Raw genomic sequence first — 144179 nt, 5'->3', positions numbered from 1 at the left:
TCCAATGATCGTGGGTTAAGACATTGAAGTCTACTCCCTCGTCGATCAAGGCATTGAAAGCACATGTTTGTTTTGCAGTGACCGTGATATGGAGGTATGCGGACTCTACGGCTTCCTCATCCTCATTATCAATCTCCTGATTGTGGCCACTCGTATCTTGATAGGCAGTTCTAACATCGGGGGCTCATGTAAAGGATGGGTGGGAGGGTAGTACTTCTTGACACAACTGCCATTGAAGAAGCCTATGCCCTCACCATCTAAGGTCTCGAGCTCGACATTGCCTGTGCGGCTGATCGCATGAACCTTGAAAGGTCCAAGACCTCTAAATTTCATTTTCTGCTTATGCCCCTTAACTGAGTAGAGGAGCACTAAGTTGCCCTGTTCAAAGTCACGCTGCTTGACATGCTTGTCAAAGCAAGTCTTGCGCCAGGCCTTCTCACATATAAGCGCATGGATGGCTAGAAGGTGACTCTCTGAGAGGCGCTCGAGTTTGACCAAGTATTGCATCCATGCCTCCTTCCCTTCCCATCGTTCTTGAAGTGCTATTCTCAAGCTAGGAAAGAAGAATTCTAATGGTAGAACCGCTTCAGTTCCATAGGTCAGCCTGAAGGGGGTTTGACCGAAAGCCGTTTTATAAGCTGTGCGATAAGCCCACAGAGCTGCCATCAGCTTGTTGTCCCAGTTGCTGCATGAGGCTGAGACCACCTTGGTCAAGACATTGATAAGAATCTTATTCGTGGATTCTGCCTGGCCGTTTTCCTGAGGGTAGTATGGCGAGGATTTGCGATGGATGATGAGAAAGGTGGACATGAGATGTGTTATCACTTCGTTGATGAAGTGAGTGCCTTGATCACTGACCAGTTTGATGGGGCAACCGAATCATGAGATCACCTACTCCCATAAGAACTTGGCAGTCGTCCTAGCATCATTTTTTCATGTTGCTCTTGCCTCTGCCCATTTCGTGAGGTAGTCCATGGCCACAATGATGTACTTGGCCTGTGAATACTGGGCAGTAGGACTGATGGGTCCGATGAAGTCAATTTTCCATTTTTCGAAGGGTCGTCATGCAATAATAGGGGTCAATTCCATCTGGTACTTACGAATTGGGACTTTTGTCTGCTAGCACTTGTCACAATGCTTGACGAATCAGGCTGCATCGCGGAAAAGCGTGGGCCACCATAGTTGAGATTGCAACACTTTTCATGCTGTCGTGTCTCTGCTAAAGTGCCTCAAGCAATGCCGCCATGCGCTTCCGAGAGCACGTCATGCATCTCATTTTTGCATATGCATCTGCGCAGCAATCTGTCTTGCCCCAGCCTATAGAGTTGGCCTGCGATCAGCTGATAGGGCTGGATCTTAAGGATTAATCGCCTAAGTCGCGCTTTTTCTATCGATCGATCAGGTAGTCCGTGTTTAAGGACTTGGACTATATCATCCGCCCAATATGGCATTAGATCAACCTTGAATAAATCTCTCTCGTTGGACAGGTTAAAGAGATGGGCGTCGGGTAATTTGTCAACAATGCCTTGTCTAACGGCCTCTCCTGTGGGAATGTGCGGTCAGCCATGTAGTGCTATTTTCCTTTTCGTACAACCACGGAGAAGTCGAATTCCAAGAGAAGAAGGAGCCACCGAGCTATGCATCATGTAGAGCAAGGTTTGTTTACTAGATAGAGCAGGGCTTGATGGTCCACAAAAAAGGTAAAAGATGTGGCCAATAGATAGTGCCAGAATTTCTTCACAGCAAACACCATGGCTAACCCTTCTCTTTCCGTCGTCGAGTAGTTCATTTCCATCTCAATGAGTTGTCTACTAGCAAAGCTCACTGGATAGTCTAAGTTGTGTTCGCCAGGTTGGAACAACACTGCCCCCACGGCAAACTTAGAAGCATCGATATGCACGTGGAAAGTAATGGTCCAATCTGGGGCTCATAGGATTGGTGCTATGGTTAGAGCCTTTTTCAACTCTTCATATGCTCGTTGGCATGCCTCGGTCCATTCGAAGACGATCAGCAGCTTATACAAGGGTCTCACGATCAATGCATAGTTCAGTACAAACTGCCGATAGTACCCCATATGGCCTAGGAAGCATTGAGCTCCCTTGTAGTTGATTTGGGGTGGAAGGTCGACAATAACCCTGACTTTCGAAAAGTCAATGGCAATGTCGTTCTTCGACACCACGTGCCCTAAGATGCATCCATGCTTTACCCAAAACTGACACTTTAAGGGGTTCAAGGAGAGACGACATAAGCGACACCGCTGAAAGACTGCGCAGAGTTTGTCTACATGTTCAATCCAGGTCGAGTGAACACAGAGGTCATCAACAAAGACTTCAAACTCCTTGCGAAGCATGTCTTTAAAGATGGTGCACATGAGGCGTTGGAAGGTGGCAGGGGCATTCGTCAACCCGAAGGGCATGACTATGTAAGCAAAGATGCCCAGTGGTGAAGGCAGTCTTGTGCATGTCCGCAGGATGCACTTGCACCTAATTGTACCCTGAGAAGCCGTCCAGAAAACTGTAGGCTTCCTTGCCTGCCACTCTCTCAAGCATGTGCTCGGTGTACAACAATGGATAGTTGTCCCTCTTAGTAGCAGCATTCACCTTCTTGTAATTGACGCACACTCGGATTTTTCCATTCTTCTTCATCATGATGACTATGGATGACACCCAGTCTATGTGTTCAATTTTGTAAATGAATCCCGCTCTCATCAGCTTATCAATATCCTCTTTGACAGCATGAGTGTATTTTGGATTCATAGGGTACGGTCGCTTCTTAATTGGCGCTGCATCTGGCGCCATGGGTATGTTGTGAGCCACAACACTCAGATCTACCCCCTTAAGCTCTTCTAAGGACCAGGCGAGCACGTCTATGTACTCTCACAAGAGAGCAACAAGACTCATTTCTTCTTCCTCAGTCAAGTCATCAGCAATGAATACTGGTCGGGGTGTTTTGCCTTCCTGGGCTAGGTTCATCTCCTTGACCTTGGTTGGTCCCTCAATCGCTTCGCTCATTTTCCCTTGACGCTTGGCACCTAAGAGAACTACTTTTGTGAATTTCGTAAATCGTTTAGGGAGGTCCTGCGATTTTTGTTGTTCTTCCACTTGTGTATCCCTAGGTTTTTTTGTCTTTTTCTACCTTAATTGTCTGAGTCTCAGGTGGATGGGTAGATCCCCCTTGGTGCGTCTGGCCGTAGGTGGCCTAGGGATTTCTGGATCACTATCCGAACTAATCTCCGACTCAGAGTTGAATTCCCCGCCGTCACTAGAAGAGGTGGTCTCCCCTGGTGGGCGCAATTCGAACGGCGACTCTGTCCTAAGCACTGATGTCATTCCTGGCTGGGCTAGGCCGGCTTGCTCAAGATCTATGGCCCCTACGTATTCCAACCAAGCACGATCACATTCCATGCGCATGACTCCCCACTTTATCCTGAAGATACTCTTTTTCTGCTGCTTGGAGTCTCTCGTATTTTCTCTATTTCTTGCCCTTCAGTGTCGTATTCCACGGTGTCTACCTCACCCTCACTTTCATCACTGAAGGATTGGTAGTCTTCGTATTCTCGTTAGTGTCCTCTTTGTCAGACTGCTCATCGTCTCCTAGGGCTTGGTATATCTCTTGTCGTTGGTCAGGAACTAGGGCCCAGTTATACATGAGGTTTAAGTCATGCACTCTAGTCCATTGCCACTTGGGTTCATCTAGGAGATCCTGGAGTGGTTTGAAGTTGGTAGCTGGATTGCCAGCTAGCTTGTCCATTAAGTATTCCAATATCTCTTGGAGTTCCCTTTTGTTGGTTGGGACTTGGAAGTTGACAGGTTTAGGTTTCCCCCGAAGGGTTCCTGCCATCATGCAGACTGGTGCGGAGGGTGTGTCGTTAGGCTTGTCAATTATTTTGATGGCCTGCTCATATGCCTCGTGATCAGAGAATGGCAGGTCGATTGTAGCGAGAACGTGCATCCAATCCCGCTCATCCTCTGGGCATGGGATATACTTGGTCAGGGACCCATAGGACTTCTTAACATGGGTGTTACCCTTAAGCATAGCAGAGATGGCATCTAAGTCGACCTGTAAGGTCTCCCAAGTGTCCATCTCTATTCTCACAGCATCCGTTCTATTGCCAAGGAAGATCAAGCCGTTACCCCAATCTTTGATGACTTTAGCGTTGCGCATCCAGGGTCGGCCTAATAGGATATCGTAGTCCACTCCCTTCATGACTATAAAGTCCACAGAGAATTGGACACCTGCGATCTTCACTGGCCAATTCTTAAGCACCCTGAATGGCTTGACTCTCATACCATTTGCTAATGTGACATTAAACCCAGTAGTTTCAATAGGCAGGTTTCCCCAAGTCTGAAGCACCGCGTGGCTAAGCACACTAACCCCAGCTCCCGTGTCCACAGTCCCCTTTCTTGTTGTATCGTCTAAGGCTAGAACCGGTAAGACCGCATGCATCTCGGAACCTTCCCAGAAGGCATTGACATGTAAGGATTTAGGCATAGAGTGCAGCGTCAAACTCGGTATTTGTGTCTCTGTATCATTGTCATGAGGGTCTGCCATGACCTGTTCTCGTGACCCTTCAACCCACTGCTTAAGATCTTGCCGTAGGGTGGAATGTTGCCTAAGCAGATCTCCCAGGCTAAGTGTTACAAGGGTCGTTACCAATGTGGTCAGGAGATCGTTGGGTGCTCGTCTCTCTCCTAACATGGATCGTCCTGACCAGTGGCCGTGACTAAACTGTGGCCCTGTAGCACCAAGGCTTGGCCTTAGCGGCACTGCTTGTGGTGCATTTGCTTCTCCCAACTTTGGTTGAGGAGGTGAGGTTGGCGTGCTTATGCTGGAGAGGTCATCGATTTCGTCCTCTATGATGGGATCAGTGTCTTTTAGATGCTCTTGAATCTCCTTCACCCATTCCTTCACTTTTTCTATGGCCTCTAACTGTCGCTTCGGATGCGGGTATTCCCCTACCTTAGCCCTTTCCTTTTCGGCCGTCTTAGGGGCTGAAGTCTCTGCCTCTACGTCAGAGACCTTCTTTCCAGCAAGTAGAGTTGTAGCACTCTCCGTTTTTTGTGCAATTTTAGCTTCTGACCTCTCCTTCTTCCGTCTGCGACTTTTCTTCCCTATTGAAGCTGCGTCAAGGTTGCTAGGTCCTGGCAATGATATGCCGGCCTGCTTCATCTGGGCACGTGTCATGACCTGTAACGGAATAAGTATTGCCTCCCCATCGAGGTTCTTAACTCCAAACAGCCCCAATGGGACAAATGATACATTGGTTGAGCTAGAAGATGGCTTTCTCTTTGGGCAATCGACGAAGAGATGAGTGATTCCGCACTCAGCACACCTTTGGTCAGCCTTGTCTTTGTTTTGTTGCTCCCTTTCAGGGCAGCATGATGAGACATGACCTGGGTGACCACAAGTCCAACAGGTGATTGGATCCTGCGTCTGCCCTCCTAGGCCTCTACCTCATCCTCTTCCTAACACCATCACCGGCACGGGGCGATAATCCATGAGGACAACGTTGCCCTCATTGTCATGCGAGATGTAAGGGCATATGTAAGTTTCTTTCTCATTTGGTTCTTCCACATAGTGGACTGGAGCATCGCTTGGTGGATGGGTCACATAAGGACCATGTGGTCTGGGTATGCCAGTAGGGTTTATGTCCATCCTAGGAACTACTGGCTTAATGTCGTTAGGTGCAGGAAGGGCTAATGGGGCTCCCCTTCCAAAGAATGGTTGTGGCCTGTTCGCTAGGTGGGGCTGGCCGTAGGGGACAATGCGCGACGTCATGACCGAACCTACCGCAGTTAGCACAAGGTCTTGACCTAGGGTCTTGACACTCGGCTGGTAAGTGGTTTCCGCCACAGTACACGCATTGGACGTGTGGGCACGTTGGTCATCTCAACATGTCTTGCAACCTGGCTAACTCCATCTTTACATCAGCCAAGTCTTGGTTCGTCTCGGTGGCCTTCCCCTTATCTTGGGATGATGGGACCGATCGCTCACTAGAGACTGACGCTCTCTTTGAGCTTCGCGAGTTGGTCTCTTCTAGGTTCGCGCTCCTGGAGCTTCGCTCCTTCAGTTGATCATCGACTCTGATGGCTTCCTCAAACACTCTAGCTAGCGCATCTTGCTGCAAGCTCAAATTGCCTGCCAAAGCCTTATATAACTCCTCATCTCGAATTCCGCTGATGAATACAGTCGAAACTGCTCTTTCAATTGGTTGCTCGCCCATAGGGATTCTCTTGAAGAGACTCCTCACGTGGGTTACGTAGTCGCGAATGTCCTTCTTCTCTTTTTGCTTGACGTTCATCAAGCGTACTAGCAGATTATTAGAGTATCAGGCTCGGCAAATCTCTTAATGAAGAGATCCTTGAGGCCATTGAAGTCGGCTCGTTCTGTGGCATCTAGGCTTGTATACCAAGTCCTTCCCTTGCCACCTAAGCAGAGCCCGAACACTTGAGAGTGTTGAGTCAGGTCGTTGAGGCCGTTGGCTTCGCAGACTTGTTCAAACTGCTCTACAAAGCTGTATGGATCGTCTTGGGGTTGGTATTTGTTGAGTTTCTTGGCAACGATAGGGATTTTAGACTGGCTCTTTGAGCCTTGGTTTGCTCCTAATCCTCCAAGTAGAGATGTTGCTAGTGCCGCAGCACTTTGATCTACTGCCGTGTTATCTAGCAGCCGCTTCATGAGAAGCTCGCTCAACGTCAAGTCTCCTTCTAGGGCTCTCTCGTGATCTGTTCGGTTTTTTCTGCTAAGTTCAGCACTCGCTGTACCTCACGCAACTCCGTGCTTTGCCTTTGGCTCCTAGCCTGCTGGTCCCTATTATATTCGACTATGCTTTGCAAAGCCTTACGGGCTAGTTTCCTCTCTTCTTCTAGGTCTACGATGATAGCATCTGCCATCCTGCCGCGGTGCTCGTATCGGGCGAGTGCATCGTAGCCATTGACCAGCTGCTAGATAGCCTCTAGGAAGATGTTTAAGTCGAGTTTCTCTCACTAGACCTATGGTCTGAGCCTTCTTCTGCCATAGTCCTGTTGTTGTGCTCCGCCAAGCTGTTGATCGGGTTGAGTGGATTTGTCAAATCCATGTCGTTGATGCCACCTACTTGGTCCTACTTCGCGCATTGATGGTTTGTCTACGTCTTGGGTCCTCTCCTACTGGTGGATTCCTTGAGTGGTTTATCTGAGTGAGTTCCTTCAATTATTGAATACAATCCTCAATTTATGGTCACTCAGTGTGCGTGTCGCTCGTAGTGCACCTGTGCTCAACCAGGCTTTCAATTTCTTTAAGTGCATTCAAGTGCAGAAATTCAAAGTGAGTGCACCAAACAACCTCGAAGCGTCTTATGCACTCTCGCTTTGTTTCGGGCCTGATAGGCTTGTTGGTCAATTTTCTGGCCGCCTTGACAAGGTTCAGGGTCTTTCTAGTATGTTGCCTCGTTTGTTCTTAGCCAATCAGGTTTTAACTTATCAGTGCTTTGCGTCTAGGTCTCTGGGTCTCGTTGCTACCTACTTCAAGCTGCCAAGCGGCTGCTCCCTACGATTTGTCTATTTCAAGTTCCAGAATCGACTTCTAAGCGTCAAAAGGACTTTAGACAATTTGCACTGCTGAGCTCTAGCCAGGTCAAGTCAAATTTCTGAGAATTTGATAAAAATTTTCACTCGGCCCAACTGGTCCAAATTGCAGGGTCCGAGTGGGTAACTCGGACGGGCCGAGGCGCATGGGCCAAGGGCCGAATTTGGGACTTGGACAGGGTAGGCTCGGACGGGCCGAGTTGTCAATTCGGACAAGGTCACTCGGACGGGCCGAGGCACTTGGGCCGAGGGCCAAGAATGACACGTGGCCGAGGGCGGAATTGCTCGATGGTCCGAATGGTCGACTCGGACGGGCCTAGTAGATTGGCTGAGGACCGATCAGGATTTCGGGTCAAGTGTGCCGAGTGAAAAAGAGCTGAGGGCCGATTCTAGGACTCAGCCCAAAAGTGACCGTTCGGACGGGCCAAGCGCGGCCCAATGTTGACAGCGAGAGTTTGATTTCGATCATTTCTTGCGATTTACTCAATCGTATCAAGCACAAACCTCCAAATCTTATCTAGGGGAGTAGGGGAAGGGATTCATATACCTGAATAGAGCGGTAGCTCGTCAATGGTGCGATCGGATCGAATCGGGTGATAAGTCTCTCTCTCTCTCTCTCTCTCTCTCTCTCTCTCTCTCTCTCTCTCTCTCTCTCTCTCTCTCTCTCTCTCTCTCTCTCTCTCTCTCTCTCTCTCTCTCTCTCTCTCTCTCTCTCTCTCTCTCTCTCTCTCTCTCTCAAATGGTCACAAATGAGCTCTACCTTGGCCTCTTGGCTCTTATGCCCCTTTCCGGGTATGGTTTTGATGCCCCCAATCACTCACTTGCCGATCTTAGGCATCACAAGCGAGCTTTTTGCCAAGTTTTGCATGATTTTTGCCATGTTTTGCCCTGCTTTGCAACAGTAAACCCTACCCTTCTCCGGTGCAATTTCCTAATTCTAACCTACTCTAAATGCAACAAGAATCGAAAGCAAAAAACTGAAATAATTTATCCATGTTTCCCAATCATCAAACAAACAAAATATACCAAAATACTTACTTGTTTTGAAGATCAAAACCATCCAAACTTCCTACCTATCTCAAGCTCTGTTTCAGGGACGAATCCCTTACTTCGATGCTCGATATGAGGCGCGCAAGTGCTCAAGCTTGAATCCGTTGGTCCACGCAACAGAACCAAAATGTGGGAGCTTTCGCTCGACCGCCAAGACCCACGGACCGCTTATTTTTTCAAGCGTTCCAAGCGAGCTCTAATGGCTATCTCTCACCTAGCTGACGCGCCGTCGATCCTATGAGTGTAGTGAGCTTACCTTGATGCCGATATGAGTTGCCTCCTCTCTCACACACCCCGGTAGCTCCACGATCCTAGATACGAGCTCAAGCATCCTCAAGCCTCCTCCATCTCCAAGCTCCATCCTCCATAGCCGCGTGTGCAAGAAAAGAGAAGAGAAGAGAAGAAGAGAATAGGAGATGGTGAAGAGCTTCAGCCTCTTGATCCCTCACTCTCACACACTCACTCCCTCACACTCTCACACTCCCTCTCTCAAGAGCACACACAAGCAAGAAGATGAGGAGAAGAGAAGAAGAAGAAGACTCTTGTTGCCACACACCAAAAGAATGAGCTCTCATTCACTTTTTGAGCTTTATGTATACAAACCCTAAAATCCCATGGACACCCATCCCTTTTTTACATGACCGGCCCTTGTGGCAAGGTCTTTTTTCCATTTCCCTCTTCTAGCCTCATGCCTCTAGCCTACACCTGTCTAGTATTTTACAATTGGCACAGAAGGGAGCCTGGCACTCTTTTACAAGAGTTTTTTGAGGCGCCTTTCATTTAAAATTGCACTTTTTGCCCCGGCTTAGTTTTGGAGATCACCTGCGTATCTTTGCTCTTTTTCCATGTTTTTTTTTTAAACTTTTTCCTTCCTTTTTTCGCCATCTCAACTTGGGGCCATCTCGACTTGGGGTTAACAGATGAGATGACATTTTTCCTCATCTTGTTGTACGTGTGTACATTGTACTATCTTTTCTTTTTCTTAGACAATACCCTCCACTACACACTGCAAGCGGCAGGAGCCCGTCATCGTCACTTTATTATTTATTCTTTTAGTGACAGTTTGAATAAAGAAAGGCCCGATCACACATTGTGACTGTTGGAATTTCCATTTGGTCTCTCTCTCTTTCTTGCTCTTGCTCTCCCTCCATAGCTCTTTCAAGCAAGCTTCGATCCTTCTAACCTTTCAAAAACACAAGAAACGACTTGGTCACCTGCATCAAGCGCTTAGATGCCACTTTCACTCTACTTGCTAAGAGCTATAAGCGCTTAGACCTAGGTCTACTTAACCCATCCTTAGCATTGGAAGTCCACACCATGTCATGCACCTAGGAGGAATACAAATTCGTGACAGTAAAAACTCCCACGATCATAAAGAAATTGATCGACAATGCCAAGATATCTTGCAATCAAGCCCTCAAATATCAGGGCTGATCACCTTCTACAGCAAGAGCAGAGTTACTACCACAAGCTGTGAACTCTGCAAGCTAGCCGATAATGACTCATCTTTCTTAAGGAAGTGGTATGCTCTCACACTCCAATAGTAACAAAAAGGCTACCAAATCATGACCAATGCTAAGCAACGACATACCATTAAGACCTCCAAGTATGATCCCACTTATGTAGCTCCAACCTCCTATAGGGTGTTGACCACCATTTGTGACCAACCCCTAGAAGAGCACATCATGACTCACCCATACTTAGACCGAATTGTGATCGAGGAAGAGTTACACGTTGCTAGTAGGATCGACTTTGGTGACCTCCTCACGGATGTTCTCACCTACATCACTAAAGTAGGCATCCGTCTTTTTGACATGGACCGATATGCTAATCTTGAATACAATCTAAACCTCTATGATTGACTCATGCAGAAGTGAAACACCGCAAGACAATGTTGAATGCCCATGACCCCTCAAACCTTAATGCTAGGAAGGATTTTGGGGCAAGGTGGAATTAAACATGTAAACAGGTAAGGTGAATGAAACGTACGAATGAAACCTCTATCAGTGATGACCAAGAGAGCTGAAGGGAGTGGATAAAAATCAACTCGTGATAGATGAAAAGTTGTAAAATCTTTGGAATGAATGGACTGATTGAAGGGAAAAATGCTCTTCTTTGTAATTAAGCATGCTATTCTTCCCTAGAAAGCATAATCAATTCGTGCTCACCTTTCTGCAAGAAATTACCTTGAGGGCACTAATGGTGAACTATGGCATTATGATAGGTACCCACCATGGCAAGTCAAGACAAAAGCAACAAACTCCCGCTCACGGAGGAAGAGCAAGCAAAGCATGGCTTGACGGTAGAAATGAGGGCTGTAGCTAGTTCACATTCAAGCACACCCTTAACTTAGAAGATCCCATCATGGAAGAGCCACCTATAAAACAACTCGTGGACCAATCCAGCCTACAAAAGTACATAGAGAAGGTCAAAAATCAACTATAGCAAGTGCATAGAATTTCTGAGGAGTTTCAATGCCGAAAGAAACTGTGACATGGTGATGATCAGGAAAGGGGAAGAGGCCCACCAAGTAGACGTTGAATTGAGCCCTACAGTGGTGGAGAAGGCCCTAGGTTTGGCTATCAAGACACAAAGAGATGCCCAAAGAGGGACATGTATAGCATGCTGGGGATGAGCAAGGCTTCCATATGCACAGTGGATGGGATAAGCTTGGCGGACATCCCAAATCTTGAGATCAAGATACATGCAAAGATGGTTCATACTCTCTTCTCCAATCAAAGGTATAATGCCCTTATGAACAGAATCGGGGTGTCGTTGTTGGAAAGCATCGTAGCTAGAGCCCCAAATGAGGTAGACTGGAATGCCTTCATGCAAAAGACTCTTGAAAGCTCAACGAAGGCCTTGACCATAGGCACAACAGTAGCAGGAGGGGATCCCCAGCCTCCACAGCAAGGTCAGAGCCCAGAAGAAGTCCTCCTCCAATGCATCCACCATCACGTTTGATGGAATACTAACAGCCATCATCTAAGAGGCCCTGAAGGACACAAAATTAGGTGAAGAGGAAGTAGGGGAGACCCCTAACCGATTGCCACACCACGAACAGGAGCACTCCAGTGAGAGGACTATAAGTGATAGGGAAGAGCAAGAGACACAAATCCCAAGAGGCACCAAAGAAGGGAACCCCATCAAAGCCATAGAAGGAAATGAAAGAAACAATGACAAAGGAGAAATGGGCCGAGCTGAAGCGGGCCCAAAGAGAGTCCAAGAGGGCCAAAGATGAGAGAAAAATAAAAGTAGAGTAAGAGGTGGAAGAGGTGAGAAGAAAGGGAGATGAAGACATAGCCAAGGCCATGCATAGGTCAGTGGAGGAGACCTTGGGCATGGAAGAGCTAGCCATCATGAGCCCCTAGAGGGAAGGAGAGCCAAGCAGCAGCGCTAGGGCCTTAGAAATTGAAGTAGTCCCGATAGTATCAGGCAAGGGCAAGGCCCCAATGCACCCCCTCCCATCAATATTTACGTCCCACACCATGACCACCTCGACTACCCAAGACATTGCAGCTTTCATGGACACTAGCAAGTTAATGTCCATGATGCAGTTTTTGGTGACGAAAGCTCCAGATTCGGGAGTAGGGCCACCCCTACAGGAGCTAAAAGACTAGCCGCAATCGACGTCGAGTCGAGGCAAGATCCCAAGTGGCAAAAGCTAGAGGCCTCCATGACTACAACATACCCCACGACACCTGTGACCACAACATATGATGAGTATGTCAAAGAGCTCCTAGCACAGCTAGAAAAGGCCAAGGAGGAGAAGAGAGCAGTAGCAGTTAAAGCTGGAGATTGAGAAATAAGCCTCAGCTACACTCAGATTGGAAGCAAGCCACCAAGCAGCAAAGAATCAATGATAAATCCGAGAGCTAAAAGACTAGCTCAAAGCAAAGAAAGGAGAAGAAGGAAAGTGGGAAGTAAGGTGGGTTGAGGAGAAGTAGAACCTCGTAAGCATGCAACAACTTAATGAGGAACTAGCAAAGATGGGTGAAGAGCTACAAGGGGAATATGAAAAACATCCTGGAGGCTACACAAGAGCTAGAGGCTGCAATAGAAGAGAGGGCACAAAGATATAAAAAAGAAATAGAAGACTTGAAAAAGAGGATTGCCCTAGAGTTGAAGGAACATGGGAGACTGGAAATGGAGATCAAATGCTTGGAGAAAGAGAGGGAAGAAGCCATCAAGGAAGCAACCCAAGGGCTATAGGAGGAGCCAAAGAACCTAGAACAAGAGGTGGAGGAGATAAAAACCATGGCCGAATCTGAAAGATAATGACAGGAAAGAAACCAAGAAGCCCATGCATAGATGAACAAAGATCTATCCAAAAGGCTATCGGAAACTTCCATGAAGCTCTCCGTGGAGCAACAAGCCCAGAATATAGCCAAGGACCAATTGAACCACCAGAACTAGGAAAAAACACACATGCTAGATGTATGTAATGAACAACAGCATGTGGTAATGATGCTACCTCAAAGCATGGAGAAGGGCAATGAGGAGTTGGAAGAGAGATCCAAACAATAGGAAGAGCACAATTTTGAATGAGTGTGAGAACTTGCCGAGCGCTTGGCCATGGCAGAATGTGAGCAAGTGTTGATAGAGGCCAGAGCCAAAGCCATAGAAGCAAGTTCAGAGGTGCAACGGAAAGCCTTATTGGGTATAGTGCTCCATGTAACACAAGCGAACGGAGAGGATTCTATGGAGAGGATGAGAAGGAAGCTAGAATTGACCATTAGAGCCTTGAAGTACGGCCTGCACGAGCGAGCTCTCCCATCTGGCACCAGCCTAATGAGAAAACAACAATGCCAGTATTTGAGGTAAGTCAACCTCTCCACTGATGAGCTAAAGGAGCTAGGTTTTGAAGAGCAGGAGCTGCCACATCCACCCCCAGCTCTGACCCCACAAGAGCAACCTCCAGAGGAAGCCGAATTTCGAGCAGGAGCTAGGAGAAGAGCAATAGGCTTGGGAGCTTAGCCCACCACTACCAGATGTACCCTAGGAAGATCCAGAAGGCAGCCAAGTACCCAAGAGCATCATTGTAGCTAAGAGAAGAAGATGGGAATTGGTGGAGCAAGCGCAGCAGAGAGATAGAGTGCAACCCCAATAGCTTCTTGGAGAGCCCATGCCACAATGCGAGGATTGCTATCCTACCAACTAGCCCCAGGAACTAAGTCTTTGGGAGCAAGGAGAACTCCAAACCTGGCCCTTCGAGCTATCAATCCTCTACCCACAAGCCCTGGACTAAGTCCTACCAGTGGAAGTAGTGGACAACATAATTCAAATGTTATCACTTGATGGAGGTGGGAAGTTCTAGACTACAGTGGCAGGACAAGGTTTACCAAATTCCCAAGATGGTCCAAGGCTATGAAGCACAGCCCAAGTGGCAAAGGAGGATCTAGGATACGAACCTTAATGCATGGATGGAATTCTACAACACACTCCTTGAAGAAAGGAATGATCCTATCTAAATGCCCTACCCTCACAGGCATAGAGTGGACTACAATAGTGAGGAGCATGGTAGGTATGACTTTCCCAAGATCTACAATGCCAATGCAGAGAATCCCGAGGAGTGCCTAACCTTCAAGGTAGGAGACATCCATCCTTCAATCACACGCTTCCTCGAGGATTTCTCATCCTGTCTAGACCCTGCTTTTATCACAACTTGTAATTATCTTAGGACCATTAGGTTTCTACTAAAGAAAAAGCCAACCCTGTCAAGGAGGCCCACCTACCTCCACTCTTTTTTTTTATCTCAACCTAGGAATAGATAGTTGTGCCATGGCCTGGGCTAATAATGAGGGCTACATTGTTACCCTCTTTTTGTATGTGCTTGAAGACATGAACGATAGCCGATTTATAAGGTGTGGACACCCCCTTTTTGTCAACCACACCTCTAAATGTCAGGGCTAATCTCAAGAGCTACATACAAAGTCATTCCCTTTTGAGTAAATCCCTTAGGCCACCCCATGATGCATCATCAAAAGAGGACCTGGGTACAACCTAAGAGCATCCTTGTATCTATGATGTCGATTGTGGTTATCTATTTTTTAAAAAGAGAGAGAAGAGAAAAAAAAGAAAATGGAAATAAAATAAAAGGAGAAGAAAAGAAGAAAACAAAGAAAAAGAAAGAAAAGAAAAAGACCAAGTCCCTAAAATTATTCGAGTGCCACAATCACTGCACCTAGGAATTTTTTACCTAGCCCCATTTCCCACTTCACGCTTGGGGTACCTCAAGGAGACTCTTCCAGACATGTCTCCCTAAGCCATGCACTGCACCAACAACGATACACTAACTAGGTCCTTAAGTGTGGGACAACACTACACGCTTCGTGCCTGAGACCCAACTCCCAGTTCCACTGGCACAAGCACAATGCACCATGCGACAAGGTGGACACTGCCCCTAGTAGGTAGCACACTTCTTTTCTTTTCAGGTACAAACAAAGGTGGTAAAACCACCAACTTTGGAGGCCCTATCATTCACCCCAACCATTATCGACCTCCACCACCTCAATATTTTTTATCATCTTCTCTCCAAAAACTCATCCCCGCGAGGTCCCACCATCATCAACTCACCCACCACCCTTTAGATCACCGAACCCTCATCAACACAAACATGGAAGTGCCATGGGACTGGCACTCATCTAGGAGGGGTGTAATGTTAACCCCAGTTGGAGACGGAGAAAAAGAAGTTCAAGAAAACTCCAAGATGTGGACACAAAGGAAGGAGTAGAAAGAGAAATGGCCAAAAGCGCAAGGGTGGCCTCAAAATATAAGCCAAAGGCAAAAGCACATTTTTAAACTCAAGGTGCCTATAAAACTTTGTAAAAGAGCACTAGCCTCCCTCCTGTGCAAATTTAAAGGATAAAAGGGCATAGGTAAAGAAAAAGGGCAACTAGAAGGGAATGGGAAAAGAGGACCTTGCCATAATGGCCAGTCATGTTAAAAAGAGAATGGGTGTCCAAAGGGATAAGGGCTTTGTATATAAACTCAAAAAGTGAATGAGAAGCTCATTCTTTGGTGTGTGGCAAAGTGGACTCATCTTTTTCTCTCCTTTTTTATTGCTTGTGTGTGCTTGAGAGAGGAAGTGTGGGAGTGTGAGGGAGTGAGTGTGTGAGGGTGTGAGGGTGAGGGATCAAGGAGAAGAAGCTCTCCATTGTCTCCTCTCTTCTTCTCTTCTCTTCTCTTCTCTCATGCGCGGCTATGGAGGATGAAGCTTGAAGGTGGAGGCTTGAGGTTGCTTGAGCTCGCATCAAGAATTGTGGAGCTACCGGTGTGCTTGAAGGAGGAGGGTACTCAATCGGGCATCGAGGTAAGCTCACTACACTCATAGAGAGAGATAACGTGTCAGCTATATGAGAGGTAGCCATTAGTGCTTAGCTTGAAACACTTGAACAAGAAGCAGTCAGTGGGTCTAGGGGGTCGAGCGTGAGCTCCCAACATTTGTGTAACCATATGTATGGTTTTTGCCAAAGATTATGTATTGCATGATGTGGTTGTATCTTTAATCTTGAATTTATGCCAAATTTGTTTGTGAAACCATTGAAATACCTCTAATAAAGTGTTTTCTTTGACTCTTCTTCCTCCATGTCTTGTGTCCCTAAAGTATTTTATTCTTGCTTGATAATGTGATTTTTTCATGCCTTGGGTTAATCAAATATATAGACTTCCATATTGTTTAATAAAATATGGAGCATGATTGTATAAAATATGTAGCATAATTTTTTTAAAAAGAGAGTTAGTTAAAAATCTTATATGAGTTAGACAATGGAGAAACATATCAACTTCGTACCATACAAACATAAGAACTTTTTACCATATAATGAGTGGTGTTGATTACCCCAAGCTTCTATCATTGTGTTTTTGAAAAGGTTCAATTGGTCTTTGAAGTCTTTGAGATCATGATCTTTTCAATCAACTTTATAGCAATAAAATTATATTTTATCTTGTGATTCCCAAAATTTGGCTTTTTTACTTCAAGCATGGCCATTATCAGTATGATCCTTAATTGCATTATGTCAGAATTTCCATTGATTATATTTAATGGTTGAATCCCCATTTGTAAAGTTAATCTTGCCAAGCTTTCCATGAAAACCTAGGAACCTTCTAGCTTTCACCCCATCAATAGATGCCTTTTTGGGGATACAATTTCCATCCTTGAACTTTTGAATATGTGGTTCAATAACAACATTACCTCCATACAAACCAATTGTAGATAAAACTTTAGCGTTTTGATTAAAAGAAGAGGGGCTTTAGCCACTCGACTGAAGGGAAGAGGGAAAGGCAAAGTGTAATGATTTGAATGGCATTTGACCCTTTATGAGATAGAAAATCTTTATTATAGCATCTTGTCTAGTTGATAAGGGTTTTAGCTTCCAAGCAAACCCTATGTAAAGATAAACAAGCTTTTCAATTATTCTACAAAGTGCACGAAGTGTATATATATGAGTATTGGCCAAAGAAATATCTAAAATGGGCTTAAATTATGGGTCTTCGATATGCCTAGAGGGGGCTCTATTTGAGTTGCTTGAGCTCAATTGTGTAGCTGGAGACATGCAATATAGGTAGGAATATCTAGAGTTTGCTCCTTTAGACACATTATACATGCATTAAGTGTCTTTAAGTCGCCAACTATGTGCCATTTGACCTTGTAGTTTTCAAATCCCTCAACAAATAGCTCTTTTCCTGCTTGTTTCTTAATCACATCAGGTATTGAAGTTTCATGGAAAACCCAATACAAGATATTAAAATCCTTTGTGTCTACTTCAAAAGCTCCTAACCACCAAATATTGTGTTTAGATTAAATACTAAATGACATTGAATCATTGCAATGACTTGATGAAAGTGCTCTACTCATCAAAGTAACAGAGATCCTCTCTAATTTTGTATACCCATAAATCTCACTTTCATCAAGTTTAATCACAAACTTGGCTACTCCTTGTGCCTCTTCTAAAGACAAATAATAGAAAAATATTATTAGACTCATTGTAAACAACCTCTTTCTTCTTGCTCTTGAAGTTGGCCTTGATATGAAAAGACTCACCCAAAACTTCCATCACCTTGTCATTGACTCTTTGTTTAATACTCTTCACCACAAATGGCCTTAGAAGTAAACAATTTTGTATTTGACCCTACTTCACATTTGATTACATTAGCTAGAAAATTTGTGTATATGCATCTTGACTAATAGCAATACTATCCAAATTCTTCTACACTCAGAATCCAAAGAATTATGCCTAATAAAAGAATCCAGCACTATCTCTTTACTTTTTTGAAGCTCTTCTTCTCAAGAATATTCCTTGGCATTGTTGAGGGTAAGAGATGATAATAAAACTTAGATGTCTTTGAAGCATCTCTCTCAGTTAAATTTGGTTGAAGAAGAGACTTAAAAAGATCAACATCATTATCCAGATACTATTAGAAGCAAATTTATATTCAATATTTATTAAGTAAAAATATATACATTGTTGCTTGGATTCTTTTAATACAACCATCGCCTCCTTATTTGAGATGCTCAATATTCTTAAGAGATCTTTGTTGATTTCGAAGGCCTAACTTAGTTTGTTTTGTTTGCTATTCTTTGATGTGTTTCTTCAATGAGTGATTCTTCCATTGAAAATCATGTAGTTTTTGCAACAACTCATCTCTATGTTTTGTTAACAAGCGATTCTCCAATTGAAGAATATCCTTCTCTGCATATAAGATTAAATGTATATCCCTAAAATCCATTATAACCATTACTAATAAACTGCATTAGTGAAGACCTATTATTATTGATATTTGGGGTATAATCTTTCATCCAACCAAAGATCAATAATTTTTTTCCCTTCATATCGAAACACATTTTCATGAACTTTGAAATAGTGTTTTGTTTTGTTCTTTTTCTGATTGGTTCATACTCACATTCTAGCTCAACATGAAGACCATAGAGATCTCTTTCACCAATGTTACAAGGATCATTCAATGATTGAATCCATATCTAAAGATGTGATTTGCAACTCTGAATAAGAAGATTGTGTGAATTCAAAAAAGTCAAAAAATGAGTAAGTAACCAACAAGGAGAAAAATAAGGAAAAGAGAGAATGAGGATGGAGGGAGGTAACAAGATGTCAAAAAAATTCCAATTGAATATTCTCTTTCACTTTTATCAGGATAAGGTAGGATACTTATTAAATAAGTCATCATCATCTTTATGACAGCCTACATTTTTAAGTTTGATGCAAGCCATGAGAATATTATGATAATGACCTTTTAACAATTTTAGATTTTTAAAAATCTCTAAAATATTTTTTATTTTCTAAAATATTTTATCTCTCCAAGATCTCTTATAAGGCATTTTTGAGAACTCAAATCTCCCCTAATGATAGAAACCAACTCATCAAATGAAAAAGCATTCAGATTTTCTTTCATTATCAAATGAAGAGTAGATGCAAAACCCTAATAAGAATGAGAAAGATTATCAAGAACAATTTGTAGAAGTGACCTTCCTAGAAAATCTCATTTGCAATAATCAAATTCTTCTTAATATCTTTGATCTTTGTCAAAAAAATTATCCATGGAGTCACCTTTATTTATATATTCACTCTCTAACTACTTATATAGGTAGCAACATGGGCCTCATTTCTTCCTTGATATAAATATGCAAGAGTATCCCAAGCATCCTTGGCCATTTTATATGAGTGAATATGTGGGCTCATGGTGCATTTAATAGACAATGCAATCAAAGCATGAGCAGAATCTGTTCGAGAGTAGTGGTAATGTTCTTACATTAATGGTAGTAAAACTGGCACTTGTTTTGTTGCTCTTGTTGCACTTGTAGCTTTTAAAACACCACCAGGACATCTTTCAATGCCATGTACAATGTTCCAAATCCCTTTGCAACCAATATATGATGCATCATATGAGTCTACAATGGATAGTTGGTTCCATCCAACTTGTCCTCACAACAATCAACATACAAAATACATTATTGTTACCATGCATTACCATTAATTGTACTTAATACAAAAGTTGCATGCATAGAGAAAAATATGCCATAAAACCAACATGTGCTATGTAGCATAGTATAAATGAGGATGTAAGGGCTCTTATATACAGAATTAGCTTATGTCTTTTGCGCAAAAGAACAAAATAGCTTATGTAGTACTAACAGTAATGCAAATGGAGCCTAAAATGAACCTGAGTAATCAACTAGTGATGCCAAGCCCTTGCAAGCCATCTCATAGTATTTGTTGACTTGTGAACACTCATCAACAAATCTCATCCCAATCTGAGAAAATCAAGTGGAGGGTATTGGGGACTTTGCCCAAGAGATCAAAGCCTTGTTTGATACCAATTATTGGATTTAGGGTTGTAGAAAAGCAAGTATATGGCATGGAGCACAACTCAAGAGTATCAAAAGAGAATATTTACAGGACTAAGCATGCCCTAAAAGTGAATAGGTATATATACAAGGACAAGGTCCTAAGTGTGTCCACACACATCAATACAAAAATATGATAACATGGAAATGCAAGAGATAAAAATAAACTTATAAGTTCTATCTAAAGCAAGTGTTTCTCCTCAACTACGATTGTTGGTTTGACTTTCGATTGTTGCAATAAGGCATTAACCTACCAATACTTTTTTTACAGTAAACCAACTTCTTTTATACTGATTTATTTTCTCACAAAAAATTAATACAACAAACTGTCCCCTGTCTCCAGCCACATGAAATTCTCCCAAAATCAACCCGGATCGTACAGGATTCCAAAGTAATAGTCATCTTCATCCCAATGAACCCAATCCTCACCCAGATCAAAGGGTATCCCATCGTAATAGTCATCTAGAGGTAGGAAAATCAACATCAAAACTATCAACACAATATTGACCACCACCTGGGTCAAAAGGATAAGAAGAGTCCTACCCATGATCTGCATAATCAGCCCCATATACCTCAAAGTCATCAATATCACCATCATTCTCATCAAACAAATGTGTACCACAATAGTAGAGATCATCATCATCAATAGGTTGATAAGCATCATGATGCACATGAGGCACCACAAGATCTACAACACCGTCACTGTCATATCCTTCTTGAAAGACAAAAGGATCTTGAGTGTCTTCAATGTCATCTTATTCTCCTTGATCCCCTTCTTGATCATAATCTTGTTCCTCATTTACCTCGTTGTCCTCTTCTTCATCATCTTCTTCATTATCTTCTTCATTTTTTAATCTATCATGTACTTCATTTTCTTCAATGTTGCCCACTCCTTCAACTTTCAACTCTTCTCCATATGCACGATCAACATCAATTAGTATGGAACACATCCACCCATTAAATGATGTATGGTGTTGTCCATTCTCTACTGCATATGGTTGAGAGAGAGTAGCATGATTCCCATTTGGATGTTGTCCATTGGAGCAATCATAACCACTACATACATATGTATAATGTTGATCATAGCTATAGGCATTTCCATAAGAACTATCATAAGTATGTTGTCCAGAAGCATTTGAGTATGGTCTTGAAGAAGAAACGTAGTCATTAGGTAAATATGACTAACCAAAAGAACATTTATGTTGTTCAAAACCATGAGAGTATTGTCCAACTTCATGGCAAGAATAAGAATACATATGTGATTGTTTAACACAGTCATCATAGATATGGCCACCATGATCATTCTCAAAAGAAGATGGTACACAAGAAAATCTGTCATAAGAGTGCCAGTTTTCCAAGTATGTTTGACTGCATATATATCCCCCTTGATCATAATCATTATGTTGCTAATGAACATCATGTGAATATTGCCTTTCTTCAACGCATGAAGCATAATCACCATATGGATAAGATCTACCATAATGACTTTGCCACTGCTCTAAAACATCATGCATATGCTCATAGAACAAAAAATTTGTGTCTCTCAATGATAAAATAAATAGGTAGGTCACATAATAACTTTTCTCCCCTCCTTGCAAACTAATGAATTTGTGAACAATGATGGGTCTTCAAATATAGTAAAAGAGACAATAGCTAAATAAAAACAAATAGATGCATTGAATTAGTTCATTCAAGCTAAGGTGGAAGCAATTAAGAAAGACATATCCCTTATAGACATGGTTTTAAACCAATTTGCAAATGGCACTAATGGATCTATCCATAATGATAAAAGTCTTGTCAAGTCCTTGAATTATATTATTGATTTCTATATTGCTTTTGGGTCTATAGTTAACGCTAATGAAACTTGCATATAAAGTTTATTTTGTCCTCCCGCATCACCCTTTTTTGGTTTTAGGTAGGGAAATATTTCAAGACTCTTAAGCATTTGCATGGGTTTCACAATCACCCAAAATCAAAGGTGGCAATGGGTAATTGTCAAACTTATGGGGGAAATGGAATTTTGGGAGGGCTTTCATAGCAATCTTGCTAGTAGGGCTATGTTTTCTCATCACATTGATATCACAACCACTATCTCTAACTGGAAACCCCCCAAGGCAAAGGCCTTAAACAATAAGAGGTTATGTGTGGCTTGGGGAAGGGGATGAAAACAAGAAAATTTTTCCTAAGGTGGCTTGGAGTGTTTGCACCCTCTTTAAAGATAAAGGAGGTCTTGGAAACCCTGATTTAGAGAGTTTGGCTAATAAATTAGCAACCAAATGGATAGCCAACAATGTTCTTCATCCCATTCAGACTAGGCTATTATGTTGTACAAGGAGTAGGTTATTTCAATTTCAACCATATAGTGAATGGAGAAATATGAATGTTGTTATTATGGCCTCATGCAAAGTCCAAAATTTGGTGGGTAAAAATGTTCTACTTTAGCTAGGAGCTTGTGGAATGTGTGGTTTAAATGTAAAAATATGATTCGTTTCTCTAATAACCCTAATTTCACCTTGCCTCGATCCTTCAAGGTTTAGTAGGGATCTACCTAACGAATTTCAATTGGTTTCTAAAAACTTCAAGAAATGGATGATTAAATGGATACCTCCTCACAATATCCAACATCTTCAATCTCACCAATAGTGAGATTAATTTAGTCAAAGCCTTAAAATGCTCTGAGATTCCTTTTAGTAAAAAATAAATAAACAATATTTGCTCTCCACTTACAAGATAACAACCATGATGCCTTGGATGCAATGCAACTCCAAACTAATAAACTTGTACTACAAATTAAATAGCTAAATTAAACCTTGGTTGGGTGCTATTATATACGGACATTTCTACAATTAGAGTTGTGAACAGTGTGAGTCATCCAACATGCCAAATGAGCCAAAGATTGCAACCACTACAATTATTGACGATGGATACATGGGGAACACCTCTAAGGATGAGATAATACATCCAAAAATAAAAGTAATATCCTATACTCCACTTAAGAGCACGAGGTATAAAACCTATAGCCACAAAGCCCAAGAATGGAAAATCTTCATCGAATCAAATACACATGGGAAGACCTCTCATACTATTGACAAAGCCTTGTATAAAATATGCAAATCATGATTTGCACAGTGTTGCAAATCATGAGCCAAGAAATGGAGAAAGAAATACATGTAAAGTTCCATGTTGAATTACAAGAGGACATGAAATCAATGCATAAAGAAATGAATGCAAAGATGAAAAAGGAAATACAAATGCAAGAATCATCAAAATTGTTGACATGATGAGGGAGGAAATGCAAAAAACCATAGATGCTTATAAGATTAAAATCTTACAAGTAAAATTTAAAGAGCTAAATGCACATAAGAAACAATACGTGAAAGTATGAGGGGAATTTCATGTCATACTAGAGCTAAAAATAGATATGGAGAGATGGAAAAAGGGCATGCATGCAAAGGCAAATATGGTAGAAGGAGCAAATAAAAAGAGAGTGTGAAATGCCCAATGGATAGAAGTGCTAAGAAAAACAAAGGAAGGTTGGAGAATAAAGTGGATATGATAAATAATACACTTGAGGAGGAGGCGAAAATAAAGCTACATGCACTCCAAATATGGGTTGTAGGTTGTGTTGAAAAAGGAACCCCACATGAGGATGAAAAGTCACTCAGTAATAAAATGGGGGTAATAGAGGTGTCTATTAATGATATCTACATATTCATAAAGATGGGTATAGTAGAGGGGAAGATCCTAGTTGGAAAATTTGAAAATATAAACAAGAAGAAAGCCTTCTTAACACACAGGAAAGCACTCAAAGGGACAAAATATTATTGGATGAGGATCTTACTCCCACCAAGTGGCAAATAGGAATTCTTTTGGCAATTTGAGATTGCATTGGAGCCTTGACACTTTATGTAGGGTACTTTGAAGATGCATTTAAAGAACTCGGACATTGGTATGTACACAAAATTACACTAGTGTATAGGTTGCCGCTTACTTGGTGTACATGGATATAGGCAAGAAAGTACATATCGACCTTAGTCTAGGAGGCCTAGAAGGATGAGGGAATCAAGTGGTTTGGCTATTTGATTTAGAGAAGCGCTTTGAGATGTAGTCCACGTGGTGTATAGAGATGTAAAAGTGAACACTATGTGGCTAAGAATATGCATAAATAGACATTTGTATTATAGTGTATTACTTTTCTCAATCATACTCTAGATTTTCCACTAGAGAGAGGTCCCGTGTGCACCACTTTATGAGGACATTATGATATTCATGAGCATCATGGATGTCTTTACTAGCAAGAGACTTCAATGCTCACACATGGAATAGTCAAGCTACTTTATATGAGACAAGTAATGAGATGTTTGAGAGCTTGCACTAGATGAGGTGGGGTTACTTAGATCAGACCAAAATAGAGAATTGAAAGAATATGAAACACACCTATTGGCATTGGGGAGTGTCCAATAACCTAGCTATCCTTAATGGACTACAATGGGCATGATCAAATGGTTTCACATGCTCAAAATATAAGGGACCGGGTGCTATGGATTACCTAATTGGTTCACCAAGCTTGATACCAAGTATCACGAGTTTTGAGATCTCATGTAGACAAATTGTCTTAGAGAATTGAAAAAATATGAAACACACCTATTGGCATTGGGGAGTGTCATGATCAAATGGTTTCACATGCTCAAAATATAAGGGACTGGGTGCTATGGATTACCTAGTTGGTTCACCAAGCTTGATACCAGATATCAAGAGTTTTGAGATCTCATGTAGACCAATTGTCTTAGTAGTAGTAGAGCATGCTATTTTGACCTTCATAGTGGCATGTTATGCAGCTAAGTTCCCATGTTATGAATTTGTGGGTATACAAGATGCTTAATCATATGTAGCTAAGGTCCCATGTTATGAATTTGTGGGTATACAAGAGGCCCAATCATATGTAGCTAAGTTCCCATGCTATGAATTTATGGAAGCAATCTCAAATGTTTATAATACTATAGTATAAAACTCATTGATGGATCTAGATTTAAAAATTTTATTGGATGAGTCTTCTTGGAACAACAAAGAAAAAGAGCATGAATGAGGCTTCATGAGAGTCAACTGTTGTTGATACATATTACTAGTGATGATTAACATGGATATGATTGCATGCATTATGATATTCCACAACAAGACCATGTGCCCCTCCCCTTGGTCTCTAGGCCAACATATTGCAATTTTTTCATAGAAAAGCAAGTGAAACATGCCATATGGAGATAAGAGAATGGGACAACTCATGATCATGCTAGCTTAGTTGCACAACAATTTGCAAGGGATTTCCAAATAATTGGTTAGATAATACAATTGTACCACTCTTTATGAGTGGAGACCCTATGGTACCCAAAAATTATCAGACCATTATGATTGTCCACATGTTGGATAAGATATATATGTGTATTGTGGAGCAAGCCTTGGGAATTTGGGTTGAAATTCATGGCATAAGATCAATAGGTCATGCTAGATTTAGGCAAGGATATAATACACTTGGACCACGTTTTCACACTAAGATCTATATATGTATTGTGGAGCAAGCCTTGAGAAATTAGGTTGAAATGCATGGCATAAGATCAATAGGTCATGCTAGATTTAGACAAGGATATACCACACTTGGACCACATTTTCACACTAAGGGTATTATTGAAGAAGTCCAGGCATGCAAGAAAAATATATATTATTGTTGTGTGGATTTTCATAAGGAATTTGATGAGATGACACATGCCAAAATCATGAGGAATGCTATAGGATATTGGTGTCCAAGGTGCCACATGCCAGACTCATGAGGATGCTACAAGATATTTATTCATCAACAACACTATTGGAGTGAAACAAGTATTCCCAGTCATAGCCACTTTGTTTGGGCTCTATATAGAGGAAGCCTCAGATTATATTGATAGAGATGATGGAGGGGTTGGAGATAGTTTAGCTAGGGTGTTAATGTTGATATTTCTTTATGCAAACGACATTGTGCTTATATCTAAGTCACCCAAGGTAAGTGGTTTTTTCTTTTCAAAGTCCTCTCTCAAGAAAGTGATCATGATCTAGGGACAAGGCCCTCAACTTGAGAGGTATCTTATCACATGTTGCTATATACTTTAGTATGGATGTCTATGGATACCCATACATTTCTTCTATTGAAATAACCATTTTAGGCAATCAAAACTCAAATTTTATGCTAAAATTTTCAATGATAGGGTGATCATTATGATTTTGAGGCTTAAAAATGACCCTATTTTCTACCTAGTTTGTTTGAGGACCTATGTTTTTAGCCTAAAAAGCAAAAATTCACCTAAAAGAAAAACATTACTAGAGGGACTATAGAGGAATTTGAATGCACTATTGGCTTTTTGCAAAGCTAGAGATCTTTGGGTGAACCTTGAGAAAACCAAGGACATGGTATTCAATACCTCAGTCGCTTCGGCGACAAGTTTTGAGGGATTAGTCTACTTTTGATGTAGAGCTAGTGGAGTTTGTTAGACAATATATTACATGTATAGCTCAAAGTCGCTTGTATAGGGTCACAATTTTCCTAAAGAGAGACATGAGAGGATCGATTACTAAATTGTGGCTCTTTGATATACTACCTATATCCATACTCCTCTATGGGGCTACCATTTGCGAGCAAGTTTCTATCATCTGAGAAGACAAGCCCTCTTAAATAAAGAGAGTTTTTTTACGGATGGGAGCATACAAAGTGAGATTTGATCATGACGATATCACATATAACACAAGCGAAGAGTTTAAACCCACACACGATCATCAAAGTTGAGATGGGGTAGCACCTATGGTGGTTGAGGCCCTACTCCAAGCAATGCCTTTTTTTGCATATATAATGGGAACTCCATCATGATAGATACCTACTACCATTGGCTTCATCTAGACATTTAGCAGCAGAGGATGACATCCATTGCTAATATGCTCAAATGGGTACATGGTGGAGTTTACCTGGTTTGTAGATTCATAGATTAACCCCTCTATGGCTATAGCCTAGACTACTCTACACACAAAATTAGTCAATCAGAGCTAAACCATGTTGTTGAACCATGTGATCAGGAGCTGGCGCATTGAGACTAGACATTGAGAGGACTTGGATTAGACCCCCTTTCCCACATGGCAAAAGGATGGCACAATGCACACTATCATAGCCATTTCCTTCAACTCTCTGATGGTTTCATCACCCAATCGAGTTATATGGATACTCAACTTTGCCACATGGGCAACATACAATTATTGGAAAATAATGTACTCAACGCATCATCTAAGGATTGAGATAGGGAGATGGGAGGGTATGAAAACATACGACTGCATATGTTAACTTTGTGATAGAGAGCCAAAGACAAAGGAGTATTACATATGTATGTGTATGTTATATTTTGAGAGGGTTTAGCCCTCTACAACAATTAATCTAGTTTGATGATTAAAGGTGTTTGAGATTCTTTCTTTTGGAGCTTAAGAGACATAGAACTAATATTTGTTGAGATACGAGCCCTCCACAATTAGGTCCACCTAGAGAAATGGTTGTTAGAAACTTTTTCAATACTACACAATCAAGCATAGAATTAGCCAAATCACCACCATTGTTAGCAAACATCTAGCATGGCTACATTATAGAGGACCTTCATCTTTAGGGGGTATCTCATTGGATAGAGCACAAGCACCCTGAGCAAGACACCCACATCCACATGGGAGGAGACCCAAACACCCCTCTCATAGATATATGAGAGTTATCATTGAGCACCACAAGAGATAGATGGCATGGCATACCAACTACACAGATATACATTTCTCTAATAAGGAAATACCTCACTAAGGAAAATATTATTTTTACATTTTTTCCTTCTCTTTTTTTAGTAGTTTCATTTATATTTGTACCATAGGTATATTCTTATATAGAATAGCATCTAACATCTGGTCTCATAAGCTTTTACCTTTTTTTAGATGATAGATACACTTGATTGTATGTATTAGTGTGGTCTCATAAGCCACGTTTGCCTTGTAGAGACGATAATAGTCTCTCTCTCTCTCTCTCTCTCTCTCTCTCTCTCTCTCTCTCTCTCTCTCTCTCTCTCTCTCTCTCTCTCTCCATTCTAAATGTACACCCTTCTAAGGTTTTTAAACTCTCATATTTTTTGGCAAGTCAAATTAAAATTTTAACTTTTTGGTCCTACCAAAAGTCCAATTATAAGGATGCTACTCTCTAATGATCCAAAGTTGTTAATTTTAAATTTTTATGATATTTAAATTCTTATGTGTAATACATAATTGGTTGGAAATTGATTTTAAAAGCCACATCTTTTTCCCCTTAATGTTTGTATCAATAAGGATTGGTTTTTGAATGTTTTCTTGGTATTAACATCCACCTCTTGATTGCACATCTACTACTTGTGGAGTAGGGTTTCTTGTTAGGGTTTTTTGAATTAGAGAGACATGAGAGAGAGGAGATTGGAGAAAGAGAAATATACATTTTAATTGGGTTCTCAATTTCATGTTGTGTAACCACCTCTTATCTCCTTTTTTATACTCTAGTAGGCAATGGATTAGCCAATCATTTAATGCAATTTTGTAAAGGTTTTATTTTTTCTTCTTCTTCATGTCCCTCTTCATTGAATGCCTTTTACTAATTTCCCTTATTTTACTTAGACCTACATATATAAGGAGGCCTTTGCATGAGGGCTACAAATGAAGCCTATCACCATTTATTACCAAGTTTTTAACACATTCTCATGATAAACGCGAGACAATTTCCTTTGTGTCCTCTTTAGGAAAAGTTAGGAGCAAGGTTAAGTTTCAATATTCATGGGTACATGAAAACTTTGCCTTATGCAAAGAGTCCCTTACTTCTTGTTTTCATATCTTAATAGTGATTATTCACATGGCCATTTTGAACATTTATTTCCTTATCTCTATATTAGGTAGGGAGTTGGAACATAGTCATTCTTTGGCTCTTCTTTTTCTTTGGATGTTTTGCACTTCCATTCCAATGCATTTAATAAGTGAGACAATATCCACATTGAATTGACACAATGATGGGTAGTATGATTTAAGTACATTAATGTGTCATGAGAATATATGCCCCCAAGATTAGACTAGGGGCTCTCTCATCTAGTGGGAATTTCCAATGTTAAACAATGCTTGCACCATTCAACTACAATTGTGTAGCATGTGTACTTCTTCGTGATTGTGTTGGCATTTCTCTCCAAATGTATCAATTGTGATCACTTTTTATTTGTACATGTGCATGTGAGAGAGGTGAGCAACATATGAATCTATAAAATGAAACAAATATGATAGTTATTACTCTACATAGAAATGAATATCCCCTTATCACTTTTAATATTTTCATGGTTCTTTGAATTTTTACTAAGCTACAACCAAGAAGATAAAATCTTCTAGTCAATTACCCCAAATAATGCATCCTCCAGCAAGATAAAACCTATGTTCAATTAGCTCAAATAATGGAGGCACATAGACAAGTCAATAATGAAATATGAAACCTATGATCACTAAATACACTAAGGCAAACAAAGCCTTAATGTGCCCAAAACTTTTATGAAGCAACCCTCTCTCTCTCCCTCTCTCTCTCTCTTTTACTAAGCTACAACCAAGAAGATAAAATCTTCTAGTCAATTACCCCAAATAATGCATCCTCCAACAAGATAAAACCTATGTTCAATTAGCTCAAATAATGGAGGCACATAGACAAGTCAATAATGAAATATGAAACCTATGATCACTAAATACACTAAGTCAAACAAAGCCTTAATGTGCCCAAAACTTTTATGAAGCAACCCTCTCTCTCTCTCTCTCTCTCTCTCTCTCTCTCTCTCTCTCTCTCTCTCTCTCTCTCTCTCTCTCTCTCTCTCTCTCTCTCTCTCTCTCTCTCTCTCTCTCTCTCTCTCTCTAAACCCAAGCGTGTTCAAAGTCATTGATCAAGTTGTACCATGGATTATCATGAAGCAAGGAAACAATCAAGTAACTTTGGTGTTTAGAGACATACAAGATAAAGTTGAAGTAGTTAACGACATGTTTAGTAAGTTAGAAGGAAAAAGTGCAATGCTAAACCACATGGTCGAATAGGAGCTTGGCATGAAACCATTTGAAGATGAGTTCCCCAATGTCAAGGAGCTTACAACCCCCAAAACAATCACACTTGTTTTAGAGGGGTGGGGAACGATGATGTTTCATGCAGAAGTTTAAAAACAACAAAGTTGAGATGAAGCAATGTGTGTGGAGGAACATTGGGATATTGGTTTGGCAAATACATGTTCAAACCCCATAATATCACTAGCTCACATACACAATTATTTATTTTCTTACTCTTTTGCTTCTTATCATCGTATCTTGAGCCTCCTGACATTTCGCATACCAGTGGTCTTCCTACATGCAAAAGAAGCATTATTTTCTAGATAATTGAGAGGCTCATGAGTTGCCTCGCCCTCATCCTCGAGTTTCAACCACCTTGGCCCATGCACGGGGCACGGAAATCTAGTTGGGCAAGCATAAGATATTGTTGGTGCATACACCTAGAGTAGCCCTAGTGCATTCCAATTGGTAGGTGCATTCATCCCTTTGGCTTATAAGCCACCAGTATGGGCCATTGAACTATGTGCATTGTATCAGCACATGTCAGTGTTATGAGTATAAGTTTTGCAAATACCACACAATCGTTGATGAATGCCACAATCTACAACCAAGTGGCTCGAATTTATTACATTTGGAACAACAAAGGCCTTTGTAGCAAATTTGTGGATACCATTTAAGGATTTTTTACCCTTGTCCTTTCTCTTGGACTTTTAGGACTTCTTCCTAGCATCCTCATTTGAATCCTCCTCATCATTTTAGAAGATTTCCTTGACTTCTTGCTAGAAGCACCCATTAAGGTTTGTTTTGCCCTAAGTGTTGCCCTCACAAAAGGATCTAGACCATGACTGCGAAATCTTATGTAGCAAAAGCTACTTGCAAATTGTGAGACAAATCATAGACATAAATAGAATGTAGCATTTAACCAACAACCTTATTATTTGAGATCCACCAAAGCAAAATGTAGAACTAGACAGTATAGGTTTGAACATCTTGATCCCCTTGTTTTTTGACTCAAAAAATTCATTTTAGCATTTGCATATGTGTTCCATCTTTCTTTCTTTGTCATCCATTCAATAACATCCTTTTGCATGGCGGTTTTGAATACAACAACCCTTTGGGTCTCATCCACATTATTAAGATAATTGAGCCCATAACCCATCTCAAACCACCAAATGTGAGCATTTGAATCTTTCTTCACTATACTATAAAATTTAGGAAAAGGATCCCATTTCGTGGCCATTCGAGGGAGAGAAAGAGAGGGTATATCATATCTTGGGATATGGAAAATGACTGTCAAAATAGATGACGGACACAATTGATGGATGAATTAACAGTGTAAAATGGGTCATAGGTTATTTTGGACCCACCCCATAAGCGGGAGGTTGTGAGCATGTTTGAGAGACTCTAATATCCTAGAAGAGCCATCAAAATTTGTAGTGTGATGGACATTGCCAGAAGATGTCACAGGTGTCCCATACTTTGATGATGTCAAATGCTGCTACTCACACTCGGACTACCGACCATAAATAGGAGTAAGTGGCAAGGATGGCAAACCTTGAGATCGCATATGCATGCATAATCATGATTGAGGAAAATATCATTATAATCATCAAGTGTAATTTAGTATAACAGTACCAAAAATCACCATATATTGACTATGCCATACTTGACACATGATAAAGAAGATCAAAACATAACAAACATATTATTATATTACACATTCGACTTAATGAATAATTGAAAATGCAAAGACAGAACAACAGACAATATTGCCATTGAAAACAATTGGTATATCGCAAATCACAAATTATCCATACATCAGAGAATACATCTTGGTAGTTAAAGTCACAAACTGAAAAATCTGGAAAGACATGACTATCCATTGTGACCATTTGTTCAAACCATCAGACCATCCATCTTAGACCTAGTGCCCACAAATGGCACTATGGAATCATTGATTGAGAAGATGAAGCCATAGCCATTGCACAATGTTGTGGCTCCTCCATTGCTTGCATCACAAAGTAGAACAATTCAAGATGTCAATCACATGTTCACCATCCATTAATAAATCATGATTTGTCTATTGTCATCAATTAGAGTAGCGATGGTAGTTGGAAAAGTAATTGTCATAATCAATCACAATTCATCTATTGTCACCAATTAGAGGAGCTGTGGTAGCTGAAAAAGCAAATGTTGTAATTACTATATTATTGCTTGCAACAGAGCTTATATTAATAGGTTATAGATGTGAGAGAGAGAGAGAGAGAGAGAGAGAGAGAGAGAGAGAGAGAGAGAGAGAGAGAGAGAGAGAGAGAGAGAGAGAGAGAGAGAGAGAGAGAGAGAGAGAGAGAGAGAGAGACTAACATCTTATTACGGTGATCTGGATTGTTGCTAGTGTAACAATCCCTTGTGCATTTAATGATGTGAGCAAAAATAGATCGTACAACCAAATCTCCCACAATAAGAAAGTGCAAATCACAAAATATGAGAATGTGGTCCATGGTGTGAGAGAGAGGGAGAGGGGGGATGGTGAGGGAGAGGGAGAGGAAAGGAGGATGTGCCTAGTATTGTTCCCTACCTTCATGTTGGTTTGTCACATGCAACTACTTCTTCCCCTTCTCTCCTTTTTGCCGTCCTCCTTCTTGTCATTCTCCTCCTTGTCATGTTTCCTATGCTCACCTCCCTTTCTTCCCACTTGGCATCCTAGGTCTACAAAAGAAAAGTGGAAATAAGGACCCTCTCTTGTATAGGCCATCAACATCACTTGTCCTAAAAAGTAGCAAAATAAGAGAATTATTAAAATTAGCTCCATTTTCCCTGCCTACGACGCTTCTCTTCTATTGCTATCATTCTCATGAACATGTGTGAGATTAGTTTGGTGCTACTGATGTTGTCATATCCATGTGATAATTGGCCTTAGAGGTGTTAGGTAAGATCCTCTTGAAAGAGAGTATTATTAACATGGACATGTGGGAGCTTACTTTGGTGCTATTCTTGTTTTCATAGCCATGTGGTAGTTAGGACTTAGATGTGTTAAGTAACAAAATAACATAGGAAAGGGTTATACATACATGTATGCATTTGCGTGTGTTTGTGCACATGCATGGAGAGAGAGAGAGAGAGAGAGAGAGAGAGAGAGAGAGAGAGAGAGAGAGAGAGAGAGAGAGAGAGAGAGAGAGAGAGAGAGAGAGAGGGAGGGAGGGAGGGAGGGAGGGAGGGAGGGAGGGAGGGAGAAGAAGAAGATGATGATGAAGATGATGATGATGAGGTAGTCAAAATTCAAATTTCATCTCATAAGTTTGGAAGAATGGGTAGGCTCAAGAGGCCCTTTGGTGGTTTGGGACCTCCCTAAGGTATAATAAAAATAATGTATTATAGATGTGTAGGGTGAGGAGGTCCTTTGGTGGTTTGGGACCTCCCTAAGTTGCATATTGTAGATGAACAAAAGACCCTTGAAATTTGTGGAAGTCTTTCAAAATGCCCCTCAAATTTTCAAAGTACCAAAGTAATATTGTAGCTTTTTGGTCAAATTGCTATAACTTTGAGCTAGTCTATGCTTTTCTAGATGAAGGATATAGCTTTTAGTGCCTTAACCAAAACCACACACAAGCTCATGAATGTAGCATTTTTATCCACAAATCAGGGGTTATTTCATCTCATGAATTTATTCACAAATGTAATGCCATAAAAAACCATTGCTCCATCACCCCACATTAATAGAACCATAAACATTGCACATGTGATATATAGAAAGACTTTATATTTAGGGATTTCTTTAGGTAATTTTAGAGGGTCTCTTTTCTTCAAATTACAAGTTGGTTTGCCTTTGTGATCCCACCTTTAAGACCATTTTTTTGAAACTAAAAGAGGATTGGAAGGGCTTCTTTCTTCTCTCAAATGTGGATATTGGGAAATTCAAATTTGTTAGCACATGGATAGCTACTCCAAGTTAAAAACTCAACCTCTTTCTTTGGAAGATTACTACTAAAAAGCTACCCACAAAATATAGATTGTGGAGATTCAAGAGGCTCTATGCCTTTTGTCCTCTTTGTTCACTCATAGTGAAAGTGGATCCATACCTCACTTATTCTAACATCGTTAAGATGCAAGGTTCTATGGGTTGGAGTGAGTGATTTAAGCAAGCATAACACTTTTTGGTGTGATAAGGGTTCTTTGGATGAAGAAAGCCACAAGCGTTGGGACATAGCCAAAGCTCTAATATGTAACCTTCCACAAAACACTAAGGTACTATAGGAAAAGAGAAGAAAACTTCCTTAGGGTTGGGTTGCGACAAGTGCTAGTGCTGTTATTCTTGCACTAAAGTGCTCATTTTCCATTGCTATAGGAGGGCTTGCAGGCTATCTACTTACTGCACTTCCCCCATTCCTCTCCACTAGGTGCTCCGCGCCTAGACTCACCCCAGCGCTTCGCGCTAGGGCGGGCATGATTTTTGCAGTGAGGGCGGGTGCTGGATGCGTGGCACCCGCCCTCGCGTTTCTTTGTGGGGAGGTTGGGGGCTGCGACGTGGCACCCGCCCCCACCTCCCCTTAACTAATAGTAAAGATGTGAGCATTTGGGAGTGGGGTTAAGAGAGCCCTACTAATCCCCACTACGACTATGTGCAACGCAGCTCTTAGAAAGCCAACTCATACTTTGTAAAGCTAAAAATTTGTCAACGTTGTGAGCCCTTGTAATAACGTTGCCTTCAGTCACCTCTTCTAAGGATTGAGAAGGGTTTAAAAGTTTATGATGACGTATATCTTCAGTAAATATAAAATATTTTTCGAGCTTGCATTAAAATTAAAATTTGTAATGGAGGGATGATGCTGAGAATGCTGGAGCGGTACTTGAGAATTGTGACAATATTGAGGGGTATTTTTTTGATACTTTGACCTGTTTAAGTTATTTGACAGTTTGGACTTGCGCTCGGCATCACTCTCACCGGTTACTGCTGTCCATCGTCATCGAGGAAGGAGAGAGAGAGAGAGAGAGAGAGAGAGAGAGAGAGAGATGTCGGTAGAACAAGCCTTGCACGATGGCCAGCTTCAGCGACATGTCAATTCCCTCGTCGTCGCTTATCTTCGAGATCATAATCTCAACCAAGTAGGTTTTCATGGCTTTCATTCTAATGTCTGAGAGAGAGAGAGAGAGAGAGAGAGAGAGAGAGAGAGAGAGAGAGAGAGAGAGAGAGATTTTTCCTCTTTCGTCGCCAGGGGAAGTCTTTGTATCCTCATACACTCGTGCTTGTGATTGTTAATGTCTCAAGGCACCCACCTTGATCAGATTGGTGCACACAAATTTTCCACGGTAGTCTGTTCCACACGCTGGATAACGGCCCTGCCTCTTGCGGCATTGGGATGATTCTATTTGAAATTGGACAAACCACAGTTTTCTGTTGCAAACGCGCCATGTACCTCCTTAACAGAGACCTACAACTGATTTCTCCTCTGCAAATCTAGAATCGATGCTATGTGAATTGTTCCTTGAGAAGGGATGTCTTTTAAGTGGCAGTTCACAACTCCTGCCCTCCCATAGAGGGATGAGAGCTGAAATCTCTTGAGCTGACACGTGAAGAGAAGGGGAAACCACTGGATGGCTGCTTTATGAAGGCTTAGGACTCTTCTTGAGAGAGAGCTTTTGTGAACATATGTGCCATGTTGTCTTGTGTGGCTCATAGACCCAGTTGATCTTACCAGCATGAAGCCTTTCCTTGATATAGTGATAGTGCACCTTAATGTGCTTTGTGCGGGGGCTATTAGGTGTTTGAGCCAGGCACATTCCAAGGTAGCTGTAAATGTTGCCTTGTAACATGAAACAATTACCAGCAGTGGATATCCTTGTGTCACAACGTTCAGCAAGTTGTGATATCTTCAAGGATAGAAAAGTCCAAATGTCTCAGTGCCTTTGAGTCAATTCACTACGATCTCTCTCTCTTAGATAGTTGCCATATATATCTGCAATTTTGTAGGATTTTGGCAAACCATAGGCTGTTGAACTTGTTAGAGATTGTCATCTCCTGGATAGGCATTCTTGAGAGATAGGCTATGCATTTCTTGTCAATTGTGTATGCTGGCAGTTCCCTACAGTCCATAGGTGTGCCATTTGGCAGTGCTGGTCAGATTGCCACATCAGCAGTGCAGTTGGACAGCCTGTTTTCTGGTCAGATAATACAGTTGTATGCAGCCGACAGCATATTTTCATTATTTTTCTTCAGGCTATTTATTGCCTGTTTTCAGCACACTGTCAGACATTCTCTGATAAGAGGTTCCAGGTTACTGATCATGGAGACTGCTGCACATACTTCGAGGTTCATAGCTCGTGAGATCTTCGAGATGGAGACATACACAGATATACACTCTGCATCCATATACATATCTGCTTCCTTATACAGCAATTCTTCATTGCTGATTTTTTGTGTTCCACTGCCTCTTTTTCTCTCTATTCACTCTCAATCTTAGTTATACACTTCTCAATTGCTTCACTCTGACATGGTATTAGAGCATTGAAGGATTGGACCTACGTGAAGAGGAGATTTCAGTGTGACATAAGACTTTGTTTTCAGTGTTCAAGGGTGAGTAGGTGGGCTGTCTCAGGCTAGTGTGAGTGTGCAAGAAAGGAGTGAAGTTGTTGAAGCTGCTATTGATTTTTGCTCTTCGAGAAGGAAGAAGACTGCATTTTGGGCCTTCAAGTGCAGATTTTACCTTTTCATCGCCTCTGGTTGGTAAAGAAGGATCAGGATGAGCGGAGGAGCCCTAGTAGGCTGTGTTTTCATAGTCAAAGGGGGTTGCTTTTTGTGTTTTGTGCAGGCATTTTAGGTGAAGATGTCTTTTAAGGCCGAGGCAGAGTTTCAAGCGATCGTGGACCGAAAGGTGCCCGTTTTTCTGGCTCTTCCTTCAAATCAAAAGCTCAATGGTGAGAACTACCGCATTTGGCGTGTTATGATGCTTGCCATTCTAGAGTCCTATGATTTGGTGGAGCTTGTTATGGAGACTATCCACCGTCCTTCATCGTTGACAAACGAGTCCAAACTCTCTACGAGTGATAAGTTGGAGTTGGCAAAGGCTCAGGCGCATTGGGACAAACTAAATGCTTGCATTTGCTCGTTTTTATTTCTCTCATGTACTACAACTATGAACTCCCATATAGAGCATTTGATGGTGGCTTGGGAGATATGGTTGGAGCTTAATCAGCTGTATAATAGAATGACCACCATGAAATGAGTTTCTTTGGAAGTGTAGATGAGGACCATGAATGTCAATAAGTCATCTTCTATGTAGGAGCATATCAACAAGCTGAGGCAGCTTTAGATGCAGATGCAGAACACAGGGAAGGTGATTACTTCTGAAGGCATGATGATAACTCTCCTTTTGCAATTTCTGCCTCGTTTTAGTGGTTTTTATTATGCTTTGATTGATTTAGGGTTGTTGGAGACTCTTTGTTGGGAGGAGTTGGTTTCTATAGTCTTGGACCAAGAGGAGCAGTTGAAAGGGATCAAAGCTTCCAAATTGGAGGCATTGATAGGTCATTCCTCTTAGAAGAAGGAGAAGGACTAAAGAAGAAGGAGGACAAATCAAAGAAGGACAAGGAAAAGAAGTCCACTTGTCACATCTGTGGTAAGATAGGTCATTGGAAGGACTGCCTCGACAAGGAGAAGAAGGAAAAGGAGAAGAAGGAGAAATCTTCAAAGGAATCTGGAGTAGAGGCTACTCTCTCATCAGCTGCTTTTCTCCACTTGGAGATGGTTGAGGCATAGACCTTGAAGGCCTCTGATATTGTGTTGACGGGTCCACACCCTCGGGAGTGGATTGTTGATAGTGGTGCATCCTGAAAGATGATTCCTTCTACAGCAGGTGTTGCTCATTTGTGGCCTTTGCGTGGGTAGATCCTCATTGGCGATAGTTATTCTATCCCTATTTAGTGTCAGGGTAACATGCAACTTATTCTAGATGGGCATGTTGGTGCCCATACTTCCAAGGTGCTTTATTTGCCAGCCTTGGGATACCATGTGCTTTTGGTGCACAAGATTTGTGCCCTCGGTCTCTTGGTCGAGTTTGATATGGATTCCTTTCGGATTCTTGATCATGCATTGAGACAGGTCCTTGCTTTAGGTTATGAGGAGAATGAAGTCTACAAGTTGAGGTCTTCTTCTGCCTTGACTTCTCTTTTTTTTTAACCTCTTAGAGATAGTCCGAGCTATGGCATGCTCGGTTTGGCCACCTCAACTATGATTACCTTTGAAAGGCATCTCGGGGATAGCTTGTTCGAGGTTTGTCGGATATTATGGTGAGCCAACAGCCCTGTGTATTCTGCATCCGTGGGAAGCAAACTCATGATGCTACTAGCAAGGCTTCAAGGCGGTCTTGAGCACCCTTGGAGCTTGTTTCTGCTGATCTTTGTGAACCGATGTGGACGGAGTCCCTTAAAGGGAGCTTGTATTTCATGCTAATTGTGGATGATTACAACAAGATGATATGGGCTTATTTTTTGAAGCTGAAGTTGGAGGCCTTCTCCAACTTTACGGATTAGTTACCCTTTGAGGAGAACCGCTCAGGCCGGAAACTGAAGACCTTACGATCGGATAAGGGCAGAGAAATGAGCTTACTCATTTTTGTGCAGATCGTGGTATCCACCAGGAGTTTGCAAACATAAATACCCCTTAGGAGAATGGCATCTTGGAGCGGAAGAATCACAGTGTGATTGAGATGGCCCATACCATGATAGAACATAGACAGACACCACAGTGTGTGGAAGTTCCAGCCTTAAAGGGGGGTGAAGAACACCCTATTCTTGGCGATCTAGGTGATAGTTGGGCACCAATGATTGTATCTCTTAAGCTCGTGCTTTAAATGAGGAGGTTCTTTCTCCGCCACCAAACTCTTCAATTGCACCCTAGCAGTCTGTGGACATTCTAGAGACTTTAGCAGATAGTGTGTAACAAGGAGTGATTTGGTCTCCTCCTCATTGGGCATGTGATACTTTTCGTGATGTAGGGATTGAGGAGATCCTTGAGGAGTGATAGCCGTAGGATGGTCCACGACATTCTTGGAAAAACCAAGTACATTACACTGAGCTTGTGTACACTAATTATTGTTTGATGACTTGTGCCATCTAGGATAGGGAGCCCACCTTCGTGAAGGAAGCTTTATAGCACGATCATTGGCGGAAAGCGATGGAGTAGGAGCTGGAGTTGATTGAGAGGAATGCCACTTGGTATCTTGTGCCAAAGCCTTCTTATGAAAAGGTAATCGGAGTCAAATGGGTCTTCAAGTCAAGTATCGCAGTGATGGCACGTTGGACAAACACAAGGCCCGCCTTATTATTAAAGATTTTGCACAACATCCAGGCAATGATTTCCATGATACTTTTGCACCTATAGCTCGGATGGCTACTATTTGTGCAGTTCTTGCCTTGGCTAGCCATAGGAGCTAGCCCATCTATCAGTTGGATGTGAAGTCTACCTTCTTGAATGGGGAGTTGAAGGAGGAGATCTATATTGAGCAACTTTCAGGCTTCGGTTCTTATTGATGGTAAGGTGTATAGGTTGGGAAAGACCCTCTATGGCCTTAAGCAGGCTCCCCATGCTTGAAACAAGAAGATTGACTCGTTCCTCCAAGAGAGATTGGGGTATTGGCGTTCGAAGGCCGATCCACAGCTTTATTTATACACCTCGGGTGGAGGTGGTGTGCTATTTGTCCTTTATGTGGATGACTTGATTGTGATAGGTGACTATGTCTAGATGGTCAAGCAAATGAAGTAGCACTTCATGAGAAGTTTTACATGACGGATATGGGACTTCTTTACTTCTTTCTAGGTCATTAGATCTACGAGACTTCGAGGGTGATCTTTTTCTCCTAGCAACGGTATGTGCAGGAGCTCTTGACTACATATGAGATGGAGGGATGCAAGGCTATTATGGCCCCTATGGATCCAAATTGGAAGGCCACAGGCCATTTCGATTCTCCCTTGCTGGATGCTACCCGTTACAGGTGTAAAGAAATACCCTAACATAGAAACATAAACAGAAACCGTACGACAAAGTATAGATTGATAAAAGAACACAGTTAGGGTTAGGTAACTTCGAGATGATGAACATAGTGAATGAATGAAGTGATATGACTATTGAATATACGATGCTTATGCAACAAACACACTATGCAGTGAGTAAATACTGTACCTCGAACTTCTGTATCTCAAGGATCAGGGCAGGGATAGTGAGCTAGAGAGTGTGTTGTACTCTGAACGGATCCCAAATCGCAGCAAGGCATCCTCTGGATGTCGAACACTAGCAAACGCAGCAGTGAGAAGTTGGATTTGATGCAGACAGCATTGAGGAGATAGAAGGACTAAAAACGTAGGCAACAGGTGAGAGAAATACTAAAACCGCAGACTGTAGGAGAGAGAAAGGCTAAAAATGCAGACTGCAAGACTGTGATGATGCGGCATGCTATACGGTAGCAGGTTTGCATAGGAACAATAATCTCCTGGCTGGAATCAGCTCCAAACTGCGTGAAGAGGGCTGGAAATCAGTCGCCAACTGATGGAGATAGCAATGGACAGCTTCGACTGAGATGTCCTCTACGAACGGGGTGTGGGCAGCAAGTTGAAACACCTGAAATCTGCAAAAACGAGATTAAGGGCTGAATGGAGGGCAGCATACGTATTTATAGAAAGTTTAGGCCCTCCCAAGTGGGTTTGTGTTTATGGAACACAGAAACTCTCTAAGATCGCGTTTCTTTTAGATAAACGGGGTTTCTTCATTAATTAAGCATGTTTTGGGATTGTTTAAGTAAAGCTAACGCATGGCCCAACAACGGTGCCATGAGAATAGAGGCCAGTCAATCCTTTCTTTGTTTATCTTTAACCCTAATGCGTCCCACCCCAAAGCAACCAGAGCATCGGACAAAGGGTGCGCATCGGCTATCCAGTGGCCTACTAAGACTACAGAGGCAATAGTTATCTTATCAGGGGAGCCCAAGTGATCACCCCAGAAAGGACAAGGCATCGGACAAAGGGTGCACATCGGCTGTCTAGTGGCCTACCAAACCCTACAAAGGCGGATGGAACGAGTTATGGATTTTTTTTTTGCTTTAAAAAAAAAAGGGCTTTTTAGATTTGATAGATTAATCATTAAGTGAGGGTTTCAAATCATTTTTCGTCCTATTGAGTATCCGTGCCCCAAACGAGAGTGATAAGGGATGGTCAGACCCAAGACCTTCACAAGACAAGCATACTATCCCTACCATTACGGGGTGTCGATGACAAAGAAAATGGCTAATGTGTATGTATAGCAAATATGTCAAGCAAGCAAGACAAGCAAAGTAAGCAAGTAAGTTTGGAAAGATTGCCTTGGGGACTGCCATGTGTAATGCTACGAATATGGTGGATCCTAGAGTCGACCACTTCAAACGACCGAAAAGGGATAAATGCGCATAAATGCATGTTTACATGAACAGAATGCCAATGCATGGGGTAATGCAAAGGGAGATGCAAGATATGATACTCATGCAATATGCTATGCAACGGTGCCACTGAGACATTGCCCTCGCAGGGGAATTGTTCACTTGTCCAAGTGCCCTTTTACAATTATGTCATCCTGACAATGTGGATGAAGTTACAAATGTTCATAATACAATACTAAAAAATAATGAATGTAATATCTAAAAAAAATTATATGCAGCATCACTGTTACTATCAAGAGTATAAGTCGCCCCCTCTCAAACTGGAAGGGAAAGCAAGAGGGAAGCACCCTCTCCCCGTCAAGTTAAAGAAGTAGAGGAGGGTGTATCCAAGCCGATCTTGGGTAGCAGGTACTTAAGAACCGGCCGGTTGACCGCTTTGGTCAAGATATCTGTAAAATTATCTGATGATGGCACAAACTTTAGGTAAATAGTGCCTAGCTCAACCTTCTCTTTGGAAAAGTGGAAGTGGACGCCCACATGCCGTGTTCGTGGTGTGATGATCGGATTGCCTGCAAGGGCAATGACACTTTGGTTGTCGTAGTAGACAACTGTGGGAAAGCCCAGTGGCTGCTCCACATAGACTTCCTCCTCCAAGAAACCGTGTAGGAAGGCACTCTTGTGAAGAAAACTGCTAGGGTTTGCACTGAGGACACATAGAGTGTAGGACCACGACAGAAACACAAAGAGACAGACACAGACACAAAGGGCAAAACTCAAACTCTAAACGCAAAACTCAAAACTCAAACACATAAATTCAAACGCAAACAGAAGAAGGGAGAGAGAGAACACAACTTTGAAGTGAATGAATATTGTAAATGAATGTAAGAGTGTACAGTGTGCTCAAGGGCAGAGCAATGTCAGAGTGTGACGTCCACCGGAGACGGATCCCAAGTCTGTGACCACCAGTCGGAGTGTAGGAGTGCTGAATAGTGAATTGCAGTAGGTTGGTCACCAAAACGCAGCAGTCTCTGGAGACTGGAAACTAGTAAACACAGCAGTGTACCGCCGATCAGAGGCTGGAAACTGTGCACAGTGTGGTGTAAATAGCAGGTTGAAACAGTGGCTGATGTGGCTATCGATGACTGGATTATCAGATCGCAGCAGATGATGATGTCACCAGCAGCCGACGTCAGCATGGATGAAGGCGCTAGCAGCAGGAGCAAACACGGATGGAGTGGCAGTAGTCTCGAGGGCTAGACAGCCACATGGGAGGAGGCTAATGGCTGAAATCTGCACATGGAGTGAGAAACCTGCACAGACGGAATAAGGCTGAATGGGCGCAACGTGTCTATTTATAGATGTGGAAGGGCGTCCCAAAAATGAGGGTTTCCACTAAAATCTCTCGAACCGCTCCCTGTCTCAGGGTTTCCATTGAACTCTCTCGAACCGCTCCCCGTTTTAGGGTTTTACTCTAAAAGAGCATTTTTTAGTGTGTTTTGGGGCTGTTTAAGAGACTAATCAGCAAGTAATGCATGTTTTAGCTCAACATCCCCTCTCAGGTCCAAAACTGAGTTGAAAGGTTATTCCAACCACTGTGATGTTTATTAACCCCAAGACGCTCCACCCCAAAGCAGCCAGGGCATCGGACAAAGGGTGCATGTTGGTTGCCCAGTGGCCTACCAAGACCACAGAGGCGATAGTTATCTTACCAAGGGAATCCAAGTAGTCACCCCAGAGAGGACAGGGCATTGGACAAAGGTTGCACGTCAGCTGCCTAGTGGCCTACCAAGCCCTACAAAGGCGGATGGAACTACATGGAACTTTTTGTTAAAAAAAAATAAATAAGTGAGGTAAATTTTATAGGATGCGGCCGATTGAATAATAGTGACCTAGAAGACGAGAGTAGGAAGAGAACACCCAACACATCACAAAATAGAATAAGTGAACCCATCCACTCAGGTGTGATGATGAGGAAAAATAGGTGATGAGGTATCCAGGTGATGAAGGAGGATGGTGGTGTGGTGACATTTGCTGCCGATGGAAACAACTTAGGATCCGCTCAAGTGATTCTTTGCACAATGAGATGCAAAGTATGCTACATGCTGAAGAATGCTCATGCAGCAGGTGCCACTTGGACAGTGTCCCTCATGGGAAAATTGTTCACTTGCCCAAGCGTCCTAGTATAAAGATGATGAAATCATGCAATGCAAAGGGTAAGGTACAACAAGGGGGGAAAAGCCGATGTCGAAGACAAAGTGCTAAAGCCTATAGAATACCAAGAAGGGTAGGAACCCCCTCTCAACTTGGATGGAGATGCCGAAGAAGGAAGAGAAGCCTAATGTCGGTCTTTGGATGGTGCGGAGAACCATAAGGAACGATTGAAGATGAAGTGGATGAAGCACCCCGCTAGAAGAGCAAGGTAGAAGTCACTGCCATGATAGCATTGAGAGAGATGCTGCACGATCCGCCTTAGGAGGGGAAACCACCATGTTGGAAGAAGAGCAAGCACTCCTAGGATGATGAAACCATGAAAGAAACGGTGTGCATCTCCATGTCTCTAGCCCAGGTAGGACCAAAGCAATCTGCAAGTTAGCCCTACACTGAAAGACAAAACCCTACAAAAGAGATGAGAATCTGCAAACACAGAGGTTAGCGGTGAGATGCTCCAAAGCATAACATAACAGAAAGAAAATCTAACTCAAAATAAATACAATGAATGTGGATGTGTGAGTAAATGCAGCGGAAGACAAAAGAATGGAAAAGCTAAGGACAATGAATCCTATGGACCCGACTCTAAGAGTGCGAAAAATGAATGCTAGACTAACCTAGGGTATCCGAAAGGACCTAGAGACATGCTAGTCTAAGAAGGTGGCTACCATCGTGTACGTCCAATAGTAGGGCTCTGCCAAGGGAACGCCTAACGAGGTGGGGAGGAAGATGAGATAGATGCATGAAGTGCAACAGGATCGGAATCTGCAAACCAATCAGCAAGTCCCTCAGGGGTAGTGAAAGAGATGGGTTGTTGAGGCTATACTCGAGCCACATGTCCAGCACCAACGGTGGGTGTTGAAGGAGCAGATGAAGCAGGAGCGGAAGGCTTAGCCCATTGGACTGTGTAGTCACAACGGTTTGCAGAGGCTTTTTAGGTGGAAGACCTTGGGCTTTGGAGCGACACTCCTCGTCCACATGGCCTGCTCTCTGGCAGTGTGTGCAAAACCGGTTTTTCTTAGGGAGTTGTTGCTAGATAGGTTGAGATTCTTTGGTTCCATCTGAGGAAGAGGAGTCACCCTTTGATTGGCTTGCCTTTGCATCTTGCGAGTTCTTGCCATTGGTGGTTTTCCCTCCCGAAGAAGAGGCAACCAACCCCCTTTGCTCTGAATAAGGCTGTGATGAGGATTTCTTGTGGACTTGATCATGCAGCCTTGCGTAATGCAAGAATTGGCACTCAAACTCGTAGAAGGTTGGCGATCAAGGTTGGGAGATGATGTGTAGAATGAAATTGAAGTATTTTTTGGGCAATTTATTCAAGAAGCATATAACTTGATCGTCATCTGACTTTGGAGAGCCAGTAGTGGCGAACTTGTCAAGTAACCGTCTATATTCAGCCAGCTTGACTTTCAGATCATCCCCTTCCTTAATCGAAAACTCTTGAAGCTCAAAGTTGAGATTAATGTGCCGAGTACGATCACGAGCTGCATAGCGGTTGAGAAGGTGATTCCAACGCTCTGACGCGAGCGGGAAGTGCTGCAACTGAGAGTGAAACTCAGGAAGCAATCCCTGCATTAGCTCAACATTGGCTGTGGCATTGTGGGCTCTCCATTGACGGCTGTAATCAGGGTGAGCTAGTCGAGGGTCCGGCATAGACTCTAGACCAATGACGAGGTCCCAAAGACCTTGAGACTCAAGCACTTGTTGCATGAATTGAGACCAAGTGGTGAAATTAGACCTGTTAAAAGGTGTCTTATCTGTGAAGGCATTCTTGGCCGTTGCAACAGTGGTAGCAGTGCTCGGAGATGGATAGTGTGAAAAAGTGTAGTGGGGGTAGGACGGGGGAGTGGAGTACACTTGGGAATGTTAGCACTTCTAGGTAGCTTTTATATGGCCAAGCTAATGTTAGCAGCATAACTTGGTGAATGAGCAACGTCGAAAAGAAAAAAAATCAATAAATCTAAATATAAATAATCAGAGGGTTTGAACATGCTGATGTATCAGAAATTAGCAGGCGTTTGAGAAGCTTTGTGGTGCATTTCAAACATAATATGAATGCACTAGTTAGTGACTGACTGCTGGAATCATATGCTCTCTCAGAACAATTATTCTTTGATGGGGTGTCCTTAGCCACCGGTGGTTTCACCAAAAAATACTAATTGATTAATTTATGCACTACTTAGTGAGCTAGCTGCCAGAAAACAGTTATGTGCTGTCTCCGAATAACTCTTTCTTTGGTAATGTGCTCAGTGGGCTCATTAATGACATGCTAGTTCAGAGGACTTATTAGCCCTTCTGTATACCTCTATTATTATAGCACTTAATCAATTGATTGCCTTATTACAAAGATTAGGATATCGAAGCTGTGCTGCATGAGAATTTAAATGGTATGAACCGATCTTTCAAGGCTGTGCTGTGCTTCTCTGTTTTCATGTCATAGGACCTCATGTGCAAACTCACTCTTGTAGGTCTTTTATCAAGTTTGGAACTTGTTGCACGTCTACATCTAGTTTTTACGTGGAAGTAAAGTACTAAGCAGGCCAGTGACTTCAACTTCCCCAATTTAAAGTAACATGTGGCCATATGTAAGAACGCTATGAAAGGATAGAAACTGAACCTTTTGCCAGACAATACAACATGAGCTACTGTGTAGTCTTCATAACTCCAGATACCCTCAACAATTTACAGCATCTTTGATTTTAATATCCTTATGATTTGATTATTCCAATATACCTCATCAATGGTATGACAAACATACCTTGTCTTCACATTGGATTAGGAACTGGGCCAGATGGATTAAAACCTGCTAGTCATTGACTTTTGTTATAGGCAATCTGACAAAGTGATCTCTCTAGCATTATAAGGAAGTTCAGTTGTACAGGATCATTTGGTGGTCTTCTCAGCTTCCTTTTTGAGTTAGGAACATTTTGGAATGATGATTTATTTCAGCTGTCCTGTACGACTATTTTCTCGCATTTAAGTGCCCATACATGTAACATTTGAATAAATTTTCCCAATGCTTTAGATATTGTTTCATATATGTTAGATTTTTGTATGGTTGTGTTGCATGTGTGAAGTAACAGAAGTATGATGGTTTGGCTGAACATTTTAACTCATTGTAAAGCAGGCTGCTATTGCTGTGTCTAATGCAACTATGACACCGCTCAATGTGGAAATCCCTCCAAACAAGCTTTTGGACCTTGTTTTTAAGGTGATTTTGCTTTCCTTATTCTCACATATTTTCTAGTAGGTTCAGAAGTGAGTCATGCCAACTTACCAAAATCTTGTTTGAATGTCTCACAGGGCTTGTCAGTCGAAAGAGAGGAAAATCCTAGGGCCACAGGTTCAACAATTTCAACCGATATGGCTACAACTGGGGGTGCAACTTCTGCATTCTATGGACCTTTGCCAACCCTCCCACAAAATTCTCTAGATTTTAGGTATATGGACAAGATGTAAAGGAATGTCTATGGTTTTACCAGGAGCAGTTGATTTTATTTTTGTACTTTTCTGTAGTCAAATGCTGTAAACATTTTCACACTGTTTGAAAGCAGCTCAACACAGACAAAAGGGCATCTCAAGAAATTTCCGAAACAGGACACCCGCCATATTTCAGAACATAAGGTGGTGATGTGTTGCTTTTCCTTTTTCTGTTGCCTATATAAGCTTGATTAGATTATGTGCGGGAGAGATAAATAAGAGAGGAGAAAGTTTTGTTCTCCTTGTGTTATGGAATCAAACATGACAAATGGATGCTTGCAATGCATTTAATTGGACTGGTTTTTCCAGTTGATGCAAAAAGTTCACTATGTATATATGCTATATGGATACATCAATGCACCATTTTTGTTACCCATTTTATTGTACCTTATCTTTTTAGTGATACATAATGTTCATTATGAAAATTTCAGATGTTTAGGGTGCTAGCAAGAGTAAGAAACTGAGATATTTGCCTCATAGCATTTGACATGCGGCTTGTGCACATGGAGTGCCTTAATCATATTTGTTGCCCAGGTCATTACACCATTAATAAGCATGGAGTTATTGGCTTCCATTCATATGAGCATATTTTACTGTTATGGACCACTCTGGGATTTGAGGGAAATAAGTTGTAATTGAAATCAATTTTGTGGATGACAATCAAGAGATGCTGAAGGTTGGGGACAGATGCATAGGGAGAACCAAAGACTGGGCTCAGTCTTTTTGCAAATCAGGATAAATCCTTCAGAGTTTTACAAGAAGGCTAATGGTAAGTCTCAAAGGAGCCCACATCTATGCAGACTCTTTAAATGATCTTAATATCGAGCCTGTAAGAAATTGTGATGGAAGCATAAAATTGTTCCATCAAGCTAGGACTTGCAAGAATTCATGGTCTGCTCAAACTTCTTTAAACTATCAGCACAGTGAAATGGTTCTCTATGGTGAGCTTTATTTTGCAAGAATTTGAACTAGTATCACTGTACTCACCACCTTGAAGGACATTGTATAATGAGCATCTTAAGTGGGAAAGGTGATCTTGATGATGTCTTAAGTGGTACTTTCCACCTCACATGAAGAGTCATGAATGTAGGGAGTATGCTACAGTGGGTTAAAACCTATTAAAACACTCACTGGGGGATTGAGTAAGTCTGTCATGTAGCTCTAAACTGGAGCCCAAGCTTTTGACATGTTGAAATCAGTTTTTCAGGGTGGTGTATCATTTGGCAATATGCCTATAGCACTGTTCCCTATCTGGAAGGTAATCCCTTGTGTTACACAAGTCTAGGAAGAAGATACTGTTATCTGAGATGTGGAGTATGATTCGGTTTTGAACATAGTAGCATTGATCCAAAGGAGTCTACATGAAATAATTTTATGAGTCTGTTGATTGGGACCTGTCTGCACTGAAAATAAAAAATAAAAAGGCTTGGGCTGACTTCCAACACATTGACACATCCCATTCTGGCTATGGTTTGTATATATTCATATTTCCATGCATTATGATATATAACTTCATGTTTAATTTGAATATGCTTCTAAGTTGTAAGAGTCTTGTCTCCAAGGTGCAATATCTTTGTTCCACCTGCAAATGCTGTTGATTAAGGGCTGCACTCTGCAGTAGACATGAATGAGCTTAGGTTGAAGATCGTGATGAAATGGTTGTGAGGTCTTTTTTCTCTTTGTTTAATAGTCCGTGACTTTGCAAATTAATCTGGTCAATATTGAGGTATCACAAAAGGTTTACATCCAACTCTATGAATGACCCCCTTTTTGGCTCTTGTTTTGATAATCTGTTATTATTTAAACTTACATTCATGTATTATAGGACAAGAATGTGCTGCAGTGCTCATGTCGAAGTGCCTGAATTTATGCACTTTTTTTTCCCCAATAGAATGCTGCAAGGTGTGCACGTTTCAGTCCAGATGGCAGGCTTTTTGCAACTGGAAGTGCGGACACCTCCATCAAGCTTTTTGAGGTGTGATTTACTGGTTGTGAAACTCAAAGATTGTTTTATGAATGACATACACACTTCAAACTGAAGGAATGAAATAACTGATCAGACTTTAGAGTCCAGCCCAGGTTATTGATGACTTGTTTTTATGGAAGGTTTAGGTTGATAAAGTGCGTCAAATGATGATGCCAGACAATGGTACAAGGGATGGTCCAATAAGACCTGTTATCAGGACATTTTATGATCATTTGCAGGTAATTACTCATTTTTTGCAATTCCAAAGTAATTGTCTTGTTTCAGTTCACTTGCTTTTCAATGTCTTTTAAGTTGGTTAGAGACAGATAAATTTTTTATCCAACTTATGACTCAAATTTCCAACTTGAAAGACCTGTATGTTCTATCCCGACCAGAGAAAGGCTGTTCATTGGTGTAGTTTTGTATAATTGTGACTGTAATTCGCTCAACAAAATCTGTTTGTATTAGCTCCTCTTGTTTGCTATCTTTGCTTAGGTGAGGTTGCAAGGGTTAATTGTGTTTGACTTCTTCAATGCAGCCAATAAATGACCTCGATTTCCATCCACAAACAGCTGTGTTGATATCAGGAGCTAAAGATAGAACTATCAAGTATGTGCTTATCTCTTTCTAACAAACTTCTCAACTTAAATTTCAGCTTGTGACAGCTTCATGCCATTCTGATGATGTGGGTGGGTTTAAACATATGTGGCACATTACTGGTTCTCTGTTTTGTGAGTTGAAAAAGAATACGATTACTTTTAGCTTCTTGAAGGAAGTGTCTGGAAATGTTTGAAGTGTGCATTGTCCTTGATTGAAGCTGCACGTAAGTGTTCAGAGTAACTTTTTCAGATGAACAAGACTTATTTTGAGGGGCGAGAGGGTGGGGCTATAGGCTTCTTCATTTTTACAAAAGTGGGACTAGTAAATTTGTGTCAATTCTTTATATAACCTGCTGGTCCCTCAAGATGGATGTATGGAAATGGATGAAAGAACGAGATGGAAATGCATAGCTTTATGGCTTTCTGCTGTCTTCATTTTGGCCTTGCCAAATGGTCTAGGCTCAATGTGCTCTTATGGTTTCCATCCTTGGAAGCATTACTTTCTTCTTTCACTGCATGGTTTATTCTTCACCTATACTCTCTTTAAAAGGAAATTCGAGGACAGAGAGAGGTTTGTCACTCTTACTTTCTTGCAACACTGGAAGGTCATTCCTGCACCCATGAGGCGATTATGGACATCAACACCATATGCTCTGCTACCTTGAAATGAGTGATATTCGCCAGTCTTTAGAAAGATGGAGACTGTCTACACTTTTAGACTTGGTGCCATGGTACTTTCTTAGGCACATCTTGTAAGATATTTGCAAGAAGCCATTGCACAGTTGAGCAAGTTTTTGATAGTGACTTGCCACTAGAACACTAGCTCCCCTTTTTTAGGCTAGTGGAGCTTTTGAATAAGTTGCCATTAGTCTTCAAATAACAAGTTCTACCTTCCTAATAGTTGGAGTTTAGTCTTAATAGACTTTGAGGACCAAGAGTTTGTCCATGTGAAGGTGGACTATGCTACTCTCTCCTCGTGTATGTAAACCACCTGCCATAGTATTGGACATCACATTTGCAAACTTTTCTATAGATGCTATACCTTTGACATGTAAGTAACATTTACTGATTACCTCAACTATCTGCAGGTTTTTTGATTTTGCTAAAACAGCAGCAAAGCGAGCTTTCCGTGTCATACAGGTAATGGAACCATAATCTATGCTCTCCCCGGTAATATCATGTTTTCTGTCAAATATGTGGTTCTGCAGCATTTACCTTCTGTCTGAAAACATGTAAGGTGGGGGTTTCACCTTTTGAGCGACTTGATCCGTGAATTATGTGTGGCAGGATACACATAATGTGCGTTCTGTGGCCTTTCATCCTTGTGGAGACTTTCTTCTTGCTGGTATGTTTGATTGGCCATGGTTGTGTTAGCTCTTAGCATGCTAGATTTACTTTGCATGTGATGATAATTGCAGATTAGGAACCTATCAGAACTATCAATAAGGATGCCAAAAAACTGAATGCACCCACTTAGCATCTGTATATTCAATCTTTGTGCTTTTACAACAGGTTGACCACCATTGCAGGAATCAAGATTTGTCAAACAAAGTTACTAAGTGTCCATTTTGTTGATATTCCAATTTCTTGCCATGTTTAATTGTTGTGTATCAAGTCAGTTATAGATAGTGTAGGAGGACAAGGATGTGGAGAGACAAAATTTCATCTCTCTTTTGCTCAGCTGGATGTGTTTCCCTAAATAGCAGCATGGTAGGATGAGTCAGGGTAGCCTTGAAGTCATCCCATCTATGTCATCTTGTTTTTGTGCTTATGAATGGAAATGCTAATGTGAACAAATATTTTCAGGTATACAGGCTTCTTTTACAGTCAAGTCTTTAAATTGTATGTGGATTGAGACCTTTTAAAGTTCTTCATGTAGAGCTTGTCTGGTCTAACACTCTGGTTTATATACAGGCACTGATCACCCCATAGCCCACTTGTATGATGTTAATACATTTCAATGCTACTTATCCTCTTCAGTCCAAGACATGAATGCAGACGCTGCCATCAATCAGGTTGGTTGTGTTTGACTGTTTCCTTTCTCCCCCATCTGTCAAATGTCATGAGAAAACTGATTAGAAAGAAGCATAGGACAGAGCTCTTTTTCTCGTTTTGTTCCAACTATTGCACTCTGGCAGGTTTTGTGTTTCCTTTTTCTGGTTTCTTGGCTCATAGAGGTGCATGCATTGTATCGTTCAAGTTGTTATTCTCTGCTAAAAATAATGCACGTTTGATAAAATTCTTAGTATGAGCCACCAACTTGTGCAAGTAGGTACTGTAAGGGAGATAGCTGACAGAACTCAAGTCTATGCTCTTGTACCATCATTAAACTCAGAGGGTGTACAGCAGAAGAGAGAGGAACAAACTTTATTCACAGTCACTTTCTCACACCTCACTGAAGGCTAAAGCAAAAATTGGGGGCAAGAAACATGCTTTAGAATGCTGAGATCAAATTGTAAATGTTTAGATTGCCTTATTCCCAAATTTTTATAGTGTGTATTGGTTGGAGATTTCTGAAGTGGATTTGTTTGACTTTTTTGAAGCTGTCTGTTGCTTCATTGATAGCTTGTGCCAATTGCGTTTCTAGCATAGAAAGTTGAATCAAGAAATGCACAATTTAAAGTGAGTATGAGAATGGATACACACACACACACACACACTGTAAAGATGCTACATGGTGGGCCACTGGACCAAAAAGTAGGGTACCCGCAAAAAGTGGTTAAAGCATATGGAAGAGGCAAATGGTATTGACATAACTCAGACACCACTCTCAGCCATGTTTTGGGCACAAATTGGAGACGACAGCCCAGAAAAAGTGCTAAAAGGGGCAAATGCTAAAACCAAATGTACAAGGCAGGGGAAAAACAAGGATTCCCTTGTAAACAGATTCAATGAAGAATGGGCCAAAATAGGTGTGGTAGAAGTTGCTCCAAAATTGGATTGTAAGAAGTAGAGAGGGTAGGTGCCCACTTCTTGAAGAGAAGAGGCTGCCTTATCTTCTCTTCAATATGGTTGGTGGTAACTGATGAAGGCTAGATGAAACAAATCTCCAGGCTCTGATGATGCAGTTGCAAATCTGACCGCACAACTCCTCCCTAAATCTTTGGTCTTGATCTCCTGGAAAATCCAGTGGATACCATGCTTCCACAGTTTGTCTTGGCTAGGCTCCTGTCTCCTCCTGACCAAATAAAATTCTTGATGAGATGCTTCACCTGGCCAGTGCATGACTTGGAGAATGCCCAATAGAAAGTGATGTACTACATGGTTGAAGGAGCATGATTGACAACCACACACTTCTTGCAAGAGAAAGCCTTGCAGTTCTGAGTATGAGAAAGGAAATTCAGCTTTTCTTCATCATTGATGAGTAATGTATCTTTTGTTACAATCCCAAAGTGGAAAAGAGAAGCTGATATGCTTTAAAAAAGGGCTTGAAATTGAACTCACAGGTCTCCTGCTCTGTAAAGCAACAATGAGTAAGAAAGTGAGGCTAAACAATAGATTAAGCGTTAGTTGATTACTTGATTATTGACCAATTTATTTGGCTCTAGTACAGCCCCAAAAAGGAAATCAAATTTATATCTTTTCAGTTTTTGTAGGACACAAGTACCACAAAAGTCTACAAAAGGGGCCAGAGGGACAGACGCACCTCATCTGTCTTTTTTTGCTCCTAATGATATGCATGTGGCAGCTACAGGTCACCTTGGAGAACAAGGCCCATGCTAATATGTATACTTAAAGAGCGGATCTAGATGTAGAAGAAATCATTCATGTATATCGAAAAGCTTAAATTTTACTTCAAATGAGTTTCTTGCAGTGTTTCCTAGTCCTTATTCAGGTTTAGTTGCACTTCCTCATGTAGCGCAATGTTCAGTTTCCTTCCCAAATATAGGTATTAGGTTTAGATTCTTTTTGTAGTTTTAGGTCCTAGGTCATCTTCACCGTACCTCTATCCTCATGTGAGAAACACTCTACACTATGGTGCTCCATTGTGACGGATCCCACTCATGCACATTGCACTTTACTCCTAGGTGAGTGTCACTATTTGTACTTGATAGTGCCCCTCTGTTGGGAATCCCAGCATAGTTACAAGTTATGGTTGGGATGGACCCTTAGGATGCTGTTCTAGTGATGTTGGCATAGTGAGATGCATGACAGTTTGGAGATGTCACATTAGGTGTCACTCACAAGGTGATGGATGGGATTGTCAGAGTGTAGCGAATGTGGAAGCATATGATCAGACTGAAAGAAAATGAACACGAGAGAAGAGGGAGAGAGAAAAAATACAGTAGAACGCAGAAATCTGCAATAGATGAATGTTGAAATGAAGAAGGCAGGTGTGTACACAGGCTGTCGAATGTATCTTTGCGAGCTGATCTCTCTCACAACCTGAAAACCAAGTGAATGATGACCAGAGCAGGCCAGGCAATAGGTAGACCGAAAAATACACATAAAATAATAATTCTGAATAAATATGGCTGCCGCGTGGCATCTTGTGTGGCCTATTTGACCTGGTCGATTGCCTAGATATGCTCGAAAATGACCTGAAGACTACATAAAATAGTGTGCCATCTCGATCACACTGTGATTTTTCTGCTCAAATATGCCATTCTCTTGAGGTATGTTCATGTTGGCAAACTCTTGGTGAATGCCACGATTGGCACAAAACCTAGCTAGCTCATTGGAGACAAACTCCCCTCTGTTGGAGTGCAAAGACTTAAGTTTCCTGCTAGACCTGTTCTCCTCGAAGATCAACCAATCCCTAAAGTGTGAGAATGGTTCTAACTTCAACTTCAAGAAATATGCCCAAGTCATTGTGCTAAAATCATCAACAATCAGCATAAAGTGTAAACTTTCCTCGAGGGACTTTGTTTACATTGGTCCACATAAGTCCGTTGAAACAAGTTGCAAGGGCTGCTTGCCCTGTATGAAGCCTTGCTAGGCATTGCATCTCTATGTTGCTTGCCATGAATGCAAGATACACATGGTGGGTGGCTCACCCCAATCTCAGGCAATCCACGTAGAAGCTCACCATGAGTGGCCTTTCAAAGGTACTCATAGTTGAGGAGGCCAAACCGAGTATGCCATAGCTTAGTTTGAGTGAGAAGAGAGAAAAAGAGAAGTAAAGATTGATGAAGTCCGCATCTTGTAGACTCCATTCTCGACATGACTTGCACAAAGAACGTGCTGAGAATCTCCATCAAACTCAACCATGAGATCAAGAGCTCAAATCTTACTCATTGAAAGAAGATGATAGGGAGCGTTCTGACCTTTGAGTTGTTCCTCTTGGTCCATGACTCCATCAGAACCTACTCTTTCCACTTAAAATAGGAAGGAGTGGATGCGGGCATTCAATTTGTCCCAATGTGTATGTACCTTCATCAACTCAACTTTCTCACTATGTAATATCCCGATTCGCTAATAAAAGCACGCGCGTGAACCTGTCTCAAATGAATATGAAAAATGGGATAAATGATATTTTTTTATTCCCCCCCCCCCCTTATCCCTCCAGCCGACTGACGAGCTGGAGGGGGAGGGAAATAGAAGGAGCATCTAAGCTCCTTGGTGGAGCCTTATGGAGGGAGGGGGGACATGCGTGATGACACGCAGGGAGGGAAGATCCCCCTCCCCTCCACTATTTAAACGAGGGGGCTGCCGTGAGTTTGAGAGGGGAGCCGTGAGAAAGAGCCGTGAATCTGACGCTGTGGCGTCATCATTGCCGTGAGTTGGAGGGGAGAGGTCGAGCTGGTAGCCGCCGGGAGATCAGTAGGGTCGCTGCCAGTCGTCTCGGCGCGCTGCCTGTAGCCGCAAGCCACGCTGCCTGGCAGCCGTCTCACATCTGGGGGAATTATTTCTCCCCCTTCCCCCCCACGTGCCTTCGTAAGCTTCCAGAAGGCCCTTGGAAGATTCCAAGGGGCCCTCTTAAGTCCCCTTTTTCCACACCCTTGTTCCCCCCCTCCCGGGTTTAATCCCCCCCCTAAGCCCCTTGTTTCTCCCCCCCGCCCCCCCCCCCCCCCCCCCCCCGGTTTTAATTCCCCCCCTAAGCCCTTGTTTCTTTTCCCCCCTCTTAGCTCTTTAGGCTATTCAAGTCACACCCATAGGCTACTTTGTCCTTAGGCTACCTTGAACACTTTCATTCTCTTTCATTGATTCCTTCATTCACTTTTTAGATCTTTTTGTGCATGTGCTCTCTTAGTTGAGCTTTGTGTTCTTAGTTTTATCAAACAAGCCGGTGTCCACACACACCCATGTCCTAAAAATCCAATTCATCATCATGGCCTTGTATGATATCCCGTAGGGGAAAAGTAGCCGTGAGAGAAAAGATAGGGAGGGAAGGTAGAGGGAGTGAAAAGGAGGAGTGAAGGAGGAAGAGTGGGAAAAAGATAAAAGAAAGGGAAGGAAGGAGAATAAGTGCTTTCTACGAATAAGTGCTTTCTATTCCTTCTACCCCAAGTCAAAATCCTACAAGGGTTCCGTGGTTGCAAAACCACACTCCCCCATAAACTTTTTTTGGATCCAAAGAGACGGTGGAATTCCAGACGGAGGAGAAAAAGGCTATCTTACATTCGAACTACGATGCCGCCGAAGAAAGTCCAAGGTGTAGTTGCGGAAGGGTCATCTCCCGGTATCCATGTGGATATCTCACCCCAAAACCAGGTTTTTTCTTCTTGGCTTTAATTCAGTTTTAAGTCGATCATGCAAAGGAAAATTGTTAAGGATAGGATATATATTTGTTCGAGTTATTTGTAACGAAGGAGTTTAGCTTATGAATGACAAAGTATAGAACTTAGCTTTCTTCAAATTGCATCAAGCATTATAAATTACGAGCAAGATTATCCATTTACTATAGTAGTATATTTTAGTTAAATCCTAAGGTGTAGAAATTATATCTTGCACCATTAGTCTTATTCCTTTCGCAATGAATCATGGTAAATGGCTAAATTCATGAAAGGTTTCTTTCGATGCTCAAATTACTAGGGAGTTATCTTTGCTAGTTGCACATCTTAGCAAGGCAATTGTTGTTATTTGGCATGAGTTCATCTTTAAGGAAAAACGGAAGTTAAATTAAACTGTATTGATTGGGAAAGTAAATTGTCACAAGGATAGCAAAACCGTGACAAGACGATTAATATTACCTTCCAAAAGATAACTGAACCAATCTAAACATAGAAACATTCATATCCTAAACACTTGACTACTTTCCTTACTGTAGGGACAATAAATTCGTAAAGATAAGAAACTAGGGTTTGTCCCTAAGGTTCTTAAAAGAAGAAACCCTAGGCCTGACATACGTCAGCTTAAAGAATCTAAACAGATTATTCCATCGCAGGACTTGCATAACATGTATGAAATCATTTAGTCTTGTGATTGATTCACAAGGAGAAAGGGGAAAAACCTTCATCAAGGACGGCAGATCCTTACGCAAGTTATCTTACAAAAAGACGTATTTTTGGATATCCTTCTAAATAAGGGAAGTTGTAAACTGGAAACTAGCATATCCGAGGCACTTTAGGGTTAACCAAGTTGGGTATGCCCTACACCGGAATGTAAAAGGATCTTGCCAATTTATAAGACACCTTGGGAATGAGTGCTGATACACTCAAAAGGAAAGAACACTTCCTTAGCAGTTTGCCATACAACTGGGGTTGATTAATGGAAATGTGTGTGCTTGCTAGAGATTTTAGGGCTCTGTTTGAATTATGATTTACAAATTAAATGAGTACCTATACTTCAGGTTAAAAGGCCTGAAGGGAGAGGCAGCTTCAGTTACCCTCGACTGCCTGCCTGACCCTAACCAAGGGGGTTGTTGACCGCGCCGGGAACGTGGACCGAACCCGCCGTGAGAGGTCTCTCCGTTGAGCTCTACTTGGAGTAGGAGGACGCTTGGATGCCAGGGGGGGCTCTGGCCGTAAATCCCTCGCCTTTCGGGTCCTGCACAAGAGGCTAACGTGACTCGGGATTGGATCTCGAGGCCCGCATACTAGTTGACGGGCGGAAGCTTGGAATAGTGATCCCTGAGGATTACTGGATAGCCTTCGGGCGGATTATGGACAAGCCTACGGGCGGAACTCCTTGTATTTCAAAGATAAAATGATGAAATGTTAAAAGAACTTGCTTGATATTGTTTTTCTATGTCACGTGATAAGATTACGTGAAGGAACTAGTGCTTAACAGGGTTAATTAAAGAAGTTGATTGTTATATGTCAAATTAATGTGCTAGATAATTACATAACTAAAACAAACCGAGGAAAGTGCGGAGGATGGGCCATGGGTCCGTCCTACAGTTGGGTGGTCCTGGTTAGCCGGGAACTTTTCTCAAAAATCTCGAAGAACAGCGGAATGATCATCATCATCAAAACGAATAACGAGAACGATGACCTAAAGTTACGTCTTACACGATTTACGTTGTTTTAGGGGAACGGAATGGGACTATGCCTTATGGCATAGAGGTTGAGCTTTGCATCCCTCTCGTTTCCCATTCTCCTTGAACCAAGTGCAGAGTGAATCCGCTTCGGACCTGGCGTTTCTGCGTAAAGTAGTTCGCTCGGGTCTGACGCTAGTTGTTGTTAGCTAATGACCCATCAGGAAAACCCTAATTCCGGTCGATCCTAAGTGGGAATGGCCAGGATACTTCCGCTACGTGGCAGACGCGGAAAGACCTAGATCGCAAAACCCGTAACATTCTACGGGAGTGCCGGGCGGAGCTTTCTAGACATCCTTTCCGATGGACTGCTAAGACGTGTCTTGGATGATACTAGGGGACACGTTACACACTAGCAGAAAGCTTGGAGGCATCAAGGGTTGTAGGATAGTCTATGGCCTCGGTCACGAGCTCTGCCAAACCATAGGACTCTAGGATGGCAAGCATCATTACCCGCTAGATGTGGTAATTCTCCCCATCGAGCTTTTGATTTAAAGGAAGAGTTGGTAAACCGGGGACCTTATGGTCCATGATAGTTTGAAACTCGACGTTGATCTCAGAAGACATTGTTACCCGAATAACATGCACAAAAACAAGGGCAGCCCTCTTTGACTCTAGAAACAAAGCCTACTAGGGCTTCCTCTACTTGTTCAAAACTTGTTTCAATCGGCCGGAGGTGATGAAAACTCAAAATCTGCTCCAAAAGGCTGAAAATGCAACCTCTCCTTCAACAACAACAAAAACCTGCAAAAAACAACTTCTTTGCTCCTTTTCCCCTCTTCACCTATTCGCGTTAGCCTTGTGTTGATGCCCAGCCCCCCTGCTCACCTTGAATGCTAAAAACCCAAATTTTTGTTGTGCTGAAATATCCCTTTTAGATCTGCCATGATCAATCAGTTGTTCAATGTTGCTATGATACCACGTTAGCGTGTAGCGAATGCAGAAGTGTATGACCATATGAACATGAGATAAGAGGGAGAGAGAAAAGAGATAGTATAACACAGAAATTTGTAGTAGATGAATCCCGAAATGAAGAAAAGGCAGATGTGTATATGGGCTGTCGAATATATCTTCGTGAACCGATCTCTTGCACCACTTGAAAACCGAGTGAATGATGATTGGAGTAGGCCAAGCAATAAATAGGCCAAAAAATACACAAAATAATTAGGTAATGGCCTCAAATGCTGCCCAAAAAGCAATTGCTGAATAAAATAATGCAAAAATGCTGTGTAATAAATATGGCTGCCACGTGGTAGTCTTGCGCAGCCTGTCTAGCCTGCCCAACTGCTCGGATATGTTAGAAATGACTTGAAGACTGCATGGAACTGTCCAACTTAAGAAATAGGAAATGTGTAATTGTACCTGATAATACTAATTGTACAACAGTAAACTGCCAATGTGTGTCCAAGGGATGAATAAATGTCTAATAGGGACAACATATGTGATGACAGGGGTTGTGACAGGAGGTCTAGGACAGAAGGAGATTGATCGACATGGCCCAACTTTTACCCTTTTTGTGTTGCCTTATGTACTTCTTGTGGGCTTTCTTTTCACTCTTGCTTGCCCGTCATCATCTTGTCTTCTCATCATTATTTGCTCTAGCCTAGGCCTTGTGAAGATATGCTAGGGTTTTCAAAAGAAAACACTCAATGTACGAGCAAGATTGAAACACAGAGAACTCAAACACAAACACAAAAGCACAAAATGCAAAACACAAAAACGCAAACAAAGAAGAAAGAGAACTTTGAAGTGAATGAATGAAAGCTATAAATGAAAGATAGTATACAAGATGCTCAAGGGAAGAGTTATCCAACAGTAGATGGCTCTCGTGGGAGTGGACTAAGGGAGGTGTTCATGTGTGTTATGTAGAGATGGATCCCAAGTGCTCTAACCATGAGTTGGAGCAAAGGTGTTGAAAATGCAAAAACGACCTGTTATAGATGATGATGGCATTGGCAAGGTAGGGAAAAATGCAGTCTATAGGAGTTGCTAGGTTGAAGGGCAATAGTTGGAGATGACTACAGCAACAGGCTGAATGAGGTGCCTTTTTATGGAGGTTGGGAATGGCGTAACCTACAAAACAAGGGACAAAGTGAGTGGTTAGGCAACCTCTTATTTATAGATGTGGATCCTCCTAAAGTTTGGGTATTTGCTTATGGGACCCAAAAGCTTTGATAATCTTTGAGTTTTGGGGCTGTTTTAATGAGCTAATAAAGATTTAATGTGTAATGCATATTTTTTAACTTAGCATCCCCTCTTATGCCCAAAACGGGAACCAAAAAGGGATTGCAAAGCATAGCTTAGCCCATAACACTCCAAGGCATCCCACCCCAAAGTAGCTAGGGTTATTGAGCCAAGGGTGCACTTCGGGTGCCCAAGGACCTACAAAGATTATAGAGGCAAGGGTTATGTTACCTTGGGAGCCCAAAGGTCACCCTAGAGAGGCCAAGCCATTGAACAAAGGGTGCTCATCAGCCACCCAATGGCCTACTAGAGCTTGCAAAGGCGATGAAACCACTTTGAACTTTTTTCTTCTCTTTTTTCTCTTTTCTGTTTGTTTATTTGTTTGTTTGTTTGTTTTTTCAATTTTTGAGTAACTGTGCCCAAGGAGGAAACTAAGGGATAGTTAGATTCAACATCACAAAGCAAGAGGCTATCCCAACCATTTGTCTAGGGTGTTGGTGATGAAGGAAAAAAGCGGTGAATAAATATGGAGGAATGGTGATAAAAGAACTGTTGGTGGAGACAACTCAAGATCCACTCAAGGGTGCTTTGCATGATGAGATGCATATATATATGCTTCATGAAGTGAATGTGCATGCAACAAGGTGTCACTTGGGCAGTATCCCTCATGGGGGAAATTGTTCACTTGCCTAGTGTCCTTTTACAAAGATGGTAATGGTCATGCAATGCAAAGGGTTGAAGGAAGTAGAGAAACACCATGATGAAGGATAAAGTTGATGATGAAGGTAGAGTTGACACCCCTTAGCCGAAATAGCCAAAGGAGAATTAGCTGTTTGATACATGAAACATGCCCATACTTGATCTCAGAAGAGAGCTCATGTGCTAACCAAGTGGCATAGGCAAGTGTGAATCTCTACCTTGGGAGATTGCTCTAATGCTAGTCGAGAATCTCCAAGATAATAGTCCACCATGCAAATGGATCGAATGGATGAAGAAGGAAGACTTGACACTCCCCAACTCAAAGAGTCAATCGCTAAGGTAGTTGAGATGCACGTGTACTAGATCTTGTGAGATGGCTCCAATGTTAACCAAGTGTTGTAGATATGCTTGAAAGTTGACCTTGGGAGTGGCTCCTATGCTAGTCAAGAATGACCAAGGTAGTAGTCCACTTGACATGAAAAATAAACAAACTACTAGTGGAGAAAATGATGTTTAAATGATAAAAACACCTTAGCTCGAATGAAAGAAAAGACGGATGCCAATGGAAGAGAAAAAGTATGTCTAATCTTGAGAGAGAAGATACTATCTTCGTCTCTATGTTGATGTGAAGATATGCTAAGGTTTGCGTAGAGAAAGCATAGAATGTATGAACATGACTAAAATACAATGACTTGGACAATAACACACTAAACGCAAACCCTAAATGCAAAACGCAAATTGCAAAACTCAAAACACAAAAACATAAACATAAATAAAGAAGAAAGAGAACGCTCAAGTGAATGAATCAATTCTGTAAATGAATGAGAGAAGTACAGAATGCTCAAGGGGAAAGCTGTCCACTAGCCGATGGCTCTTGTGGGAGCAGGTTGAGGGAGGTGTCGACGTGGGTTGTCTATTGGAGATGGATTGTGAGTGTAGAGCAAAGGCTGATGACGAAAAGTGTTGAGAACACAAAAAACGACATGCTATAGATGCAAACACAAATCAAGCTGATGCTGGAAATGGAAGGGCAATAGTTTGCAAACCAAAACACAATAGTTCCCAAGCGTATGGACAAGATTTAAAGACAATGAACATGAGAGAAAGGGGGAGAGAAAAGAGACAGAAGAACGCATAAATTTGTAGTCAATGAATGCTGAAATGAAGAGGGCAGATGTACAAGGACTGTCAGTGTATCTCCTCGAGCCAGATCTCTCTCAATAGAACTTGAAATTGGAAGTGAGGAGGGCAAGCTGAAGTGGTGATATAAATAGCACAGAAGAATGCATAAAATATGGCAGATCAGCCAGTCAAATCTGGCCGAGTGCTGCTTGATTCGATCGACCTGCCAAATCTGGCCCAAATTGCACAAAACTGGCCACCATGAATGTTGCAAAGAATGTGATTCACCCATGTGGCACTAAACTACCCGCTGAACAGGCCTAGACACTAGTGATTGCTAAAAAGAATGCCCAAATAAGTGACATGAAATTTGTAAGTCCCTTCTAGGGAACTAACTGCACCAACTATATCTTGAGAAATGCTAGTCCAGGGGATGACTAATCCCCTTATAGTAAACACACTATGCATGGTGAATATTGAACCTCAAATGCCCGTGTTTGTAGTGTGATGAGATGCTCTAAACACAAAAACACAATACACACAAATTGATAACACAGAACACAATTAGGGTTGGGGCAACGTAGAGACAATGAACACAGATAATAATGAAATGAATGATTGCTGAATATACAGTGCCTGTAGCAGACACATTGTGTAGAGAGTGAATACTGTACCACAAGGTCCTAGGATTAGGGTAGGGGTAATGAGTTGGAGAGTATGTAGTACTCCAAATGGATCCTAAAACGCAGCAAGGCAGCCTCTGGATGTCAAACACCAAGAAATGCAGCTAAGGAAGGCTAGATCAGTAGTAGTAGTTAGTAGGCTGAAATCAGCTTGGAATAGAGTGTGGCAGGCTAGAAACAAGCGCGAAACTGTTGTAGACAGCAATGACCAGTTTAGACCACAATGTCCTTTGTGTCTGGGATGTGGGAAGTAGTTTGAAAGACTTGAAATCTGCAAAAACGAGATTACGAGAGAGTGGTGGGCTGCATGCCTATTTATAGAAAGTTTGGGTTACCCAAATTAGGGTTTTGTATGTGGGGCACAATAACTCTCTAGGATCACGTTTCTTTTTAAAATAAAAGATTTGCTTCATTAATTAAGCATGTTTTGGGGCTCTTTAAGTCAAGCTGATGCGTTTTGAGCTCAACACCCCCTCTCAGGTCCAAAACAAAGCCATGAGAAATAAGCCCCGAACATATATTCTTTTACCCCAAGGTGTCTCATCCCAAAGCAGCTAGGGCATCGGGGAAAGGGTGCATGTCGACTGCCTAGTGATCTACCAATACTATAGAGCATAGTAACAGGGGATGGAGGGGATGGCAGAGTGGAATGGGGGGACGTAGTCCCAGGGACGGGACCGGGCGGGGATGTTCCGGAACAGACAGACGTCCCGTCTCCGAGTGGGGACACCGGTGAGCCAAGCGGGGACGCATTCCCGGAACGCGTGCGTGTCAGGGATGCCAACCAGGGATGGCCCAGGGAGCCGTTGGGCCATTTTTGGAAAAAAAAAATGACTGTTTGGTTGCCAACGGCCATTTCCACCATGCTCTTGCCAATGTTGAGTGACGAGTGGTCACAAGCCTTGGCTCTTGACTCTTGAGTGACGAGTGGTCACGAGTCTTTTGGATTTCCTAATATGATGCTCTATTTTCTTCTATTTGGTGCAAATGTGTCCTTCAAATGTTCCTCTCTTAGAGTAGATTAAGCGTGATTTTAAAATACAAAAAAAAAACAACTTTTTAATTGCCGTTTTTCCCCCCGTCCCCGGGACGGTCCTTTACCCAGGTCCTTTACCCAACCCCATTCCCGTTCCCTGTTCCCTGTCCCTGTCCCCATTCCCGTTCCTCGTCCCATGTTACTATGCAATTTAGGTGATGGTTATTTTACCAGGGAGCCCAAGTGATCACCCTAGAGAGGCTAGGGCATCTGACCAAGGATGTGCGTTGACTGCCTAGGGGCCTACCAAGTCCTGCAAAGGTGGATGACCCTTTTTTTTTGAAAGGGCAATTGGTTTGATTTTTCCAAAAGATTTAGCAGCAAGTGAGGGTTTGAAATCAGTTTTCGTCCTGTTGAGTCACTATGCCTCAAAATATGGGAAAATAGGGATGGATGGCCCTACTACCTTCATACAACAAGCAAAGCATGTCAGAGTGCAGTGGTGCGGAAGTGTGGGACCAAGACTGAGAGAGTAGGGTGAACATAGAGAGAAGAGAGAGTGAGAAAGAGACAGAAGAACAATAAGATCTGTTGTATAAAGTATGCTGAATACAAAGTAATGTAGATATGTACACGGGTGCAGTTCGTATGCCTACGTATCTCGACCTCGACAATGTCTCCTTGCTAGACACCTCGAAGTCTGCTGCAATCTGCCCAATCTCTGCCGTGAAAATCTGCAACTGCAAGAATGAGAGTATGTGCTGGTATCAGGCTATTTATGGCCTACTGAAAATGCCAAGAAAAATCAGGTCGGCTGACTGTGCTGCAAATCTGGCTGACTGTACAGCAGACTGATAGATGAACAACCTAATTGAGAAAAATGCCTATCCAGGGGATGACAATCCCTAACAAAGGAATCCTACACACTACTATGATAAGTGCCTAGGGATACTGAAGTGTGTGTGTGCTAGTCATATGGAGAATATGCAAGGAGGCAAAAAGGATGATGGTGAGCCTAGCAAGACAAGCAAAGCAAGCAAGCAAGCATGGGGAAAATAGTGCCTTCGTAGATTGCCATGTGCAATGCTACAAATATGGTAGATCTAGAGTCGACCACTCATAAAAGACCGAAAAGGGATAAATGCGTATAGATACATGTTTACAAGAACAGAATGCTTTAAATGTCTGAAATGTCTAAAACTAAATGGTAAACATCGTCATTGTCACTAATCAAGAGAAGAAACCACCCCCTCTCAAACTAGAGGGAGAAGCAAGAGGGAAGCACCCTTTCCTCGTCAATCTAAAGAAGTAGAGGGTGGAACCAAGCCAATCCAAAGTAAGATGTACTTGTTAGAGCTTGACATTCCCTCGACAGGCAAGTGCAGCAGACAATCTATATAGCAGATGCAGCAAGTAGTCCACATGGCAGGAGCGTAGGAGCATCATCAACAGGACCCGTGTTAGAGGGGCAAGTCGGACAACTGATCTGACAATTTTTCTATCCAATTAGCTGCATTTAATACACCTGATGTGTATTTCTTGGGGCATTATTTCTCGCTTATTTATTGGCCTTGGTCTTCACATTCTCTATTAGTTGTGCTCTTGGTTTTCAGGTTGCAGACCGTGGAGACTGCCCTTGGGTTCTTAGAGAGTGAGACCTTCGAGGTGGAGACATATGCATATATTGTCTCTGTACCCGTGTATATATTTGCATCCTTATACAACATTCTTCACTGCAGATTTTCTGCGTTTCACTGTCTCTCTCTCTCTCTCTCTCTCTCTCTCTCCTCTCTATGTTCACTCTTTGTTTTGGTCGCATGCTTCCGCACTACTTCACTCTAACATGGTATCAGAGCATTGAAGGACGTGAACCTACCTGAAGAGGAGATTTTAGCACGACACAAGGCTGCGTTTTCAATGTTTAAGGGTGAGCGTGAGGGTTATGCATCAGAACAAGGCTAAGGCAAGTGTGGGCGTGCAAGAAAGGATAAGATTTGCTGAAGTTGCTGCTGGTTTTTGTTGTTAGAGAGAAGAAAGAAGGTTGCGTTTTTGGTCTTCAAGTGCAGATTTTAGCTTTTCAATCGCCTTTGACGGGTGAAGAACAAGCGGCAAAGAGCCCTAGTAGGTTGCATTTACATAGTTAGAGGGGATTGTTTTTTGTGTTTTGTGTAGGCATTGTAGGTGAAGATGTCTTTTGAGGCTGAGATAGAGTTTTAGGCGATTATGGACTGGAAGGTGCTTGCCTTATCGGCTCTTCCATCAGATTAAAAGCTTGATGGCAACTACTATCGCATCTAGTGGGTTATGATGCTTGCAATTTTGGAGTCCTATGATTTGGCGGAGCTTGTTACGGAGGCTATTCATCGTCCTGTACGAGACGAGTCTAGACTCTCTTTCAGTGATAAGATGGAGTTGGCAAAGGCTCAAGCACATAGGGACAAACTCAATGCTCGCATTTGCTCGTTTTTATTTCTCTCATGTACTACAACTATTATCTCTCATATTGAGCATTTGACGATGGCTTGGGAGATATGGCTCGAGCTTGATCAGATGTACAATCATATGACCGTCATGAAACAAGTTTCTTTGGAAGTGCAGATGAGGACCATGAATGTCAACAAGTCATCTTCTATGTAAGAGCATATCAACAAGCTGAAGCAGCTTCAGATGCAGGTGCAAAATGTAGGGAAGGTGATCACTTTTGAAGACATGGCGATAACTCTCCTTTCACAGTCGCTACCTCATTTGAGTGGTTGTTATTTCGCCTTGATTGACTTAGAGTGGTTGGAGACTCTTCGTTGGGAGGAGTTGGTTCTTATGATCTTGGACCAAGAGGAGCAGTTGAAAGGGACCGATGCTTCTAAATCTGAGGCCTTGGTTGGTTAGTCCTCTCAGAAGAAGGGGAAGGACCAAAGGAGAAGAAGGAGAACAAATCAAAGGACAAGGAAAAGGAGTCCACTTGTCACATCTGTGGTAAGAGAGGTCACTGGAAGAAGGAATGCCCCGACAAGAAGAAGGAAAAGGAGAAGAAGGAGAGATCTTCAAACGATTCCAGAGCGGTAGTTGCTCTCTCATCAACTGCTTTCCTCCACTTGGAGGTGGTTGAGGAATCGACCTTGACGGCTTCTAATGCTGCATTGACGGCCCCATACACGCGGGAGTGGATTGTTGGTAGTGGTGTCTCACGGCACACGACTCCTTCAACAACAGGTGTTGCTCATTTGCGGCCTTCTCATGGCGAGATTCTCATTGGTGACAGTTCGTCTATTCCTATTTAGGGACGGGGTGACATACATCTTATTCAGATGGAGAGGTGGTGCCCATTCATCCGAGGTGCTTTATATGCCGGCCTTGGGATACCATCTACTTTCGGTGCATAAGATTTGTGCTCTTGGCCTTTTGTGCTTCTTTCTTTAGGTTACGAGGAGAATGGAGTCTATAAGTTGCGGTCTTCTTCTGCCTTGACTTCTCTTCTTCTTACCTCCCAAACTCAGTCCAAGCTTTGGCATGCTCGGTTTGGCCACCTCAACTATGATTACCTTCGGAAGGTGTCAAAGGGACAACTTGTTCGAGGTTTTCCAGATAGTGTGGTGAGCCAACAGCCTTGTGTATCCTGCATCTGTGGGAAGCAAACTCATGATGCTATTCTTGGCAAGGCTTCGAGGCGTTCTTTAAAATCCTTGGAGCTTGTTTCTACCGATCTTTGTGGACCAATGAGGATGGAATCCCTTCAAGGGAGCTTGTATTTCATGCTCATTGTAGATGATTACAACAGGATGACATGGGCTTATTTCTTGAAGTTGAAGTTGGAGGCCTCCTTCCACTTAAAGGATTGGCTACTCTCTGAGGAGAATCGATTGGGTCGGAAACTGAAGACCTTATGATGGGATAAGGGCAGAGAATTTGTTTCTAATTAGCTTGCTCGTTTTTGTGCAGATCGTGGTATTCACCAGGAGTTTGCCAATACAAACACCCCTCAGGAGAATGACATATTGGAGCGGAAGAATCGTAGTGTGATCGAGATGGCCCATGCCATGATGGAGCATTGTCAGACACCTCAGTGTTGATGGGTTGAAGTTGTGGCTATTGCAGTTCACATCCTTAATTGATCGTCTTCTTCCGCTGTTGTTAGTATGACTCCTTACGAGGCATACTTTGAGTCTAAGCCAAATGTTTCTTATTTCAGGGTGGGTGTGATGCTTATGTTCGTATCTCGGAACCATAGCGTGACAAGTTTGAAGTGGCTTCCAAAAGATAGGTGTTTATGGGCTATAGCTCGCAGTCTCAAGGCTACCGTTTGTATGATTCCGTTAAGCGGGATGTCTACACGAGCTGTGATGTTAGGTTCATGGAAGTTCCAGCCTTAGAAGGGGGTGAGGAACACTGTGTTTTTGGAGATCCCGATGATAGCTAGGCGCCAACGACTGCTCCTTTGGAGCCTGTGCCTCTTGATGACTCTTTTTTGAATGAGAAGCTTAGTTCTCAACTACCAGACTCATTGATTGCACTGCAACCATCTGTGGACCTTCCAAAAACTTCAGCAGATGGAGAGTGATGAGGCGAGATCCGGCCTCCTCTTTGTTGGGCTCGTGACACTCTTTGGGATGCAGGGATTGAGGGGGTCCCTAAGGAGTAGCACCCGCAGGATCGCCTGCGGTGTTCTTGGAGGAACCAAGCATACCACAGTGAGCTTGTTTACACTAATTATTGTTTGATGACTCGTGTCATGTAGGATTGGGAGCCCACCTCCGTGAAGGAGGCTTTATAGCATGATCATAGGCGGAAAGCAATGGAGCAAGAGCTGGAGTCGATTGAGAGGAATGGCACTTGCTATCTTGTGCCGAAGCCTCCTCATAAGAAGATCATTGGATTCAAATGGGTCTTCAAGGCCAAGTACCGCAGTGATGGCATGTTGGACAAGCACAAGGCTTACCTTGTCACTAAAGGTTTTGCACAACCCCCAGGCATTGATTTCCATGATACTTTTGCATCTATAACTTGGATGGCTATCATTGTGCAGTTCTTGCCTTGGCTAACCATACATGATGGCCAGTCTGTTAGCTGCATGTGAAGTTTGCCTTCTTAAATAGGGAGTTGAAGGAGGAGATCTATGTTGACTGGTGTCTAGGCTTCGGTTCTTTTGATGGAAAGGTGTACAAGTTGAGGAAGGCTCTCTATGGCCTTAAGCAAGCTCCCGTACTTGGAGTGAGAAGATTGACTTGTTTCTCTAGGAGACATTCAGATATTAGTGTTCCAAAGCTGATCCCTAGCTTTATGTTCACACCTCAGGTGGAGGTTGTGCGTTGTTTGTCCTTTATGTGGACGACTTGATTGTGACAGGTGACCATACTTAGATGATTGCGCAAACGAAGGCAACACTTCATGAGAAGTTTGAGACGATGGATATGGGACTTCTTCACTTCTTTCTAAGTTATGAGATCTATTAGACTCAGAGGGGGATATTTATTTCCCAGTAGCGGTATGTACAGGAGCTCTTGACTACGTGTGAGATGGAGGGATGTAAGTCTCTTACGACTCCTATGGACCCGAATTGGAAGGCTACAACTCATTCCGATTCTCCTTTGGTACATGCTACATGTTATAGGCAATTGGTTGGTTCCTTGATGTGGCTTCTCAATACTCGTGTTGACTTAAGTTATGTTGTAGATGTGCTGGCCGAGTTCATGAGCGAATCCAAGATGGTGCATTGGCAGACTGCTCAGCGGATTTTTGCAGTTCCTACGGGGGACTCTTGATTTTGGTATCTATTATCTAGCCGGTACAGGTACTATAGACGGAGTGATTCAGATTGGGTTGGTGATGTGGATCATCAGAGGTCCACAACAAGTTATTGATTTACCTTGGGTGTTGGTGCTGTTTCATGGAGCAGTAAGAAGCAACCCACGGCTGCCCTATCTTTGACCAAGGCAAAGGATTAGGTAGTGTCTTCTACTACATGTGAGATAGTGTGGCTTCACAGGCTCTTGGAGGAGCTTGGTTGCCCACAGAGAGATCCTAGTGTTCTTCAGTGCGACAATGAGAGTTGCCTTGCCTTGGCTAGGAATCTTGTGTTTCATGCTCGGATGAAGCATATTGAGATTCAGTACCATTTCATTTGGGAGAAGATTCTAGATGAGACTATTTCCCTAGTATATTGCAAGACAGAGGACAATCTTGTAGACTTGTTTATGAAGGAGCTTCCTTAGGCTTTACTTCGACAGCACTCCAGATTCCTTAACCTTTTACCGTGTTCAAGGTTTGAGAGGGGGTGTTAGAGCTTGACATTCCCTAGATAGGTAGGTGCAGTAGGTATAATAGGCAGTCCACGTGGTAGGAGCACAAGAGCATCGTCAGTAGGACACGTGTTAGAGGTAGGTCGAACAGTTTTTCTATCCAATCGATTTGTATCTCTTGGCGCATTATTTTTGGGCTATTTATTGGCCTCGGTCTTCACATTCTCTGTCAGTTGTGCTCTCACTTTTCAAGTGGTAGACCGTGAAGATTGCTCTCGGGTTCTCAAAGAGTCAGATCTTCGAGGTGGAGACATATGCATACATTCTCTCTACCCGCGTGTATATATCTGCATCCTTATACAACATTCTTCACTGCAGATTTTTTGTGTTTCATTGTCTCTTTTTCTCTCTCTCTCTCTCTCTCTCCTCTCTCTGTTCACTCTTTGTTTTGGTAATATGCTTCCGCATTGCTTCACTTTAACAGTACTGTAGGATTGGCTGATTGACTGCTTTGGTCAAAATGTTTGCAAAATTGTTGCTTGAAGGCACAAACTTTAGGTGAATAATGCCTATCTCAACCTGCTCTTTGGTGAAATGGAAGTGGACTCCCACATGATGGTCCAAGGGGTGATGATCCAGTTGCCCGCAAGGGCAATGGCACTTTGGTTGTTGTAGTAGACAACTATAGGAGAAACACAGGGGAATTGAAGCATAGCCAATAATCTCCTCAGATAGATGGCCTCATTGGTACCATCAAAGAGAGCCCTATACTTAGCCTCAACCGTCTCCTTTGACCGAGAAATGAGAGCCCTGCCCAAGAAAAAGAGATAACCGCCATGGGAATGCCGGGTCTCAGGATCTCCTGCCTAGTTAGAATTGGTGTAACCTTGCAATCATAAACCATGTCCATAAGCCAGTTGATAATGAAAAGTACACCATAAATATCTCAATACATGAAGACAAGCAATCCAATGTGACATCCTAGGTGCTGAAAAATCTGACTAAAAACATTAACCGAGTATGCTAAATTTGGCCTAGTATAAATCAACCAAAGAAGCTTCCCTACAACAAATTGATAGGTGTGTGCATTGAAGGGTTGAGCTAGGGTATCCTTTGACAGATGGACAGTGGGATCAAGAGGTGTGGCTATAGGCCATGTTTGATTTGTACAATACTATTCCACCAGTAGATTGAAGGGTGTACTTCTGCTGTGAGACACAAATACTTCCCCTAGAATGAACTACCTCCATCCCCAAGAAATAAGATAACAGACCGAGGTCAGTCATCTCAAAGGTAGCACAAAGCTTGGCCTTAATTTCCGCTATGGTAGCAGAATCTGAGTCGGTGATAAGTAAGTCATCGATGTCATCCTTCCCAACGATCACCTTGTTTGTATGAGGATCAAACAAATGATAGGCTTTCGCTTCAAGATCAACAGATCACCTCGAGGAGTGAGCTTTCCTATCTTATCATCAGGTATGTGCGTGTATGCACAACTTCCGAAGACTCTGAAGTGGGAAATAACAGGGCTCTCGCCAAAGAATGTCTTGTAGGGAGTTCGTTGAGGGACGCGGTCGGGGCATTGGTTGAGGGTGTACACTATATTGCTAACAACCTCAATCCATAGACGATTGGAAAGCTTTGTTGCAAAGAGTATTGAGCGTGCCATGTTCAAGACTGTTCGGTTTCTATGCTCTACGACTCCATTCTGGGAAGGGGAGTTGGTAGAGGTAAGTTGGCGAGAAATGCCATGCTCCTGTAGAAACTTAGAAAACTCGTGGAAGATAAACTCGCCACTGCTATCACTCATGGTATATATACGATGTCCAATCTAATTATGAACTAGTAGCACCCAAGCATTAAAATAGGTGAAAACATCAGACTTGTGCTCGAGAAAGTACACCCACATATATTGAGAGAAATCATCCACTATCAAAAAGAAGTAAAGTGCACCATTTAAGGCATCAATGGGTGTTGGGCCACAAAGATCAATGTGAATCAATCTCAATGAAGTCTCAACTCTATGAGTGGACTGCTATGAGAAGGGAGTACGGTGTTGTTTACCTAGCTAACATGCTTTATAGACATCTCAAGATAGCTTCAGACAGGGAATGCCATCAACCACCTGGCGATGCGACAACTCATAAAGAGAGTTGTATCCAAGATGTCCTAAGCGGTAAGGCCAGAGACGCTTAGTGCTCGAAGACTCCCGTGCATGCCTAAAGCCGGGAAGTGATGGAACTCTGAGTTCTTGACTGTCAGCATGGTAAGAAAGTCCGTCATGTGATAGAGGCCATTAGGTTGTGCCTTGCCGCAGCGAGCAACGACGAAACCAGTCTTGTCATCGATGACTTCGACAGTGGTTGATGTAAAGAAGACTGCTCGTCCCAAAGTTGTTGAACATACAATAAGTTTACCCCAAGTTGGGGGACATGATAAATGTTGTTCAACGTAGCGAGATCCTAGCCTTCATCAGCGGCAAAACTGATGCGACCACAAGCTTGGATCTTGACCGAGGAGTTGTTCCCTACTTTGACTCTCCCAGCTGCAGGATGTCTGGTGAGAAAAATGTCATCTATAGGGGTCATGTGATAAGTAGCTCCATTGTCCACAATCCAAGTAGAAGTGCTCGATTGTGACAAGTGGGCCTCTATGATTATCTTCTCAGAAGACAGCTCACAGATATGGACGAGGCTCGCATTTGATGCCTCTAAAGAGATGATGTGGGTCTTTGTAGACCAATTAGGCAAGCCCTTTGGCATTGAGAATGTTGTCGCGACTATGATGGCTAACTGGTGGCAGCATGAGATTAAGGTTTCCAGAGCACTGGAGATTGGTTGCTACCACTCTACTTCCCTTGCTAGGGGTTACTTTGTTGGGGTGTGGGGATTTGAGACTTAGATTTTGGCTGTGTGCCTCTTACCTTTGATCGACACTCCTCAAAATGGCCAGTCTTATGAAATGTTGACAATACCTATTCTTCTTAGGATAGGTACATTTTGCCATCCTAGTTTAAGAAAAGATTGGCTGTTCCCTTGGGTTTCACTAGATGATGTTTGAGTGGAATTTTGAGGTTTCTTACCCTTCCCTTGTTGTCCCTTTTGAGAAGTGGCAACTTTTTATCCCTTTTGAGAAGTGGCAACAAGGACCCTTGCTATAGGAGATGCCCCATGAAACTGATTGAACAGCCTAGCATATCGCAAGAGCTAACACTCAAATTTATAGAATGTGAACATAGTGGATTGTGAGATGACTTTTTGCACAAAGTTAAAGTATTTCCTTGGTAGCTTGTTTAGGAACAACGTGACTTGATCATCAAGGGACTTAGGAGCCTTTGTCGTAGAGAACTCAACGAGGAGTCACCGATAAGCAACTTGACCTTAAGGTTATCCTTATCATTAATGTTGAAAATATGAAGCTCATGGTCAAGATTAATGTGATGTGTCCTATCTTGAGCCGCATAGCGGTCAGTCAAGTGTGTCCAACGCTCTGACTCTAAGTCAAAATGTTGAAGTTGAGAATGAAACTCAACTAGTAAGCCCTGCATCAGCTTAACTATAGCGGAGGCATTACAAGCCTTCCACGATCGGATGACCTCATATGAAACAAGTGCGGAATCAGGTTGGGATTCCAACCCTTGCACAAGATCCCATAGGTTATGGGAGTCTAGGACATGCCTCATCAAATTAGACCAAGTGGTATAGTTAGACTTGTTGAAACAAGTCTTGTCATTGAATGAGTTCTTGGGAGATGAGGAGCTAGAACCATGAGATATCAGCGGAGGGGGATAAGTGTGATGTAGTGATGGATAAGATGGCGGGGGGTAAGAAGTAGGGTAGGTAGAAATAGATTGTTGATGTCCAATGAGTGCCGATTGCTCTGCGGAGGCACTGGAACAAAAGTGTTTCCATTATATGTCAAAGGTGGAGGTGGAGGCACTAGGACACGGTAGCCTTGTCTAAGAGTCGGCTGGGGCACTACAGAATGACCAAGTGATCCACTAGGTAAAACCATAGAGGCAAATTGTGGTACCAAATGATTCACACTCAAAGAATTGCCTTGGAGGGAAAAAACGTGAAAGTGTGTGTATGGGAGAATGACCTCCCATCACTGATAAAGGCTATGCCTAATGGAGAACTTCCTAGTGCGGTGTGTGGTAACATAGGTGCACTTAATGGAAGTTGAAAGGAATGTGCAGTGGAAGACAAAGGGGGGATGGGTGGGAGCCCAAATGGATTTGTAATGGGTAAAGATGTGGGAAACATCATTGGTTCCTTTTGTCCATTAAATGCAACAAAATGAGATGTACCTACTCTGGTATGACCATGACAAACAAAACTTTTTGAAGGAAAGGGAAGGGGAGGGATACTTATAAGTTTTTGCTTCTTTTTCTTACCTTGTCTGGAGTTTTCAAAGAAATATCTATCTTCCTTATTACTTCCAAACCAAAAGATGTTATGTATTACCCCTTCTTCAAGAGGATCTCTTGAACCATGAGGAATAGAAGAATCAGATACCATAGAATCACAAACAAGATTGTGCATACCTAGCATTGGAGAAAAGAAGTAAGATGGAAGTGGTATATAATCTGTGTTAGTATCCACTTGAGGATGGCTTGTTTGAAGTGTAAATTCTCTTGCATGGTCAATAGTTCTGAGCATCGCATCTAAAGGAGGAAACTCAGGCTTACCTTCAATCTACTGTTGAGCCCTATACATAAGGATGAGATCGTACTCAGCAGTTGAAATCTCGTACAGTCGATGGACCCCATGGTAGTCCAAAGTTTCTCCACCCATGCTAGATCTAGCAAGGTCAAGTTGGAAGGTCCACTCCTGCTCGTTTCTTGACATGCTTGGTTGTGGAGTTTGGAGCAATGTGTCTGTTTTTGAAGTCATCTAAACCTTATGTTGTTCTTGCTTCTACGAAGGAGCTCTCCGATGAAGTCCAAGGTTTCTCAAAGAGAACTTGGCTTTGATACCATGTGATGAGATGCTTTAAACACAAAAACACAATATCAATTGTATGACAAAGCAGAAACTGATAACACAGAACACAATTAGGGTTAGGATAACTCAGAGACAATGAACATAGATAATAATGAATTGAATGACTGCTGAATATACAATGCTCATGTAGCAAACACACTGTGCAGAGAGTAAGTACTGTACCACAAACTCATGTATCTCAAGGATTAGGGCAGGCTAGCGAGTTGGAGAGTGTGTTGTACTCCGAATGGATCTCGAAACGCAGCAAAGCAGCCTTCGGATGTTGAACACCAAGAAACGCAGCCAAAGAAGGCAGCAGTTAGCAGGCTGAAATCAGCTTTGAACAGTGTGTGGTAGGTTGGAATCAGGCGCCAGACTGTTGTAGACAGCAATGGCCAGCTTGGACTGCGATGTCCTTTGCGTCTGGGTGTGGGCAGCAAGCTGAAAGAACTGAAAAATGCAAAAAGGAGATTAAGAGAGAGTGGTAGGCTGCATGCCTATTTATAGAAAGTTTGGGGCACCCAAATTAGGGTTCTGCATGTGGGACACAATAACTTTGTAGGATTGCGTATCTTTTTAAAGGTTTGCTTCATTAATTAAGCATGTTTTGCGGCTTGCATGGAGTGAAGATGGCCAATGTAGCAACCAAAACGCAGGTCGTCTGGCAGCAAAATGGAGATCAGCCTGTAGTGATGGCAGCACCTAAGGAGAGAGAAGATGCTGGGAAACACTAGAAAGCTGCAAACACAGCCTTTTGGTTATTATCTTTATTATCTTGATGGCTGTTCGTGATAGAATCCTCCACCCTGATCAAGGTGACAATATGCAGCAATAAACACAGATCTGGAAGAGCTCTTGGATGCAGTAGGAGTGATGGTGATAGTTGTCAGGGGGCACCTCAAGCCGTGAAAGAGCTAGCAGCAACACGAATTGAGGTATCTACCAAGGAGGGGTGTAGATAGCAGTGTAGATTGGGTGCTAGCTAATAGTGAACCTGCAATAACGAGATAGGGCTGAGAGGTGGGTGGCTTGTCTATTTATAGATGAGTGGATCCTACCAAATTAGGATTTGGCTTATGGGACATAGACACTCTAGGAACACATTTATTTTTAATGAAATTTTGGTAATAAGCATGTTTTGGGGCAGTGATAAAGAGTAGTCAATATACAATGCATTTTTTAGCTTAACACATCATCTTAGGCCCAAAGTAGGAACTAGGAAGGGACTGCAAAGATAGTTCAAGCCCATAATTACCCCAAGGTGTTCCATCGAAAAGCAACTAGGGCATTAGGCAAAGGGTGCTCGTTAGCCGCTCAGTGACCTAGCAAGACTATAGAGGTGATGGTTATCTTACCGAGGGAGCCCACAGGGTCAACCCAAAGAGGCCAAAGCATTGGACAAAGGGTGCTTGCTAGCTGCCTAGTGGCCTACTAGGACTTGTAAAGGCGAATGGAATTACTTTGGACTTGTTTTTGTTTTGTTGTATTTGTTTGTTTTGTTTTTTTAAAATAAAAATATTTGATTGACTGTTTTTGTCCTATCAAGCAATTGTACCTCAGGGGGGAAATAAAATAGATGTTTAGGTCCAACACACCACAAAATAGACAAGCTATCTCGACCACTTGTGGCTATTAGTGAAGAAGAAAAGCATGGGGGTTATGTGAGTAAAGTTGCCATACAAACTACCTAAGGAGATTGCCATGTGAGCTACCATGAATATGGGTGGATCCAATGTCAACTGCTCTTTAACTGAAAAGGGATAGATATGCATAGATGCATGTTTACAAGAAGAGAATGCCAATGTATGGGGTAAAGGGCAATGTAATAGGTCATGCTCAGGCAAAATGCAATGCAAGGGTGCCACTTTGACAGTGCCCTCACAAGGGAATTGTTCTCTTGTCTAGGCACCCTTTTACAATTGTGATAATCCTCACGATATGGATAATGATTCAACAGTACAAAAAATAATAATGTCACTGAAGTAATTGAAATCTTGTAAACACCAAGAGAAGGAAGATTGCTCCCTCTCACCACTGGATGGTGGAAGGAGAAGGAAGCACCCCCTTTTTCCCCAAGATGTTGATGTTGACAGAGGAAAGAAGCACCCAAAGAAAAAGAGTGAGATGCATGTCTAGCTGAAAGCTTGTGAAATAAATGGCCTCCAAGGTGGCCTCAATGAAGGTAAGAATTGAGCTTTGAGAGGAGAAGACTCCTTGTTGGTCAAGAGTGTGAAGCCCCATGAAGGAAGGGCATCCAAGGTAAGGAGTGTTGCACGATCCAAGTCCTTGCTCTGATCAACCATAGGTAGGTCTTGTAAGGGTTAGGGCCAATGTGCAAAGACAAGTAGGAGCAAAAAATACTACATAAGATCATAAAATAGACATACCTGAACTTCAAAAAAGTGCTTATGAGTGCAATGTGTTGGGTTTTGAGTTGGTCCCACCACCAAAAGGTAGGCACACTAAAGATATAAGAAAGTAAAGGAATATGCAATGGAAGAGGGAGGCTAGGCTAGAGCATGCCTTGGAAGAATCAACTTATACACAAGTGGGAAGTGTGTTAGAATTGCAGTAAGTGTCATGGACATCTAAATGTGAGGAAGGCTCCACAATCCATTGCATTGGAGGATCTGTAGGGAAAGTGGGCGCAATTGCTTTTGGCTATGCATTCAATGTAGAGGCCAACTTAGAAATAGAAGAGGACTCAACAAGTCCATTCTCAAGGGCGACAAGAAGTGTCTGAGGACCAAAATCGAGAATAGTGGCATTGGCAGGGACCAGCGCCTTGTTGGCATGTGAGTAGTGGATCTATCCTGTTGGGGTGGAGGATGATTCTTTCTGAGCTATGAAGGTGGGGCTGAAGTAACCTTGCCTATGTGCTTGAGTTCCTAGATGGGGAAGAGGGTCTTGGGCGGATTGCCCTTGTCCTTTGATTGACACTCCTCATCAAAATGGCTAGCCTTTCAACAGTGTTGATAGTACCTATTATTTTTGGGAACATGTTGCCAACCCAATTTCAATCTTGGAGGGGAGTCACTTTGCTCCTCACTACTTGACTCAGTCTTGGTATTGTTCTTTCCACCACCTTGCTTTACCTTTTGAGAAGTAAAGGCCCCCTTTGAATATTGGGGTTTCTTATAAAATTGATCGAACACCTAAGCATAATGCGATAGTTGATACTCAAAACTCATAGAAGGTGGGTAAGTGGGGCTGTGAGATGACTTGCTGGATAAAACTGAAGTTTTTTTTTTGGCAATTTATTAATGAACAAGTTGACTTGATCATTGGCTGAATTGGGCAAGCTAGTGGGCCGATACCCAACCAACTTCATAGTCAAATCATCCCTCTCAATGATTCTGAACTCTTGGATCTCATGTTCAAGGTTGATATATCGAGTACCACTGTGAGCCATGTAGTGGTCATCTAGATGTACCCAACGCTTAGATGCAAGGTCAAAGTATTGGAGTTAAAGAGTGAAATTCTAGCATAAGACCTTGAGTCAAGTTGATGATGGCTATGTCATTTCTGCTCTTCTAAGAACAAACTACCTTGTGTGAGAACGAGCGGGTTTTAGGATGGGTGTCCTACCCTCGAATGGTGTGCATCCCATGTCTCCAGCCCAAGAAGGACCAATGCAAATTTGCATGTTAGCCCCACATTGAAATACACAACTCCATAAGAGAGATCAGAATCCACAAAATAGAGGTTAGTAGTGAGATGCTTCAAAGCAAAGCAAAACAAAACAAAAAAGTAAAGCTAAATGAGTGTATGTGTATGAGGGAATGAGTGAATGCAGCGGAAGACTAAAGAAGGAAAACCTAAGGATGTGGCCACTATCACGTATGGTCATTAGCAGGTTTGTGCCAATGAAATGCTTGATGAGGTGGGGAAGTGTGCCTAGGGTGGGTGTAGGAGACCCCAGAATGGATGCAAACAATGCAATGGGTGAGGAACTTGCAGACCAATCAGCTAATCCTTAAGGGGTATGGAAAGATATAGGCTGCTCAAGTTGTTCCTATGCCACATGTCTAGTGGCGACTGTGCTAGGAGTAGTTGGGGCAGTAGTGAGAGGATAGCTCCATTGGACTGTCGAACTAGAGTGGAGGTAGTCACAATAGTCTGTTGTGGTTTTCCAAGTGGGAGACCCTGGGCCTTGGTATAACACTCCTCATCCACATGGTCCAATCTTTGACAATGTGTGTAAAAATCTCTTCTTTTCAAGGAGTTGCTGCTCGATGGGTTTAGTTTCTTGGTTTCCATCTAAGGGGTGTCACCCTTGATTTGAGTTGCCTTCTCATCGTGAGAGTTTTTGCCATCACTGGTTTTCCCTTGTGAAAAAGAGGCAACCAAACCCCTCTCTAAATAAGTATGTGGGGAGGACTCCTTGTGGGCTTGATTATGCAGCTTTGCATAATGCAAGAATTGACATTCGAACTCATATTTTGGGTTTAGAGCCTCCTCGATTAAAATTAATATACTGAAAATTATCCAGATCTTGCATACCAAAAGGAGAAACTGTTGAGAAACCCATCATTTGTATAGTTTCCCTTCTTCATTCCCATTGTTGGTTTCTGTTTCTAGCCCCAAAAAGGCTTTCTAGGGCTGTTTGAGAGAGTTGTAGCGCCACTTGAGAGACTTGAGTGGGCAAGACTCCAAACTGTTTGTGCCTATATATTCAGCACCGTCCACTCATTCTGTACACTCCTTTTCATGAGACCATCATCTCTCTCTCTCCTCTCCTTCCACCATCATCATCTCCTATTGCCAGGTGCCAACCTCCCTTCTACTCACTTGGGGCTTCTCTTCCATCATTGGCGACAGCTCATGTGTGCTCCTACACCTTGCGCTTGGAGTCTACACCCACTTGGCATCAGCTTCCACTTGCCTGGTGTTAGTTTTCACCTATCAGGCGTCATCCCTCACCGTGCGTTTGGCAGCTTGAAGGTGTCTTCTGCATCTAGTGTCTTCATCCATCATCAGGTGTCATCATCAGAGACAGTTGGAGTTTGTGTTTTGTATCCTTGCTGATCGCGTTTCATCAGGCCAATGTCACATCTCGAGCTAGTGTCATCATCAATAGAGGTTGTCTTCATTTGCATTTTCAGCTTCTAACTCATCATGCACCAATCTTCGTCTGTGCATTGCGGATTTAGAGGGTCCCCTTCTTCGGTAGTCTCCTTCCTCTAGGCGACACATCATCATCCTTTGGTAGTCTTCCTACTCCAAGGTCATTTTGTGCTATGACACCCTTGTGTCAAATTCACTTCATTATTTCAGCCTTTCATCATCTTTTCATTTGAGTTTCTCTTCTCTTTTCAATGTTTACCATACAAACTCTGTGTTTTTCCTTGCAAACTCTATTGTCTCTTTGGTTGCTCAAAGCCTCAGTCATTTCTTGACATGGTATTAGAGTTAGAGGCGCTCAGTAAGCCGAAAAGATTCTTTGCATTGGAGAAGGCATCAACAACTGATTATTACTCTATTTTCGCTGCATCACTGGGAAATATCCTTCTTCTCCCTCCTAGCTTCCCTTTTACAGGTTGCCTCTCCAGTACTATGACGTCTCCACGGATAGATGGCCAATCTACTAGGTGCTCCTATTGTGGCAAGAACGATCACACCCCCAAAGATTGTCGGCATCAGCCTTTGCTCCCTACCCCATTGGAGTATCTGCGTCTTCCACTAGGCACTTTGTGTGCTACCTCTCCTTTCTGGGCTACAGAGATCGTTTTGTCTCGACTCTTAGCTTACTATGCTCAAGGCAATAAGAGGCATCTACAGCGCACTTAGTCCTCAGACGCAAATAGAGGCTCTTAGGCCTCATGAGGCAATGAGTCCTCCTAGAGACCACCGCCATGTGCTATAGAGGTTTCCCCCATCCATTTTTGGGTCCAGTGGCTACCACTACCCACATATCCTCCATAGTCCACTCCATTGAGAGCCCATGACTATTTCCCACCCTTGGCTCACCTTGAGCCTCCTTCTATCTCTCCCTCTTCTACTGAGGTTTGAGAAGACACCTTTGGCGCTCTTCGGCTTCTGCTCCTTTTGAGCTCGAGAGATCTCCTTCAGCCCAATTGACGATACTTCCTTTCTCATTAGACACCTCATGGTTCGTGATCCATGAGTTGGAGTCCCTATCTCTCTTAGAGGGGGATACAGAGGGGGATCTATTTTCTTTAGCTTTAGAAGGGACTTCTACTTCAGTTTCAGAGGGGGACCCTACTACTCTTGAAGTTCTTTACAAACCATCTTTTACTTCTGAGGTTTGACTCTCTTTCGAGCGGTTTTACCTCCACTAAAATTGAGGTTGAGGAATAGCTCCAATACAATGTACCAACTCGGCTTTTGCACAAACTAGGCTTTCATCATAGCACTGCATGTAAGATAGTTAGGTCCATGTAACTTATCATTTGTACAAGTGCACAGAGGAGCCATTGGGGGAGGATAAGAAGGGAAGATAGAGAACAGAAGGTATGTAGGAGAGAATACAATGTACCAAATCGGCTTTTGCACAAACTAGGCTTTCACCATAGCATTGCATGTAAAATAGTTAGGTCCATGTAACTTATCATTTGTACAAGTGCACAGAGGAGCCATTGGGGGAGGATAAGAAGGGAAGATAGAAAACAGAAGGTATATAGAGAGAGAATACAGTCAAAACAACAGCAAAAACTTCACAAAATGAGAGTTCACATGCAATGAAATAAAAAATCTGATTAGAAATGAAGGGCAATTATTGCGATATGAAGAAAAATCACTCAAATATTGCCAGAAACAGCAAAAACGGCTTGTACAAACAGTCACCCAGCCACAAGTAGGGGTAGAAAACCAATAACGTAGGCTGATTGAGCATTTAATGTAGCAAACTGATGATTGCAAGCTAGAATCCAAGTGCAGGTTGAGAACGCAGGTTGCTGGTCTGAGAAACGCAGGCCTGATTAGTAGGGGGAAGAAAGACATGTAATTAGTAGAAAAATCACAGCACGAACCTAGATCCTGCAATTTGGTACCATTTTAGAAGTGGTGCAGCAATGGAAGCATAGATAAGTGCTGAAATAAACTAGTGAACACAACATTGCAAAAGAAGAGAACTTAGAGATGTGCTCGGGAAATCGAATCCACATACCAGACATGAGAATGACGCATACAACAATGAGTCTTTGGCTCCAAGGAATTGGCATTGGCTCCCTCTCTCCGCAGAACCTGTAGGTAATGATGTGACTAAATGACAAGGAGCTTGGTATATAAAGAAGAAAATAATGCCAAAATAGGGGCAAGTCAACCATCATAAAATGCCGCAAAATAAGCAGCATAATAGCCATAATAAAATGCCTAAGTAACCTAGCCATGCTCAGCATAGGTGCTTCTTTGGCTATCTCTCTGCTCCAAGCACTAGTCTTCATCCATGTATTACAAATTCAAAGATTGCTCTTCTTTGGCAGTCTCCCTGCTCCAAGTGACACCTCATCATCCTTGTGTTTGCTAATAAATGCAAATCTGAAAATACAAATTTACCTACTGATCTTGGACATTGGATACCCTGTTGGCCCCAAAGCTGGTGCCCCTTTCGGTATTTATTTAGCTTAATTGAAGAAGAAGTTGATGTTCAATGGGATTCTCCCAATCCCTTTCGGTATTCCAACTCGCCTTGCTGTTCAAAATGACCAGCAAGCCTTTAATTTGATTTGCCCCTTAATTTGGGCAATCAATTGGTCTTCACCCGCTTTGATAGAGATGGAAAATGCTCAAAATTGAGTTATTTGCTGGTCCCTCCACTTGAATAGGCTAAAAACAGCTTCAGCCCTGTTGAATCTAAGTCTTGGAGCTTCCAAATTTTGGTACACTTCACAAGGTTGCTACTAAACCCTATGTTCTGCTTCTGCAAATTAGGGTTTACAATAGAGAAATCTGAAATTTCTCAACCTCTAGTGATCTCAATGCTGCAATCTTTGGAGCAAGACTGTAGAAAGGATGCAAGATGAGAGAGAATGCTGAGGAGAGAGAAAATTTAGGCTTTCTTCGCGAAGAACTGAAGAAAATCAATCATTTACTACTGCTGCCCTGTCTCAACAGCTTGTAGATGCAAAGAACTGAAGAAAATCAGTCATTTACTGCTATTGCCCTGTCTCAACAGCCTATAGATGCTGTCACCTGCTGTTGATTGGTGTTCTCCTGCCCCTGGCTGTCTCAGAAGGTCCTCCAATGGTTGCAAATCAGACCACTAGCATCTGCTCCCTCCCTCTTGTAGGTTGAATACACTAAAAATGTCTCTCTCCAGCCTCTAAAGACGTTTTTTAGTCTTACATGGTCATTTTTTACAAACAAGTGTGGCAGCCTTTCCAAATGGTTTTTCCAACATTATTCATAGTTAAATACTAATTTTCAGTTTTTAAATACCAAAAATTAATATAGTAATTATTTCGGTGCCTTTAAAAAAATCAAACTGACCAATAATTAAATTGGCTAGGAAACTTTTATTCTGGAGTGTCTTTGTGTCATCTTTGACCATTAGATTGGCGTTAGGTACCATTAAACGCTACTTCTCTAGTGTCATCAATTGACACTTATGGCCAAATGAATGACCTAGATCAACAACTGGCACCAGATACCACCAAGTACTTGTGTGGCATAACTTATAGGAACTTGTGCATTTGACATCCCTTGATTTCCTCGGGTCCCAAGCTCGTAAATTTACTCTAACCCTAGTTACACCTCACATGTGGAACATGTACTTAACCATGTGATTAAAAATTAATCCACATGTTAAGTGAGGTTTGAAAAATACATGTCCTCATGACAACTCTCCCCCTTAAAATCCTTGCAATTGTCCACGATTGCACTGCCAAATGCATCAAAAGCAAAATAGTGGATTTGAATTTTCACAAGGCATCATAGTTAATACAACATTGTAAACCGTTGCTCAACCATTCCATGTGCCCAACACATGTTGAAAATTGCCAACCAATCATAACATACCATAAGACTCACAAAGCATCTTATAAAAAAAACATTGCCAAGTTATCATGTGACATGTCTATCTCTCATGAGCTCAACTCATCTGGCAAAACCATACCATAGCATAAACCATGGCTAAATCATCAATGGTATCATAACATATGTTATTATCCATGGAACTAGATGTAAACCATTGAAAACTGACTGCAAATGTGACCCCAAACTGATCACAAACTCATTGCAAAAACTAACTAGCAATCAATGCAAAAACTGATCCCAAAAGTGAACATAAACAGTGCTCAAGCTGATCAAAAACTGATCAGAATTTGTCTCAAAATTGAGGCAAAATTCATGCCTAATTGATCATAAGCTTATGCAAAAGTACAGTTCTAGTGCTCGGGTGAAACTCATGTTGAGCTACAAATGCATTAGCTTTACTTAAACAACCCCAAAACATGCTTAATTAGTGAAGAAACCTTGTTTGTTTAAAAGAAACGCGATCCTAGAGAGTGTCTGTGTCCCATAAGCACAAACCCACTTGGGAGGGCCCTAACTTTCTATAAATAAGTATGCTGCCCTCCATTCAGCCCTCAATCTTGTTTTTGTAGATTTCAGGTGTTTCAGCTTGCTGCCCGCATCCCGTTCGTGGAGGACATCTCAGCCAAAGCTGTCCATTGTTGTCTACATCAGTTGGCGCCTGTTTTTCAGCATTCTTCATGCAATTTGGAGCTGATCCTAGGCAGGCGATTGTTGTTTCTGCATCGATCTGCTGTCATACAGCCTGCCATGTCATCACAGCACTTGCATTTGCTACTGCAGCTGTTGTACTGACAGTTTTCTCTCTCCTCCAGCTGCCGCCCTCTCCTGCAAACTGTTGCTCAGCTGTCCTCAGTTGCGTTTGACAGTTTTTCTCTCTCCTCAGCTTGGGTTTATTGCACATTCTCTCTCCTCATTGCGGTATGCATTAGATCCAGCTTCTCATTGTTGCGTTGCTAGTGTTTGACATCCAGAGGCTTCCTTGCTGCGATTCGGGATCTGTTCCGAGTACAATACACTCTCCAGCTCATTACCCCTTCCCTTATCCTTGAGATACAGGAGTTCAAGATTCAGTATTCATTCACTGCATAGTGTGTTTGCTGCATTAGCATTGTATATTCAACAGTTATATCACTTCATTTATTTTCTGTGTTGATTGTCTTTGAGTTACCCTAATCCTAACTGTGTTCTTTTATCAATGTGTGCTTTATCGTATAATTGTTATTTGTGTTTTTGTGTTAGGGTATTTCTTTACAACTCACACTCATCTACATATATCTCACTGTGACTAGTACACTAAGTAGTGACCTCATGGCAAACATACTGCCCACGTAGTACCTTGGATGCATGCTGAATACATCCGAGATCCACTACATACATGAGTTGTCCATGAGTGGAGGAGTGGAAGTGATACCTTCCCCTTGAGCATCGGGCAATACTTCGGATCCTTGCTCTGTTGAACCTGACGGAGCCTGAACTAAAGTTAGCTCTAACTGAGCGGCATCTAGGTGAAGCTGCAACAACTAAGGATGGTGTGCCAAGTCATCCTCTTCCATCCATTTGGCATTTATTGGTGAATAATTCTGAAATTTCACGAAGTATATCTTGGAAACTTTACCTTTGACCTTTCTTTCCTTATGTGCCAAAATTTGCTCAGGCCCAAAATCTCATCTAGCTCTTTAACCTTAGGCTGAATTTCAGCAGACATATCCTTCGGCACATCACCATGAAAAGGCCTCAACAAATTGACATGAAAGGCATTGTATATCCGCCAATGTGGAGGTAATTTCAGCCAATATGCCACATTGCTGATCTTCTCCAACACCTGGAAGGGCCCATAGTATCTCATACTCAACTTCGGATACAATCTTTCTCTTCCTTTCATCTTTTTTAGCCTTGCCTTTTCAAAATGCAACAATACATTATTACCCTTTGCAAACTGTAAAGCACGTCTATGGCGATCAGCTACTCTCTTTTTCTTTTCTTGCGATCTCTGAAGTGCATATTTTATCTTTGCATAGGCTACATCCAAGTTTTCCACATAACGATTAGCCTCAAATATCTTATTCTTAGTTTGCAGAATAGGTGGTACCTTCTTGCCATTCTCAACCACCTCAAATGGAGCTTTGCCTATAGGACTATGCACTGTGTTGTATAAGCAAACTCAACCAAGGGCAAATACTTCTCCCACTGTATCTTGTGGTCTGAAATATAGCACCTTAAAAGATCTAACACTGTGGAATTTGCTTCCTCAAACTGACCATTTGTCTGCGGATGGAAGAACGATGAGAATTTCAGCATGGTACCCATATTCTCAAACAAGCCCTTCCAAAATAAACTAGTCATCCGGGAGTCTCAATCACTAATGATGGACTTTGGCATACCATGATACTTAAAGATGTGTTGAAAAAACAATCATGCCATATGATTAGCCTTTATTTTATTCCTCACCGGAATGAAATGGGCTTGTTTGTTGAACCTGCAAATGATAGTCTATATCCCATCATTCCCTATAGGTGTCTTAGGAAGCTCAAAAATAAAGTCCATTGCAATGAGTTTGCCGAGGCCTATTTGGAATAGGCAAGGGCTGCAACAAACCCGGCATCTTTTGCCTATCATGCTTTAACTTCTGACATATGATGCATGTCTTAACAAATTGTTCTATATCATGCCTCAAAGCTGGCCACTAAAAGAAATGGTCCAGTGCCTTAACCATGGCATCAATACCTCTGTGTCCTGCATATGGAGAAGCATAACTTTTAGTGATAACTCTAGGCCTTAACTGCTTTGTGACACATAGTCATCCATGCATCATAAAAAATCCATCTCTTAGCACAAAGTGTCCATGCCTTTAGCCATTGCAAAGCCGACCATAAACATTAGCAAAGTCTGAATCAACAACATATTACTCTTTCATGGCATCCAACTTAGTGTGATAAACCATTTTAACAGCTGAAATTTGTGGCTTACGTGATAGTGCATCAGCCAGAACATTCTTTTTACCATTAATATAAACAATCTGAAAATGAAACGGAGACCATCTCATATGCTTCTCTGACAACTTTGTCTGCATCAGAAAGTACCTCAAAGTTTGATGGTCTGTCTGCACTGTAAAATCAGCCCCCAACAAATAATGTTTCCACGTAGGTAATGCATGAATTGCAGCCAAAAGCTCTTTCTCAGAGACCTGCAAATTCTTTTCTGCACCGTAGAGAATTCAGCTCTCATAAGCCACAACTTGGCCGTCTTGCATAAGAACAACCCAAATGCTTTTACCACATGCATCACATTGGACTATGAATGACTTTCTTAGATCGGGCAACACAAGCACGGGATTTGAAGTCATCTTTTCTTTTAACTTTTCAAATGCTGAAATTTCCACTGTTGTCTATCTAAATAGCACATCCCTCTTTTGCAAGGTATGCAATGGAGATGCAATTTCAGCAAACCTGCATACATACTTCTTGTAGTAAGAACATAAACCCAAGAAGCTGCGGATCTCATACACATTCCCTTTCAAGAAAGTGGCTACCTTTCAAATCTTCGAGGACTCGGTAAAGTTCCCTCCCTAAATAGGCTGCATCAAACTGTTGAATGAAAGTCAAAGCTTTCAGCCTATCTTGTGCACCATTGAAGGACTCAAATTTCATTGCTTTTCCACCCTCATCATTTTGCTACTCCTTTGGGAGTCCAGTTGCTATACACTGGCTATTGCAAAAAGGGTACATTTGCTGAATTTACATCAAAACCAATGCCAAACGGAGCATTTGCATGACCAACATTCATTCCTTGAGCCCGTAAGCATTCGGGGGTGCAGATACAGTATCAAACGTGCTACTTTGTGCCCTAGGCATTAAACCAATGCTGCCATACATAGGGTTTTTATATTTCCAGCCATATGCGAATACATTGGGTCTTGCACACCATGCATTGGTTGTTGCATACCATAGGGATTTGTGCCATACATTCCCGTATGCGGTCCTTGTCCAACCATAGCATGAAAAATCATGCTTCCACCAAAGTATCCTATCTGCCCCATCATAGTATGCATGCCCGGCTGTCCAAAATCCATTGGATTGGCACTTCCGTGATGGCCTTGCATTTGCATTCCTTGCCCCGTAGGTACCAACTGTTTTATCTCATTAGTATCTTTGGGAGCTTCAAATGAAGGGTTTGGCATTATCTTCGGTGCATCTTGCTGTCCCGAGGGTGTAGAAGATGTCTTTTTCTTCTTGCCTTTGCTATCCTTCTTTGGAGCATTCAAAAATCGAGTAAACTGAGGATCCTTTGCCAATTCAGCAAAGAGATTTGTTGCTGTCCTCATTTGATTCTTGAACTGGCCATCAAATTCCTCTTCACTTTGTTGGTCATCAACCTCCTTATGCCCTGAAGGCCGTGCATCTTGCCCACCAACAGCAACATTTTCAGCTTGTTGTCCATGGTCTAAGCCTTGTTCAAGGTCGGATATTGCATTTCCTTCATTCCCATGCGAATGTTCATACTGAGAGGCATCATCATTGCTTAAGTCCATCTCACTGTATGAAGACATATTGCTGTAATTTCTCAACTGAGAGTAAAAATCAGCACTAGCACAAAGCTTTGGCTTGGAATCAAGTGCCTTGGGCCCACCAAATCAAGGGATTGAGGTGTATCCCAGAAATGGAACCATGAAACCAGCCTTCCTTCCGTGGATGGGTGGTAAATCCCTTATTACAACTTAATTACAGCAGCAAATAATAAATGCAAATCTGAAAATTTTATTCAACTTAGAAGAAGTTGATGTACAATGGGATTCTCCCAATCCCTTTCTGTATTGCAACTCCCCTTGGTGTTCAAAATGACCAACAAGTCTTTAATTTGATTTGCCTCTTGATTTGGCCTTCACTCGCTTTGATGGAGATGGAAAATGTCCCAAATTCAATTATTTGTTGGTCCCTCCACTTGAATAGGCTAAAAACAACTTCAGCCTTGTTGAATCTAAGACTTGGAGCTTCCAAATTCTGGCGCGCTTCTTGAGGCTGTTGCTAAACTCTAAGTTCTACTGGAAATTAGGGTTTACAGCAGAGAAATCCGAAATTTCTCAACCTCTAGTGATCTCAATGCTGCAATCTTTGGAGCAAGGCTGTAGAAAGGTTGGAAGATGAGAGAGAATGCTGAGGAGAGAGAAAATTTGGACTTTCTTCGCCAGCCTGTAGATGCAAAGAACTGAAGAAAATCGGTCATTTACTACTACTGCCCTGTCTCAACAGCCTATAGATGCTGTCACCTGTTGTTGATTGGTGTTCTCTTGCCGCTGGCTGCCTCAGAAGATCCTCCAATGGTTGCAAATCAGACCACGAGCATTTGCTCTCTCTCTCTTTTAGGTTGAATACACTAAAAATGCCTCTCTCTAGCCTCTAAAGACGTTTTTTAGTCTTGCATGGTCATTTTTGACAAACAAGTGGCAGCCTTCCCAAATGGTTTTTCCAGCATTATTCATAATTAAATACTAATTTTCAGTCTTTGAATACAAAAAATTAATATAATAATTATTTCAGTGCCCTGCAAAATAATGAGACTAGCCAATAATTAAATTGGCTAGGCAACTTCCATTCCCAAGTGTCTCTGTGCCATCTTTGACCATTAGATTGGCATTAGGTACCATTAAATGCCACTTCTTTAATGTCACCAATTGACACTTATGGCCAAATGAATGACCTAGGCCAACAAATGGCACCAGATAGCACCAAGTACTTGTGTGGCATAACTTATAGGAACTTGTGTCTTTAATATCCCTTAATTTCCTCGTGTTTGAGCTCGTAAATTTACTATAACCTCAGTTACACCTCACATGTGCAACATGTACTTAACCATGTGATTAAAAATTAATCCACATGTTAAATGAGGTTTCAAAAATACATGTCCTCATGACAATTAAATGGCAAATTGATCCCAGACGTGCTTGAAATTGTTGGCAGGGAAGTGAATGGAGGCCGTAGGTGCACCTTGGTCAGATACGGAATGGTGTAAACTAGTCCGCCACTCGACGCGAAGTGTTGGTTAGCGTGAGCCGGTGCAGCGGGACAAGAGCAGGCTTTAAATGGCATGTTGATGCCGTCGTGTCAACCGAGGAACAAAGTGTGCATCACTTGTGGCAGTAGGCTCTGCACTTGCACGTTGGGACATTGACGCTCTATACTTTCCATCTAACCCGTCTTGGAACACGGACAAAGGAGTCTAACATGTAGACAAGCCGGTGGGTGGCAACCCATAGAGGCACAAGGAACCTGACAGGTGGGATTTCCTTCACGGGATGCCCATGATCTTCTGTGAAAGGTTTGAGTGGGAATGTATATTTTAGGACCTGAAAGATGGTAAACTATGCCTGAGAAGGGTGAAACTAGAGGAAACTTTAGTGGAGGCTGGTAGCAATACTGACGTGCAAATCGCTTGTCAGACTTGGATATAGGGGTAAAAGACTAATCGAACCATCTACTAGTTGGTTCCCTCCAAAGTTTCCCTCAGGATAGCTAGAGCTCCCCACGGTTTTATCAGATAAAGCGAATGATTAGAGGCATCGGGGGTGAAACATCCTCAACCTATTCTCAAACTTTAAATAGGTAAGCAACCGAGTTGCTCTGTTGAACCTCCACACGGAATGCGAGCTCCAAGTGGGTCATTTTTTGGCAAGCAAAATTGGCGATGCCAGATGAATTGAAACTGGGTTATGATGCCTGAACCATGTGCTAACCTAGATCCCATAAAGCTTGTTGATTGCTTAAGACAGTAGGACAGTGGTCATGGAAGTCGAAATCTACCAAGAAGTGTGTAACAACTCACCTGCCGAATCAACTAGCCCCGAAAATGGATGGCGCTCAAGCGTATGACCTATACTTGGCTATCGGGGCGAGTGTGAGGTCTCGATGAGTAGGAGCGCATGAGGGTTGTGATACAGTTTTGGGCGAATGAAACGGTCCCTAGTGCAGATCTTGTTGGTAGTAGCAAATATTCAAATGAGAACTTTGAAGGTCAAGTGGAGGCTCCATGTGAACAGCAATTGGACATGGGTTAGTCGATCCTAAGAGATGGAACAATCCTATGTCAAGGGCACAATGCACGTTGCTCAAAATTGCGGCCTTCCATGAGTGGATTGCCGTCTTTTACTTCACTAGTCACATTCCCCTCGTTACTTGTATTAGGGCTTGGATTGAGGATATGTTGTTTTGTTATAGGAAAATGGAAATGAACAGGTATAGGCACCTTTGGTGGAGGACATTTATGATGGGCTGAAAGAGTCCTTTAAGGTTCTCTTTTGCACCCTTCAAGCTCGTGCCCAGATCATGTAAAGTATCCCTTTATTTTTGGATGGCAAATTAGTTCATATTGTTCTGTGGTGGCCCTTGGAGGAATTTTAGGATGTACTTAGACAAGCGTGTCCTATTTGGGTGGAGGTGGTCAACGTCCCTTCGTATCTCTAGCAGGTTCTTCTATTGGTCTTGTGTTCTCTTGGGCAGGTTTTGGTGAAACCTTGCTTGCAACAAAAATTGTGCTTGTTTGCTGTGGGATACTAGTAAAGTTCGTTGGACCAAAATACATTTTCAAGCCCTTGGTTGCATTCCTTGTTTTACGAGTTGAGATGGGGGACATTTGCAGGTCTATGCTTTAGATGTGGACAACTGGGACATTTTATGTCTATATGTAATGAGGATCATGTGGGATCATAGCATTGTATGAATTCAAAAGAGTAGACACATATGCATGTGCAAGCACCTCAAGCTCTATCTCAAGAGCAACATTTATCTCCTCTTCCACATGCTGGGCAATTAGGACTTAAAAATTTGTGTGATATTAGACCAGTGGAGGAGTCTCAACCCTCCTATTGGATCAAGCTTCTAAGGAAGCCCCTTGGGTGATAGTGGTGAAGTGTAATGTTCGCGCCAGGACACTTGCTCAGCTCCTATACATGCCTCCCCACAGAATATTACTCAAACATTTCAGATAAGGGAGAAGGGATCTCATTCAAGGACGCCTGCACTAGGAGGGGGAGAGAAAGTTCTTTGGATTTTGCCTTGAGGTTCAATTCTCAAGGGAGGTTGCCTCCACCAAGGGAAGCTCTTTCTACTCTGCAACAAGAGTTTTCTTTTTGAGCATCGATTGCTTGTTTGCAAAGACCTGCCTCATAGATGTCACTTCGGGTAAGATGAAGTGATTTCAGGCTAGTAAAACTGTAGATGCCAAAGGGAAAGCACATAGCAATAGTTTTCCCCCCTTGTCCATTCTATCATGAGGATAGGATTATGGAATGTTAAAGGCATCTTGTCCGGAAGCAAAATGTATAGACTGTGGAGGACTATCTTTGCTGGAAATTGGGATGTATTGTATGCAATGAAGTACAAGCAACATACTATGGCTGGTTCCACTTATGTATATAAGGATTTTACAATGTTTTTCAATGGTCAGGCACCTAGTAGATCTGGGGTCCTATTTGTTGCTCACTCTTCCCTACAACCTTCTTTGATTCGCCAGGATGCTTGAGGTAGGCTTATGATTGTGAAGATTATGTACGAGGGGGAGGCTCTTTGGCTAGTAGGGGCGTATGCTCCCAATATGGCTTGGGATCATCGGTAGCTTGGGGTAGACTTGTATTGTCTCCCTTTTACGTGCCAAGGCTTTGTGATGGGCAATTTTAATACCTGTGAATCTGTGGAATAGGCTGTTAGTGATTCAGAGTCTGGTCTGGACTGGTCGGACTGCCACGTGGCAGTCCAACTGTACTGCACCAGTCGGCTGCATTTAATGCAGCCGACCTGCCTATTTCTGGCGCCTATTTTCTGGCTATTTATAGCCGATGTCCAGCACTGCTTCTCCCACTTCTGATCGCAGGTTTCAGGCTGGATATTCGTGCAGATTACGTCTCTGTTTGCAGATTTCAGACTGGAGATCGTGTAGACTGCAGCGGACTTCGAGGTGAACAGCAGGTTGCATCGTCGAGGTGGAGACACGCAGTCCCGCGCACTGCGCCCATGTACATATCTGCATATCTTTGTATACAGCACACTTTATACAGCAGATCTTCATCTTCCACTGTCTCTTTCTCTCTCTCTCTTCTCTCTGCGTTCTCTCTCTCTCTTTCAGTCTTGGTCCCACGCTTCCGCATTGCTGCACTCTGACATGGTATCAGAGCAGTGAAGAAGGGCTGACTAAGTGAAGAACCAACCTGAAGAGGAGATTCCATCGCGACACAAGGCTGTGTTTCCAGCGTTCGAGGGCGAGCGGGAGGACTGCGCATCGGAACAAGGCTGAAGCGAGCGTGGGCGCGTGGGAAAGGAGTCCAGTTGGTGGATTTGCTGCTGTTTATTGCTGTTTGAAGAGGAGGAAGGCTGAGTTTTCAGTCTTCAAGTGCAGGTTTTGCTTTTTCATCGTCTCCGGCGAGTGAAGAAGGTTCGGGACGTAGAAGAAAGAGCCCTAGCAGGCTGCGTTTTCACAATCAGAGGGGGCTGCTTTTGCGTTTGTGAAGGCATTACAGGTGAAGATGTCTACAGAGATTGACTTGGAGTTCCAGACGATCACGGACCGGAAGGTGCTTGTCTTACTGGCTCTTCCCGCAGATCAAAAGCTCGGTGGCGACAATTACCGCATCTGGCGCATGATGATGTTGGCCATCCTTGAGTCTTACGATTTGGCGGAGCTTGTACAGGAGGAGATCAACCGGCCCTCGGTGAGAGATGAGTCCAAACTCTCTTCCGATGCTTGTGTGGAGTTGGCCAATGCACAGTCTCACTGGGACAAACTGAATGCCCGGATTCGTTCTTTTCTTTTTCTGTCTTGTACTACAGCCGTGATAGCCCACATCGAGCACTTGACGGTGGCTCGGGAGATATGGCTGGAGCTTGATCAGATGTATAACCGGATGACCCTTGTGAAGCGGGTTTCTTTGGCGGTGCAGATGTGGACCTTGTCCGTGCACAAGTCTTCTTCGCTGCGGGAGCACATCAACAAGCTTAGACAGCTTCAGATGCAGGTTCAGAATGTGGGGAAGCCGATTTCCTCCGAAGACATGGCGATCACACTTTTGTCCCAGTTGCCGCCACGATTCGGTGCTTTCTACTCCGCCCTTATTGCTTCGGGGCGAGAGTCTACTCTTCGGTGGGAAGAACTGGTTCCTATGGTCTTGGACCAAGAGGAACAACTGAAGGGATAGCATGCTTCCAAGTCGGAAGCCTTGACAGGTCAAGCCTCTCAAAAGAAGGGGAAGGATTAAAAGAAGAAGAAGGAGGACAACAAGTCAAAGAAGGACAAGGACAAAGAATCCACATGCCATATTTGTGGAAAGACCGGCCATTGGAAGAAGGATTGCCCTGACAAAGACAAGAAGGACACGAAGGATTCTGGAGCGGTGGCTACACCCTCATCAGCTGCGTTTCTTCATCTAGCTGTCATTGAGGACTCTACACCGAATGCTTCTGATGCTGCGATGACAGCTCCCCAAGCTCGAGAGTGGATCGTTGACAGTGGTGCCTCCTGGCACATGACTCCTTCATTAGTTGGTGTTGCCCAGTTGCGACCTTCGCGTGGGCAGATTCTCATCGGAGATAGCTCTTTGGTGTCTATTGCAGGATGGGGTGAGATGCAGCTTATTCCAGATGGACGTGGTGGTACCCATACCTCAGAGGACTTGCATGTGCCAGGTTTAGGGTATCATCTACTTTCGGTTCATAAGATTTGTTCACTTGGACTTTTGGTGGAGTTTGACAGTGATTCGGTGCGAGTCCTTGATCGTGGGTCAAGGAAGGTTCTCTCATCAGGATATGAGAACGGCATCTACAAATTGACGTCTTCTACCACCCTCCCTACTTTTCTTCTTACCTCTCAGACACAGTTAGAGCTATGGCATGCTCAGTTTGGTCACCTCAACTATGATTATCTTCGGAGGGCGTCACGTGGACAGCTTGTTCGAGGGTTGCCGGATATAGTGGTGAGCCAGCAGCCATGCGTCTCCTGCATTCGTGGGAAGCAGCATAGGGATGCGATTCCTAACAAAGCTTCACGGCGGTCTACTTCACCGATGGAGCTTGTATCTACGGATCTTTGTGGCCCTATGAGGAACGAGTCCTTGAGAGGAAGCTCATTCTTCATGTTGATCGTAGATGACTACAGCAAGATGACTTGGGCCTATTTCTTGGCGTTGAAGTCAGAAGCTTTCTCCCACTTCAAGGATTGGCTTCTCTTTGAGGAGAACCGATCAGGCCGGCAATTGAAGACCTTGCGATCCGACAAGGGTAGTGAATTTGTTTCTAATGAGTTTGCTCGTTTCTGTGCAGATAAAGGTATTCACCAGGAGTTTGCTAATACCAACACTCCTCAAGAAAATGGCATTCTTGAATGGAAGAACCGAAGTGTGATCGAGATGGCGCGTACCATGATGGAGCACCGACAGACACCCTAGTTTTTGTGGGCCGAGGCTGTGGCTACTGCAGTTCACATCCTTAACCGATCCCCCACTTCGGCCGTTGATGGGATGACACCTTTTGAGGCTTACTTTGGGACTAAGCCCGATGTTTCTTATTTTAGGGTTTTTGGGTGTGATGCCTATGTTCACATTTCCAAGACTCATCGTGATAAATTTGAAGCAGCTTCCCGAAGACAGGTGTTTGTTGGCTACAACTCTCAGTTCCAAGGCTATCGTTTGTATGATCCCGTCAAGCGGGATGTGTACACCAGTCGAGATGTGCGGTACGTGGAGGTGCCGGCCATAGCAGTGGGTGAGGAGCATCCCGTTCTTGGAGATCCAGGGGAGAGTTGGGCTCCCAAGACAGTTCCTTTTGAGCCAACGCCTTTTGATTCCGATTCTGTTTCCGATACAGAGTCTACTGTTCCACCGGTCACCCCCGAGGAGTTACCACCGATGGATATCCCAGAGTCTTCAGTTGATGGAGAGAGACGAGGAGAGATCTGGCCTCCTCCTTGTTGGGCCCGTGACACACTCCGTGATTCAGGGATCGAAGGGGTCCCTGAGGAGTGGGGACTGCAGGATGGTCCGCGGCGGTCACGGAGGCATTAGGCACATTCTATGGAGCTTGTTTGCTCTAACTATTGTTTGATGACCCGTGTTATGCAGGATCGAGAGCCCACCTCCGTGAAGGAGGCTTTACAGTCGGCACCATGGAAGAAAGCTATGGAAGCCGAGTTGGAGGCTATTGAGAGGAATGGCACTTGGTATCTCGTGCCTCGCCCCTCGAATAAGAAGGTGATTGGCGTCAAATGGGTCTTCAAGACCAAGTACCTTAGCGATGGTTCTTTGGACAAGTACAAGGCTCGCCTTGTTGCTAAAGGTTTTGCACAGCGCCAAGGGATTGATTGTCATGACACTTTTGCCCCCACTGCTCGTATGGCGACTATTCGAGCTGTTCTTGCCTTGGCTGGCCATAGGAGATGGCCTGTCTACCAGTTGGATGTGAAGTCAGCCTTCCTTAATGGTGATTTGAAGGAGGAGATCTATGTCGAGCAGCCTCCTGGCTTTGGATCTTTAGATGGGAAAGTCTACAGGTTGAAGAAGGCCTTGTATGGCCTCAAGGAGGCTCCGCGTGCATGGAACGAAAAGATTGATTCGTTCCTTCAGTCACAGTTGGGATATCGGCGTTCCAAGGCCGATCCGCAGCTTTATGTACACACTTCCAAGGCTGGTTGTGTGCTTTTTGTGTTGTATGTTGATGATTTGATTGTCACAGGTGATCATGCACAGAAGTCAAAGAGACGAAGGCAGCTTTATATCAGACGTTCGAGATGACGGACTTGGGTCTACTCCACTTTTTCTTGGGCCATGAGATTTATCAGTCTCAGAGGGGGATTTTCATCTCTCAGCAAAGATATGTTCAGGAGCTCTTAGTTTCTTTTGCGATGGAGGATTGTCGACCATTTCTACTTCTATGGATTTGAACTGGAAGGCCACTTCACATTCAGATTCTCCCATGGCGGATGCTTCCCGCTACCGTCAGTTGATTGGATCATTGATTTGGCTCCTCAACACTCCTGTTGATCTTTGTTTTGCTGTGGGTCTCTTGGCGGGGTTTATGAGTGAACCTCAGACGGTGCATTGGCAGGCTGCCCAGAGGATATTTCGGTATTTGAGGGGGACATCTGATTTAGGGATTCATTATCCAGCAGGCACAGGTGGTTCAGATCTTGTCCTTGCAGGTTGGAGCGACTCGGATTGGGATGGTGATGTGGACCACAGGTGGTCTACAACAGGTTACTGTTTTACCTTGGGTGCCGGTGTTATCTCATGGAGTAGTAAGAAGCAGCCCACGGTAGCCCTTTCGTCTATTGTGGCGGAGTATCGGGCCGCATCTTCCACCACATGTGAGGCTGTGGGGCTTCGGAGATTGTTGGAGGAGCTTGGCTGCCCCCAAACTCGTCCTACTTTGCTACAATGCGACAATGAGAGTTGCATTGCCTTGGCACGGAATCCTGTTTTCCATGCCCGGACGAAGCACATAGAGATCCAGTACCACTTCATCAGAGAGAAGCTTCTGGATGAGACCGTCGCTGTGGAGTACTGCAAGACGGAGGATAATCTTGCAGATTTGTTTACGAATGCGCTTCCTCAGGCTCTACTTCAGAGACATGCCAGATCCCTCAGGCTTTTGCCCCGCCCAGGCTCTGAGAGGGGGTGTTAGCGATTCAGAGTCTGGTCTGGACTGGTCGGACTGACCAGTCGGACTGCCACGTGGCAGTCCGACTGTACTGCACCAGTCGGCTGCATTTAATGCAGCCGACCTGCCTATTTCTGGCGCCTATTTTCTGGCTATTTATAGCCGATGTCCAGCATTGCTTCTCCCACTTCTGATCGCAGGTTTCAGGCTGGAGATTCGTGCAGATTACGTCTCTGTTTGCAGATTTCAGGCTGGAGATCGTGCAGACTGCAGCGGACTTCGAGGTGAACAGCAGGTTGCATCGTCGAGGTGGAGACACGCAGTCCCGCGCGCTACGCCCGTGTACATATCTGCATATCTTTGTATACAGCACACTTTATACAGCAGATCTTCATCTTCCACTGTCTCTTTCTCTCTCTCTCTCTTCTCTCTGCGTTCTCTCTCTCTTTCAGTCTTGGTCCCACGCTTCCGCATCGCTGCACTCTGATATAGGCAACTTCGCCTCATTCTATGATGGATGTTTTGAAACAACTGACATGGGATGCTTTGACAGCCTTGTCATAGAAGCAAGACAGTGTTGGCTTCATCCTTCAAAGCTAGGTTTTATTGGATAGGATGTGTGTTTGTTAGAGTGATTCTTTCCTTTTGGTAGTGCTCAATATGTGGGTTAAGCGATAGCATGTCCTGTGAGGGGGTGACAGGATCGAGGTGCAGCTGAGAGTGCAGTAGACAGTGTGAGAGTGAGTGAGACAAAGTGAAGCACAACACTCAAAAGAATAGACTTAAAGAGTGTAACATGAAAGTACAAAGTACAATCCTTAAACCTTAGGGTTGTAGGGGGTGTTCACACCCGAACACGGTAAGTCCCATTGTCCTATTGATCACCGACACTCCCATATGAGCGTAGGCGTAAGTGAGGCGTGAGTCAAATACCCAACAAACCCCCTTAGAGTGAAGAGTGATCAAGAGTACAAGGATCATCCGCCACCAAAGGATATCAAATTTAAAGCATCGCGAAATGCTTCAAATTTGTCACGAGGAAGAGCTTTGGTGAAGATGTCTGCCACATTACTGGTGGTAGGACAATAGACAAGGCTGATATCACCTGCATGTAGCCTCTCTCTGACAAAGTGATAATGGATCTCAATGTGTTTCGTGCGGGCATGAAACACTCGGTTCCGTGCCACTGCAATGGCACTCTGACTGTCAGTGAACAAAGGAGTAGGCTCCATAACAGATACATCCAGATCAGTTAGCAAGCATCTAAGCCATACGCATTTAACTGTGGTAGTGAAAGCTGCCTTGTATTCAGCTTCACATGACGATGTGGCAATAGTGGATTGTTTCTTGCTAAGCCAAGAAATGCAAGAAGAGCCAAGAAAGAAACAATTGCCACTAGTGGAATGACGTGTATCATAATCACTAGCCCAATCAGAATCACTGTAAGCATGTAACTGCAGTGGTCCCCCCTTGGCATAAAGCAATCCAAGAGATCTAGTACCCTGCAAGTAACGAAAAATACGCTTGACAGCTTGCCAATGTGACACACGTGGCTGATGCATATACCTGCTCAAAGCTGAAACTGCAAACTGTATGTCCGGCCTAGTGTTGCATAGGTAGATAAGACATCCAACTGCAGGAGCATATGTATGTATATCAAACAAATCACTGTCATCATGTAATGATAGTTTCAGTCCAGGTTCCATGGGGGTACAAACTAGCTTGCAATCCTGTAAGCCAAACTTCTCAAGAAGCTGCCCAATATACCTTGACTGTGATAGCCCAATACCTCGAGCATCATGTATGAACTGGATGCCCAAGTAGTAATGCAAAATTCCCAAGTCAGACATGTCAAGTTTGCTGCAAATTTTGTTTGAATGCTGAAATCTGATGAGCATGTGTTCCAGTGAGCAAAAGGTCATCAACATAAAGACATATAATCAGCATAGATTCCCCTTCTTTACATACGTAAAGGATAGACTCAGATGAGCTGTTTAGAAACCCCTGACCAAGCAAGAAAGCATCTATTTTTGCATACCAAGCTCTAGGAGCTTGTTTCAAACCATATAGTGCCTTTTTGAGCTTGCAAACCAAATGTTCTGAGCCTTCAATTGCAAAACCAATGGGTTGCTGTACATAAACTTCCTCTTGAAGTTCCCCATGTAAAAATGCAGTCTTGATATCCAGCTGATGCACTTTCCAACCATAATGTGCAGCCAAAGCAATCATAGACCTGATGGTCGTCATACGGAAAGTAGGAGCAAATGTCTCCTCATAGTCAATGCCCTTTTTCTGTGCGTAGCCTTTAGCTACAAGCCGTGCCTTGTATTTATCAATGGATCCATCTGCTTTCCTTTTCAGTTTGTAGACCCATTTCGTTCCGATGGCTTTCTTCCCGAATGGCAAAGACACCAAATCCCAAGTTTGATTCTTAGTGATAGAATCTAATTCAGCTTGCATTGCTGCCATCCAATTCACACTGTGTTGTGCATCCTCAAAACATTCAGGCTCTTCATTATCAAAAGTACTTGCTGCCATAACAAACTCCATGGTATGTGCTGAATCATGCAAACGAGTTTGCCTTCTAGTACGACCAGCCATGGGTGCATCCAAATGACTATCTTGCATAGTCTGCAAATACCATCTAGGTATCTGTCTAGCTTCCTGACTGTGTGCAAGCTCTTGCTGAATTTCAGTTTCAGCATTATGCCGAATATTCCGATCAGCCAATGGCTGAATTTCTGCACTTTCCATAGGAGCAGCTGGCTGAACATTAGGTTCATTTTCTGAAGCTCCAGCTGAATCACCAAAAGTAATGGGCAGCAGCCCTTCAAAAACATCACGGGCAGCCTGATATGTGTCCAAACCAGCCAAGGATAATTCTGATTTTTCATCAAAAACAACATCCCTGCTGACAAAAACCTTCTTTGTAACGGGATCATAGAGTCTGTAGCCTTTGCTCTCACTGCTATATCCCATAAAAATGCACTTAACAGCCTTGTTGTCCAACTTTTTTCTAAGTACCTGTGGAATATGGACATAGGCAAGACACCCAAAGGTACGGAAGTGGGCAACAGAAGGTTTACGGCTGTTCCAAGCCTCAAAAGGTGTGATGGTCTTCAAGGCTTTGGTAGGGCATCTGTTCAAAATATGGCAAGCACACATGACTGCTTCCATCCAAAAACTATGAGGCAAGCTCTTTGCCTTCAGCATACATCTGGCCATCTCCATGAGTGACCGATTCTTCCTCTCTGCTACCCCATTCTGCTGTGGAGTATAGACAGTAGTGTACTGATGGACTATGCCTTTCTGCTTCAAAAAAGAATTCAGCATAAAGGACATGTATTCCCCCCCTCGGTCCGAACGGATGGTCTTAATTTTGCATCCAGATTGATTTTCAACAAGTGCACTGAAAGCCAAAAATGCATCATACACTTCTGACTTCTTTTTCAAACAATAGACCCAACAAAAACGTGTAAAGTCATCAATGAATGTCACAAAATAGTAACAACCGCCCAATGACATTGTTTGCATAGGCCCACAAACATCTGAATGCACCAACTGCAATCTGGTTGTTACTCTGAAAGCAACATCACGGGGAAATGAGAAACGATGCATTTTCCCCAAAATGCATCCCTCGCATAAGTGCTCAGGAGGTCTCTCTAAGAGAGGTAAGCCATCCAGCATCTGAGTACGCTGCAAAAGCATCAAGCTGCCAAAGTTTACATGCCCCAAACGAGCATGCCATAACTCTGCCTGTATCATAGCAGGAGTAAGAGTGGATGTCAAGTATGCCGACTGATCTACTGAAAGAGTATCCAACTCATATAAACCATGACACAAAGATCCTGTTAAGACCAAAGTCATGCGTTCTTTATCTCTAACCATGCAACGGTCATCATCAAATGTGACCTGCAAACCACAACGTGCCAAAGAGGAAATAGATAGCAAATTCTTCTTGATCCCAGGCACAAACAAAGCATCGTGTAGGCGGAGAATAGAGCCATCAATGGCTGTGAGCTGAATCTCCCCAATACCACGAGCAGGGTATGATGCATTATTGGCACACTGTACAGATTTCCCAACGGGAGGTGCACTAACTGAAGCAAACAAATCTCTGCGAGATGTAATATGTCTAGAAGCACCATTGTCAAAGAACCAAGTGTCCGCATCTTCTGTAGAGCTAAGTGCTCTATTAGCCCAAGAGATGTCATAACTGCAAGTGTAAAAACAATAGTCCCTGTCTACAACAAAGGATGCGGACTCACTAGCAGTGGAAGGAGTAGTAGAAACAGACATTCCTGACTCCTTCTTCTCTTTGGCAATGCGCTTCCTGCACTCAGTGATATAGTGGCCTGGCTTCTTACAATAATGACATTTTCCCTTTTTAGCTTGCGTGCCCCCTTGTGTCTGATTCTGTGATGTGCCAGAAGTACCAGAACTTTGTGGAGCATTTTTCACCTTGTTTTTGCCTTTCTGTCTTGCCACAAAAGCCTGCTCAGAGACTATAGCATCCACACTACTATTTTTCCTTGTTTGCTCCTCCTCTAGAAGCAAACTAACCAGCTGAATAAAAGTGAGTGGGTGCTCGGCAATCCTCATGGTGAGGTTCAAGGCAGTATGAAAAGACAAGTACGAAGGAGGTAAGGAATTCAAGGTGGTGGATATCAACTGTGCATCCGAAAAGTACTCATCTACATTCATGAGCTGCTCCCGCAAGTCCTGAATCTTATTCAAGTGATCTTGCATAGGATCACCCTCATTCATCTTCAAAGTCTCTAACTCTTTCTTCAAGAAAGAGATTCGAGTCTCATTTTTTCTTGCAAACATATGCTCCAAAGTCAGCCATGCATCTCGTGAAGAAGATGTTGAACGAATGTGAGGGATGATGGACCGTTGAATTGCCAAAGCAATCAGTGACAAAGCCTGTGCATCTCGTGTATCCCAAGCTTTTTGAGCTGCAGTTCTTGGAGGAAGTGGCTGAGGTGGAGCGGGCTGAGGTCCCCGTTGTCCACGTGCCCCTTGAGGAGGAGTAACGGGAGCTACAACTCCCGGTCTAGTTTCCTCTCCACTGACATAATCCCATAAATTCTTAGCCACTAATACATTCTTCATCATGAATGACCATAGCGAATAATTGTTTCCATCCAATCTGTCTTCCTTGGATACATAGGGAAATACATCACCTCCCTGATTTGCCATGATGACAAATTTCCAAAGACAAATGAGCAATGTCAAAGCAGTAAGGGTTGGAAATCTGCAAATTTCCAGAAATTGCAGCAAGCACACATCTGCAATTAATGTGCAAGGGTGTACTCTGTCAAGAACTGTCTCTAATGCACGCTTCCCAAGGTGCAAACAGTGCTCAGCAACACTGTAATGTCAAAATCCCCAAAATTTCTGTCACAAATACCCTAGAATGTGCATTTAATGTGTCTCTGTCATAGACACAAGCACGTGTCCCAATGCAGAAAACTGATCCTACTACTGCAGAACTCCTGTGTTGAAATAAAAAATGCAAAATGTTACCTCTACAGAATGATTGCAGTTGACTGACGACGGGCATGGATCCCAAGGCAATGTCTGCGCACAGGAACAGGCTGGCGAACCTGGTGGCGGGTTGCTACAGGTACAGGAGGCGGCGTCCTACGGATAGGTGGCTCATGCAGGCAGAAGTGGGTAGAGGAGGCGGCGCCTTCAACTGGCGGCGCTGACAGGTGGCGCCCAGGATTGGCGGCGTCTACAGGAGCAGCGTCAGCACGTGCAGGTACAGGTGGCACTCGCAGGCAGATGGTATGCGCAGGCAGGTGGTGCGCGCAGGGACTGGTGGTGCCTGAGGAGGCGGCAGCTGCAGGAGCAACGTCAGCTGTAGGAGCAGGGCAAGTACAGCAGGAGCACGAACAGGCAGATACAAGGGCGCAGGTGTGGTCGGGACTACACACTGCAGACTGGAGCTGAGCTCTGATACCAAATGTGAGGGGGTGAGAGGATCGAGGTGCAGCTGAGTGCAGTAGACAGTGTGAGAGTGAGTGAGATAGAGTGAAGCACGACACCCAAAAGAATAGACTTAAAGAGTGTAACATGAAAGTACAAAGTATGACCCTTAAACCTTAGGGTTGTAGGGGGTGTTTACACCCGAACACGATAAGTGCCCATAAGTGTGTAACATAAGCACATAAGAAAATAAGACTATAAGTCTGGGGGGAAAAAACCTCTCCTACCGAGAGTAAAAAGTGCTCCAGTGTCCTATTGATCACTGACACTCCCATATGAGCATAGGCGTAAGTGAGGCGTGAGTCAAATACCCAACATGTCCTCTCTAACCATTTTCTTCTGAACTTGGAAATGATTCATCACCCGATGGATGCCTTCAAGGCTCATCTAGGACGTTTTCCCTTGAGATTCAATCAATCCTTCCTATTGCATGATTGATTCTTGGTATACATGTTGCAATTGATAGCTTCATTTGGTAGACAGGCTCTATCTGAGGGATAAATGCTGAATTACAACGTTTGCAATCCTTGTTGGAACAATTGGTCACCTTGTAGCAAGCTGGGGACTCGTCTAATGAGCTAACCACTTACTCCAAATGGTTGAGATGCAGAGTGTTGGCTCTCCATGATGAGCAATATGCGAAATATAAGCTTTGGCCTGTTTGGATGCCTTACACAATAGGAACTGCCAAACTCATCAATTTTATGCTAGGTTTTGCCAAAAATATGTGTGAGAATATTGTGTGCTTGTTGGATATGTAGAATGAGGTAGTCACTAAGCCTCATTCTATAATATAGATGTGCCTCTTGTATTATAAGTCTTTGTTGGGTCCTCAAGAAATTCTTGTTGATGCAGTTCTTGCTGCCTACAATTATGTTGTGGGCATGGTAGGTGACCAGGTGAAGCTTGAAATGGGCGGATCTTTTGGAGGCCAATATCATTGAGGAGGAGGTTGAGGAGGTGTTGTCTCATTTGCCTTGTAGGAAAAGCCATGGTTGGGATGATTTTCCCAATGAATTAGTCTCGACATACATGGATCAACTTAAGGACCCATTGGCCCATCTTTGTTAGCAAGTTTGGCGGTCATGTTGCAAGCCCTCAAATTGGAAGATTGTAGTGCTTCGCCCACCAAAGATTTCCTCTCCTCAAACTTTAAAGCAATGGAGACCCATTTTTGTTATGGGATCCCTATATAAAATTTTCTCCAAGATCATCACAAATAGATTGCAAAAGTTTTCCCGAGGTTGATTCATGTGCAACAATATGGTTTCATCAAGGGACACAATATCATGCACAATATTCTCAATGTACAATTGGGGATTGATTATGCAAAAGCCTTTGACCAATAGGTCGTTATGATACAATTGGATATTGAAAAGGCTTTTGATCATGTCAACTGTTCATTTCTTCCGACACTTAATGTTTCCCATGGGTTTTGGGCCTCAAATGGTATCTCTTATCCTGGGAATGATTGATTGGCATTGGAGCATTATCCACACTCGCAGCTTTGTTTTCAACTCAAGCACTTCTAGTTCTAGAGCTCCTTTTCTTTGGGGATATCACAGCTAATAGGTCTTTTGATAATTGTGTGGTACTACTAGCCTTTGTGATCTTGAATGATTCACCACTTGGGTTTGAGCAGATAGGAGGGAGATGCTAGAGCTTCAATATGTCATAGAGGGAAAAATAGGTTTCCGAGTAGATATGAGAGATATCTTCTTGGGGATGGATCCCACAATCCCATAAGGATGAATATGACTTTGGGTTCTTCTTTGCTTCCTTTATCTCAGCTCACTTACTATCATCAGTACTGATGCAATGGGACATATCATGCTTAATAGGGGAGTTGCTCTTACTCCTTCGTTTCACCAAGGATGGCTCCTAGCCCCTTGCTATTTCGTTAGTGACACATCTAATGCTCTCTCTGCTAGATAAGTTGGCTATTGATGGTGAGATCGTTGGATTGACTCTTCCCAGCGGAGAAAAACTTTTGGATCAGTCTCTCGCTGATGATTCATTTATGTTCCTCAAGGTTGAAAGATCCAACTTGGGAAGGTCAATGGCAACTTGGAGCCTTTTTGGTCTCGCTTCAGGGTTGTATATCAATGTGCACAAATCTACTTTGATCAGGGGTTTAAATAATTTGGGGTGGTAGGGGTTGTGGTTCTTTGAGGTGAGATAAGTCGACACTTGGGTTATCCCATAGGGGTGGATGTGGATCCTCTGCTTTGCTTGATTGGATGTCTTCCCGCATACATGATAAGTTTATGTATTAGAAGTTTCAAGGTTGGCCTCTGCACTTGTGATTAAAAGTAGACCAAACAATCATGATCCGCATGATTTCATATTTTTTTACCATTGCTTTCATGGATGCAAAAGTCGTTGCATGAGCTGGTGCAGCCTGTCTGCTTCATGCTCTAAACAAAACAAGGAAATCGAATGGGCCAAGTGTGGGTATCCTAGCAACATGTAACAACACCAAAACACTTGGGTGGTGCTACCCTATTGGATGTTAAAATCCACATGACGGCTTTGAGGTTTGCTCTTGACAGGCTTTGTGTGCTTAGCATCACCCTTGGACTGACATTGCCAAGTTTTTAATGGAGGATGTTGGCATTTCCCATGGGTGCACTACCTCTCAGGCCTCGTGTTGGAATATCTTGAATTTCACCCAACCATTTAAAAGTTTTGAGTCTTTTCTTCTCACCATCTTGATAATATCATGGTAGGAGTCTCTTCGCCTTACTATACATCACCCTCTAGATTTTAGAAAGCAAATTCTTTGCAAGCAGAAGTTTTGGCTATATCCAGGGGACTTGGTTGGCCGGACAAGCAACTGCAAAGGCCTAAATTTGATAGGATGGTGAGATTGGGCTTGAAGACTATCCATGATGTTGTTATCTTGGGTCAAGTAAGGATTTATTCTTTCCATCGCATTCACCAATACTTCCGGATACTGAGAGGTTACAGGCTGCTTTGGTCAACCTTGGAGAATTGGCTTTGGAGGCACTCCCCCTTGCCTACTGCTTTACCTATATTGCTGTGGTTGGATTGGGATTTTGTGAAACCCTAGGATTTTCTGAAGAGGTCAACTAATCAGATTTACCACAAAATGGTGGAAGATAAGAGATGGATTATGGAAAAAGCTAACAAAGTTTGGTTAGTTCATGATAGTGTAGCTAAGTGGTGTGATTGCTTGCTTTAGTTATGGAAGTCAAAGCTTCCCTATCATGGGAAAGTTTTTCTTTGGAGGCTTCTCATTGGGGGTTTGTGCTATGGGCCTGAAAGATGTTCCGTGGCAGATGTATCTTTTGCACTACTTATGATGAGACTCTGGTTCATCTTTTCATTTCTTGCCCTGTTGCCCAACAGGCTTGGGACTTCATTTCCAGAGTATGGACCTCACTGACAGGTTAGAGAATGCATGTCCATTTTTGGGTCCTCCGCAAGATGCCTTCCATGGCCAGGTTGCAGTCTCATCATCCTTGCCTCTTTCACTTCATGTGATGGACTGGTGTTTGGCACTTCTGGTAGACTAGAAATGCTTTTATACTTCATTCAGCCTCAAGTATCCACTGCCATGTGGGACGAGTGTGAGGCTTGCTTTTATGGCAGATTTCTTCTATGATTTCGGCTGGCCTCATAATTGGAGAGGTGGCTGCTCCATGCATGGATCTTGTTCGCTCCACCCTTGTTTGTACCCTTTGGATGATCCCCTTCCATTGTTCTTGTGGATCGGTGTTTGATAGCTTTTTAGAGAGTTTCTGTGCATGTAGTGTATTGTTATGTTAGCCATTTGGCTTCATGATAGTGGTTGCATTCTGCTTGGTCAGCCTGAAGGCCTGATGTAAAAATTTCCATAAATTAATTTACACTTCTTCACGAAGAAAAGAGATGCATCCGTACATGCGCACACAAAAAAGGTATCATGTCAGTAGATTTGTTGCTGTTTTCCCAGTTGCTAAATTGTTTTGAAATGCAGGTGCGTTATTCCAGAAATGGTGGGATGTATGTAACAGCAAGCAAGGATGGTTGCATTCGTATTTGGGATGGTGTTTCAGCCAGCTGTATCCGTGTTATTGAGATGGCTCATGGTTCTTCTGAAGTATCAAGTGCCTGTTTTACAAAAGATCAGAGGTGAGAATCTGTTGTTTCTTGTGTTCCATCAATGGGAAAGTCATGTGCACCATACTAAGGTATTAAGGGCATTTACCTTTGATGATCAGGTTCGTACTTTCTTGTGGTAAGGACTCTTTTGTAAGGCTTTGGGAAGTTGGAAGTGGTAGGCAGGTGAAGCAGTATGCAGGAGCGCAACATCAGCAGCTGAGTTGCCAGGCAAGTTTCAATCTTCATTAATCTATTAAGCATGCAGACATGTAGATATGATATGAACTATGAGATAATCCAGTAGGCATGCAGACATGTTAGATATGAGATGAACTATGAGATAATCCAGTAAGCATGCAGACATGTTAGATATGAGATGAACTATGAGATAATCTCTCAAGCTATTACTCCTGACAGGCTGTGATCAACCATACAGAGGATTTCATATTAAGTGTTGATGAGTTGACAAATGAGGTACTATCCATTCTTGCTTATGTTCCAAGATCATTTATTCTATCGTTTCTATTGACTCGTACAATAAGCATGTAACATCTCATGGTCTTTGCAAAAGTGGATTATAAGACTTTTTGAGATTTGTATACAGATAGTTGCATGGGACACTCTTTCTGGAGAAGTTGCATCAAGGGGTCCATCCAATCACATTGGTGCTCCGAGGTGGATAGAGCATTCTCCCAGCGAGTCTGCATTTGTCACTTGTGGGAATGATCGTTCTGTGCGCTTCTGGCGAGAAGCCTTTTGATGAGAAGAAGACATGAGCTGGCCAAGAAAAGGCTACCTTAACACATCTCACTAAATTGGGGCTTACGAAGGAGTAAACTTTTCTTACGTCATGAAGTTATGGCACTACATGCCAGTTCACCCCACATCTCACTAAATTGGGGCTTACGAAGGAGTAAACTTGAGGCTCACCTAAAGTTATTTTTGGAGGTGAAGCTCTCAGAGTGCTTGTAAACTCTCTCTCTCTCTCTTGTGGAGAAATGTTGAAGGTGCAAGGTAACATAGGGATAGAAAGATGCAGAAGCATTTTTTGTACCTTGGCTGGTACAGGATGTGGTTAATTTTGTAGGCTCCATGCAGCTGAACTGTGTATCTAGCTTAACACTGCACTTCTGCTACCAATACGTCCTCTACTCAACAAGAAGACACAAGCTGTATGAATGCATAACTGTCATGAAGCATCCTAACAAAAATAAGCAAGGTTTAGTGTAAAGAGGGAGAAGCTGAGGATCCTGTACAGGCGGGAGGCAATGCATGTACATGTGTTGACCTAACTAGAGATCAGGGGGCAAAGTAAAATCAATGTAATCCCGCACATGCATACCTCGAGTACAATTGGGGATGAGAATATACAGCTAAAAGTAGCAGGGTTGCGATAGCAAGCTTTTCAGAGCTAAGAAAGGAAACTCCATTACCCAGAATGCAGAAAAGCACATTTGAGACAGCAGTTGAATGCTAGTTCAGGCGATGCTATGCTACTGCAATCATGGTCACAATGGGTATTGGCTATTGTACGGTGTATTGTTGCCCCCCAACCGCACTAGTATAACAAATTGCTGTAACATGTTGATTCACAACTAGCAACACTCTTGTGACTTTGGCAAGTTAAGACAGCTAGCACGTGGACTGATTCTGATAATTATACTTCTGGTTAAAATTTGAACTCTAAAAGAGTGCAAATCTGTGTGTGTTGTAGCCAAAATCTTCAAATCCATACCCTATACAAGAGTCGATTGCTAGTTTAGAGGATGCTACTCAAGCCCTAAACACAGTGAATGTCGACTACGTGCTATCCTCGATCAACTACACTAACATAACAAAATTGCTGTAATAACATGTTGATTCACTCTTGCGTGCATGCAGAGGAAGAGTATGTTGCATCTTGTCGAGAAGACGCGCTACACAGTGTTATCACTTCATTCCTGCTTAGTCCTCTGCAACTACTAGCTTGGCTAGCCTCTTGCCTCTGTAAGCGATGGTCCCTCACTGGCTCTTCTTGTTTTGGCATGGTGTAGGCAAGTCCGAATAAAAACGCTTGTTTGGAAATACCCATGTCTAGCTACAAAGTTACGAAAGGACTTGATGGGAAAATGCCCCACATCTCTTGAAATGAGAACAGATAAAACTACCACCCAGCAGCATTTAGAGCAGCCATCAAGGCATCTGTGTGCGTAGCGTAAAAAGTCAGGTTCAATTCCCAGGGAGGCAGGGGTGGATTTGTAGCTCTACCTGTATAGGGTGTTCTGAGGGTATCTACTAACATGTCATAAATGATATTATACTTAAATAATAAAAATAAAAATACCCATGTTTAGCTACAAAGTTACAAAAGAGCATGATGACAAACAGCCTTACATTTCTTGAAATAAGAACAAACAATACATCATGAACCTTGGTGATAGCAGGTTAACTTGTGGTGGCACCATTGAAAGGAAGTGGCCATGTCACTCTTTGCAAGGGCCCCATCCATTTGCCTTGAAATTCTAACTTGTTACACTAAAGTTGTGCTGTTGCATTTTCAAGATTGGAAGATCAAGTGTCAACTTGAAGATGCGAGCTTTGGTTGCATGAATGGCAAAACTCCCAAATAAATGTTAGAGCTTGTGCCACCCAAACGGGGAAGAGCAAAGTATAATTTTTGCAACATGTTGAGTAGAGTCTTGTGCCCATTGTAACACATCAATACCCTTTGAAATGTTTGCCTTCAATTAGCATGGTGGTGTTGGAAGACCTCCTTGACCCCATTATGAATGTAATTACTCATTGTGAAAAAGAGTAAAGTCAACATTGAATAGCGAATAAGAGTTTCATGGGCTGATTAGGAATTAGTCTAACATCATGTGATGGAATGGTTTGTAGTGGCTCCAACCACTATGTCCAATTTGTAAGTTATCCATATTCTAGTGAAAGCTTGCGGTCTACAATGGGAGCTAAAGCCCCACTAGAGAAATATTTTCTCACCTTATTCTATCAATATTCCCTTGGGCTAACTCCTAGATTTGGTTCTAGCCTTTGAGGATCATATTATTAAAGTCCTTCAACCCAATTAACCCACTCCTCCAATACCAAAGGTGGCAACCATGACAATGGGTGTCCTTTCTAAGTTAAGAAAGCTCAAGGTGAGCAAGTGCCACCTAGCCAATTCTACAGTACCATTGATTTATGTGCAATGTTAGGGCTGAGTGATTGAGGTCACCATTATCTTCTAGCACATCCATTTGTGTTCCACATTGATCATTCTACCTCCTTGTATCTACTTAAGCAATAGATTGTGGCAAGAATATGGTTAAGCAATAGAATGTGGCAAAACACCTTGCATATTGGATTCTACTACTACAAGAGCTTGAGTTTTGGGTGGTATATAGGCCAAGAGTCCAACATGTGGTTGTAGATTTTCCCTTCAGATTAGGCAATGTGAAAGTTCCAAGAAGTATGGATGATAACTTTTTGGATGTGCAACTCTTTGCGACTTCCATTTTGTCCTCTAGTGATCCTTCTCTACCTACTTTATGTGAGACCCAATATAAAGAAATGGTTGCTTTCATAACTATCACAAAGATGCCCGATCATATTTCCATGGATCAGTGAAAGTAGTTGGACCTTTGGAGTCAATGTTTTAAGTGCTACTAGGGCAACTTTATCATCAAAACGTATTAGGAGTTCTACAAGTGGCGTTTCCCATGGAATAGAATGCTTGGAGCCCTTTCCTAAATGGGGCTTGGATTTTGTCGCTCTAATCAAACCTACAACACTCCTCTGAACAAGTATATTATTATACCAAGTGGCTCAAGTCATGGCCTCTAAAGGATAACATAACTTAGTCCATGGCACCTTGTCTCTTTGATGATGTCTTCACTTGATATGGATGTCTGGTGGAACTAATTAGTGATTGGGGTGGTCATTTCTTGAACAAAGCCATCCAGCATTGAACTATGTTCTTCATGATGATTCATAAGAAGTCTACCATGTGCTACCCTCAAGCCAATGGATTGGCATTTTAACAAAGCTAGTGGAGCATTGTCAAAAGGATTGGGATATTAAGCATCATTGGACAATTTGGGATATAAGCTTCTTGATATAGTTTGGGCTTACCAAACCTCCTTTTAGGTGGGTACTCACTTTCCCCATTCAAAGTGGCCTTCAAATTAGAAGCCATTACATAGCTAGAATTTTTAGTTCATATTATGTGGATTATCGTGGTAGATCGGCTCTTCCTAGAGGATTCCCTTCCTTTCTACCTTGAAGCTCTAGATCAATTGGATGAGGATAGAGTACAAAGTGCTTATGTGCTTTCAGAGCTCTAACTTTGGTAGAAGTATAAGGTTGATAGGTTTTCCAAGAAGTGTATGTTCAAAGGGGGTCAAGCACTACTAATCTTGAACACTCGAATGGGAAAATTATTGGGTTAACTCAAATTCCAATTGAGCAAGCCATTCTAGATGTTTTGCAATTTTGGTTCCCATGCTTTTTATTTACATGGGCATATCTCACACTATCAATGGGTTTTGATTGCAATATTATCATGGTACGAAGCTCTAGTGCATGATGCTAGTTTCTGAAGATCCCAAGGCGGATGGTGGTGGTCTCATTTTTTTTATAAGACAGGAGTTGTCATTTCAACCCAAGTGTGGATCTAGCTCCACTATAGCTTGAGTTATAGTCTAGTTGGTAGAGTTTCCAAACATTTTGGTTGATGTGGCACCTCTTAAATTCTTTTCTTTATTATTCCAAGTGCATCATAGTCTCGACAACGACATGGCTTCATGAAGTGGGAGTTATGAGTCATCATGGATCCTTGGGTTGACATGGTAAACATGCATTGGTGCAAAAAGTTATTCTTTTTGCCTTGTCTGCACAGTATATAAAAGCCATCTGTCTTTTGCAATTGGATCTCATTTTGGCATTTCCTCCTTGCCTTCATTGTTCTTGGTAATGTTCTTGCCTTCTCTTTTGCAACATTCTCCATCATTGCATGTTCTTAGCAACCATGTCTTCAGAGTGGCCTATGATATTTGATCCTATCGTTCCTCTAGAGCATGAGGCAGTTATAAACTGAGGAAGCCTAGTTGCAATGTTGGCCCTTCTACCTTTCATACCCTTCCTTGGGCCACTACACATGGTCAACCTAAGGTACGTCCTATTTGTGAGCAATTGGTAGTAGGGTCAATTGTTACCTTGGATGCACTCAGTATGAATTGAATGCCATGTTAGTACAAGAGCACCTCCTTCTACTGACACATGGAGTGATGGAGGTGATGACATTATTTTCATCTTCATAAATGCATCAAATTTTGGGGCTGACCTTGATTGTTGCATTTTGCCTCAGCAATATGCAATAAGAGCCCCGCAAGACCAAGCATGATGTTCTACGATTATTGATGGAGGAAATCTACATTCAATCTAAATCCTTCAATATTTCTATCAAGGTGGCCTAGCTATTTTTATTGGTGGATATCCCTTGCCCCAACTAGATGGCCATTCTTCTCACCTACCTAGGTTCTAAGATCATGCAAGTGGCATCCCAAAACTGACCAAGATTCACACCAAGCTTGGCCAACACTTGAGTTTTCTCTTTCCTCTTCTTGATGATGAGGAGTCATTGTGTTCCTTGGACATAGCTCTTGATGAGTAAGCTACTTCTTTTGTGGTTTGTGGTCAAGGTACAAATGTTGTTGCAAAGGAATAGTTTGTGTAGGAAGATGCAACAATAACTCTAAAAATAGATGCAACTTTGGGTGATGTTTGAACTGCATGAGTAGCTCATGGTGTAGTGGGGCCAATTTCCTTTATTGTGGTGCACACAATTCCTTCTTCACATGAAATCACTATAGTTGGAGTTGAAGAGCAACTCTTTGCTCATGATCCTACTCCTTTTAACCTTCAAGCCCTTGATGTGAATCATCCTAGGCAAGCTAGCAATCCTACTGATTCTAGTTTTATTGGTAAAAGGGATCTAAACACCTAATTGCCTCTATTGAAGAGTACTGATTGGGGTACTAAGTTGTCTCGGGTGGCTCTTTGTCCAAGTTGGAAGTTTAGGTGGGTACCTCTTTGGGCTAAACCATGGCTACAATACGAACTATTGCTTGATCGACTCCTTCTTCTAGTCCCTACATCACATTTTCAAAGGAGTTTAGCTTGGACTATGGCTAGTGTTGCCTAGCATATCTTGTGAAAGGCCTCAAGTAGCCATCTAACAAGAGCTAGAGGTAACATGGCAACAAGCTAGTGGCAACTACTCGAAGGGAAAATGCTAATTTGTAGGGGCAAATCCCCCACCAAAAGGAGCACCAACAGTGTCTTCTAGCTTGCTAGACCATGCAACTAGATTTTGCAAATCAAGTTGAGGACCAATTGCATGTTGTGTGGCCTTAGGCAAGCATGTTGTGGTATTAGGTGGTGGGCCAATAAGATGAAAGCAATGCTATTGTCATCCAACTAGAGCAGTTGGAGGAGCTAAAGTAATTGCTATTGCAAGAGATTAAGGATGAGTGGGTGGACAATATTTGGTGGTTTCATGCTACTATACAGGATCCATGTGCTCAATTGTGTCCTCTCCTTGCCGAGGATGAGGATCCATGTGCCAATGCTAGTTGCAATGATAAGCTCTTCTTATACCAGGTCCAATAGCTCATTTGGCTTTGAATCTAACTCTTATGACTGGTTTTGCTTCTACCCCCACTAAGTTCAAATCAAAGGCTCTATTGCTATGACCATTCCAAATAAGCAAATGGAGCTATTTCTTGGACATTGTCAAGTCCTAGAGAAGTAGAATGAAGACCTACATGAGTGAGTGCATGTATTGGAGCAAGATGCCCTCCACTACCATGTTGACTTTGCTGTGGAGGTGTATCTGTTGAAGCATAATCTTGAAGCTAGTGTGGTGTATGGTTGACATTCAAATACAAAATCCTCCTTTGGCCCACCCATCCTCAACTTCTTTTAACTTGGTCCCAATGTAGTCAGGATTTTGGCAAAGGAATGAAAAAGGTCAAGAAGTAAGCAAATCATTAGTCAAATGCTCAGTAGAAGTCCACAAATTACAATTTCTTGAATATCCAACTATAGTTGAAGTAGGTGCAATAGGAATGTCATGAGTAACTAAAGCATAAGCCATAGTTAATCAGCATCCCTTGCATATCAATATTTATGAGGAGTAGCATGATAAAATTCTGTAGCACTTACATCATATGCATTGTTTGACAACCCTCATTTGCACTGATAGAGACTTGCTCTACAAATGGAGGTGCAATAAGCTTTATTGAGGACTTGGCATCAGCACTGGTCTTCCACAATACTTCTATGCTGCCTTTATGACTATTCCTAGAGTTAGGCTCTTGGGTGCCTCTTTCGATTGTGGTTTTCCCTGGATGAAACTGCTTTGGATGATTTAGGTGACTTGGATGACAATGTGTGCCATGTATTGGGTGTTGGCTGCTAGATGATTTTGACAACTTGGATAACAATTGATCTTAGTGGGTTCACAATGTGTGCCATGTGTTGGATGCCAGATGTCGAATGTTGAATGGATGGTCTAATGGTTTGAACAAAGGTTCACAATTCACAGTCATGTCTTATATCATGTCTTTGCAAATCCATCCATTGGCAATGCGACTTTAATTGCCGAGACATATTCTCTAATGTATGCATAATTCATGATTTGTGATATATTGAATGTTCTCAATGGCAATAGTAATCACTATCTTATCTTTGTATTTCCAATGAGTTTTGGTCATGAAGCCACACATGTGATAATAATTTATTTTCAATGTTTCAATATTCTTTCTCAAGTATTTGGAATGGTGTAGTTAGCATATGGTGATTTCTAGTTCTATCTATACCCAATTATAGCCATGTGTCTCACCTGATTACAGTCATCTATGTCCAAGGATCAACGGTACTACAAAAAGCTAAATTAGGGAATGAAGGATCATTCATAGTACTCCCCCTCTTACTATACTATCTTGAATATAGGGCAATGATGGGGACGATTCTCTATTTGGAAAGGAGGGGTTGCTTTAAATTTATAGATGGGACATCCTTGAAAAGAGGCTTTCATGAGTAGGTGTGGACCTCTCTCTCTCTCTCTCTCTCTCTCTCTCTCTCTCTCTCTCTCTCTCTCTCTCTCTCTCTCTCTCTCTCTCTCTCTCTCTCTCTCTCTCTCTCTCTCTCTCTCTCTCTCTCTCTCTCTCTCTCTCTCTCTCTCTCTCTCTCTCTCTGTGATGACATCTGACAAAAGAATTCATACAACAATACCTACACACAAATGAAAGACTAAACAAATGTACCATAATAGTATCATCTGACCAAAATTGATATAACATCATGAGAGACACATGCAAATGAGTTGAGAAGCAAACAAATAGTATGGTTTTTGTGTGTGAAAGAGGTGAGAAAAATGGTTTTGTGCATATATATGCAAGTAGGTGTGGAACATGCAATAAATATGTATGCAACCATGAGTGGAAATAATGCTCACGACCCTATCTCTATGATTATGTGTGCATGTGTATGCAAGAGTGTACATGTGTGTAAGTGGACTTTCAAGTCAATTGATTTTTGAGTACTAGACTATAGGTGCAACAACAAGTAATGATTTGATGGGCTTCCATGTCACCATGCTTGCCCAATTGGAAACATCACCCTTTCTTGATGTTCATGGCATTTTCTTAGTTGCCCAATAGTAGCAAACTAGCCAGTATGTCATATACTATCATTCATTTTAATCTACTCACCTCTATAATGCTAAGAAATGTGCAATCACACCCACTCTATAGCCCCTTTTGTAATGAACAGCAAGGCAAAGGATCGCACTACAAATAAAGCCTTAAACTAGGTCATGTATGCATGGTTTATTAAAACCATAGTTGGTGAATACCATGGTCCCTTTCCACCTTTTTCCACCTACCAATACCACCTATTGTAAGTCTATAAAAGGCACTCATCCCCATACACATTCCATCTATCATTCTCATTCAGTTGTACTTGCATTATGCTCAAGTAATATCATTTATTCTCTTTTGTCATTACTTATGTCTCACTATGATTGTCCACTTGCTCATTAGTGATCCACCCTAGCATGCAATCCTCAATATTTTTACATGGTATCAGAGTGGGTCTCATTGCTAATCAATAACCAAGGTCATCAGTTAAGTCAAACAGGCCACAGGTTGAATTTTGGTTCCTCCTCCTCTCCATGATTCCTCACCTACCTCCATAGCTACCTACATGTCTTGGAGGACATAGATCTCTCCAACAAGGCCATTACAGCTTATGATTTCTTTTGGGGGGTATCCTCTCCTACTCTAGGCATAGTTGCCTATTACTTCACATGACCACATTGACCTCTCTTTACTCCAGCATTGCACTTTTTCTTGCTCGTTGCATATGCTCACATGTTTCTTGGTCATATGCTTCACACAACCCATCCAATCTACAATGTTGATCTAAATCATAGGGCTTTCAAATGTGTCGAGTTCCACACATGATGAAGAAAGGCTTGTGGTCTATTCACAAGTGGTCAAGAGAAGAATCCAAGGAAAGCTACATTCTCATTAACATGGGACAAAAATGATGATAAAGCTCAAGCCATCATCAAGCTAGAGCTTGATGACAGCTATATTCATCATGTTGATGAGTGTAAGACCTCTCAAGAGGCATAGGAAAGATTAGAGACCCTATTTGGAGCACATTCTAAATCCTCAAAATATGGTTTTCTAATTGAACTCCTTTGGCTTGATATGAAAAGTAGTACCTCACTTGGAACTCATTTGAATTATATGGAAAGCTTGCTGACACAACTTGCACGAATCAACTTGAAGATGGATAAAGACATTTGCAATGGAGTGCTCCTTAAAAGTCTTCCACCCGAGTATGATAATGTGTCTGCCACACTAATCAACATGCCAAAGCCAAAGCTAGTGGATATCAAAGCCTCTCTCCTTGAAGAGGAAAAGAAGATCAAGAGCAAAGGAGAAGCAAGCACTACAAGAGGAGACCAACAACTCCTCTTTGTGAAGGACAAAGGGAAGAAGGACATAGTTTGTGATTTTTGTAAAAGAACTAGGCATATTGAGAAGTTTTGTCATTCTATGAAAATATCTCAAAGATCATACCTTGCAACAATCAAAGAAGATGAAGACAATAATGGAGAAGAAGAAGGAGAAGAAGAAGAAGACACCCAAGAGAAAAAGGATAGGACTCACCAGTCCCTCTTTTGCAGCTCATTTTTTTATAGACTTTTTAGGTTTTGAATGTGTACTTGCTTAATGTTCTTACCATAAGCTCTTTTACTCTTCATGTAACCTTTTCACTATAGCCTCTACACACTTTACATGGTTGGTTTTTTCCATGTCTACAATTAGCAAGGTTCTACTCATGATAGCCTCTGTATACTTAGTGCTTTTCTTGGTTGCGATTAAGGAGGGGTGTTGAGAAATGTGCAATCACACCCACTCTATAGCCCCGTTGTAATGAATAGCAAGGCAAAGGATCACACTACAAATAAAGCCTTAAGCTAGGCCATATATGCATGGTTTATTAAAACCACAGTTAGTGAATACCATGGTCACTTTCCACCTTTTTCCACCTACCAATACCACCTACTATAAGCCTATAAAAGACATTAATCCCCACACTCATTCCATCTACCATTCTCATTCAGTTGTACTTGCATTATGCTTGAGTAATATCAGTTGTCCTCTTTTGTTATTACTTATGTCTCATTATGATTGTCTACTTACACACTAGTGATCCACCTTAGCATGCATCCTCAATATTTTTACATATAATGGTCGGATGCCAACTTCAATATGTTCATGCTACTTACAAATTAGGGAAAGCCAAAAAAGTGAATAGCCTTTTCAACCACTAAAAAGGAAATAGCTCCTAGAATGGTTGGATGTCAACTTCAATGTGTTCAGGCCCCTCATAAATTAAGGATGGACAAAAAATGAATAGCCTTTCCAACCAATCAAGAGTGAGATATGACCCATTATGTGCATGCATGGAATAATCAAGAGACTAAAAAGGGTTTAAAGACTCCATGTTATGTCCTTCAAGGGAAAATTTTTGTCAACTTTCCCATTCATTGACAAGTAGGCAAAGAAGAGCTAATCAAATCAAAGCCTCCATTTTTACCTCCATTACTATGATTACACATTGATGGAGGCAAAGATGGTGGCAAAGTCATATGTGACTATGTAAAGAGAGAGCTCGAGCAACATTGCTTCTATGTTGCTCTCACACACGGTTCTTCTTCTATGAGTCTTTATGTGTGTGTGTGTGTGTGTGTGTGCGCGTGCGCGTGCGTTTGTGTATTACAATTTGTTTTTTAGTTGTTTGACAGATGGAATTAAAGTTTAATTATTGATCTAGGTACCATACTCAAGATTCTCGAGATCTTTAGCAAATAGAATCACAAAATAGAAGCGGCATCATTGGCAAACTTGGTAATCTATCTCTCTCTATCAAAACTTAATTTTCCATCGCTTGATGTACACAATTAATTTTTTATTACTTGATATAGATATTCTATTCAAGATTCTTAGATGATTAGCAAATACAATCACAAAATAAGAGAGGTGTCATCAACAATATGGGCACACACACACACTCTGTGTGTGTGTGTGTGTGTGTGTGTGTGTGTGTGTGTGTGTGTGTGTGTGTGTGTGTGTGTGTGTGCGCGCGCGCGCGTGCGTGCGCAATTGCTTGATGCAAGTAATTCAATTTCGATTGTTTGATTCACATACTATATTCAAGATTCTCAACTAAAAAACAAATGTAATCACAAAACAAGACAGACATCATCAATAATCTAGGTAATATTGGATTCAGGGTTATAAGAATGCAAATATATAGCTTGGAGAAGAAGAACCTTGAGAGAGCACAACTCAAAGTCTATTTAGAGGTATTAATAGATTAGATTTACAAGACTAACTATGCCCTAAAAGTGAATAGACACATATACAATGCTAGGGAGAAAAAACTCCTAAAGAGAGAAAAAGGTGCCCCAATGGTCCTACGTGTGTTCACATGTATCATTACCAAAATATAGTAACAAAACCCCCTTAGGAGTGATGTGGTAAATGAGAGCTAACACTCATGTATAGGGAACTGCCATGCCCAAAGGGAAGTAAACCCAAAGCTTTGCGAAAAGCTTCAAACTTCTTATGAGGAAAAGCCTTTGTGAAAAGATCTACAAGTTTATCATATGTTGGCACATAGGCCAAGCTAATCTCTCTTGCACAAAGTCTCTACGTGACATAATGATAATGCAACTCAATGTGCTTACTAGGTGCATGGAAAGCTAGATTTTGTGCAATTCCCAATGCACTCACATTGTCAATGAAATGGTGGTGGCAAATGACTGTAAAACACCAAAATTAGCCAATAGGCATTTGAGCCAAACACACTCAATTGTATTTGTGAAAGATGACTTGTACTTAGCTTCACAACTAGAAGTGGCCATAGTGGGAAAACCACAATATACATGAGCTTCCAAGCATGAAGCAAAAACCACTCGTGGATACACAAGTATCATAGCAACCAACCTAGTCATAATCTAGAAAAGCATATAGATCATGCAATAATGGTCCCCCCTTGGGATAAAATAGCCCAAGGTGCTGAGTATCACTCAAGTAGTGAAAGGTCCAATTCACTGCCCACCAATGCTTATGCATGGGCTATGCACAAACTAGCTCATCTATGAGGTTGCAAACTCAATGTAGACCTCATAACACATACATAAATCAAGGATCCAACAAGCTATTGATAGAGAAAGACATTAAAGCAATCTCCAACATCCTGGAGGCTCAAGTTCAAACCTATCTCCATAAGAGTAGCAATATGCTTGCAATCTTCCAAATCAAATCTTTGCACTAATGTTTCAACATACTTTGTTTCACACAAAGCAATGCCTCCATTATATTGCTTAGATTGAATGCCCAAATAATGGTGTAGTCATCCCCAATCTAACATGTCAAAAGTTGAATTCAACTTAGCCTTGAGCTCAGTAAAATGGATCTCATTAGAACCATTGAGCAACATGTCATTAACATAAACCACAATGATCAAAGGCACATCACCTTCATATACTATTCCAAAAACCATGTTTAGTCAAATATGCACATATCTTCTCTTACCAAGCTCTAGGTTCTTGTTTTAGACCATGCAAACCCTTTTTCAATCTACACAATTCATTTTCTTATCCTTATAGGCACAAAATGATGAGGTTGAAAAATGTATCATTCATCATGTAGATCACCATTCAAAGACACAATTTTGATGTCTAAGTGATATATATCCCAAACATTATGAGCTCTTAATGTGCAAATGATATGAACAGTTGTCGTGCATCAAGTGAGATCAAAGGTCTCATCAAAATCAATGCCCTTTTACTGAGCATAACCCTTTGCCGCAAATCTAACTGTGTAGTGATCAACAGTATCATCTAGCTTGCACTTTACTTGGAAACCCAAGTGGTATCAATGGCCTTCTTGTTAGGAGGCAAATCGCATAAGAACCATGTATCATTTTTTATAATAGCATTATACTTAGATTGCATAGCAACCATCCAATTTCTTGAATTTTTTGCCTCTTCAAAAGTCACATGCTCATCCTCATCACATGAACTAGAAATAGCCAATGTATAACAAATTGATGTATAAAAGGCACTATGACAGCCTAAATGATTATGACTAGCTAACAATGCATTCAACTTATTATCATGCAATATTTGCACTAGCCATTTTGGCATAGTCTTAGACCACTCAATATCGACTCTCTTGTTAGAGGGAGAGGGAGAGAAAGAGAGAAAGAGGGAGAAGGAAAGCTTCTCACCGTCGCTACCGCCATTCGCGAAGAAGAGGAGGAAGCCTACGGAGCGCGAAGAGGAGCTACTGTCGCGAAGAGGAGCCACCGTTGTGAAGAGAGCCGCCGAATCCATCCTCCGACCTTTACGATGAGTGCATTGTTCCTTCTTACTTTGTTTTTGTGTTTTCTCTTTTTCTTTTACTTGTTTTTGTTAAAAATCATGTGTATTGAGAGAAGGAGAGAAAATGAGAGAGGGAGAGGAAGAGAAAAAAGGAAAAAGCATCATTCACATTTGCACAATCTACATTACCATGAGAATTATGCATAGGACTCCATGTGACTACACATGACTAAGAAAAGGTAACAAAGGGTCATAGATATCTTGTGAGTGTAATCTTTCTCTTTCATACATGAAAGTAAATATTGAACAACATATTCCACAAAGACAACATCACAATTGACTAAGATATACTTACTTTAGGATGATATAGCTTATAACCTTTGCTTTCATTATTGTACCCAACAAAAATACATTTTATAGCCTTGTCGTCCAACTTCTTGTGTTGTCACTTTGGTATCAAAGCATAAACCAAGCAACCAAAAGCACACAAGTGAGGCACATGTGGTTTTTTACCATGCTAAGCCTCATATTATGTGATACATTGCAAAGCTTTAGTGGGATACTTGTTAAGTACATTAGCTACACATAAAATGGCCTCTAGCTAGAAACTATGTGGCATAGCTTGACTCTTAATCATCCATCGTGCTATCTCCATGAGTGATTTGTTTTTCCTCTCATTAAAAAAATGCCCCTCCACGTAATTTTTTTAGGGCTCAATGGCCCCAAGGGTCATGCCCTTGCACATCTTCATTGCATACTATATTGAGCCAAAAGGGTATCACTATTATAGCCCTATCATTGGTGAGTTTAGAGTGAGTAGGGATGTTATTTTTTATGAGACAAGCAATTGAAGTCCTTAGTCTAGGAGAGACTAAGGAGTAGTCCCACATCTTCGTGTGTATTTACTAGTGTTGTAGGTAATGACAAAGAGAAGAAGAAATTGTTAGACAGCAATGATGCATCTACTAGTCATTTAGTTATTGAAATATCCTCTAGTAGGTCAAAGAGTTTGAATCATGAACTTGGTATTCCTTCAATCAAGACACCGGATGTATATAAAGTGCACGTGGTAATGTAAAGGCTCTATTGAGTGATTTAGTGGTATGCAAGTTAAGCAAGTGAGAAACCCTATTAGAAAATTAGTTTTGAGGATTGTGTAGCTCACCATTATACTTATATGGTGAAGGTTGTTGAGTGTATTGAGTCCACTTATTTTGGGGAGCCTATCGATCATGCTCATTGGGATGCAAAAATGAATGAGGAGATGGTTGCACTAGAGAGTCAATAGGACTTAGGATCTAGTACCATTGCCCAAGGGTAAGGAATCTATTACCAAGTATAAGGCTAGGTTGGTTACGAAAGGCTATGCACAAACATATGGTATAGACTATGAAGAGACTTTCAATCCAATTGCCAAGATGGCAATTGTCACATGTGTGATTCCTTCGGTAGCATAGCCAAAGGTTGGAGTTTGTAGCAAATGGATGTGAAGAATGACTTCTTACATGATGATTTACAAGAAAAGATGTATACAAAGTAGCTAACAAGTTATGAGGATTTAGAGCATCTCATGTATGTGTGCATGTTAAAGAGGACACTCTATGAGATAAAGTAAGCACCTAAGAGCATGGTCTAACAAGATTAGAGAATATCTTATCAACATTCGCTTTTTTGTTTCTAATGTAGATCACTCACTTTATGTGAGGAAGCATGATGGAGGCTTGGTTGTCTCAGTCATCCATGTGGATGACTAGATTATTACAAGTAATAGTGAGATTGTTGATGTCAAGGGCCTTTTGAAGTAGAAGTTTGAGATGAAGGTTTTAGGTGAGTTGAGGTGCTTTCTTGGTATTAAGGTTATCAAATGTGCTAGTGGTATATGGCTATCTTGAAGGAAATATGGCTTGGATATATTATTTAAGTATGATATGATGATGTTTGAGCCTCTTTCAATGCCATTGGAGCAAAATATGAAGCCGAGTGCTGATGTTTGGAATGAGATAGAAGACCCTAGTATATTCAAGAGAATAATAGAAAGTTTGATTTGTATGACTATCACAAGATTAGACTTGAGCTATGATATTAGGCTTGTGAGTTAGTTTATGTGCCATGCACTAAGAGACCTCATTTGGATATAGTCTAATGCAAATTGAGATATGTGAAGTCCACCTTTTATTATGGACATTTTATGAGTCAAGTGAGGATGTATAAGTGTTTGGATACACGGATATAGATAGGGTTGGGAGCATGTCCAATCTACATATACCATGGGATTAATGTTTTCTCTTGGTAGCACAACAATTACTTAAAGCAATGATAGTGCAATGGTTACTTGGTGTTTGGATAGAAGATCTACAAGTAGATTCATGTTTTCTTAGTGCAATGATTACTTATAGCAACATTGATTTATCAAATACATAGGCTGAGTATGGAGATGTTGCTATGGTAGCATATGAGACGGTATGTTTGTAAAAGTTACTGGGTGATTTGGATGTACAAGGAGATGGTCCAATTATCATTCTTTTTGCAACAAGATGAGTAGCACACAATTGGCTAGGAACCTAATGTTCCATGCCAAGACAAAACACATTGATGTGTATTACCATTTTACGAGAGAGAAGGTACTTGTAAGTGAGATTGACTTGGTGTATGTTACCATACAGAATCATGTAACTAACAATTTTGTAAAAGCTTTGGGTGAAGAGAACCTTTGAATATTTCAAAGCTTACTTAGAGTTATAGAGATATAGTTGAGCTTGAGGGGGAGTATTGAGATGGCAAGCTCAATATGTGCAAACATTGATGATGGATCACCTAGTTAGATGGGTCCACACATCTATACTTATCAAGTCGATGGTGATGATGATTCTTACATAGTCATTAACTCGTCACTTATTGTATTTGGTTAGTTACATCTACCTATAGCTAGCATAGTTATAGCACCAAACAATTAGTATAGTAAGCTATGCATTGTTTGACTCAATATGTCACTTTCCTTTATGTTATATATTATCTATATTTTGTGTACATTGTATTATAAACACAAGAAAAGAAGAAATAAAAAACCAACAAGAAACAATTTTGGCCTTCATCTCTCTTCTTGTGTTTTTTAGTGAGCTTTTCCTTGCATATACTCTGTGTTCGACACAATAGCTCGAGCAAGTCCCCTCACCACTTTTTGTACATACCAAGGGTTTACATGCTAATGAAAAACTTATAGAAAGGAGATTACACACACACAAACCACAATTATTAGTTTCATCTTATTCATCCTAAACATGTACTCAAACCTATCATGCTTCCTAACAATGAACATTGCAGAGGTACACACAATGTGTGTGCACACTCTCCTAATTTTGAAGGTGGCTAGGCGAGGGGAGGATCAACCAGGGTACCTCGCATGGAGGAGAGGAAGCACCTACTAAACCATTGCTCATAGTAAGCTTGTGGAGGGGCAACCTATGTTAGAAAGAAACATGCTTATTAAAGGTTGATTTTGATCATAGAATGAAAGGAGAGGTGTTATTAATGTGGAGTTTTTGCAAGTACAAGGAGAAGGGAAAAACAATAAAATACAAATTTTCATACATATAAGACATACTTATAGGGGTTGCCATAGCCATAAGCTTGTTGATGTTTTTGGTGTTGAGGGTGGTAGTCATTCCCCATCAAATCCATTTGTTGATATTTACTGTGGTGATGCTAGTGATAAGCATGATACTAACATGTTTAACAAAAATGTGATTGATTTCTTACACGAATAGGCCATGCCATGCTCTTCGTGTTCAATAAGGTGTCTTTGAAGTGCAACCTAGTCTATGCATAAATTGCACCCTTCTTCTGCAGTTGCTATTGGTCTCATAGGGATATCCATGATCCTTAGGGATAACAAGGCTATCCAACACTAGCCTTTCCCCCCTTTAGTGTCATGAAGGCTTGCCATTGCCCAGCTTCACATCCTTGCCTTTTTTGTAGGGTGGACATAGCTTCGCATCCTTGGTTGTCTTTCTAGGGTGGACTCACTTGTATACCACCTCGCCAACGCTCCATTCTATTGAGAGAGAGGGGATAATGGTAGATGTAAATGAATGGACTAGAGGGCAGAGGGAAACCCTAACCCTAGCCATCTAGAGGTTATTTATATAGCCAAGAGGCCACTCTCTAGTAAAGAGAGAGAGTGCACCAATTGTACTCCATAAGCAACTAAATAAGCAAGATTTCTTATTGTACTTCTTGAGCTCTCTTCTATTTGATTCCTTTAGCTTCCTTAAACCTCAGCTCAACCTAATTGCAAAGAAAAGCTTTATTTTCCCATCTTGGACTTTCAACCTCCAAAGTTAGTCAACACCTACCTCCACTAGAGGAGCTCGTGTGAGCCAAGGAGGGCATATTTTTCCTTTCTTTCTTCTAGAGATCTATTTCTCAACTCTTGGCACAAAAAAGACCTTGACATTGTTAGCGCTCCAGCACAGCATTGCGAAAAATGCTAAATTGGCACACTTTTAGATAGCGTGAACTTTCTATCAAAACTTGGTAGCTTGAACTTGGTTATGGGTTTCCTGGCAACCATAGCCAGGAAGCTTCAAGCTCTCCTATTTTTAATTATTTTTCACTATGGAAATCATTAACAATTATTCTAATCACTGAAGCATATTCTCTAAAGCTTGTTCTAGATATGGGAGCAGATCCACCACCTAAGGGACATCAATGAGCCTATTAGAAAGCCAACTTTCAATCGGTCCTCACTCAAACATCTCACTAAGCTTGACATTAGTGTTTCTAAACACTATTGATTAACCTTCTAATCACTTGCTTGTGGGATATTTGTTAAATATAGTATAAACACATTGACCATTTTCCTCATCCCTCATCTCATATTATAAGATGTTACATTTGAGCATGTTACTTATTATTAATCATTTCATTTGCTTTCACGCTTGTTGGCCATTGTGTAAAGGACTAGGCATTGCCATTGCTTAGAGCAATCGATAAGACCTTCCTATCATGGCTATGGCCTATGCTGATGTTAGACCTCAAATCCGTAAGTTTGATGGAAAAGACTTTCATCCATGACAGGTATTAGTGAAGCATAAAATGATGAATTGAGACTACTGGCCCATCAAACCCACTTGATGTAGAAGATGATGGAACGGTACTAGCCCTTCATCAAAGAGACCAAGGTTATTGATCCATCAAACCCACTTGATGTAGAAGACGATGAAAGAGCCCAAGCCATAATCATGCTTCATCTAGATGAATCTTTTATTCATCACATTGACCAACTCTCTACTACCAAGGAGAAATGGAATGAGCTTGAAAAGCTTTATGGGGTTGAAGGAAATAACTCTAAAATTTTGCTTAAGATCAAATTCTTTAGCGTGGAGTATAAGCAAGGAGAGGACCTAGGTAAGTTCATCTCATAAATGAAGGGACTTATGGCACAGCTATCCTCGGTTCAAGCTCCAATTCATGATGAAGTTGCTATTGCGATTCTCTTGAAAGCTAAAAAAAGGTATTTCCAACACTTGTAACTACTCTTACAAATTATCCCTAATCCAACCTTCGAAAGCACCATCCAATTTTATTTAGATTAGGAGAAAATAAATTAGAAAGAAGGCAACACCAATCAAGTATCTACTTCGACAGCTAATGAGCAACTCTTGGTTCATATTTTCTCCACCAAATGCTCCTTTTGCAATAACAAGGGACATCTTGCAAGCAATCGTTGGAAAAAATATCCTGACAAAATGAAGTGTAACAAATATAAGAAGACAAGGCATATTACTAGTAAATGCCCTACCATCCCTAAAGTACCAAAAGAATTGGAGGCTAACTTTGTCTCCAGAACACCTGATGATGATCAACTTTTCTAAATATTTAAATCCTCTACTTATAAGCACTCATGTAGCCTAATTTATAAAGGCATCCCATTTGTTTAAGGGGGAGAATATTAGCAATCTTGTAGTCCAATCCCACTTTGGCATTGAGGGGGGGTGTTGAGAGATAGGAAAACCCTATGGATGCAAGGGTGGATAAGGGTAGACGGGTGTGAATGGACTAGATGGTAGGGGGAAACCCTAACCCTAGCCATCCAGAGGCTATTTAAAGAGCCAAGAGGCCATTCTTAGTAAAGAGAGTGTGTGTACTAGTTGTATTCCATAAGCAACTGAATAAGCAATATTTTCTTCTTGTACTTCTTGAGCTCTCTTCTCCCTATTATGCACATTTTTAGTGATGCTTCAAACTCTAATTTCCAACACATTCAAATCTATAAGTGCTTCTCTAGATTGCAAGTAGGGATGATAGTGATCATGGTTGCTAGGTTGGATTCCATTATCAATCTCACTTTTGCACCACACTCTTAATAGCCATTATTTGTGCATGTCTAGATTGGTAATGCTTTTGTTGCAATGGTTGTTTTGAGAGCTCATTTCCAATGCTCCATTCACATCTATTAGTGCTTCTCTAGATTGCAAAAGTAGGGATGACAGTGATCATGGATTCTAGGTTGGATACCATTGTCAAGCTCACTTTTGAACCACATTCTTAGTAGCCATTATTTCTGCATGTCTAGCTTGATAATGCTTTTGTTGCAATGGTTGTTTTGAGAGCTCAATGTGGTACCAAGAGATGTTGATATGGGTGCATCTAATGTAGACGAGGATGATGATGCCATGTTGATGCACTGACTGAAATCTTCTCTTGTATTGGCTCTCGACCTTCATGTTACTCAACATAAGTGGTGAGTGATGAATAGAAAGAGAAGGCCCCACATGCATGGAAAGAGAACAATAGAGCATGTGTGTATTTTCTTTAATGGAAAGCGGCAAGGATAATCATCTACAAAATGCACAATGTTAAATACAAAAAATGCACCAAAGTGTACGAAGAGAGAGAGAGAGAGAGAGAGAGAGAGAGAGAGAGAGAGAGAGAGAGAGAGAGAGAGAGTGTGTGTGTGTGTGTGTGTGTGTGTGTGTGTGCATATACACATGTGCACCCACGCATGCATGTATCCACACACGTCTGTGAGAGTAAGCATGTTTTGATTTAATGCACCACAAAAAAGAAAGATATTGGGTAACATTTTGAATTTTCATGATTTAGAAAGAAGAAGAAGAAGAGAGGGCTTAGGAACAGTGCATGTGGGGTTGGGATTTGGTTCTATACATGTTTAATTATAAAACAATATAGATAGATGTAGAAGGTATATAGATATGAAAGTATAGATCATTCACATGAATAGATAGAGAATTTGTATTAAAAATATCAATTTTACATCCTGAACTCATATTCTGTAGGGATAAGTATGTTTAGGTTGATATAAGAAGCGAGAGTTCCTCTTAATGTAGATATAAGATTCCAAAACCACACGTATTGACAAACAAAAACCTCCTATGATGGGCTATCCCTAGCTCCTCAAAAATAGATTTCACTCTAGAGTCCCAATTTGCCTGCAAGATGACTAACCCTATATTGTGGGACTTGAAATTGCTTCCAATAACTCATCCCTTATTCAAACCAAGAATGCATATTTTCAATTGCTTGGAATAGTCATTGCCAATTTGCAAGCATGTGAATAACTCTTGCCAAGTTCTCCCATCATGGCATTCATCGCAGAATAGGTATTTGCATATTTTATCTTGGATACCTCTTCTTTGGAGCTTATCTCATTTGAGAAACCCCCCAAAACAATCCACTGCAAAAAAACCATTTCCTTCAAGGGAATGCTTACAACCCATTGACCTTAATAATCTCTTGAAATTCTTTCTCTATTAAATGAACCTCCCACTTAGTACACATACCATGCCTCTCTTAGATGCTACATACACACTTAATGACTTGATTGTAGAAGAATTGAGATAGTAAGCAACATTCTTGTTGTTGTGGTTGAGCAGTCGTATTGTGCTCATATTGCTACCATTTTTTTAAATTACTTTGAAACTAGACAAATGACATGTCTTAGTACTTGCCAACAAATCCTACTTGAGTTGAGTAAACCCCAAGTATTTCTTACCTCTTGAAAACTCGCGGTTATTCCTAGATCCTGTATCCATTGACTTGCTCTAAATAGCCCCAGTTTGATCATGTTAATTACACATCTTCCCATTACATTTGGCTAGAAAGGGGGAGAGCATGTTGATGATAAAAACACATTCTTTTTGGGATAATGCTTCTTCTTGTTCCAATCCCACTCATTATCCTTCAAAATAGAATACCATGATTTGAGCAAATTCAATACCATTCAAGGGGCTTTTAGAATGCCTAATGCCTATAGAATTAAAAAACCATCCCCTTCTAAGTGCCAAAATCTACACAAATTCTTGTTCTCATAAGCAAATAGCTAAACGAGCATTTAGGACCATGGCATATCATTTTTCCAACATCTATATAGAAGCTTGGGCTTCCTTGATGGGATCCAATTGAAAGGTGAAAAGGATCGAGAAAGAGAGCACGGAGGTGAGAGCTATTGCGAATGGGGAGCAAGAGCAAGTAAGAGAGAGACTCCAAATGTGGAAACTCCAACAGTCACAATGTGTGATCCATCTTCCCTTTATTCAAATGTCACTGAAAGAATAAAGAATGAAGTGATATTGATAGGTGCCCATCATTTGCAGTGTGCAGGTGTGGGTAGTGTCAGTGTAGTAATACACAGGCGGCTAGGTGGAGGCCTTTACCCCCCAATAACCTCCCACTTAAAGGCGAATCAATCTCAATGGAGTGAGAAGAAAAAAGAAAAAAGATAGTACAACATGTACTTAGATACAAGAGGATGAAGAAAGACATCATCTCATCCAACACCCCTCAACTTCCTAAGGAAGGCAAAGCACTCTGTAGAGAGGCTTTTTGTGAGAAAGTTTGTAGGATTCTGGTCTGTTGAGATCTTGACAAGGTCAAAAAACTTGTCCTCAATGACCCTACAAATGAAGTGATACCTCATCTCAATGTGTTTTGTCTTTGCATGGAAGACCAGATTCTTGGCTAATTGGATAGCACTCATAGAATCCGAATAAAGTGTAGGGATAGCATCTGCAATACCAAGGTCAACAACCAAATGGCCTCCTTGCAAGCCTCAGTTGGTTGCAACATACTCAACCTCTCTGTAGTAGAAAGGGTCATGCATTTTTACACCCTGGACATCCATGAAATAATATCTCCAACAAAAGTGAATATATAGCCATAGGTGGACTTCCTACTATCTGCATGTCCTGCATAGTCAGAGTCAGTGTATCCCATGACTCCTGTATCCTGGCTGCCATAACATATGCACATATCAACAATGCCCTTCAGGTACCTCATGATACCCTTCACGGCATCCCAATGCCTCTTGCCGGGTGTAGCCATATAGCGTGCCACAACACCAACTACAAAAGCAATATCTAGACGAGTCGCTATCATGGCATACATAAGACTACCCACTACAGATGCATAGGGAATCTTAGCCATCTCGGCCCTCTGCTTATCTGTCTGTGGACAATTAGCCTATGATACCTTCACATGAGAAGGCAATGGACAACCAATAGGCTTTACATCCTACATATGGAAGTGCTCAAGGACTTTACATGAATGTACTCTCTCTGTGATAGATAGAGTAGTCATTGATGTCTATCACGCGCAATGCACATACCAACAATATGAGAGAGCAAGAGCATGCAATTCATCATGAGCTTTCCTTGCCAAAAGCATATCATCCACATAGAGTACCAAAATCAATAAAGATCCATCACGGGCTTTCTTCATGTATAAGCACGAATCCATAGCACTACGGCTGTAGCCCTGTGACTGCATAAATGCATCGAACTTATGATACCATTCCCTAGCTGCATGCTTCAAGCCATCATGACTTTTCCTCAATCTACACAGTAGTAGGTGTTCCCTACCAGGCCTCTGCAAAGCCCTTAGGCTGCTCCATGTAAATCTCATCATGCAAGTCTCCATGTAAGAAAGTCGTCTTGATATCCAACTGATACAAGTCCATGTCAAGCTGTGCAACGAAAGCCAAGACTAAGCGAAGGGTGGTCATCTTAACCACAAGAGAGAAGACCTCATCAAAGTCAATAGCATTTTGTTGCTTAAAACCCTTTGCTACCAATCTGGTCTTGTATGCCGACATGGGGTGTCCAGGGGTACTTTTCAACTTGTACACTCACTTGCAAGGCAAAGCCCTCTTGCCACTAGGCAAGGAAACCAAATCCCACATATGATTCTTATGCAATTAGTCAATCTCAGACTGCATAGCTCTCTCACAGGAGTGACTGTCACCCCTATGCATAGCCTCATCATAGGTGAGAGGCTCTCATGCATCTATAACCATGACATAATTTATGGAGGGCTTATACCAGTCAGGAGGTCATCTATCTCTAGTAGAATGCCTCAATGCAAGATGTGCTACCTGTCTAATATCCTATCTAACATCTTGGCCATGAGGATCAGTTGGTGCAGGCTGTCTAGCTAGTTGTGCAGGAGCAAGGGGCTCTTCTTGAAAGATAACCTTGTATATCTCAACAACTTTCTCAAGCTGAATATGCATTTTGTCCTCATGGAACACAACATCATGGCTGCGGATTACTTTCCACACCTGCAAATCCCAATGACGATATCCCATCTCACCTACATCTCTATAGCCAAGGAAAATGCATTTCACACCTTTAGGATCTAGCTTATTGTGTTTATCCTTGGGCACATGGCAAAAGGCCTCACATCCAAAGACACACAAATGAGCACATGAGGGAGGATATCCTATCCATATCTCCTCTGCAACCTGGAAGTCAATAACACTGCAAGGTGACATGTTAATGAGATGCACGATAGTAGAGACTGCCTCAGCCCAAAAATGTTATGGTAAGCTTACTTGACTAAGCATATTGTGGACCCTCTCCTAGATAGTCCTATTCATACGCTTAACCATACCATTCTGGGGAGGGGTGTAAGGGGCAGTCAACTGACACTTAATACCTGGCTCGTCACAAAACTGCTCAAAAGCCACACGAGACATACTCGCCCCCGTTATCAGTCCTTAGGCATTTCAGCCTATGCCCATACTGATTCTTTCCTAAAGCAAGCCAATGTTGAAAGATGGCCAAGATATCAGACTTCTGCTTTATGGGATAAGCCCAAACCTTATGTGAATAATTATCAATAAATGTGACAAAGTACTTTGCACCCCCTAATGGCTAACAGGGCATGGGTCCACATACATCTGAATGCACAAGAGCAAAAGGCTCACCCATGCATGAAATACAGACTTTTTATGTGAATTCCTAGTCTGCCTGCAATATAAACAATGATCACATGACTCAAAATGCAAGTAATCAAAAGGTGGAAGATATTGCAAAGCACTAAGCATTTTCATTCCCTTAAGTGACATATGTTCGAGATGAACATGCTAGAGAGATACATATAGGATAGAACCCACTGACAAAACATGGTCAATAGTACCCAATACAACCAAGGGGTAGAGACTGCCAGACTTGACACCTCTTGCAAGAACAAGCCTGCCACGAGTTATCTTCCATATAGAAACACACCAAAGCATATACGATAACTTGCATCATCAAGCTACCTAGTAGGCATAAGGCTTTTAGTTAGTGCATGTACATGATGTACATTATGCAAAGTGCTATCAGAGGGGAGGGAAACTGTAGAGTGACATCACCAATGCCAACAATAGGAAGAGATCGATCATCACCTAAGCGCACAGTACCAAACACCTAAGCGCACAGTACTAGATACGCTGTGATAGGTATGAAACCACTCACTCACGGTAGGGGGTCACATGAAGAGATGCATCTAAATCCAAGAGACAACACTATGCATGAATGGACTTTCAGCTGAGAAGCATGACATGAATAGGCTACTAAGATGTAGTCACCATCGAATGCCTCAGGCTGCATGACATTTATCTCCTCAATCTTTACGCTGGACTTTGCATGTATAATGCTGTGATCATTGGATTTCTCCTGCACTTTTTCTGTCCCCTTTTCTTTGCGCTTGTCATCGCACATCTTATGGCATTGTGACCATATGTGTCCTACTTTCCCACAATAATGGCATGTAAGATTAGACTTACATCCATGAGATTTGCTGCATCCACCTGACTTAGATCGGGACTTCCGAGAGTCCTTCCCATGAAGATCATTATCTTTCTTGCCACTTCTACCACTTCTAACGAATAAAGCATGTGAGCCACAAGAAGCATGATTGTTTTTCATGTTACTTTCTTCAGTCAAAAGAGCACTCTCTACATCTTGCAATTTCAGCCCATCAAGTTTGTTGGTACAGATCGTAGTGCGAAATACATCCCAAGACTTAGGTAAAGTGCCAAGCAGAAACAAAGGATGCAAATTATCATAAAACTCAATACCCTATTGAAGTCGATTCTTCATGATAGAATAAAACTGGCTAAAGTAAGCAGACAATGGGGTCCGCTCCTTCATTGCGAAGATCGATCAATTGTTTAAGCCAATACATTTGTGAAGCAAGGCTCTGCTTTACATAAAGTTCATGAATCTTTTCCCATAGATTCCATGTACTCTGATCTTCATCTTCAACAACATTATTATGGACCTCTTCAAAGAGTGATAAAATGATAGTGGACTTGTATAGTGCATCTAAATTAGCCAAGTCATCATCATCCATATTCTCGAGTTTAATACATTTGTTTCTTAGTGGCTTAATCTGCAATTTCTGTACAAAACTTGCCATATTTGAGATTTCCAGTAGCCATAGTTGGCGCCATCCAACTTGGCAATGTTAAACAAAGCCATATCTTTGAGATGACCAGCCATGATGAGTCAAACAAAGGCAAACTATGCAAAAAACAACTTGTTGTAATTAGTAGTAAACATGCCAAAACAAGTTCAAAATAAGAGAAACTGCTAGAATGACCAACTCTCCACCAAATAGTACCAAAAGTACATCAAAAGGACATGATTAAGCTCAATAGTAATACATCACAGTCTGCATAAAATAGCTTATTGTAATAAATGACAGCAGTGTGAGTAAATGAGAGTAAGCATTGAGCTAATAGAGATCCAATGACAATAGTGACTACCAAGTCCAATCCTGCATTCAAGCGGGCATAATAGAGGTACTATGACAACCAATGAATATGAGCCAAACACCTAAATGTGTCAAGAGAGTCCATTAGTACAATCGATACATCCCTTGAGTAATAAGCAATATATACACACCACTGGCAAGATCTGACAAATATCAGTGTATGCTCAATGAAGATGGATCAAATCAGCTCATAAGCATCCAAGAGTAGACATGGAAGCATCTACCAAGCAAATATCATAGTCAAGGATGTGTAAGAGATCCCAGTCTCAAATCTCAAGTAATAGCTCAAATGCATAACCCGCAAGCTCTTGGTAAATCCAAGAACACAAGCATAAAGCTCCCATTGGCACAAAATTTGATGGCAAATGAGTAGCCAAGCTTAGAGATATCATGTAAATGAATAAGACATCTCATAGCCAAAACTGTACATCATGGGAGCACCAAGAGCATATAAGCAGGCAAGCATTTGATAGCATCCAAGTATACCATGTACAAACCCAAGTTAATCTTTGACAAGCCAAGAAACATCCAAAATAGGTTCCAAAGTGTCCAAGTACAAGCCCAACTAGAGTTCCAAGTGGCAAAGAAGCTCAAACAATGTAGGTAGCATGCATCTCTGACATATGCTTCAAAGCATGTACCAATGGGTCATGCATAGGCCATAGATATAACCTCTGTTACAAAGCATGTCAGTGTAGACCAATGTCAAGTAAGTTCCAACCAATACGGAGCTCAAACAAGGCTCAAAATACATTTCGGAACCATCCAAGACATTTTTCAACCTCCATTTGCATCCAAATAGTCATAACAAGCATTTGGGAAGCACCCAAGACCAATAGGCATAACATAACCCGAGTTAAATAGCTTCAATCTTACTCTATTACAGCAGTAAATTCACTATCAAGTCGAGCATAAACAAGGCCAAAATCAGCACCAAATCAATGGCATATCATATGCATAGCTTCTCATAGCATTCGAGCATGATTTAGGTACCAAATGGCATCAATAGCTAGAACCAAGCAAGCATAAACATCAAATGCTAATGTAGACCCATTTGGGGCTGCCTATGGACTATTAAGACAGTCTTGGACTGAAGTATATCAGACTCAAATGCCAATGCCATGGTTGAAGCATGCTCCTATGCCTCAAATGAGACCTTTGTGTATTGTCAATGGCCTAAAGAGGTGTTGGAGATAAAGGCCATGTTATTGACAAGCTGAGAAAATGGGGCAACTTGTTGAAATCACATTTTTTATGTTGCTAAGGGAGCTGGGCACTACTTGATGGTTAGGGAGCTTCTATGGCTCCCAAAGAAGCTTCCCAAGAGGCCTCAATAGGCATAGAAGAGAGAGAGCTTAGTTTCAAACCTTCATGGGCTGAGCCATGGCTGCCTTGTTCTTCAAACCATGTGGGTCGAAATAAAGAGTGGAATGAGAGCTCTGATACCTGTAGATGAATGCCCTAAGGTTGCCCAAGAAGGCCCAATGCTTGCCTGAGAAGGATGAGACTGATCGAAAGCTCGAAAGGTGTGGCTATGGCTGCCAAGGGTAAAGATAAGAGTGTAGGTATTCGAATGAATGCTAATGCTAAATGAGTTCCCGACCACATTCAAGACCTGGAAGAGCTAAGCTCTGATACTAGTTGAAAGGTGAGAATGATCAAGCAAGAGAGCACGGAGGTGAGAGCTATGGTGGATGGAGCAAGAGTAAGTAAGAGAGAGACTCCAAATGTGGGAACTCCAACAGTCACAATGTGTGACCTGCCTTCCCTTTATTCTAATGTCACAGAAAGAATAAAGAAAGAAGTGACAGTGATGGGTGCCCACTGCCTGCAGTGTGCAGGTGCGGGTACTGTAAGTGTAGTAATACATCAACGGCTAGGCGGAGACACCTTTACCCCCAACACCAACAACCCTAGATCACCTTGTTGTTTAGTATTTTTCAAAGTCTCCATAGAAATAGAAGCCATGTACATATTTTTTATGTTTTTCCCCATAGAAATTTTCCGATGGTGGAGTCCCATCTTTTTAATAGGATTTTATTCCAAGATATTAGAGGAAGATAAAATTAGATGGCAGAAAATATGAAATACCCTAGGATCTTCAGCTTCACATGGAGGGGCCAAGCAGTGTTTCTCTATCTATTGATTTCACTCTGAATTTTCCCCAATACCCAACCACTCTTAAGATATTGTTTAGCATCCACCACCATAAGATATCCCAAATATCAAAAACTGTGCCCTTATTAATATCTCCACCTTCCCATCCAAGATTTGCAAGGGTCTCTTCTATCACACTTATAAGTATTGACATCCTAATTTTGGAAGAAAAACTAGTAGCTCTACTATATGCATCTAGTAAATCTAGTGCTTTTTGTAGATTCCCATTTGAGGCCTCTAAGATCACAAGGAGATCATCATCATATCATTATCTAATTAATTACTTTCCTTTGTATTTGATTCCTTGAGTTGACCTCTGTCTACCATTCTATCAAGCATGTTGAAAAAGGGATGAGTTACTATGGCAAAAAGGAGGGGACTTACCGAATAGCCTTGTCTCACCCCCTTACCAATTTGAAATTCCTTGGGTGATTTCCTATTCACCAAAATTTGAGTCTGAGCTTCTTCAACAAGAATAAATGGGGGATTTTCTATTTAGGATAAAATCCCATTTTGTGCATCACTAATTGCAGATATTTCCACTTCACTTGGTTGAAGGCCTTCTCAATATTGAAGTATAGATAAAATATATTTTGCCCTGAGGACTTTGCCAAATGGTTTGCAATGGTAACAGAGTGGTAACATCTAGAACATTATCTAGGAGAGACTGACCCCTAACAAATCCATATTGTTGCTTATTGACACATTGTCAACCAATGGGAGTCAGACTACATGCAACACAACTTTTGTGAAAATTTATAAATTACACTCATGAGGGCAATAGGCCTCTAATGCAGAGTTTTGATTGTTTATGGCATTTTTCCTTCAGGACTTTGCCCAATGTTCTACAATGGTAGCATTAAGAAGGTTATCTAGGAGAGACTAACCCCTGATAAAGCCATATTGTTGCTTATTGATGCTTTCAACCAATGGGAGTTAGCCTACGTGCAACACAACTTTTGTGAGATTTTATAAATTGCACTCACGAGGGCAATAGGCCTCTAATGTAGAGTTTTAAATGTTTATGGTGTTAAGATTAAATTGATTATACTCTTCTTTCAAGAGTTTAGTAGATGTTCTTGCTCACAAAATCTATTAACTAAGCACGTGATCACTTAACTAAGAATTGTCCTAATGGTGGATCATACATCCCATTGTAATTCCATCATGCCCATGCAATTTATTCTTGCTTTGTCCCTTCAAAGCTTTTAGCAGCTCTCCTATGTGAAAGGGATTGAGAGGTTTTTGTTGTCCTCATCTAAATTAACCTTATCCACATACTCGAGGATCACATTGATAGCTTCATAGTCTAGATTATCCTCATTTGCATAAAGTTTTGAAATGTACCCATGATAAAATCAATAATCCTTGCATGATATGTGAGCCATCTCCCATCCTCTAGCTCCAACACTGTTAAGCTTTCCTTCATGTTTTTGAGTTTAATGCTCTTTGTGAAGTTGAAAGAAGTGTAAGCTAGTTTCATTTTATTGTACTACAAGGACAATGTCTCTTGCTCCCTTGTAATGCCATGAGTGTGGTAATTAAAAGAATGTATTCACATGAAATAATCAAGCTTGGGGTCTTTGCAAGACACCTCTTGCAAAAGGCTATTGGCCCATTACTCAGGGGGTTCATTATATGAATGAAACACACCCCTTTCCTATTCAATCTATGAATAATCCCTTTTATTGACTTATTTTGAACCCACAATATTTAGAAAGACCCCTCTTTTGAATCCAAGTGATATTTATTTATGAGCGACACTGATTGAGGCCCATTTGACTCATTTTTTACCTCATCACAAAGTAGAATACCTTATTTTGAAACACAATGCTAAAGTGTGCATATGAATTACTCCCATGGATATTGAATTCTTGCATTGACATCCTCTATCAACATTTTGATGGCCCCTCGCATCATGTAGGAAAAAGGGTCTACCTGAAATGTGTAGAGTTGATCGTCAATCCTTTTTGGGCTCCCGCTAAATTATAAACATAAAAATCCATACATTCTAGAATCACAAGGACATGATCGAATAGAATGCAATCGAAACCCACACTTTCTTTGACAATTCCAAGTAGCTAGATACTTGAGAATGAACTATACAAGCTATCCAAATGGGCCATATAGCCAACATGATTGAGTGAGCTATATGTCATGACTTGATCTAATTGGAGATAATCCCACATATCGAGGTAGTGTAACTCGTAAATATACATCCAAGTCTCTAACTCTTCTCCCTACATCAAGGCAAGGGTAGTAAATGCATTGCTTGGGTTAATTATTGCATTGAAATCACTCGCCACAAGACAATTCTTTATATCGATGCTATCGAGCTCATTCCAAATCTTTATGTCGCTACTATTATTGTACCTATATGTTGGTTACTAAAAGGTTTTCATCTCTGCAACCTATGGCCACTTCTAGAAGTCTCCCATAAATCCCATTTTAAAGTAGTCTGGGTTTCCTATTTGACTCAACCAAGGTGAGACAATCAAATTCCTCTTTGTTTTCCTCCTAGAGAAACAAATATAGTCCCCATGCCATGAATGACAAAGTCCACTCTAGTTATGTAACTTATAGTCATATACTAATGCAACATCAAAATCCCATTTTTTCATCCATTTTTTAATAAATTCCTCTCCACCTCCCCATTCAAGCCTTTAGTATTTAGAGTTGCAAGCTTGAGCATTCTCTTTCATGAGTTTTTTGGGTGTGATTTTGTACCAATAGCCTCTCAAAGCTTTTATCCCTATTTTCCATGATACCTTATTTCACGATCCATTTATTTGCATGCTCACCTTTTGAACTTTCTTTATCTCTTCTAGTAGTAAACCATTGATAGTTGGATTCCCCCATGTGTTCTTTGTCCGTTCCAAGAAAATCTTTGCCAACGTGATCCAATGGGACCTTATCAAGATGTGTAAATGAATTTGCTTTGTTTGTGCTATAGTGCAATATTGCTACTTTATTCTAAAGATTTTTGGCTTGAGGTGGTTGTTGCAGAATGTTGTTAGGCACCCATCCTACTATTGGAAATTTGATTTTTATGCTTTGAGTTTCTAATCACATTCTACTCATATTCCTCCTCATTCTTCTTGACTTGCCTCTCACTATGGAGACTTAACAATATCAGCCCATCAACTCTTCCAGATACTAGATTTATTAGCTTCCTTCTCCTCCACCACTTTGGGATACTTTATAATAATGGTTCCAAAGACAATATTAAAGTAGCCCCATGTGAACTTGCTCCAAACCAATCAAAGGTTGAATTGTCCAATTGTTGGCACATACAACTCTAAAAAGTCTAATTTCTTATCATCAATGTTCTAGAGAAGGCAAACCCGATTCTTAAAAGGGATCGCCAATGGTGGCACATAAAGAGCTTTGCCCAAGTCTTTTGTAATATTAGGAGATAAAGTCCATAAATAAACCAGTAAAATTGGGACTTCCACCCATATTAGGCATTCTCGCCTAAGGGTGTCCCTGCCAACTTCCATTGGCTACCATTGCATGACATAGACCGAATCCAATCCCCAAAAGTAGATGCCCTATGCCAAGACCTTCTTGGATGCTCCTTTTTAACGGAAAATTACTTTGAAGAAATCCCTACCACCATAGTACATTTGGACCAAAGCATCATAACCTTTGAGGATGGTGTTAAACCATGTGGCCACATCCATAGGTTTAGGAGGACAACACATAAAAAACACCAACACAACCTTAGTATTGAAGCATAGTACATTGTTGCAAACTTTATCCACATACAATATGAACTTCTTACTAGTTTCTTTAGATTTTTCATGCATATTATGCGTAAGAGTTTCAGCCAAAATATGTGAAACAAGCTGATGGTTGGCCCAGAGGTGCAACTGGAAGTCCTTTTGATGCAGTGAGCAATTGGCCATAATGAGTTATCAACTCCTGATGTTGTTGACTAGCACCAATGGAAATCTCACTGGAATTTGCTTGGTTCCGTTCATCTTTGTTCCTCTTGTGAGATACGATCACTGTTGCTTCCTCCCCAAAGTCTTGTGCATTGACCATCTCATTGCCCTCCATCCTCTCATCTTCATTTCCTATTCTACAAATAAGTGATTCAACTCTTCCTATGTGCCTTTATAAACACCTAAACAAGGAGTTATTAAAGTTAATGGGCAATAAAGATTAATGAGTAAATGTTGATGGACTTATAACCTTGCTATTCTCTCCTTTAAGTATAGATTATCCAAGTAGAATATGTTATGTAAACTATAATGCATCCACTCTATATATTATTTAGAGCTTTGTTTTGGAGATCTCGAACCAAGTAGAAGGTTCCTAAGCCTATGCGACATAAGGATGAGAAGTTTGATATTCAAGAAATAAAGAGGTTTTTTCCTTAAAGGGTGGGTGGGGGTCATATTTATGTCATCTCTCTCTCTCTCTCTCTCTCTCTCTCTCTCTCTCTCTCTCTCTCTCTCTCTCTCTCTCTCTCTCTCTCTCTCTCTCTCTCTCTCTCTCTCTCTCTCTCTCTCTCTATTGAACACACATACACACACACTCTCTCCCTCTCTCTTTCTCTTTTTGATCCTATTAACATAAGATCATATACATATTATATTAATAAGTACATATTTTTAAAATTACAATATAATATATATTAAATAGTATATTATATTAATAAGAGATGTTATTCATTTGTAATATATAAATGTATGTTTATTTTATTGATATTTTATTATATATATTATATTTTTTATTCGTATTGCTCACAAGCTATTGTAGGTTGCACATAGAGAGAGAGAGAGAGAGTGTGTGTGTGTGTGTGTGTGTGTGTGTGCGCGCACGCTCTTGCCATATGAAATGTACTTTAAAATGTGAAGTGTCCTAAATATTACTCAAACAAAGCACTAGCCCTTCCCTTGAGGAGGTTTGGGGGGGGCCAACTTGTGATGCATCTGCACTCGTTACTCACTCAACACGACAAAGAAAGGTAACACGATATGTGAGAGCAAGGTATACTTTTGTATTATTCAATCAAAGAAATTGTACAACATAGGCACATCCCAGGACTACACCCTTGTGATGTTGCACATAAGAGGGTTTATAGGGAATCACATGTAAAGCGGAAACCAAGTAGGGCTTTGAGCCACTACTACTCCCTATCTAGGTGCTTTCGGTGATAACGCCATGGTATAGCTACAAAACCCTTATACCCACCCCCGCTTACTGGATTGTTGTCCTCAGGAATCTAAGGGTAGCGTTTATTTGACTCATCCAAGGTCTTAATACAGTTTGTCGGTCTAGGACTTGGTGAGACATTCGCGGGGTCTTAACACAATCTATACTATCAGACTGTTTAGTGTTTGCTGCACTAGGACTTGGGGGTCTTAACACAACTTTTCCTAGCAAGCTAGTCAATGTCTGCCCCTCGTCTGCCCATCTAGATTTGGTAGGGGATCTTTGGGATTATTGTTTGGGTTACCACATAAGTCCACCCTCAACTCAAGTACATTTGAGGAGTGGAGGCATTATTGGGCCTATGATTGAGGACCGTTTGTTTGGGAAGGCTCAAGGGGCATTAGAAAGATTGGTGGGATTCTCCTTGAGCTACATGGCAAAGGCATCTTTGCCACGTTTGCACACCTCCGCTTTGGAAATCCAAGTGGCTTCCTTGAGGGGGCACTCTCACCACTTGGTGAGGTACTCAATGTATCCTTTTTGTTCCTAGCGTCGAAGGAATGCTTCTACTTTGAATGGGCCGTTGGAATGGAGCATTGGTACATGCTGCCTCCATTGGTTGTTGGGATAGAACCTGCACAGAAGACAAGCATGAAAAGCATTATGAACACAGATACTTTCTAACAAGTCGAGTTTGTAAGTGACTTGTTCAGCACTTGAGTGATCCAGTAGGGTCCATAGTAGCAGTGATTGAACTTGGGGCTCATATTCTTTGGGAGTGACATATTCTTAAAGCTGACTAGGACCATGTCACCTTTAGTGAAAAGTACGGTCTTTCTCTTTTTGTTGGCTTGCTCTGTCATGGTGATTTTATTTTATTCTAGGCTCTACTTGGCCGCCACATTCCGATCTCTCCATTTCTTCAAGAATTCCTCTTCATCTTGATCTTCAACTTTGGCCGCTCCAGATGCTAAGGCAAGGGGATGATGACTTCTTTTTCAGGGGCCAATTCAAAGGGTGTGTAACTTGTGGCGGAGTGGATAGAGCTGTTGTAGTGGAATTCCAGCACATCGAGATACAAGGCCCAATCCTTTTGGTCCACCCAGGCATAACTCCTGAGATAATCTTCAATGCCTTGGTTGACTCGTTCTGTTTGCCCATCTGTTTCAGGGTGGAAGGATGATGAGAATCGCAACTGTGTTTCCAGGGTCTTGAAGAGTTCCTTCCACATGTCACTCATGAATATTCCATCTCTATCTGACACACTATGGCTAAGGGTAGACCATGTAGCTTGAACACATGTGTAAAGAAGAGGCGAGCTACCTCTTTGGCATTCAATGGTGGTTTGGCAGGGATAAAGTGGGCTTGCTTGGAGAAATGGTCCACCACTACAAAGATGATGGTGTATCCATGGGATTCGGGGAGCTCCACAATGAAATCCATGCTGATTACATCCCATGGGCGGCTAGGTACGGGGAGCTCCACAATGAAATTTTGTTTTTGTTTTTTGAGCTGGGTGCCTAATTGGACTCAAAGGCGGAACCTGTGCCACTAGCTTATGATTTCACTACTTCCTTCAAGACCAAGGTCCTTGGAAGACTCCTCCCAATGGATGGAGCGTGGGTAGGCACCTAGCACCCTGGTTTAGGGGTCCAGGTAGTGTTGGACTCTCACAAGCTAAAATTGCCGATCTCGACAGGTTCCCTCAAAGGGATGCCATATCCCAAGGTCGGTGTCGGCTCGAAGGTGGTGTCCCGTCACACTCAAGCAAACACTACCTCCCGACAGCATTTGCTTGCTTGAGCGAGGCGGTGCCATCATTGGTACGAGTACGAGCTTGCACACAAGATCGCAAAGGGAGGATATAGTCATCTCCCTACCGGCGAAGGGCAGGGATCATGCATATAATGCTCCTAGGTACCTCGACATTGCCTCGCCGAGGAATGCTGCCACAAGGCGGTGCCTCGGGACCACATTCCTCGAGTGCGGACGAGTGTTCACCCAATTGGGTAAACACACCCCGTTGATCTCCCCACCAAGGAGTAGCGTAGCTTTATCCTCTAAGGTACAC

At 42.0% G+C, this 144179-nt stretch overlaps 1 protein-coding gene and 1 pseudogene across 1 annotated transcript; both read left to right on the top strand.

The window, feature by feature from the left end:
- The first annotated feature begins 34944 nt into the window (after window positions 1-34944).
- Window positions 34945-109450, top strand: LOC148032360 (Transducin/WD40 repeat-like superfamily protein). Its single transcript, XM_087683002.1, has 14 exons — window positions 34945-35202; window positions 46834-46917; window positions 47010-47146; window positions 47261-47330; window positions 49078-49161; window positions 49299-49391; window positions 49691-49761; window positions 50840-50891; window positions 51039-51096; window positions 51666-51766; window positions 107654-107808; window positions 107898-108006; window positions 108196-108252; window positions 108383-109450. The coding sequence occupies exons 1-14, from the start codon at window positions 35110-35112 to the stop codon at window positions 108536-108538; spliced, it is 1320 nt and encodes a 439-aa protein (XP_087539128.1). The 5' UTR covers window positions 34945-35109; the 3' UTR covers window positions 108539-109450.
- Window positions 90256-91016, top strand: LOC148032361 (25S ribosomal RNA; annotated as a pseudogene; the record flags this gene model as incomplete).
- Window positions 109451-144179: the final 34729 nt, after the last annotated feature.

The sequence above is a fragment of the Lygodium microphyllum genome, chromosome 8 (assembly GCF_053477565.2).
Source record: "Lygodium microphyllum isolate KBCC chromosome 8, Lygodium_microphyllum_v1.1.10, whole genome shotgun sequence".
Lineage (NCBI taxonomy): Eukaryota > Viridiplantae > Streptophyta > Polypodiopsida > Schizaeales > Lygodiaceae > Lygodium > Lygodium microphyllum.
This window is presented reverse-complemented; position numbering and strand designations above follow the sequence as displayed.

Bases quoted from the DNA above. Each gene is read 5' to 3' on its own strand.
- LOC148032360 (XM_087683002.1), top strand. From the start codon at position 35,110: ATGTCGGTAGAACAAGCCTTGCACGATGGCCAGCTTCAGCGACATGTC. The intron at 47,147-47,260 runs GTATATGGACAA...GTTTGAAAGCAG, and splicing joins CAAAATTCTCTAGATTTTAG to CTCAACACAGACAAAAGGGC. The intron at 107,809-107,897 runs GTGAGAATCTGT...TTTGATGATCAG, and splicing joins TGTTTTACAAAAGATCAGAG to GTTCGTACTTTCTTGTGGTA.